The sequence below is a fragment of the Nicotiana sylvestris genome, chromosome 6, assembly GCF_000393655.2.
Source record: "Nicotiana sylvestris chromosome 6, ASM39365v2, whole genome shotgun sequence".
NCBI classification, from domain to species: domain Eukaryota; kingdom Viridiplantae; phylum Streptophyta; class Magnoliopsida; order Solanales; family Solanaceae; genus Nicotiana; species Nicotiana sylvestris.
The window spans coordinates 150818185-150962363 of record NC_091062.1 but is presented as its reverse complement, the minus strand read 5'-3'; the positions used below and the strand labels follow the sequence as shown (position 1 = coordinate 150962363).

Genomic DNA, 144179 nt, shown 5'->3' with positions numbered 1-144179 from the left:
TTAATCGAATCCTATTATCTAAAAGAGCTCTAAAAATTAAAAAGCTAAATCTCATTATCTAGGAGGGCCCTGAATACTAAAATTAATTCTCATATTAGTAGTGAAAACTTGAAAGCTAAATTTTATTTCCTAAAGTTAAACTTACGCTAAATCTCATTATCTATGAGGGTCCTAAAAGCTTAAAACTAAATCCCATTATCCAGAAGGGTCCTGACAACATAAAACTACATCCCATTATCCAGGAGGATCCTTAAAACTTAAAATTAAATCTCATTATCTAGGAGAGTCCTGAAAACTTGAAATTAAATCCCATTATCCAGGAGGGCCTGAAAACCTGAAACTAAATCCCATTATTCAGGAGGGTACTGAAGATTTAAAACTAAATCCCATTATCCATGAGGGTCCTGAAAACTTGAAACTAAATCCCATTATCCAGGAGGGTCCTGACCACTTAAAACTAAATCCCATTATCCAACAGAGTCTTGAAAACTTGAACTTAAATCCCATTATCCAGGAGGGCCCTGAAAACTTGAAAATAAATCCCATTATCTAGGAGGGTCCTGAACACGTAAAACTAAATCCTATTATCCAGGAGGGTCCTGAAAACTTGAAACTAAATCCCATTATCCAGGAGAGTCCTGAACACTTAAAACTAAATCCCATTATCCAGGAGGGTCTTGAAAACTTGAACTTAAATCCCATTATCCAGGAGGGCCCTGAAAACTTGAAACTAAATCCCATTATCTAGGAGGGTCCTGAACACTTAAAACTAAATCCTATTATCCACGAGGGTCCTGAAAACTTGAAACTAAATCCTATTACCCAAGAGGGTCGTGGGAACTTTAAATTAAATCCCATTATCCAGGATGGTCCTGAGAACTTTAAATTAAATCTCATTATCTAGGAGGGTCCTGAGAACTTACGGTTGAACCTATCTGGCGCACACTTTCCTCTCGGATGGTTCCTCCAGAACATGAAATTTTGCTGCCCCTGTTTCAAACAAAGAAAACTTGTGAGTTCAAACATGGTAGTTGGTTTGTGGCCTTGAATTTGAGGGCGATTGCTCTTTCACTTCCCATGATAACTTTGATTTCAACTCGAAAGACCTTGCTTGTTTATTGACTAACCACTTTCTCTATCACCCTTATCATAGAAAATACCTCTGATCCGTTCAAACCCAATGCCCTCTATCTGTTGAATTGTGCTCATGAATTGACATATACCGAACCTTTGTATTTCATATGAATCCCAAAGCACGTTGATTGTTACCAACTCAGTGCACATATATTCTTTCCTGACGTATGCCACTTTGATGTGCTAGCCAAATTCCATTTTGTGCATTGGAAAGCTGGTAGCAAATTTTGAAGTCATTCTCACTTGTTTTGACCAAACAGACTCAGGAAAAGGAAGTAAACAAGACAAAAGGAATAGAGTAAAGGACAATGGAAAGAGATGATTCCTAACAAGAAAATTACAAAGTAGAAACTTATCAGATGTGGATACCAACTCTAATGACCATGACATGCACCTTTGGATTAAGTGGCCTAATCTGTCAAGCAAGTCTAATGTTCAATTATTGTTGTACCTCTGAGTCGTGAAACTGGGCTTCAATGCTCCGATTATCCTATCTGATTCACGGTCCTTATTCGACTTGTAGTGCCCGAAGGGTTTTCACCATCAAGCCTCTCTAATTTTGTCTTTCTCTCAACTTACCATCGCCTTATGGTGGCTGTGAAGGTTTTCACCGATAAGACTCTCTCATTTTGTTCTTTTTCTTTTTATTTCCTATGATTCTGTAGATGATAGTAAAAATACCATATGCCCCTGGCATGTCTAGCTATGCACTCTCAAAGATTATCTGGGAGGTATTTTTGAACTGTAATGTGGCTTTTGGACAGGGTTAAAAAGAAAGGATATCATAAAAGCTCAAAATAACTAAGACAACGGGGTTAATTTATTTATAACTTTTGGAATCCATTCTAAAAACTTTGCCCCAATTTCTAAAACATGGGAATTTGATTCTTTTTTTTTTCTTTTCCTTTTTCTTTTTGAGATGGAATTTCTAAGGAAGACTGCCCCATTCTCGACTTCGTGGGATTATGAAATATTTTATTTGGTGTGACCGAACCTTAAGGCTACCAATATATCTTGTAGTGATAAGAATCAGGTCGAACATAGTTCAAAAAGATATCTTTTTGTTATTATTTTTCTTTTTCTTATTCTTCTTTCTTTTTCCTTTTTTTTTCTTTATCTCTATTTTTCTCTTCTTTTTCTTGAATTTTCCTTTTGGAATGCACTTTTTAATATAAACCTATGGGGACATGATTTTTTTTTTCGTATGACTCTAATTTGATTCCAAAAGAGGGAAGGTCAAAGAAATTAGTACAGGCTCAATAGGGTATCGAATGATATAAGTGTTTAGGTAGCTGAACGAGGGTATCCCAATCCCTGAAAATGCTAAGTACAACACGTTCAACTTGAGAATGAAAAGAAGATCATACACAACATTTGTTTTGCAACTTCGGCATTGATATCACTGATATGCCTTCCACTTTTTTTAAGTGCATTGTCAAGTACAGAACTCTCGTTGCGTGATTTCTTCTTCACAATGGATACCCTCCGTCTGTTTGGAGAAAAATCCCTTGGCTTTATCTCGTAACTTGAGATGCACTGAACTCAAAGTTGCTCGCTTCAAATTGTCTGGGATGCACTCTCCTTTAACGAATTCTTGTCATCCTATTAACTTCCCAAGTTATCTGCCCCAGTTTCACATAGTTCGGGCTTCAAACGATCTCAAAATGTTCAAATCTGTACTTATTTCCCTCAAGTGTCCCTATAATCTTCAAAATTGCTTCATTGTTTCATGACTAAACTTACTTTTAAGACCAGGCTAAGAATTACGTGTACATGCCATGTCACTAGAATCAACATGAAAAGAACTATAAAAGAAAAGGAGAACTAAACAAAAATGACTAGAAATAATAAAAAATAGAAAATTGCATTAGACAGACGGTGAAAAGGTTTTTTGAACAACAAAACAAACAAAACACACTGGGGTTATGACCTTGGAAAAACCTAAATAACACTAAAAGGGGTACTACGACTACATGAACTAGGCAAAATAAACGGATAGAAGGGTTTGAGTCACAAGACAATATCTAGATTACAACCCTGAAATAACCTAAACAACAGAAATGACAACAAAATAAATCACCAAGACTCCTCTTGAGGTAACCAAGAAAGGAGCGTCTTTCCAATTACCAAGCTCGGCATCTTAGCCACTGAGTTCCACATCAATGTTACCAAGACCATTACCAATTTCAATATCATTAACTTCAGTCAACAAGTTCTCAAGAGTATTCTCATACTTCCTGTCACCATGCATCATCCTCACAAAGTTTGCGTCATCATGTGCAGGTAAAGGATTTTGTGCGATATTCTGGGTGTCGCTGTCCTTGATCACAATTACTTCTTGAATCATTCTTTCTATTTCCCTTTTCAAAGCACGACAATCTTCGATGCTATTTTCTTGGACATTAAAGTGGTACATGCACCATATAGTAGGATCAAAACCTTTTGCAGATGGGTTCGGAGTATAGCCAAGGAGCGGCTCAATCAGGCCAAAATGTTTTAACTTCTCAAACAGGCTTGTGTTGGATTCTCCAGTTGGCATGAAACTATTTCTTTGCCTTTGTTTCCTTCCATGCCTATGTTTTTTAGGGTTATAGGGTGCCTGAAAATGCTGTGAGGGCGCCCGAGAATTTTGGAATGCTGGTGCTCGCCCTAGGGAGTAACCTAGTGGTTGGACAGATGGCCAAATATTTATCGAAGGATAATACATGGGGTGGATTATATGGAGCTTAGGGATGTTCATGGGGTCGGTATTGAGGCTGAAAGCATTTAGTAGGAATGCCCACTAGATCCTGTCATTGGAGGGGCTCAACAACATCTTTTCTATCAATCAGAGGACTGAGCTGAGCAACTTGTTCGTTCCATCTGAACCAAAACTCCCTAAACCTTTCTTAGGTTTTCTTTTCCATCTGATATAGGGAGGAGCGGTATGGAATAATGTATTCATTGTGCTGATAGTGCCGAACAAAATCTTGAGCCATGTCAGCCCATGTATGCCACTTACTAACATCATGATGAGTATGCCATTCCAAGGCTGCCCCAATCAGGCTCTCACTGAAATGCACCATCAGCAGCTCATCTTTCCCGCCGACACCTCTCATTTCTCTACAATAACCCTTCAGATGGGATAATGGATTTCCATGCCCGTCATACAAGTTAAACTTTGGTATTTTAAATCCTGCGGGCAAGTGAACGTCAGGGAACATACACAGATCCTTGAAGGCAATACTCTTCTGACCTGCCAACCCTTGCATGTTCCTTAAAGACTACTCTAAGATTTTCACCTTCCTGGATATCTCATCTTGCTCCACTGTCTTAGCAGGCGTTTCAGTTTCACTGGGAGGCTCAAAATGAGAAGTGTGAGAGTATGGATCTGAGACCTTGAAAGTTGTTTTCGGAGCACAGTGTTGGGAATCGAGGATTTTGAACACAGTCTCGCTAGAGGATTAAGAAAAGGTAGCTGATGGATGAGCTACAAAAACATGAGTGGTCAAAGGAGCGGGATATGAGGTGGTTTTAGCGGGTGGAGTGTGAAAATGTTGTGGGGAGATATCATCAGCACTGGGAATCTGGATTTGTGATAGTGGTGGAATGGTGACAAGGCTTTCAAGGTAGTTAATGGGAAATAATGGTGGAGGACGCCCACTACTCCAGGTTTGGTATATTTCGGCCATCTGTCCTTTTAACCTTAAGGCCTCTTCTTTCAACTCAGATTCTGACCCAAAGATCTCCTTAGACGGATCAGTAACACCCGTGTCCAATTCTTTGCTAGCCATGGATACCTTGCTCTTTGACCTTGTGTTGTATGGATAAGTTACTTAAGAACCACAAACCAACCACCCTTTTACTCAATGAAAATAACAAAAAGAACAAAAAAGGCCATCCTGTTAGCATTAGGGCACTTAACAGCTAAAAATATCACATTGCGTGCAATACACCTAGCAACAATTAACGGTTCTAGAATGACTTCGAGAGTCACAAGGTCACTTGGCATCGTCCCAATTTTGTTCATTTCAATCTTCTATTTTCTTTCTTTTCTAGCACTTCTTGGCTTGCTCATTTTTCTTCCTCTTTTTTTCTTCTAATTATCACTCTTTTCTTTCCTCTCATTTCTCACATCCCATAATTTCACCTCTTTTTTTCCTTTTTTTTCAATTTTAATTTTTAAAAAAGATTCGATCAAACCCTATGTAGGTTGCCTACGTATCATGACACCACATGAATTAGATCTTTGCGTAGTTCGAAAAAAGTAATGGATAAATTAAACTAAAAAAATAAAAATCTTTTTGGGATTATTCATTTACAACTTTTTTTTTTAATATTTTCAAATACAAAATAGAAAATATGATAACGAGAGACTCAACTCAACTATACTACGACAAACTCCGACACCAACTGAAAGAAACATTACTACTGGACATGACTATAAAGTACAAGACAACATAAAAAAAAATAGACTCAAAACATAAACAAAATCTCCTGAAGCGACTCCTGGATGCAGCGGTCCTGACTGGATGGTCCCGGGGTGTCTGTCATGCTCAATCTCTGGTAAGTAAATCCATACCTATATGAAAAACTAAAACCAAATAGAGTTAAAGACTTAGAAGACTATGCGAGACAATAACACCCCCTATTGGACATATGAAAGACATGATTGACGCTATTTTTGTAAAATGACTTATGTGGCCAAAAGGTGGCTAGAAGTGCAAACTCAACAAACGACCTTTAAGACATGGAAACATTACTTGTAGAAATGGCATATGCGACCAAAAAATAGCTAAGCATGAAAATTCAACATAATGGACCTTAAACCGAGAGGACACCTTGTTGTGGACTTAGGACTCTATGACATGGGTCACTGAACCACTTTTGCAAAAATGACCCCATTTTGCAAGAACAGCTGATGTGGCGAAAAGCGGCTAGACATGCAAATTCGACAAGGACAGACCTTTAAAGTAAAGAGATACCTAATTATGGATTGAAATCTCTCCAGACACAATTAAACAAACCACTTTGCGAAAATAGCCCTATGTTTGCAAAATGACCGATGTGGCCAAAAGTGGCTAGACATGCAAGAATTGGCTACGACCCTCGAAGCCAAGAACCTAAGACTCACTAAGAAGACCGGACCCTATGTGGGTTGCCTACGTATCACGGCCGAAAGACGAGAATCGGGTATGCGTAGTTCGGGCAGATTAGATACGGGCGAGAATAAAAAAAACAACTAATTTAGAGAAAATATATTATTTGTTTTTTCTTGAAAAATGATGAAACATGTAAAATGTTTTTGGATTTTATTTTTCTCTTTTTTGTTTTGATTTTTTTTCTTGAAAAAATGATGGGGAAAGTGCAAAAATTTTTTGGATTTGTTTTCATTTTAATTTTTTCGTCTTTTTCTTAAAAAAAATGTGAAAGAGAAATATAGTTGGCCCTACTAGCTTTATTTTTTACACTTCACCCTTTTTTCATTTATCCTCAACCCTCATTGGTCCGTCAAATGACCCCTTTTACCCTTGAAGATTGCAACATGTAGCACGTAAGATGCATCAGGATGGTCTTTTATTTTTTGGGTAAACTTGTCCTAGACAGACCCAACCCCTATGTTGAGTTTCCAAAGTAAAATGCACATGATGCAAACAAGCGTTCCTACTAGGGATCCGGCATGAGGCTATGTTATTCTAGGTTTAAAACCTGGGTGTATTGTTCTAGATCTGGCTTACCCGAGCGGACAACTCGAGCCGCGGGAGGGGGGGAGGGCAGAGTACCGGTAACCAAAAGATCATATGGCTTTGCAACTTGTCCGAACCTCGTTCTAAATTGGGATATGACACTAACAGAAAAGAAGTAACGCCAGCGTGCACTTCCCAGAAGATTAGAAGAGAAGGGTTTCGCAACAGTTTATATACAGCTCAAATAATATCAAAGCGGTAAAAAACGGCATTTAGCACATTAGGCCCAAGCACGTAATAAAAATCAGATAATAAATAAAAGCTAAATATAACAATTATTATAAGCTCGAATTTTTTAACCCTGAACCAGAGATTCTGGGTTTTCCTACCCAACAGAGTCGCCAGAGCTGTCACACCTCCTTTTTCTACCCCGAAAGGGGTATAGGGGAGTTTTTCTAATTAAAGTGATAATAACCGAAACGAGATTATTTATTCAAATTCAGAGTCACCACTTGGGATAATTTATGGTGTCCTAAGTCACCGGTTTAAAATTCCGAATCGAGGAAGTTTCACTCTATTTTACAGTCCGCGAGACACAGAAATCCGGGTAAGGAATTATGTTAACCCGAGAGAAGGTGTTAGGTACTACCAGGTTCCGTGGTTTTAGCACGGTCGCTCAACTGTTATTAATTGGCCTAATTATCTTATTAATTAGACATTTTATACCTATTGTGAATTTTTAACCTTTGACAATTTTTAATTATTTATGAAATTATTCTGGAACAAGTTACGACTGTCGTACACTTGTTTGTTTGGTACACATTGTGAATCGTGTCACGGGAACCATACCCGCGATCTACAACAAGTTTAATTTATTAACATTATTAGTTGTTGTGGCCGGGTCACATAAATATACCCCCGAATTGAGATTACATATCACAACTACGTCACGGGAACCGTACCCGTAGCTATGATAACTTATTATAAACGCACCTAAAGCAAACTACGAATGTTCAAAATATTTTCTACACTATTTATGAATGTTCCAAGTCTTTTCCACACTTGTTTGGGTATTAATGCGAGGGACATAGGTTATGGGGTTCATTTGCGAATGGCACGCCTCAATTTACTTCAAATGATTTGCATTCAACTAAAGCGAACTATGGATGTTCATTTTTAAACTAATTAGGTATCACAACTACGCCACTATACTCGTAATTGTAATGATTTAATTGCGTGCATAAATCAAACTACGATGTTTATGAATATTAATGGCCTAAGTATGCTTCTAGCCATTCTAAACAGATGAAGTCAAAACCACAAGAATAGTCTAAGCCTAGCTATTTTCATTCTGTTTACACCCAACTCCAGTTACGTAATCAGATAAATCACAAGGTTATGTGTTTCCAACAACTTATGACCCAACCTCCTTAGGAAGAGAAGTGATTAACTTAAGTAGTAAACTAATTTTCTTAAACCAGATAAAATTAAATAAGTGTAAACACAAAACCGAGCAGATACTTCAATCAATCATTAAGAATGAAAAGAGTTAAGAATTACACCTCACGAGAGCAAATTTCCAAAGCTAACAAAGAAATTTCGCAGAAATCCTACTGCTGACCGTTGATCGGAAACATGAACCGCACCGACAAACCACGACGCACCTCAACCAATTCGAACCAAAAATATACTGGAGCTCAAATGACGACCCAGAACTTTCAAAACCTAAATTGAACTTTTGATTTTGATGGAGACGAAAATAAGTAAAAAAATCTGATTCAAAGGTCGTCGATAATAGAGTTGTGACCAGATCTATCACTTTCATGCCACACTAACGGAGAAACGAAGATGACTGAGAAGGAGCAGCAGTGAAGTCCCCCTCCAAGAAGAGAACTCAAGGTTTTTTGTGTAGGTTTCTAAAAATAAAAAAACGGCCCCCTCCAAACTTTGACTCTAGGGTTCTTTTAATGTCTAGGTCTAGGGTTTTAGGGGTATTTGGCTTGGGTTATTTTGGGCTAGATCCGAATTGAGCCAAATTTTGGCCAAATTAACTTTAAAATGGCCCTTTAACTCTATTAGACTAAAAAAAATATTAATTCTTAAAATAACAACTAAAAAATTATGAAATTATTTCTAATTAATTAAAGTAAAATTAAAAATGAAACTATTTTATATCAATTAGCTAAATATAAGAAACTATTTTGGTAATTTTCATTTTTGTGATAAAATAAAGTAAAAGAGTCAAAACTAATTGAAATAGCGATATTAGGCCTAATCTAAATATTTATATGCTAAAATATGTAAAATCTTGGGGAGGATCAAAAATCACATGTCTACAGTGGTTTATCATATGTGTGAGAGTTAGGGTTTCTTCGGTCTCAAAGAAGAATTGGTGGAGGCAGGCCACTGTCGCCATATGGATGGACCTACTTATGCCAAGCAGACTTGGTACCAGTGGCGAAACTCTACGATTATTGGGTCAATTTCTTCACTCGATCCCAAAGTGAAAGGGCCCAAAGTGAAAGGGTATGTATAAACATACATGAACCCTAGCTTGGAGAAGCTAACTCGTTCTACCTCATCGGAAATGAGGATTTCAACGTTGTTCCAATTACATTCCTCCTTGACAACAAGGATGATAGGAGGACGAATGGAAGAAGGGTATCTATGAACATGCCAAAATTTGTTGCTTATAGAATTTGCAGGTGATTTTTGTTCTTGAAGATCAGATGTCGTGCTAAGGTGAAGTGGTATGATGGTGTGTACAGCTGGAGGTTCAGATTCGAGGTCAATGTCACGATCCGGATTTCCCGCCCTCGGAAGTTGTGATGGCGCCTACTAGTGTGAGCAAGGCAAGCCGACTGTTTGATCCAATTACCTTTTTACCCCTTTTATATTCTTTAACAATTATAAAGCAATAACGTGTAGACAGTTGAATTTACAATAAGCGGAAGAAAAGTAATAAATTATCTGAATATGTATCTAATACAACTGTTTGAGCATTGACTACCCAGAATTGGTGTCACAGTTTCACAGAAGATCTAAGAATACTACATAAAAAGTCTGAAAGATAAAAGATACATTGTTTCTGAACTAAGTAAATGAAACAAGAGTAAAGGGATAGAGGGAGACGCCAGAGCCTGTGGATGCCTGTAGGACTACCTTGGATCTCCGCATGGACTGAAGGCAGCCACCCAATCTACGGTCCAAAAGCTGCTGCAATTCAACCATATACAACGGAAAAGAAGAACAGTAATATACAGTCAAGTATGGGAGGGGTAACATGCTGCGAGGGGGACTATCAATTTAGAATAGAAAGACAATAGGTAATTGGAAAAAACAACATATCTTAGGTATCAACAAAGAATTAGAAATCAATAAGTGGATGACATCACCCTTCGTGCTTTTACTCTCGTCTTCACCAAGGCAATCAAGTAATGAAAATGTGCACGGCATCACCCTTCGTTCTTTTAGTCTCATCCTCACCAAAGCAATTTAGTAATGAAAATGTGCACGGCATCACCCTTCGCGCTTTTACTCTCGTCCTCACCATTAAGTCAATATAATCGGCACAGAATGGTACATCGTGTGGCACAACATCACCCTTCGTGCTTTAACACTCTTTCCTCACAAATCATACACGGCATCACCCTTCGTTCTTTAACACTCTCTCACCAAGACAATACACGGCATCACCCTTTGTGCTTTAACACGCTCTCACCAAAACAATACACGACATCATCACCTTTTTGTGCTTTAATACTCTCTCACCAAAATAATACATGACATCACCCTTCGTGCTTTAACACTCCTTCTCACCCAAACAACAATCACAAACAATAGGGCAAGGGAATAAATGAAATTACAATAAGAATCCCGGTAAGAGAACAACAGTTCAATAACTAAGTCCCGGCAAAGGAACAACATCATAAGAAGCATCAACAGCCCGGCTAGGGAGATAACATTAAAAGCAACAAATTCCCGGCAAGGGAGATAATATAATGATTCTCTTCTTTTTTTCACTTTTACTTCTCAACTCACCTCATAACTTGAGCCAATGCTCTAAAAGTTTCAATTATCACTTATACTTTCACATTTCATTATACAACTTGAGCCAACGCTCCTCAATATTCAAATGTCACAATTACTTCCACAAACATTGCCCAACAATAGAAATTATCACCAAAGCATGAATTGTACAACGAAGTCATAATAACCACCATATAAGACTCACGGGCATGCTTGACACCAACGTATAAATACTCGTCACCATGCTTATACGTCATACTCGACAAATACCATATAGCAAATAGGACTCGACTTCTAATCCCTCAAGCTAAGATTAGACCAAACACTTACCTCAATGCCACGAACACAATTCAAGTCTCTACTATCGCTTTACCTCTTGATTCCACCACCAATTCGCTCGTATCTAGCCAGAAGTTACTTAATTACATCAATAAATGCTATATGAATCAATTCTAATGCATGAAAATGAGTTTTCTAAAGTTTTACCCAAAAAGTCAAAAATTGCCCCCGAGCCCACATGATCAAAACCCGAGGTTCGAACTAAAACCCGATTACCCATTCCCCCACGAACTCAAATATATAATTTATTTTGAAATCGAACCTCAAATCGAGGTCCAAATCCCCAATTTTTTGAAAAACCTAGGTTCTACCCAAAACATCCAATTTTCCCCATGAAAATCATTGATTTTGAGTTGAAATCATGTGAAAAGATGTTAATGATTGAATAAAACGAGTTAAAATTGACTTACAATCGATTTGGAAGAAGAGTTGCCGTTGAAAAATCGCCCAAGAGTGTTTTGGTTTTGAAAGAGTGTGAAAAATAAAAGATTTTCGGCTAAGTTATAAAATTGCAGGTTGCAGATGTTGCATATGCGACCAGGGTTCACAATTGTGAACCTACACTTCTGCTAAGTTCGCATTTGCGAAGTGACCCTCACATTTGCGAGGCCGTAATTGTGAACAAACGATCGCATTTGCGATAACAAGCCCAAAAGGGGTGTATCACATTTGCGAAGGAAAATCTCGCATTTGCGAGGAAGAGCTGGCCTGGGCTGTTTCGCATTTGCGACTCAGCCTTCGCATTTGCGAACTCGCATTTGCCTGCAATTTCTCAAGTCCAAAATCCACCCCGTGGCTTATCCAAAACTCACCCGAGCCATCGGGGCTCCAAACCAATCATGCACACCAACCTAAAAATATCATACGGACTTGCTTGTGCATTCAAATCACCAAAAAAATATCAGCAACTATGAATTTAGCATCAAAATCATGAAATTTCTTAAGAACTTCAAATTTTTCAATTTTCTCAAATACGATCCGATTCACATCATTTCAAGTTCATTTTTTAACAAATTTCACAGGCTTATCTTAAATTACATATAAGACTTGTCCCAGGCTCCGGGACCAAAATACGGGTCCGATACCATCAAACTTTAAACACATTTCACTTTCAAAAACTCATAAATATTTCAGAAAATAATTTTCTTTAAAAATTCATTTCTCAGGCTTGGGACCTCGGAATTCGATTCCGGGCATTCACCCAAGTCCCATATTTTCCTACGGACCCTCCGGGATCATCAAATCACGGGTCCGGGGTCCGTTTACCCAACATTTTGACTGAAGTCAACTTAAATCTATTTTAAAGTCAAAATTCATCATTTTTTCACAGATTTTCACATAATGGCTTTCCGGTTACGTGCCCGGACTGCGGACGCAAATCGAGGTGATGCCGAAAGAGGTTTTTAAGGCCTCTAAAATAACCGTTCGTCCTCGAATGGACAAAAGAAGGAAGTACCTGAGTCGAGGAAAGATGGGGTTAACGGCTCCGCACATCGAACTCAGACTCCCAGGTCGATGTCTTAGTGGTCTGACCTCTCCACTGAACATGAACAGAAAGAAAACTCTTCGATCTCAACTGACGAATCTGCCGGTCTAGAATAGCTACTGGATCCTCCTCATAAGACAAGTCCTTGTCCAACTAGACAGTGCCGAAATCTAACACGTGGGATGGATCGTCGTGATACTTCCGAAGCATGTACACATGAAACACTAGATGCACGACTGATAAGCTCGGCGGCAACGCAAGTCTGTAAGCCACCTCTCCCACTCGATCAAGAATCTCAAACGGGCCAATGAACCTAGGGCTAAGCTTTCCCTTCTTCCCATATCTCATCACGCCGTTCATAAGGGACACTCGAAGCAATACCCGCTCACCAACCATGAATGCCAAATCACAAACCTTATGGTCGGCATAACTCTTTTGCTTGGACTGAGCTGTACGAAGCCTATCCTGAATAATCCTGACCTTGTCCAAGGCATACTGAACCAGATCCATACCCAACAACCGAGCCTCCCCAGGCTCAAACCATCCAACCGGTGACCGACACCACCTACCATACAAAGCCTCATAAGGAGCCATCTGGATACTCGACTGGTAGCTGTTGTTATAGGAAAACTCTACTAAAGTCAAAAACTGATACCATGAGCCTCCAAAGTCAATGACACAAACTTGGAGCATATTCTCCAAAATTTGAATAGTTCGCTCGGACTACCCATCCGTCTGAGGATGAAACGTTGTGCTCAACTCAACCTGGATGCCCAACTCTCGCCGAATTTCTCTTAAGAAATGCGAGGTAAACTGCGTACCTCGGTCCTAAATGATAGACACGGGCACACCATGAAGACGAACTATTTTCTGGATATAGATCTCAGCTAATCTCTTGGAAGAATAAGAGACTACCACAGGAATGAAATGTGCTGACTTGGTCAGCCTATCAACAATAACCCACACTGCATCAAACTTCCTCCGAGTCCGTGGGAGTCCAACAACAAAGTCCATAGTGATACGTTCCCACTTCCACTCAGGAATCTCAATCTTCTGGAACAAACCACCTGGTCTCTGATGCTCGTACTTAACCTGCTGACAATTCAAACACCGAGCCACATATGCAACGATGTCCTTCTTCATTCTTCTCCACCAATAATGCTGCCGCAAATCCTAATACATCTTCGCGGTGCCCGGATGAATAGAGTACCGGGAACTATGGGCCTCCTCTAAAATCAAATCCCGAAGCCCATCCATATTAGGCACACAAACTCGACCCTGCAATCTCAAAACTCCATCATTTCCTAAGGTAACTTGCTTGGATCCTCTGTGATGCACCGTGTCTCTAAGGACACACAAATGAGGATCATCATACTGCCGATCTCGGATATGCTCCAATAAAGAAGAACGAGCGACTGTGCAAGTTAACACACGACTGGGCTCAGAAACATCCAACCTAACAAACTGATTGGCCAAAGCCTGAACATCCAAAGCAAGCGGTCTCTTACCGACTGGAATATAAGCAAGACTGCCTATACTGACTGACTTTCTACTCAAAGCATCGGCCACCACATTGGCCTTTCGCAGATAATATAAGATGGTGATATCATAGTCCTTTTAATAACTCTAACCACCTTCTCTGCCTCAAATTTAGCTCCTTTTACTTGAACAAATACTGCAGACTCTTGTGATTCGTGAACACATCACATGCCACGCCATACAGATAATGCCTCCAAATCTTCAACGCGTGAACAATGGCTGCTAACTCCAAATCATGAATCGGATAGTTCTTCTCATGAATCTTTAACTGTTGCGACGCATAGGCAATGACCTTGCCATCCTACATCAACATCGCACCAAGTCTAATACGAGATGCATCACAATAAACTATATAAAGCCTTGAACCTATGGGTAAAACCAACACTGGTGTCATAGTCAGAGCTGTCTTGAGCTTCTGAAAGCTCGCCTCACACTCATCCGACCATCTGAAATGTGCACCCTTCTTGGTCCACCTGGTCATTGGGGTTGCGATAGATGAAAACCCTTCCACAAACCGATGATAGTAGCCTGCTAGTCCCAAGAAACTCCAGATCTCTATAGCTGATGCTGGTCTAGGCCAGTTCTTGACTGCCTCAATCTTCTTCGGATCAACCTGAATACCCTCTGCTGATACAACATGACCCTGGAATGCAACTGAACTCAACCAGAACTAACGCTTCAGAAACTTGGCGTATAACTGACTATCCCTCAAAGTCTGAAGAACCACCCTAAGATGCTGCTCGTGCTCCTCTCGGCTATGGGAATAGAACAATATATCATCAATGAAGACTATCACGAACGAATCCACGTAAGTCCTGAACACTCAGTTCGTCAAATCCATAAAAGCTGCTGGGGCATTTGTCAACCCGAATGACATCACCAAGAACTCGTAATGCCCGTACCAAGTGCGGAAAGCTGTCTTAGGGACATTGGATGCCCTAATCCTCAACTGATAGTAGCCAGATCTCAAGTCAATCTTCAAAAATACCTTAGAACCCAGAAGCTGATCAAACAAATCATCAATCCTCGGCAATGAATACTTATTCTTGATTGTAACCTTGTTCAACTGCCGGTAATCAATACACATCCTCATCGATCCATCCTTCTTCTTAACAAACAACACCGGCGCACCCCAAGGCGAAATACTCGGTCTAATGAAACCTTTCTCAAGCAAGTCTTGCAACTGCTCCTTCAACTCTTTCAACTCAGGTGGGGCCATATGATACAGCAGGATAGAAATGGGCTGAGTACCTGGAGCCAAATTAATGCAAAAGTCAATATCCTTGTCGGGCGGCATACCCGGCAGGTCTGAAGGGAATACCTCAGGAAACTCAAGAACAACGGGTACAGAATCAATAAAAGGAACCTCAGCACTGGAATCATGAACATAGGCCAAATAGGCTAAACACCCCTTCTCGACCATACGCCGAGCCTTCATATATGAGATAACACTACGGGAAGAATGACGAGGAGTCCCTCTCCACTCTAAACGAGGTAAATCCAGCAAGGCTAAGGTCATAATCTTGGCATGACAGTCCAAGATAGCTTGATAAGGTGATAACCAGTCCATCCCCAATATGACATTGAAATCAACCATGTCTAGAAGAAGTAAATCTACACGAGTCTCAAGACCCCCAATCACAACTATACATGAATGATGGACTCGATCTACCACAATAGAATCACCTACCGGTGTAGACACATAAATAGGAGCACTTAAAGAATTACAAGGCATGACTAGATACGGTGCAAAATAAGCTGACACATAGGAGTGTATAGATCCCAGATCAAATAAAACTGAAGCATCTCTGCTACAAACCAGAACAGTACCTGTGATAACTACATTGGAAGCCTCAACCTCGGGCCTGGCTGGAAGAGCATAACATCGGGGCTGGGCCCCACCACCCTGAACTACATCTCTGGGACGGCCTGCTGCTGGTTGTCCTCCACCTCTAGCGGCCTGAGCTCCACCTCTAATACCTCTACCTCCACCTCTAGCGGCCTGAGCTCCACCTCTAATACTTCTACCTCCACCTCTAGCACCTCTACCTCTACCTCTAGCTGGCTGGGCGGGCTATGGAACACTCAATGCTTAAACCATGGCACGAGAACCCTAGTGATGAGAGCTACTCGATGCTCGAGGGCAAAACTTAGCAATGTGACCCATATCACCACAAATGTAAAAAGCCCTCGGCTGCTGAGACTGCTGACCCTAACAACCTAAATGACCACCCCGAAAACTCTGAAGTAGTGGTGCACTAATAGGAGCTGGTGGTGTACTGTAGGACTGCTGATTAGAATACTACATATGGGAACCACGACCACCTGAAACACCGTGAAAAACCTGAAATATTGACTGAAAAGGCCTAAGAGCATGGCCTCTACCATACGAATCTTTGCCTCCAAAAGAGGTACCACTGAATCGTCCTGAATGACGAGGCGTCTTGTCAGACCCCTTACCACCTCCCTACGATAGAACCATCTCAACTCTCTTAGCCACATTGGCTGCCTCTTGGAAAGAAATCTCACTCCCTGTCTCCATGGCCATCTGAATTCGAATCGCATGAATAAGTCCCTCAATGAACCTCTTCACCCTCTCTCTCTCGATGGGAAGTATGATAAGAGCATGACAAGCCAAGTCGATGAATCTGGTCTCATACTGAGTAACGGTCATAGAACCCTATTGGAGACGCTCAAACTGCCTCCGATAGGCCTCTCTTTGAGTGATAGGGAGATACTGCTCCAGAAATAGCTGAGTAAATTGCTCCCAAGTCAAAGCTGACGATCTGGCTGGTCTAGCCAAACAATAATCTCTCCATCAAGTCTTGGCGGATCCAGACAAGCGAAAAGTAGAAAAATCAACCCCATTGGTTTCCACTATCCCCATGTTCCTGAGAACCTAATGACAGCTGTCTGGATAATCCAGGGGATGCTCAGAAGATGCACCGCTGAAGGTAATAGTAAAGAGCTTAGTAAACCTGTCTAACCTCTACAAAGCATCGGCAAACATAGTTGCTCTATCATCGGTTTGAGTTACCACACCCGAATGAATTGCTCTAACTAGCTAAACTGCTAGAGTCTGGAACTAGGGAGCTACCTGCTCCGGAGTGCGAGTAGCAGGAGTCTGGGCTCCTCCTCCAGCCTAAGAGACGACCGGTGCTATAGGAAGCAAGCATGCCTGGGTGACTGTGAGCACGTGATTTTTGTTTTGCGCGACAATCGCTCCAAAAGAATAAAAAAAAATAATAACAATTGGTCCTGCTGTACAATATTTTGGATTTCAGTACGGCACTTTGTTAATTATTTGTGACTTTTGCCCATTTTTATTTTTATTTAAAACAAAATACAAAAAAAATGTGTGTGTCATGCATAATTCGAACCGTAATCCGTTTGTTAAATAGAAAATCATAAATAGGCATCTTCGTCCGTGATTTTGTTTTGTTTGATTTTACCTGTTTTGAAATATTTTAGTGTGTGTGCAAATAATTGTATTAAGTGTTTATTTAATTTTAATTTGATTTTACTTAGTTTTGTTTTTTTTAAAATAAAGAAGAAAAGGAAATAATAAAAAAGAGCCCTTCCTTTTTCGGACTTGGGCCAATTTTAAACAAATTGGCCCAAACAAATTCAGCCCAAAACCAGGCCTGCCCGGTCCAGTCCAAGCTGACACCAAGGACGTCCAAATGACGTCGTAATGGTTGAGTTTGATCTGAGCCGTTGATCTCTGAATGATCAACGGCCAAGATCACCTCCCCATAACCCACTAATGACCCCGACCCGTTTCCACCCGGATCGACCCAAACCCTCTAAAAGATGAAACGACACCGTTTCCTTCGAGCTGAAGGATCCTGGCCCTTCATCGCATCTCATCCAACGGCCAGGATCCACCTACCCACTAACTATATAAGCCTGTAACCTTACCCTGCCCCCCTATCCAACACCCTAGCTTCCGTCTTCACCTTCTTCCTCATCAAACCCTAGAGCCGCCCCTGTATCCTTCACCATGAAAACCGGCGGCATGAACGCCGGTGACCTTCACCTTAACACCCTAGAATCCCCTTGCCATCCTAAACATAGATCTGTTAACTACTTAACTCGAATACCATCCCACCTTCTCGAATCTTCATTTGAAGATTCGAGTCAAAACTCGATCTACACCGTTTAACCCCAGTTTCACACCAGACACTCCCCAGACCCCCTCGTGACCAAACCATGCTTGGTTTGGTCCGAATCTGATCAGGGAAGCATGAATCCCAGATCTGATTTTTGGAACTTTGTGGTTCTTCGTCACTGGTCCATATCCGTTCAAACCGAAGAGATTAAGGTCTAATGGACCTTAATCGAAGTGTTTCTCATCCGAGAAACACTTCGTTTAAAAGTCCATCCAACCTTAAAGAAGGTCTTTTCAAACACTAGTGGATTTTTCTGATTTGTTCCTTAAAAAGCTTTAAGGTGAGTTAATTTTCTTTTCTTTATTTCAGTTCGTATGTTTGTGTGTTGTTAAAGGTCTGTCCGTATGGCCAAACTTTTTGTTTTGTGTTTTTGAACTGCTATTGTCCACCTTGGCCGGACCTCTGTATTCAGTCAAGTCTTTCTTCATAATGCGTGTGTATAAAATGTATGTTCAATTGAATTCGTAATTGGTCATTCATTTAGTTCCTAGGGCCTTTCTGTGTTAACATTGCAATATGAACCCCTTATGTGATACTGTTAAATGTCTGATTTTTGGCTACGATTGTATGTGTTAATGCTAATATAGTCGAGTCGACATGTGTCGTCAATTAGTTTCAACTGTCTAAACAAAAATAAATCTTTTTGCTTCTGTTGAACATTGCCTGAATCAATTAAGGACTAAGTTCAGTTACTTATAGTGGTTAATGTGATTTCAGAAACCTAAGGCTTGGTCTGTAATTGTAATCTGAATTGATGTCATGTGCATTTGTGCACAACATGTGCATAAAGGTCCTGTTTGAATTAAAATAGTTTGACAGCATATGCTGTCAGACTACATTCTGCTTCCCATACTCTACTTTAGCCTCAAAAATAATAAACATTACTTAAAGTGAGTCTGCCAGGGAATATCATGGGTTTTTGTTTATACTTAAATAGCTAAGTGGAATCTGAAAAGAGGGGAGCACATGGGAGGTATCAGATTGTCTAACAGGCTGTAAAAGGGTGGAATTTAAGCTATAAAGAGAGTAAGAATACAGAGAAGAAAATAGACAATATAGGAGGAAAAGAAAAGGGATACCACCTGATATTAAAGAAGAAAACACAGAGGGAGAGGGGATCAGGAATAGACACAGACTTCCATCAGTTTGGAAAGGGGGATACACATTGAGAGATATACACACACACACACACAGACAGACATTGACAAGAACAGAGTGATTTGAGAGGGAACACTTTCAGAAGAGCGAAGTTCTGGAAACAGAAAACTGGAAAAGAACTTTGTTTGATAACTCAGACAGACAAAACTAGAAATTGCATTCTTTCCTGTTGTTTTGATTTCACTAAATCTTGACCTATTTGTGCAACACTGATTTCTCCCAAATCCCAACTGAGTCTGCTTGGTTGTTGTTTGTTTTACTCGAGAACTTGGTCTAGTTGGGGTCTTGATCCCACTCCAATTGTTTTGTGAGTTGTTGCTGCTGCTATTCTGTTTCCTGTTGCTGCTGCTATTCTGTCCTGCTGCTACTGCTAGTCCTGTTTCTTGTTGCTGCTGATTTCCCCATCTTCTTCCTCTTCTCTTTTGCATTTTCAGTATTTCCAGGTACACATTTCGAGTCCCATTTTGATGTTAACTGTAACAGTTCGAAAGCATGAAATGAAAGGAGTTTGAAGAAAATTTAGATGTCTGTTTTGTAATGCTCATGGTATATTGACTCCTTTTGTATAAATTGATTAGTGTGTGATTCAGTAGTGAAAGATTAGTTAGATGATACTTAATCAAGTTTTAGCCTCTTGCATCTTAGTTTATAGTTGTTTGCTAGTACAGGATGTAATGGTACAATATATAGAAGGTATGGATAATTGGTATAGAATTTTCGACTGGATTCCCGTTTAACTAATGACATGCATATGATAGAATATTTCCACCTTACACAATAATGTTCTGTGTTATTTTTAGTTCTTTTATCAGGACCGCTAGGCAATATATAGGAACACGTTTGAATCCCCATTAGTAATAATGCCTAGCGTTCAATTTCCTTAGTCTAGCCTAAATAAGTCTAGTTAAGTTCGATTTGAGAAATGTTCGGATTAAGTATTGCATTCCATCCATCACACATATAACTTCTTTGTTCAACCAAAGTATTTCGTAAGGTATGGCGTCTTTTCACTTTATAAGTAATTAGAAATTGATAGGAATCCGGTTTAGGCCAAAGCATATACTTCAATTAGCATACATCTTTCTTTCTTCCATTTCTGGAAACAAAAAAAATAATAAGAAATGTAGTCACTATAGGTTTATCCTTTTAAAAATAATGAGATGAGCCTCGCCAAATAAAAATGTAAATTGCGGGGCCCTCAACAACTAATCATAATATTTAGAATTCAGGCTAGGCCGTTTAGTGAATCTCATGGCCTTCCACAAAATAATAACGCGTTAGACTCTTTAGGCACGACTTAATTAAAATACATTCTTAAATTCGGGTGCGCATTTATGTGACCCAAATTCAAATCTCAACGGAGTCGAAATGTGGTAACAACTACGGGTGCATTGATTGTGACGTGGTTCGAGATGCATTTTCACGACGTTGCAATTCTATAAAAAAATATAATAAAATGATAATAATAAAAGCGGTTTAAACTTAATAAAAGCACATAAGTCACAACATGTATTTAAATCAGATATTTAGCCATTGTAACAATTTAAGCGACCGTGCTAGAACCACGGGATTCGAGGGTGCCTAACACCTTCCCTCGGGTCAACAGAATTCCTTACTTAGAATTTCTGGTTCGCAGACTTCATTTGGAAAAGTCGAATATTTTCCTCGATTTGGGATTCAAGATAAACCGGTGACTTGGGACACCAAAAGCCAAACCTTTCCCAAGTGGCGACTCTGAATTAAATAAATAATCTCATTTCGAATATTGTCACTTAAATTGGAAAAACTCCCCTCGCGCATTTTTACCCTTCGGGGCGGGGCGCGCAAAAAGGAGGTGTGACAGTGACACTCTCCATAAGGCCCACTAAACGGACCAGAGCATCTTGGAGTACGGGGTAGCAATAAACCCCTCAAGGACCTGAGTTGGGCCCGCCGGAACTGCCGAGGCCGTAACCTCATCATTAAAATCAACTTGAGGCTCCACTGCTGGTGCTACTGCTCTGGGCAGAGCTCTGCCCCTACCTCAGCCTCGCCCTCTGCCCTCTGCCCCTCGTGGGAACTACTATTGGGGGATCGGGCTGCTGGTCAGTGGATGAGGAAGCGCGTAGCGAAAGAACAGAGTAGAAATCCAATTAGCATTGAGAAACCAAACCGCACGACAGGAAAGAAGAAATGTGAAGCTTTTCCTAACTCTGTAGCCTCTGGGGGATAAATACAGACGTCTCCACACCGATCCCTCAGACTCTACTAAGCTTGTTTGTGAACTGTGAGACCCATGTAACCTAGAGCTCTGATACCAACTTGTCACGATCCGAATTTCCTGCCCTCGAGAGTCATGATGGTGCCTGCTAATGTGAGCTACGCAAGCCGACTGTTTGATCCAATTACCTTTTTACCCCTTTTATATTCTTTAACAATAATAAAACAATAACGTGTAGACAGCGAAATTTACAATAAGCGGAAGAAAAACAATAAATTATTTGAATATGCATCTAATACAACTATTTGAGCATCGACTATCCAGAACTGGTGTCATAGTTTCACAGACAATCTAAGAAAACTACATACAAAGTCTGAAAGATAAAAGATACACTGTTTCTGAACTAAGTAAATGAAACAGGAGTAAAGGGATAAAGGAAAACGCTAGGGCCTATGGACGCCTGCAGGACTACCTTGGATTTCTGCGTGGACTGAAGGAAACTACCCAATCTATGGTCCAAAAGCTGTTGCTCCTGGATTTGCACACAGTGCAGAGTGTAGTATCAGCACAACCAACCCCATGTGCTGGTAAGTGCCTAGCCTAACCTCGACGAAGTAGTGACGAGGCTAGGACTAGACTACCAAATAAACCTGTGCAATTCAACCATATACAACGGAAAAGAAGAACGGTAATATACAGTCAAGTATGGGAGAGGTAACATGCTAGGGGGACTATCAATTTAGAATAGAAAGACAATATGTAATTGGAAGAAACAACATATCTCAGGTATCAACAAAGAATCAGAAATCAATAAGTGCACGGCATCACCCTTCGTGCTTTTACTCTCGTCCTCACCAAGGCAATCAAGTAATGAAAATGTGCACGACATCACCCTTTGTGGTTTTACTCTCATCCTCACCAAAGCAATCAAGTAATGAAAATGTGCACGGCATCACCCTTCATGCTTTTACTCTTGTCCTCACCATATAATCAATATAATCGGCATGGAATGGTACATCGTGCGGCACGTCATCACCCTTCGTGCTTTAACACTCTTTCCTCACAAATCATACACGGCATCACCCTTCGTGCTTTAACACTCTCTCACCAAGACAATATACGGCATAACCCTTCGTGCTTTTACACTCTCTCAGCAAAATAATACACGACATCACCCTTCGTGCTTTAACACTCTCTTACCAAAATAATACACGACATCACCCTTGTGCTTTAACACTCTTCCTCACCCAAACAACAATTACAAACAATAGGGCAAGAGAATAAATGAAATTACAATAAGAATCCCGGCAAGGGAACAACAGTTTAATAACCAAGTCCCGGCAAGGGAACAACATCATAAGAAGCATCAACATCCGAGCTAGGGAGATAATATTAAAAGCAACAAATTTCCGGCAAGGGAGATAATATAATGATTCTCTTCTCTTTTTCACTTTTACTTCTCAACTCACCTCACAACTTGAGCCAATAATCTAAAAGGTTCAATTACCACTTATACTTTCACATTTCATTATACAACTTGAGCCAACGCTCCTCAATATTCAAACGTCACAATCACTTCCACAAACATTGCCCAACAATAGAAATCATAACCAAAGCATGAATTATACAACAAAATCATAATAACCACCATATAAGACTCACGGGCATGCTTGACAACAACATATAGATACTTGTCACCCTGCCTATACGTCGTACTCGAAAAATGCCACATAGCAAATAGGATTCGACCCCTAATCCCTCAAGCTAAGGTTAGACCAAATACTTACCCCGATGCCACGAACACAATTCAAGTCTCTACTATTGCTTTAACTCTTGATTCTACCACTAATTCGCTCGTATCTTGCCACAAGTTACTTAATTACATCAATAAATGCTAAATGAATCAATTCTAATGCATGAAAATGAGTTTTCTAAAGTTTTACCCAAAAAGTCAAAAATCGTCCCGAGGACCACATGGTCAAAACCCGAGGTTCGAACCAAAACCCGATTACCCATTCCCCCATGAACTCAAATATATAATTTGTTTTGAAATCGGACCTCAAATCGAGGTCCAAATCCCCAATTTTTTGAAAAACCTAGGTTCTACCCAAAACACCCAATTTCCCCCATGAAAATCATTGATTTTGAATTGAAATCATGTGAAAAGATGTTAATGATTGAAGAAAATGAGTTAAAATTGACTTACAATCGATTTGAAAGAAGAGTCGCCTTTGAAAAATCGCCCAAGAGTGTTTTGGTTTTGAAAGAGTGTGAAAAATAAAAGATTCTGTGATTTTCAATCTCATTCGCGATTCTTTGATTTAATTTTCGAATCAATTTGTAATATGCATGTTTATGTGCCCAATATATTGTTAATATACTTTCCTTACTTGAAAATATTCTGTACTTAGCCCATATTACATGCATCGTGCTTTTACTATTCCTATTATGGCAAATCAGTTTTGCAAAAAGTTACTTTCCTTATTTGATACAACTTGTACTCGTTTGAACTATGACTCCCTAAGGGAATTCGGGTCTTTAATTGATTCTAGTTGGTATTATTTCTATAATTATGATCAATCAATACTTGTTACCTTATTTTTCACTTATTTTCAAAGCTATAAATACCCTAATTATTTCATTAACAACACACAAACAACTGAGTTCAAAAACACACACTTACACATTCAACTCTCTTTCTTTCATTACCACTTGTGCTACTGCCTTGTCTAGCCGGCTGGAAGCCAAGGCTGGACTTTGGAACCTTGATTACTTTTCTTTTCTGCACTTTGCTTCTTTGACTGGTATGTCCTAGTTTAATTTTAAAGCTCCAAAAACAACATGCTTCCTTATTTGTTTCAGTTTCTTTCATTTTTGGTCTACTTCTGCATGTGGTTCTGTTAAGATATATTACTAGCATGTTGTAATATGTTCCCTTCCCCCTTAGATTAATGTAGTCCCCTGTGTGTGTTTTAAGACCTACTTTGTCAATCACTTATTGTTTACTTGCTATCTTATGAATCTCAAACCCCTATCCCCTCCATGTGTTTGTGTTCTTTTGGCTGGTTTGTGATTATGTCATTATCAGCTATTGTTGTGCATATCCAAACCAAACCCATGCTGGGGTTATGTGCTTACAGACAAGTGTCTGTGTATCCCTAAAATCCCTTGACCCCCCTATGTGGCTACTGATTCTGTGTGATCCCATCTTAAGGGGTTTGACAGTCCAGTTTTTACACAAACTCTTTTTCAAACTATGTAAAGCACTCTCACATATACTCTTAGAATACTAGGTTCTGCCCCTCTTGTCTGAGCCCTGCCTTGGGACCCTTGAGCTCCCTCTAAACATGGACACATAGGAGCTAGTCCTTCTACACTACACTTACTCTTGGCTATGCAATCTAGGTGTGAGAACTGCCCGGAATCCTTTGAGGTCCTTAGGGAACTATGACACACCCAGCTATGAGAAAGGCTTTTGGAACAATATTGGCATTGAAGTGGTTTATTACATAACTCAGAGAGGAATTCAGGATCAGGCTCCCTATGGTTGTAACTTCTCATTTTTTGCATTTTTTTCTTATGTAATTCAATCATTTGGACTGTAATAATTTGTAAACAACTTTGGGGATGGATAGTGGAAAGGGAAGAGGTAACTATGCATGCTCTAGTTATCAAAAGGGTATGTTATTAGGTTTATATTCTTACTTTCTTAGGACTCATTTCATGCATTAGAGATCATGTTCTCTAGGACTTACACTTATTGTTTTCAGCATGTCCATTTCAGTATCACATCACTTAGAAAATCCTGCGTTAAATGTGTTAATAATCGGTGTTTCCGCGATCATGTTCTTACTTCCATACACACTTAGAGATCCTGATTTAGGCTAAACAACATTAACAAATATATCATCTCTGCATATTTTGGAAATCATGTTTAAACGATGTAATATTTATGCATATAGAAATCTTGCTTAGGATTCTGCATATACATCATTCTGCATCTCTGTACATTAGATTCCATGTCTTTAGGATTTCTCTTAAACACGCTTAGGCTAACTGTGAATGCATAAAAAGGAATAAAAACAATTTTACTCAGTTTTTTACAAGCAACTGGCCATAATTCTGTATGCTGAACACCTAGAACAGCCTGTTGTAGGTAATATAATAATCTCCAAACTGTCTTAGCAATCATGAATAACTACTGAATACTGCTTACGCCTTTGCAAGCCTTAGGTAATTACCTAAATAAAACTGGAGCTGCTTTTGTTTAATTATCAATTGCTACAACCAGCAGGTAAGCCTGGTTTGGACTTCTTTTTTGAGTTATATAATGAATCTGGTTCTGACTTAAACACCCTGCTTTAGGAATTTAAAATTTAGACCTTAACTGTGTATAAGTCGTGCTGTTGTGCACTGTTTGCGGAGGTATAACTGAGCCTTCTATTTGTTTATATGTTTCCCCCTAATTGCAATTTTATATATTTTGTATGTCGCCTTAGCATTTTACCTTTAAACATAAGGGCCAGCCTAGAACCTCTTTCTTATAGGAATAAGAGTCCTAAATTTCTCCGGGACTTATAGGAATGGGACAGGTAACAGGATGAAATAGAGGTCGAGACCAACTCTCGCTTTAATTACCTTAACGGGGCGGGAAAGGGTAGATATGGATATGATGACTGGTGCGCTAATACCACGTGTATCCCCTCTTCTGAGGAGTGTCATATCGGGTATTGAATTGATGTGATCCATATTACAAACAAACCTAGGACACCCTCTTTATTTTTATGAGTATGCTTAGACTATAACTCTTTTCAAAACCTTGCTTTTATTAATCATTTTTCAAACACTTGTGTATTTAAACTTAAAATCCCCTATTACTTGATTCTTATTTGTTTACTTGCCAATTTAAAAAATTCACAAAAAACTATCTGACGGGAACCACACTAGTGGATCCTGAGGGGTGCCTGTAAGCACGTGATTTTTAACCTATATGAGAAATACTCCCAAAAATGCAAAATAAATGATTTTTCTTGGAGTGCAATTTTGTGTATTTTTGTGATATTTTTGGATAATTATTTGTATTTGTCTGTGATTGCTTATTTGTTAAATTAATAAAAAATACAAAAATGTGTCACATTTTGCATGTAGGATTTAATTCTACAATTGTTAGTAATTAAATTAGTTTTACAAAAATTAAAAATTACAAAAAATAGGCATCTTTTGCATTTTTAGCATTTAATGTCCAAATGAACAATTTTATGCTTAATTATTACTTAATTGTGCGTTAATTGTTATTGGTAGTTAATTTGCGCTTTTATAACTTAACTTAGTTCTTAATAATAATTTAAGTATTTTTATAATTTAGTTTTAGAAAATAAAAGAAGAAAAGAGAACAAAAATACAAAGGAAAATCGGATTGGGCCACTTCTTCAATTTTCAACCCCAGGCCCAAACAATTGTCCAATCTTCCCCACGACCCAGTCCACTTTACATGGGTCGACTCGGTCCGCCCCATTAACCCAATCCATAACCCAATACCCCCATCTTGCATTTCAAAAACAGAAAAAAACAAAACAAAACAAAACAAAAAAATAAAAACGAAAACCCTAAAAGAAACCTAAATTATCCGCCCCCATCCCCTCTCATTCTCTCTTTCTTCCTCAAGCTCCCAAAACCCTCCCATGGCTGCCCCTTGCAGCTTCGTCCAAACGACCATGGCTACCCCTTCTTCACCATTGTTAAACAACAACAAATCCGACCACAACACAAACACATACACGCCCAAAACTCACTGGAAGTCGTTGATCCTCCAAGCGACCCTGCTGCCATTTGTTTCATTCCCTTCGTTAAGCTCGAAGCTTGCTCGACATCCATGGATGTTTCTATGTCCAGTCGTTAACCCTGCTGCTACGCAGTTGCTGCCTCGTCGCCGCTGCCTTCTCCGTCATTGCTGCATTTGCTGCTGCTAGTTTTGCTACGACCATGGATGTCGTTGCATCTTCTCCATAGGTTGCTGTTGCGACTTCTGCTCGAGCTGCTTCACCATGAACGACGACAAGCAGTCCGCCATGACTACTGTCACGGCCCTCGTCGGAACTCGACCAGCTTTACTGCTTCTTCTTCCCCGGCGAACTGTTTCTGCTTCATCGTCATTAGCTGCTTCTGCTTCCTTCATCGTCCCGTTTTGCTACTGCTTCATCGTCCGAATTTTCTTCTACTATCCCGTCCAGCTTCTTCAGTTACTTCTTAATCACGTTCGTCATCGTTGGTTCGAGCTTTGGTCGAGGCTCGTCAAGTTCGTTGTTGATTTAGTCGTTTGTTCGTCGTATCGATCCGGTTAGTAGATTTTCGAGTTTTATTTTGTCCGTATTTTTGTTTTGATATTTTTGAATCTAAAATCGGCAAAAGTTTGTTTATTTATCGTTTGAATTAATTTTTAGTTCATGTTCATGTGTTGTTTGTTAAATTAATTTTTCAGATTTCAAATGAAAGATTAATTAATTGTTTTTCATGTTTATTTCATGTTTGTATTGTTGTTTAAGTGAATATTTATTGGTTTAATGTTTGTTAGATTCAAATTGAAATTTAATTAATTATTTCTTCAATTTGTTTCATGTGCTATGTATTTTCCAGAAAATATTAATGTTGTTTGAATCATTAGAATCCGTCATGTTTGTTGCTTAAAGATAGATTTAATTCATGTTCATCTTTGTTTGAAGTTCATGTTTAAATCCAGTGATTTAATGTGAGTTTATGTTTGTTTGTGATTTGTTGATTTAATTTGAATCATGCATATTGTTGTTTGTGTTGTTGTATCTTTGTTCATCCATTGATGGTCTAAATTAGCCAGGATTGGTTCCCGATGTGGTTGATTTATTTCCATTAATTTGGAGCTGTGTTGTTCATCGTGTTCATATAATTGTTGCTGAAGATTGTTGAGAAATTGGTCATCTTGACTATATTTTGGTCAAGTTATGATTAATTGATTGTTTAGAGAAGAGGGGTAATTTGGTAAATTGCATTGCATTCGGGGGTAGATTTGTAATTGCAATAAGGTCGGAGGGGTAGTTTGGTAATTAAACATTATTTTGATTCTTTATGTTAAGCATGGGGAACAAATATAATGGGGTGGGGTTTTTGAGGTACTTGTTTAATATAATGGGGGACAAGACAAAACATAATGGGGAGGAATCTTGTACTTTTTTAATATAGGCATGGGGGACAAATTGTAATGGGTTGGAAATGTGTTAGTTATTTAATGTAGGCATGGGGGACAAATTGTAATGGGTTGGGAATGTGTTATTTATTTAATGTAGGCATGGGGGACAAAATTTAAAATAAAGAAGACATTTAATAGTGGGCCAAAGCATGCCATTGGGGGAATAATTTTGGGGTTGGGAATGGAAGACTTGTCTTGCTATATATAGAGTCATTCTTGACATTAAAGAGGACTAGAACTTGAACATTGAGAGGATTTTTAGAGAGAAGAAAAAAGGTTGAACATTATTGAGAGATTATTGTTGAGAGACTTTTACACTTGAGAGTTGACATACTTTTATACTGGAGAGAGTTTGTGATAGTAAAAGAGAAAGACAATTTGAACTTTCACTCGAACAATTCTGTTTGCTTTTCTTCGAGTGTTATTCAAAAATCCGAAGCTGCTGCATCTCGTATCTTTTCTCTCTTCTGCTTTGACTGCGATTGTACTTTTGCATTGCTGAGTTTTCAATCTGTTACTGGGTCATTCTACTGGTTGTTACTGGTTTCGCGGTGTTGCTGAACCTGCTGTTGCTGTGTTATTACTGCTGCTGACTCCTATTTCTTTTGTTCTTGTACTGTTGTTTCCAGGTACACATTTGTACACTCTTGACTTGAAGCGAAAAATGAAATATTAATCAGGCTCCTGTTCCTGTTGAATTCTTTTGTTTGGATCTGTGTTTGAATATTAATTTTCCTCTCTTGGTATAAAAATGTAGTTGATTGATTAAATGAGCAATGATGTCGCATATGTATAACTTCTTCATCTAATAATGTTAGTTTACATTAATCGAAGAATAGTTAATCTGTTTTGATATTATTTTGTATTTATCTCATGTTCTAGCAAATAATAAAATGTGGAATGAAAGCAGTTTTTCCTTGTACAAACGCGATCGCAATTTTCCGTTCACATTAGCCGTAACTTAATAACTAATAAGTTGCGTTTTTCAGCATGTAAATAATTAGGAGATTTTTCTTTTATTTTAGAGACGAACTTAATAGAAAATGTAGTCGCTATAGGTTTATCCTTTTAAAATAAAAATGAGACGAGCCTCGCCAAATAAATCACAAACCGCCGGGGCCCTCAATAAAATACATAACCATTGACTAGACTTTGGATTTGGCCGTTTAATGAACCTTCACGGCCTCTTCCTAAAATAACAATACGTTAGACTCTTTAGGACGCGCCTTAATAAATCTTACCTTCTTAAACTCGGGTGCACATTTATGTGACCCAAATCCAATTCTCAACGGAGTCGAAATGTGTTTCTAATCACGGGTACATTGATTGTGACGTGGTTCGAGATGCGTGTCCATGACGTTGCAAATTCATTTTAAAAAATAAGAATGAGATGAGCCTCGCCAAATAAAATACAAATTGCGGGGCCCTCAGTAAATATTTGCTTTAAAAATTATTTGGACTTCGGGATGGACCGTTTAGTAAAATTCCACGGTCTTACCCAAAATAAATACGCTAGTCGCTTTAGGCGCGCCTTTAATAATTTAATTTCCTTAAACTCGGGTGCACATTGATGTGACCCAAATCCAAATCTCAACGGAGTCAAAGTGTGTCGACGACCACGGGTACATTGATTGTAACGCGGTTCGAGATACATTTTCACAACGTTGCAATTCTTGATAAAAACAGTAAATGATAAAAGCGGTTAAAAGTTAAATTTTGCACATAAGTTCACACTTGTATAAAATCAGATAATCAAGCCGAATATAACAGTTGAGCGACCGTGCTAGAACCACGGAACTCGGGAATGCCTAACACCTTCTCCCGGGTTAACAGAATTCCTTATCCGGATTTCTGGTATGCAGACTGTAATATAGAGTCATTATTTTCCTCGATTCGGGATTAAAATTGGTGACTTGGGACACCCTAAACCTCCCAAGTGGCGACTCTGAAATAAATAAACAAATCCCGTTTCGATTGTCCTTTAATTGGAAAAAACTCCCTTGCACCCCCTCGGGTACGGAAAAAGGAGGTGTGACAGTGCCTAACACCTTCCCCTTGGGATAATTTCAAGCCCTTACCCTATCTCTAGTTATCAAACATAGTTATAGTTTTTCCTTATAGGTGCCCTAACGCACCTTAAAATCGTTAGGTGGCGACTCTTCAAATACCCAATTCCTAAAAAGGAAATGAGTCATCACACCCCATGAACATCGAAACCCGGACTCCTCTCCGCTTAGGGAAAAAGAGGGCGCGACAGCATGGTGACTCTGCTGCGGATTTTTAGGCTTTTACCATTTCAGATTGTTCTTATGAATTTGTACCCCTCCCTTATGTGCAATTACTTGTTTAGCGTTTAATTTCTTTTCAAAAGTGAAACTGAAATATCTTCCTGGTTTCCTTCCTTTATTGCTGCTTTAAATTATAAAACTGATGTATTTATCGCTTTCTTGATGTGCAAGTACATGCCAACATATTTTTAATTATTGCATAATCATACTCAACATCATACTCCACTTGTGCCAAACAAATATTATAGCAACGCTTTAATGAGTGGTTGCGCTCTTCCTAAATCATTACCCCCTAAATTCGGAAAGGCATATTTGCGGTAAAACTAGTGTAGACACCTGATTTTTGACCCTCCCCGAGAATTTTCACATTTTTAGCGTGAATATGTGAAATTGGGTCTAATATAGCCATTTTAACTATTTTTACTTTATTTCGTCGCAAAAGAAAAAATTATAAAAATATATATATAAATTTTTAGTTTATGTATTTCTCATAAACTTGAAAAAATACAAAAAATTGTACTTTATTTTTGTACTTTATATAATTTCGAAAATTACCAAAAAATATAGTTCTATTAATGTTTTATAGTCATTTTAATTTTGAAAAATACAAAAATATTACTTTATATTTTATCTTTATATTAAAAAAACGAAAATTACAAAAATAGTTTTATTAATATTTTGTAGCTATTTTAATCTCGAAAAATATTAAGAAAATAATAATATAGTTTTGTTTTAAATAATTAGTCTTATTTTAGTAGCTATTTTGCTTACATAATCAGTTGAGCAACGTCGTGTTCCTATTTCTCGGGTCCGGGCAGAAGAATAATATTCAGGTTCAAACTACCCGTTTTTAGGCCTAATTTTCGGACCTAGCCCATAATAATCCGAGTCCACCACACATGGGGGACACGCGTGTGGAACACGAACGGAACACCGTACATGGGGAACCCCACCGCGCATGGGGGACACAAACCTTGGACCCCTACACACGTGGGGTCCATTTTCTTGGCAAAAGCTACACAAATACACGGACAAGCCAAGGGACTTAGGGGGGAACGGACAGACTTTTGGAAAAAATGGAAAACATGCACTATTCATCTTCTTCCTCAAGAGAAGAAGAAAGAAACCCTAGCGGACCTACCCCATAACCCTACTCCCCCACGTCCAAGCACCACCAAACAGACCACCAAACAGACCCGTCGCCCCTACTGTCGACCACCTACCCCGACGACACCAGCCCCCTCGTCGTCATTTTCCGGTCGACAACCACCCAACCCAGCTCCTTCCATCGCGTCGTCACTGCCCCCCTCGTCGGAACTCGAGCAGCTGTTGCTGCGTTGTCAAACTCTCCATCACGTCCGGCGACCATAACCCAAAACCACCCACTCTCTCACGTCCGAGCTCCAGCCATTAACCACTGCCCAAATGACCTCTCGTAATCCTTGCAAACCAGTAGCCGTATTAACCACTGCCCAAACGACCCCTCGTAATCTTTGCAAACCAGTGCTGCGTCGTCACTGTCCGTCGCGCCACCAGCTCCTTCCATACCTGATCCTTCCTCACATCCAAACGACCTCTTTGCTTCATATTCACGTACCAGTTGCTCCGTCGAAAAATATACAGCAACAACCAACAATCTTAGGTCGTTGACAGACTTGGTCCGAGCTTTCTGCTTCCATCAAGGTCGTCGTTGTTCGTCGAGGTCCGGTACGTCGAGGTTGTTGTCCAAGGTTTCGTCGCAGGTCCAACGCACCGGACGTTAATCTCAAGTAGGTCATCTCTTCCCGTGTCCTTCATATTTGTTGTTAGTAATATGTAATGTGTTTGTTGAAATACAGTCCTAGTGCATGCGGATAGTATGCAAGTAAGCGAGACATATACATATGATGTTTGTGAATTGCTATTTCTTGTTAATTAAATCCGTATGGTATTGAAATGTGGCCGTGAATGTCTTTTCCTTTGTTTCGTTACTTTAAGTGTTTGTTCGGCATTTTGTTTCTTCATGTTTAGATTATTGTTATCCAAATATTTGTCACAATAGGTGTTCGTCACATTCTGAAAGGTGTTAATTATTTTAGTTTGTCTTAATAATCGTTTATACATGTAGTAGTAATGTTAAAATTATAGGGGTAATTTTAATTCCGCGGAAAAATACTCGTTTCATCAAATAAGTTCAATCTACAACTCATGACCTCGCAAAGTAGCAAAAATGTGGTTATTTTAGCCTTATCTCTTTTTTTTTTTCTTTTTTTTTTTTAAAAAAAATAAAAAATAAAATAAATAAATAAATAAAAATGAGACGAGCCCCGCCAAATAAAAGGGACAAATTGCGGGACCCTCATAGATATATATATCATAATAAATACTTAGATTCCGGGGCGGGCCGTTTAGCAAATTTCACGGCCCTACCCAAAATAATGATACGCTAGTCGCTTTAGGCGCGTATTTAATAATGTTATCTCCCTAAACTCGGGTGCACATTTATGTGACCCAAATCCAAATCTCAACGAAATCGAAATGTGTCTCTAATCACGGGTACATTGATTGTGACGTGGTCTGAGATGCATTTCCATGACGTTGCAAATTCTTTCCTTTTAATAATGAATGAGACGAGCCTCGACAAACAAAAAATGCACAAGCTGCGGGGCCCTCTAAATGTATATATTAAAATACTTAGAATTCGAGGACAGGCCGTTTAGCGAATTTTACGGCCTTCCCCAAAATAACAAGACGCTAGTTGCTTTAGGCGCGCCTTTAATAATTTATTTTCCTTAACTCGGGTGCACATTTATGTGACCCAAATCCAAATCTCAACCGAGTCGAGATATGCCAAACAACTACGGGTGCATTGATGTAACGTGGTTCGAGATATGTTTCCACGACGTTGCAATTCTCGTAAAATAATAACAATAAGTAAGAAAGCGGTAAAAAGATAAAATTTTGCACATAAGTTCATATTTGTATAAAATCAGATAATCAAGCCGAATATAACAGTTGAGCGACCGTGCTAGAACCACGGAACTCGGGAATGCCTAACACCTTCTCCCGGGTTAACAGAATTCCTTATCCGGATTTCTGGTACGCAGACTGTAATATGGAGTCATTCTTTTCCTCGATTCGGGATTAAAATTGGTGACTTGGGACACCCTAAATCTCTCAAGTGGCGACTCTGAAATAAACAAATAAATCCCGTTTCGATTGTCCTTTAATTGGAAAAAACTTCCTTGCACCCTCGCGGGTACGGAAAAAGGAGGTGTGACAACTAGTCGATCAGCGGTGCATTCGACAGTTCTGTGCCTTCCCCCTTGATTTGTCCGCTCAAGGGTACCAGTCTAAAACCCCCATAGAAACCTTACTCTTTTTAAATTGTGCATGCATCATAGTAAACCTAGCCAGGTCAGTTATGTTGTCCACATAATGATCCTTTAAGATAGCCTTGTCCAAAGTCCACTGGGTTTCCCTAAACCCAAACGGGCATCATCACGTTCTGTGCATTTATTTGGAGAACTAAATGCTTCACACTAATTGTTGATATTAAATAATCGAGTCTGGTGGGGATAAGGGCCTAACCTTATTTGTCTTGCAGAAATATGAGGCACGAAGTCCCTAGATTTGGCATGGTCACCAACATCCAACCAATATTGCTAAGCTGGTGGAGAGATTTACACTCTAGTGACCAAACTCTCATCCAAAAATATCTGGGAAATCTACCATCCCTCTTTGAGATCCAACATAACAACATGATCATAGAAGCTGCCACATTGTTTTGGGATTGTGAAAGGGCCGTGTTCCGCTTTGGGGACATTGAAATGACACATTTGCTAGAGGAGATAAGAGGACTGGCCAGTCTAGTGTGGGAAACTCCAGGTTTGCTAATGCCTGAGAACCGCAAAGGCAGGGGCTTCCTCAAAATGATTGGTTTGAAGAAGAATACAGAATTGACATGTCTAAAGGAATCATACATCCCTTTTGAAAACATGTATGAAAGGTACGGTCACAGCAAATCCTACCGTACCTACCCTGACGAGTTTTCCATCACATCCTTGGGACACAACCATCGTAGGGTTTTCGTCTTCATATTTTGTTTCCTGGGTCTGATCGTGTTTCTGATGAAGAAAGGGAGAATCCATACCAGGATGACTATGGTAACTAAGACCCTAATGGAAGGGATTGGTGGGCAGACATTCAGCATTGTTCCCATGATCATTGCAGACATATACCGAGCTTTGGAGAAGTATCAACGGGGAGCAAAACACTTCGAGGGCTGCAATTTACTACTTCAACTCTGGCTCATGGAACATCTCCAAAGAGGCGAATACCAACAAGAAATTCAGCGAAGAGACTAGGATGATCACATCGCTTTCCACCATCCAAAGCGAATGGATTATATCCCCGACATGTTCACTCAGCCTGAGAATGCCAAAGGATGAGTTGAGCTATTTGATAATCTGACTAAAGAACAGGTTCATTGGATGTTCGAGTGGTTTCCGACCGAGGAATTCATCTCCCGATCCAGAGATGCACATTTCTTGATACTAATTGGTCTAAGAGGAACCTACCCTTACGTCCCTCTCCGAGTTATGAGGTAATCTAGTGGGAAGAAAATTATACCTAGGGTCGACAAGATGAGCCATTTCCGAGCTGACTTCCAAAATGATGATAGTCCCTACAAGTGCCAAGACCAGCATATGTGGCACTGCAAGATTGTAGTGGGGATAGATACCATAGAGCCAAACAAATATAATGTTGGTTGTGCTCCTTTCTACTCAGGTTGGTTGGAAGACAATCATGATGGTCTGGTCCAGCCAGGATTTGTTTGAGGTCGCAAAATTATAGATGAAATGGTCGAGGTGCAAGTCAAGTATAACCAGCTCTGCAAAAGGATTCGTGAATACGAGAGTAAACATCACGAGATACAAGAGTACAACCAGAAGCTGATTGAGGAATGGAAGGACATGGCTGTCAGTGCCAACAAGAGGTTGGGATACTTGGAGTGGGGCATAGTAGGATTGGAAAGAAAGATTCTCAAAAGGGTTGAAGATTGTCAAGAAGCTGAAGGGATCGAAGGTGGACATCTAGCCAGAGCATACCTGTTGTTGGGACTTCGCGAATTGAGGAAGTTGTTCGATGGAGCAAGGGATGTCGAGTTTGGGGAAGGTCCTTCTGGGACCAAGTAGATAGGAGTTTATCTTTTCCGCTTTATAAATGTAGTAAGGCCAATGGCCATTAGTGACTTTTATTTCTTGCTTATTTTAGTGTTGATTTGGGAATTGTCTGTTTTTATCAATAAAATGAGGCATTTAGCATTTTATGTTCTCCAAATTAATTTGTCGCTAGGCCTACCTCGGGCACAAAGAGGTTCCCAAATTAGGACACGCTTTTACATTCCCGCACTATGTGTTTAAATATTGCAATACTTTTTATAATCCTCACAAAATTGATTACCTTTTGTTTTTATTTTTTGTTATTCCCCTCCCCAAAGGTTAGTTCGTGCATTCTGGCATCTTCATCTTATTCCATGAGATCGAGGGGCCCTCCACCCACTCCTCCTCTTAGTCCTGTTAAAAGCAAGAATAAAGGCAAGATGGAAAATTTGATTAACATCGGGAAGGAGAACCCAACTGAACGGGTTGAGGCCACTGATGGCCATGGTATTCGGGTTCCTAATAAGAATGTGTCACAACTTGAATAGAAGCTGCTGAAATTTCAGGAAGAGCTCGATCAGGCTCGGAATCTGGCAAGCCTGTCATTTTCCCTCAGCACCCCAGATATCAATTTCCCCAACACTCAAAACCCTACACCTCCTCAAAATATCCCAAAGCAACAGAATCATCCCGCTCCTCACCATCACGTTGCTCCACCAAAGAATCAATGCAACACTTGTCATACCTCAAACAATACTCCACTACTCATCCCAGAACCCCAAAACTCCACAAATCACCATTTCCAAACCCAGACACCAGGCCACCAAAATACTCCTATCTACGTGGAGACCATGCCACACTCCACCCAACCTATCTCAAACACACCTGAGTCTGATAAAAAGGATCTGCTTATCAGAAACCTGGCTGAGGAACTTAAGAAACTATCCAGCCAGATTCAGGGCGTTGAGGGAAGCAAAGGAATTGAAGGGCTGAACTATGAGGATCTTTGCATATAGCCTGATGTAGAATTACCCGAGGGGTACAAACCTCTTAACTTTGAAATGTTTGATGGTACGGGTGATCCAAGGGTCCATTTGAGGACATATTGTGACAAGCTAGTTGGAGTGGGGAAAGATGAGAGAATCCGCATGAAGCTATTCTTGAGGAGTTTGAAAGGAGATGCATTATCTTGGTACATCAGCCAAGATCCGAAAAAGTGGTCAAGCTGGGTAGGCATGGCATCTGATTTTATGGATAAATTCAGGTTTAATACAGAGAATGCACCAGACGTGTTCTATATATATAATCTAAAGAAGAAGCCCACATAGACGTTTTGGAGGTCCGAAGCTGCTAAGGTCAGACCTGCCTTAGAAGAGGAACATATGATCAGGTTCTTTGTCCGGGCTCAGGACCCACAGTACTATGAATGGTTGATGATGATTGAGAACCACAAGTTCTTCGATATTATCAAACTGGGTGAAAGAATTGAATAAGGTACTAAAAGTCGTATGGTTACAAACTTCGAGGCCTTGCAAGCTACAAATAAGGCCTTACAGTCTGGTGGTGTATCCAAGAAGAGGGACGTAAGGGCCGTGATGGTTGCGCAAAGGACCAAGTCTCCCCTCAAATACCAAACTTACCCAACAGCTCCACTCATATATCAGCCAGGAGAATGTGTTAGGCATTCCCGAGTTTCGTGGTTCCAGCACGGTCGCTCAACTATTATAATCGGCTTAATTATCTGATTTTAATCCATTACGAACCTATGTGCAGATTTTAATCCCTCAACCGCTTTTAATTATTTTTAAAGAAGATTGAACGTCGTTTAAAACACGTCTTTGGATCGCGCCACATGAAATGCTCTCGCAATCCTAAACATATTTCATTCAACGTTTAAAGATTTGATTTGGGTTACATGAAATGCGCACCCGAGTTTAAGAGAGTAAAATTATTAAATAACGCGCCCTAAATCGACTACGCGTTTTTAAATTTATGGGGGCCATGGAAAATTCGCTAAATGGCACGTCTCGAATTCTAAGAATTAAAATATTAACTAAGCAAGGGTCATGCATTTGAAGATTTTATTTGGCACGACCCCTCAATTCCAATTTTAAAAAAAGAATTCGAACTAGACTTTGGAGGACCATAAGCCATAAACTATATCTTACTTACTATGGCATGCTTCAAATCTAATTGCCTAAAATTTTTGTTTTTAAAATTATGAGGGCCATAAACTATTGGTGTCATTAATATCGCTCACCTCAATTATTTTAAAGGCTGAATTATTTAACACTCAATGAAGTTAAAGTTCCCTATGGTCGTTTAATTAACAGTCAAAGGCCACAAATGGGCTTCCCATGTGATGTCCAGAACCAGGAAGGCTAGCGAAAGGACTGGGCGTGACTGGGCCGCAATTACGACCCAAATCATACTCGAAAGAAGCTGTTAAGCTTGGGCCCAGAAATGAGCCCAATTTCGAAACCTCAACAGGTCTGAGTGAAGAACTCAGTGTCGAGTCCCTGTAGGCCAAGAACCAGCGATATTCAACAACAAAAATGAGACCAATATGTGTGCAAACAACCTATGGGCTCGTTTTTCTTAGCAGCAAGCAATGATAAAGGAAAGCTCATCATGGACAACATGTTTGATCTAGTTTTAAACTTGTACCACTATGAGTAATGCATTTTGACCTTATCCTATTACAGAAAGCTTTTACATGTCTAAACAAGTCGAAAATTCATTCTCAACCCAATGCATACATCCAATTACCTTGAGTACCCAGAGATTGATGCCAATCAGACCAGTATTCATAAAGTTTTACTCCCACAAAGCAGGCAGTCACTCCTTTTAATCGAATGCATTCTGATTTTCAGACAAAACTAAATGATAAGCTAAAACTCAACAGAGTCTAACCACATGCTTGAACATATGCATGACAAACAGCAGGTTCCAGTCCCTATATACAAGATCCAAATGTCCTGAACTACTTACACACAATCAAACCATTAGACCATGCGTTTTCATCACAAACGAAAGGTAACATGAATTTTCTAAGGAATAACATACTACTGCTATATTAAAATGGACAGTTCAGGCTAAATGCTATTACAATATACCACTAAACTCCAGAAATTCCAAGTAAACAGCTAATATTGATGATTAAAAACAAAAAGTATTCATTCATTGGATCTTCATGTAATTATAGCTCGCATACTTGCATTTCATCTCCTATAGAATCAGGGAATACCTGGAATTAAACGAAATAAGAAAAAGGGAGAATCAGCAGTAATGACAGCAAGGAATCAACAGCAGGTTCCAGTAACAAAAGCAAACCAACAAGACATGTTCAAGACCCAGAAAGGAAGTACTGCAGCCCAAAAACCAGCCTCAAACACACAATTAAACCAGCTGACCTCAGGATCAACCTCAATGACTAAGTTTCAAACCATTTCTAAGCTCAAACAATCAGGAAAATCGATTCAGGAAGAAGTGGATTTCAGATTACAAAGCTAAAACTCAATGAAACAGTATTTTCTGCAGAAGTTTCAGCCGTTTAGTTGTTTTTTCAGAATTTTCCTTCCCTTTCAAGTTTCTTCGGTCTGCCTTGAAAGGCAAGGAAATGATGCCTTTATAGGCAAGAAAACAGGGCAGCCTTAAGGGTTCAGTTTTTTTATTTTTAGTCCTTTTCAGTTTTCCTTTTTGCTAGTTAGTCCCTTACTTTCTGACTTGGTATCCAAGCAAGGCTATTTTCAGCTTTCTAGGAAGCTTCTTGGGTGGTTACTTGAGAGATTCGCTTAGTGTATTGCCCCAATTACCCCTAAGTGCCTTGAAATTTACCTTGGACCAAATAGGGTCAAATGAACAAAGACTCAGACCCAAGCTTGTCCAACGGGCAGTCTTCCAAATTTGGGCCCTCAGTCAATGCGCTGAAACTGACCAAACCCCAAACCCAATCCGAAACAAACTTAAAGAGAAGGCAACCCAAATTGAAACTGAGACGGCCCAATTAGCAATTATCTGACTACAAATAACATAGAACAATTAAACTTCAGACTAAGTGGTTTACTAACTAAGAATTTTGACAACTAACCTAACAAGATTCCGACTACTCATGCATGAATGAATAGATTTCGGAACCAATGAAAAATGATTCGAGAAGAGGAGAAGAAACAGAAAATTGAAAATAAACGAGGGACAAATTAAATCAAAAGAAAAAAAGAAATAAATACCTGAGAAAAGTTCAAAAAATAGAAGGGAGGCCTAGGTCTTCAGATCCTCGGATTTTACGGCCAAATCTGAGGTTAATCGTGTGCTCTTACGAAGAACACACGAATAAACTCAGATTCAGCACGAAATTTTGCCAAAACTCGACTTGGGATTTCTGGGCTTGTTTCTGATCTAAGATTCGAGGGGCTGGGGCAACATTCGAGGGAAACGGAGTGGAGATTCAGAACGAGGGGGTCAGGGTGGTTTAGTGGTGTGATTTTGGTGGCGTTTGGAGGTGGCGCCACCACCGGACGGTGGTGGATTTAGGGGCGGCTCAGCTAGGGTTTCGGGGTGTTCTGGTGGGGTGTTGAGCAGAAGGGTTCTGAGGAGGGGGGACAGATTTGGACACTTAAATATTCCCAAGGCTTTCGTTCCGAACTGTTCGATCAAGGGGAGATAAACGGCTCAGATCAATGTTGATCGAAACGACGTCATTTCGTTTGAGGGGGGATCCGGACTGGGTCAGGTGTGGGTTGGGCTGGGTATTGGGTGGTTTCCGTTTGGGCTGGGACGGTTGGATTGGGTTTGAGCCCAGATTTAGGTCCTCTTTATTCTTTCTTTTTCCTTTTCAATTCACAATTCTTTTCTTTTTCCAAAATTAAAATAAATCCTAAATTAATTAATAATAATTTTTTAAACTAAATTAACCTACCCAATTAGATTAATCACTCATCATGGTACTTACAATAATTAATTAAATCCTAAATTTAAAGAACAATTACATAATTCAAAATTAAAAATGTAAAAATGCAAAATGAATTATTTTTGTGATTTTTATTTTTATAAAACAAACTAATTTGCTAATTAATCTAAAAATATAAAATTAAGTCCTAAGTGCAGATGCAACATATTTTTTATATTTTTCATGAATTAAATAAAATAAAAGTGCACAGACAAATGCAAATAATTAACAGAAAATGCCACACAATCCAACAAAATTGCAAACACTGAAAGAAATTATTTTGTTTTGAATTTGTTGGAATAATACATATAGGGCAAAAATCACGTGCTCACACCAATAACGTATTCCGGACGGTTGTTGTATTACATTATTTCCTAGAAATTGCTCATGCACTTGTGACACCGGGTTCTAGGATGATTATGGGGTATTCTATATTAACTTCTAAACATTCTTTTATTTATTTTTTTGCAAAGTTTATCTTTTACTAGTTGAATTGAAGGAAAATTTCAGTTTTCAAAATTTTTAAGATAAGAATTAAATTAAGCATTTATGGTTGGCTTGCCTGACAGCAGTGTCCGACGCCATCACGACCCTTAGTGGATTTTGGGTCGTGACACATGGTAGTTGTAACAAGATGATTCTGAATGTCAAACTTCAAAAATGGCATTGAGCGTAAAATAGAATAATTTTAAATATATAAAAATTGTTATTTTCATCAAAAAATAGTTAAGTATATTTAAATTCAAATTCATAAAGAGTAACTAATTATTAACAACACATAATCCATAGTTTATTTATTTTAAAATTTAAATTAAAAAAAAACTAGTTAGTACCTAACCTAACTAACTTTGTCCTAAATTTTCAAGTGATCTATTGTGAGACTGTAACCTGGCTTAATGTGGAGACTTTTTCTTATTCTTTTAATAATATATAGATTATGTGATACTACTATAAATTTATTACATATTTGTAGGTAATTTTCACAAATTAGATTTGATAATTATTTTAAAGATTCGAAAATTAATAGCCTATAAAACAGAAGAAATTATAAATAATTATTTGTAGGAAGAAAATTGATAATCCAAAGAAGGATGTAGATAATTTGCTTTAGTGTGAAAAGGAAGAAGATAATTTGAAAAGTTACAAGACATTTCACCAAGAAAAAATCAAAAACAAGAAAAGTCACAAAAATGAATTTGAAAATTTACAATATCTCATATATATGATATCTCTAATTTTAAAAGAATGGTAGGAACTAGAAACAAAAAAAAAGCTTAAATTAGTAAGGGATAATTTAAAAATATAAATTTATGGTGATGATAGTTTTGTCTTAAATAAAATAATTTTCTGTTTCTGCTTCTGCTTCTTGGAAGAAGCTAGAATTTTCTGCTTCTTCCTAACAGCAGAAAAACCGCTTCTACTCCTAACCACAAGTACATCTTCATCTTGGCCAAAAAAAATTAATTTTTTTAAAGTACTATTTCGGGGAAAATAAATACTTTTGTACTTCCAAAAGCCTGGCCAAACAGGCTCATATTAATTTTGAAAAAGGTAACCTTATAAAAATGGCATTATATAACCAATTCTTAAATAACTCTAGTTTCTTATTTATTCTCTCTCCCTGTATTTTTTTCTTCTCCCCTCCCCCCTTATTTCTTTTCCAATTTTTTCCTTCAATCTTTCTTTTGTTCTTCTTCTTCAATCTAGCAAATTTTCTTCTTCAATCTGGATTTGGAAGGGCATGTGTTCTTAGATAATTTTTGAAAAGTTGTAATGGTTGAATATATTTTTCTATGAAGTTTTGATCTTCTCATCATGACGACAATTCTGTAAAAAGATTTATTTTTTATCTAGTTTTCTTCCTGTCTTCATCCGATTGTTGTGTTGTTCAATTTGATTTGTATCTCTTTGGAAGAGTCCAATCTTCTTATTCCCTATTTTTTTAACTGTTAAAAATAAAATATATGTGTTTGAGGTGTTGTATGACTATGTATATCATCATGTGTGCCCGTATGTATTTCATGTTGTATGTCGTGATATACATTGTTAGATAAGGCACTAAAATGTTAAATCATAATCAAATAGTCCTAACTAATTTTAAGAGAGTAAAATTCATTCTCAATAAACTTACTTCAAATTTTTTTATCGATCAAAGAGTGAAAATAATTTTTTGATATAACAGATTTAGAGAAAGTTTTAAAATATAAAAATAATAAATATAATTATAGGAGTAAATAAAATTTAGATATACAAAGAAAGAAAATAATTTTTTGATGTAAATTTTGTGTATACATTTTTATATACATTCCATGTGTTATACACCGCGATATACAAATAATATAATTATTTTATTGCGATATACATTGATAAAAAGGTAAAAATTGCACGGGGCGCCCAATTGGTCGCCATAAAAAAAACCCATTTTTTAAATTTTTTTTAACTTGTACCCACTTTTTGAACAAGCTTAGCTCCCTTTCTCCTCTTCCTCATCCTCCTCCTCCTCCTCCTTCTTCTTCTTCTTCTTCTTCTTCTTCTTCTTTCTTCTGCTGCTGTTGGTGCTGCTATAAAACTTCAGTTCATGGGATGATTGTCATAAATATGTTTATCAGGTTATTTAAAAATGAATTATAAATAATTACGTAAGTTAGTAGACAATAATTTGTGAATATTTCCACGTACGTAAGTTAGTAGACAATGATAATTATGTTCTTTTCACGTTTATTGTTTCCAAAATTTATGATTTAGATACTTTTGGCAATCTGATTATTTATCTAGTATGTTAGAAAGCTTTTTCAAAAACTTCAACTTATATAGTGCTGAAGTTTCTACAAATGAACTAAATAACTTTAGCATCTTCTGCTGAAGTTTTGAAAAAGCTTATCCAGGACAAAAAAACTTCAGCTTATTTAGTGCTGAAGTTTTTATAAATGAACTAAATAACTTCTAACATCTTCTACTGAAGTTTTTGAAAAAGCTTAATGACAAAACTAATGAATCCAGGACAAAAAATCTTCAGCTTATTTAGTGCAATTACAAACAAAAACTTCAGCAAATAGAGAACAAAACTTCAGCTACTATGTTTAAGTTTAGCAATTACAAACAAAAACTTCAACACACTTGGTTCAACACAATTGCTACTTCAAGTCCGTCTACTAGAATGCTGAAGTTTTGCGTGATTGCCTTTGCTACTTCAGCCCCGTATGCTGAAGTTACGCGAAAAGTGGGTATGCTTGCAATTTGTTTTTGCAAAGCGGGCACAAATTAAAACGTGACTCAAAAAGCGGGTATAGATGCAAATGCTCCGATAAAAAGGCAACAATAAATGTTAAATAGCTATATTTTTAATTTCCTAATTTAGATATACAAATAAGAATAATAATTTTTTAATATACATGTTGATATACACAAGGAAGAAGAAAAAGTTGTTATATACATATTATTGTTGTGATATACATTTATTGGTTATTTGATGTCAATATTTATAACTATGGCTATTTTTTGCTAATTATGTGGGTATATTGTTACGCCATGCCAAAATCCAAAAAATTAAGGAAAATTGGGATGTATCTAGTATCCACTTCTAATAACTATTGGTAGAATTTTAATGAGGAATTTTCAGAAACCACTATTGTTTAGTGGCTATTAACTTCTTATAGCTAACATATACATAATTACTTTATATAGCTACTATTTAGTTGTTATGTTAGTGTATTCGCTATATTCGCATTACTGTATTTATTAATACAGTAGCAAAAATCACCTACAAACAGGAGAATCCAGCTGTACGCGACTGTATTCAGATGTATTCGCGCCATGTATTCATGAATACAATAACAAAAATCACCTTAAAAATAGGTTTGTCCAGTTGTCTAATGACGAAAAGAGGATCTATTAACGTGATACACTCCTAATATAACTCAACAAAATCAATTCTAACACGCCTCATTATCAACCCAATTAATTAGAATGATTTTTAGATGCTAAACACAAAAAAATAGAGCGTTGTCAATTCAGTTTCAACATAACATAATCAGTAGAGCTTCAAAGATTTAGTCAATTTGTTTTCTGGTATAGTTCGAGGTTTTTATTTGACCGTCATTGATAGAATTTTTTTTTGCCCGACATTCATTGATACAAGTATTTACAGAATATTTAGTAATTCAATTTACTATCTGGCAAGCTTAACAATGCTAATTCGTCATTCTGGAAAGTGGAACAATGAAAATTTTGATGTTAATTATTCGATTGAGGGGATATTGAACGAATATAGTAAATTGAATATTCCCTATTTATTGAAAGCATGTATTCAATCAGTATAATATATATGTTATTTTAAATTATGGTGTAATGTATAAGAAAGTTACAATATGATACCTTAAGACATGTATGAATATAGCTTGTAATATGGATATTTATTGAAAGCATGTAATCATGCATAAGGTATGTAATTATCACGACCCTAAACCAGACTCGGTCGTGATGGCGCCTATCGTGAAACAAGGTCAGCCGACACAAACCTCTAATCCAATTAAATATTTATAATAGTTCATATTTAAGTCATTAAGAAGCGATAAATCCCAAAATATAGAGTAGAATAGAACAATGCGGAAACTAACACAGCCCGACATCGGGGTGTCACCAGTCATGAGCATCTAAACATCCGTCTAAGAGTATGAAGAGACTACATAGTCTAATACAAAGCTAGTACAAAGGAAAATAAGGATAGGAAGGAGATGCACTGGGCTGCAAACGCCGAGTAGCTACCTAGTCAACTCCGAACAGCCTGATGGGAAGCAATCAGCCCTCGCTAGCGTGACCCGAGACTCCTGGATCTGCACACAGGGTACAGAGAGTAATGTGAGTACCCCAACTAAGTAATAAAAGTAAAGGTAGCTGAGCGATAAGAAAACACGTAAGTCACAGCAAACTGCTACAACAAAATAGTATAAAACCAGTACAATGCAATAAAATAGTAAAAGCTCGTAAAACACCTTAATTCAGTGAAAATCTCTTTAAAACATCTTTTAGTAGTTCAAACGAGTGATGAAAACAGGGAGAAAAGGATAGAAAACATGAATAAATACCAACAGAACCAGCCTCTCGGGCTATCTCACAATCACTCGTATCAGCCCCTCGGGCAATAACATGAAACAACAACAGCCCCTCGGGCAATATCACATCTCACACTGGGTACCCGCGCTCACTGGGGGTGTACAGACTCCAGGAGGGGCTCCTTACAGCCCAAGCGCAATAATAAGTCATCTCGTGGCATAATCAAACAGGCACTCGGCCTTATAACAAGCCACCTCGTGGCATAACAAATTAGGCCCTCGGTTTCATAATCATGAGTCAACACAATACCACTGCGGCACGCAGTCTGATCCCACAATAACTTCACAACACAGGCCCTCATCCTCACTCAGTCAGAAATCTCTAAAACCCCCTCGGGCATAGTAAACATGATACTCAGCCCACAATATCATTTAAAAATGTCAAAACGGAGTAAACATGGGTGAGTTATGAAAACAGTAGAACACAACATGACTGAGTACAAATACGAAGTCAAAACAATGAGGAATAGTAGTAAAAATCCCCTAAGGGTCCAAAACAATTGACACGAGGCCCAAATATGGCATTCAGCCCAAAACATGATGATAGAAACAGTTTTCAATCAAATACGCGATTAAAAATTCATACGGGATGGACTAAGACACAATCCCCAACGGTGCACGACCCCACACTCGTCATCTAGCATGTACGTCACCTCAAAGTAGCACAACGATGTAAAATTCGGGGTTTCATACCCTTAGGACAGCATTTATAATCATTACTTATCTCTATCCGGTTCAAAATCTAGTCTGCAATGCCTTTGCCTCTCAAATCGGCCTCCAGATGCCCCAAATCTATCCAAAAATAGATTTATACCATCAAAATATGCTAAGGGAATAAAGCCCACTCGAAAATAACCAATTTACATAAAAAATCCCAAAATTGGCCAAACCCGACCCCCGGGCCCATGTCTCAAGTTCCGATAAAAATCATAAAACTAGAATCCTTACACTCTTACGAGTTCATACATATCAAATACATCAAAATCCGACCACAAATGACCCCTCAAATCCCTAAAGTTATGTCTCCAATTTTCAAGCCCTAACTTCCAATTTTAGGCTTTAGATTCCACAAATTCCATGTTTAATTAGGTAGAAATCATATTAGGATCGAGTATTAAGTCCATAAATCTTACCTCCAAGTGTTTCCCCTTGATTCCCTCTTCAATCCTCCTCAAAAAGATCTAAAATCGCTCAACAATGGTGAAACTTAGACCCAAAATCGCGGATACGGCCTTTTAAACATTCTGCCCAGCTATTCACGATCCTTCTTCGCGAACGTGGTCAATGCCTTGCGTTCGTGAAGCACAAACTTACGTTGACCACTTTTTCCTTCATCACGAACGCGACTCCCCGTACGTGAATGCGAAGGCTTAGCTTCTCAACCCATCACAAATGCGACTTCTCACTCGCGAACGCGAAGAACAAATCGACCTAGACCCAACTGCTCACCTTTCCTCTACGCGAACGAGATGACCACTGGCCTCAGCCTTTCGCGAACGCAGGATCACCTTCGCGAATGCGAAGGCCAATTCCACTGCCTCACATCCTAACTCTTCGCGAACGCCGGACATCCATCGCGAACGCGAATGTCAAAAACCTGCCACACCAACAACAATTTTTCTGCAATTTCCTCCAACATGCAATATCTGTTCAACAACCCGACACTCATCCGAGACCCTCAGAACCTCAACCAAACATGTCAATATATCCCATAACCTCATTTAAACTTGTTTCAACATTCGGAACGCTCAAAACAACATCAAAACATCAAAATTGCATCGGACTCAAGCCTAAGAATCCAAAAAACTTCCAAATTCCGCTTTCAATCAAAAAGTCTACCAAACCTTGTCCGAATGACCTGAAATTTTGCACAAACATCACAAATGACACAATGGGCCTACTCAAACTTCCGGAATTCCATTCCGACCCCTATACCAAATTCTCACCTATCAACCGGAAAACGCCAAAATTCCAATTTCGCCAATTCAAGCCTAAATCTACTCCGGACCTCCAAAATATATTCCGGTCACGCTCCTAAATCCTAAATCACCTCCCAAAGCTATCTGAACCATCAGAATTCACATCCAAGCCTTTTTTTTAGATGATTCAATGTCCGATTGACTTTTTCAACTTAAGCTCACTCAAAAGAGACTAAGTATCTCAAACCTTACCAAAACCTTTCCGAACCTGAGCCAACCAACCTGATAACACATAATACAGCTAAAAAAGATAATAAGAAGCAAAAATGGAGAAACGGAGCGGTAACTCATGAAACGACCAGCCGGGTCGTTACAGTAATCAACTTATTGGTTGTATTCAGTTTTGTTTAACTGTTGTATTCATTGTGTTTTAATATTTATTTTTTTATCGTTGTATTCATTATATTCAATTTTTGTATTCACTATTTTGTATTTAGTGTATTCAATTGTATTTGTATTAATAGTATTTTAGTTATTCCTAATATGTGTTATTACTGTTGTGTTTTGTATATTTCATTGGTTATATTCAGTGTATTTTATTTGTCTTAAATGTATTTTACTATATTCATTGATTTCAAAATTAAAATGTATTCGCTGTTTATATTCTGTTTGTTTCGGTGTATTTCAATATTTATATCCCGTCTTCATGCATACTGTATGTATTCCATGTATTTATGGACAAATACATTGTTTTGTACATATGTCCAAAACATATGTTTATCCGTTTAATGTAGGTTGTACCATCGACTGAACACTTGCACATGGTGAATGATGAAGGAAGGCATTACATTGTTTGCCTCCAAAGAAAAATTGCAGTTGTGGGAGGTTCTAAGTGGACGAGCTACCATGCCCACATGGTTGTGCTGTCTTGAAAAGTAAGTTTCTAATTTCGGATGATTACCGCTCGGACTATTACAAATCAAGGTCTGTTGTAATGACATACCAGGTCCCCATGTATCCTCTCCCTGACCGAAGTGAATGGAATATACCAGCACATATATCAGAGGAAGTTGTCTTACCACCCAAATGGAAAAGACCTCTTGGAAAGCCAAAAAAGAAGCTCGATAAGCCATTAAGTAAATTTCTTGAGAAGAAGAGTCAACGTTCGTGTAGTACATGTGGGCATGATGGACATAATAAGCGTAACTGTAGAAATGCCCCACGTAGGAATTAGCTGATGTTCTGATTTTAATTCCTTCAATCACTGATTTTGGACTTGTTCAAGATTTTCTAATACTTATTAGTTTCTAGTTTTATTCGACGGTTCTTGGTTGAAATTTTTAAAGGTAGATGACTAAATACATTATTGTTAAGTTTAATGATATGTACAAAAAATGATGTATATATACTGAATGTGGTTAAATACATTGTTATATGACAATTCAAAACACATTTGAATACAGAATACAACTATGTACATGACTAAATACATTACTGTTAAGTTTTCTAATACTTTAAAAAATAATGTATATATTTATGTATATGTATAACAGGACATGTATATATACTATAAATGGTTAAATATATTTTTATAATTTAATTCAAAATAAATTTAAATACAGAATAAAACTATGTACATATGAATACAAAAATATAAAAATATAGCAGAATACATACAGGGAAGGTGTATATACTGTAAGTGGTTCTTGTATATTTAGTGTATTTAATCACAGTTTTCATTAGACTTCAAAAATAGATAAATACAACTAACATGAATACATTGATTACAGAAAGATCTAAAAAAATTCACGTATTAAGCATAACTAAAATACTATAAATACAACTACATTTGATTACATTATTTTCAACACTTAAAAAAACAGTAACGTTAAAATGGATTCTTGAATCATGAGAATTTGAATACAGAAGTACATCAAAAAAATGAATGTATTCATAATAACATTGCATAAAGACAAAAATACATTCATGTATTCTAAAGAAAAAGGTTGCGTAAATCCATGATCAATTCAGTAATAAGCTGAAAATACAATCTATAAAACAGAAAACTATTCTACAACTATCTTCATAGAAGTATCCGACTCTATGATTTGCCTAATAATCTTTGCCGGTGCTTCATTATCGCTTATCGTGTTGGCATCTAACTTCCGCATAGCATAGTGCAAAAGGAGTGCATCATGTCTTAGCCAGAGTAAATTAAAAATGAGTTAATAGAACTTTCTTCAAGCTCTTGAACCATGAAGCACCTGAACAATTGGTGTTGAACCTCACAATGCTTCATACCGATGAATATACCAAAACAGGTAGTACCAAATAGTTTGTACTGCTTTGGACCAAGTTTTTATTTGAGGTCGGAGATTATGTCGGTGTTAGTGTAGGAACAGATATGCGGCGATGAAGTAGGCGGATGTTTAACAAAGAATTTTATTTCATGTATACAAACACAATAAAAAAGATAATTGTATGCTTGAAAATACATATGAATACAGTTAGATTGATACATTACTTTAATTATTTTTAATGTAGGTTATTTATGAGTTTAAATATATATATATATATATATATATATATATATATATATATATATATATATATGAAATACATTATTTTCATTGTATACAAAATATATTACATACAAAATAGTGAATATATGAATACGAAACGTAGACATGAATACATCAAAAACACTGATTATGACAAAAAAATAACTAAGAGTTATGGTAATACTGATAGAACTGTTGGTGTATTTAAAATTGTTGTTTTATGAATTTAAATACATATAAATACATCTAAATACAAAAAATAAAAATAACTGTACAAACTAAATCAATGTATGCGGACTCCAATACATATAAATACATCTAAGAATACATTGTCCATCCGTGTTTCCGAGCTACTTTCTTTAGCGACCTGTCACAACCCCAAAACTGAGACGGTCGTGATGGCGCCTATCGCGAAACTAGGCCAGCCGACACATTTCCAAAATATTTCAACATTTCTTTTAAAAGCTTAAATAATACCATTTTTCAACTGAAATTCCATAAAAAGATGTAAAATCAAAACCAAAATAAAAGCAGAAAATAAAACGCCCGACCTCGGGTGTTACTAAGTCATGAGCAATACTACATCTATTTCGAAACACAACTAGACCAAAATAGTCTGAAAATATCCAAAATATACTAGAGGGTAGATAAAGAAGGAGAAAGGCGGGAATGGGAACGTTAGGCAGCTACCTCACTATCTTCGATGAAATCTGCTTCTGGAACAGTCAACAGCCGCTACCGTGGCCTGAGATACCTGGATCTGCACACAAGGTGCATGGGGTAACGTGAGTACACCAACTCAGTAAGTAACAAGTCCAAACTATGGACTGACAGGTAGTGTCGAACAAAACCTCAGTAGTTATAACACATTTAAATGGAACAGTAAAGTAGGCATGCTCGCAGTTTAATTATTCAACTCAACAATAAAGCAAAACACTAATCCGAACAATGTGAAGTATAAAACTCAGTAAATCTCTACATGTAAATGCCAGAAATGTATGAAAATGCACCATGTGCTCTCACTCTCAAGTACTCAATCACTCGGTACCCCAAATGGCCATCCGGCCCAGGAAAATCCATCCCGAAATATATATAACACTGACTTCAAGTCAACTGGTACCGAGGAACAAGGGAAATCCAAACTTGAGGAGAAATCAATCTCAAGGTATCAATACTTCGGACAAATCTATGTCCAGATAAATCCATCCCTCAATAATATCAACTGTGCTCATTGGGTGTATAGACTCCCGAGGGGATCCTTTCAGCCCAAACGTTACAACAAGCCAACGAAGGCATAATCAATATTTCGCTGCGGCGCACAGCCCAATCCTATACCGTCACTCATGATCAGGCTCTCAGCCTCACTCAGTCATCACTCTCTAGTCTCGCACACACGGGCTCACAATGCGATAAAACTAGCCCGAAACAATGATATAATATGTCAGATAATAACCGAGACTGAGACATGACATGTTATGCATGAACAAGAATGAGTACAGAATATCATTGAAACTAATAAGATGACAGCAAGAAACGACCATTCGATTCTCAACAGTATTGGCGTAAAGACCTAACATGATAATTAGCATAATTTACAGTTCATTACTTAATCACATCATCACAATACAGATATCGATGAGAAAGAGTCACTAAACGGTGCCCTGGAATGATCCAGGCCGCAATTCTTATGGTGCACACCTACACACCCATCACTTAGCATTTGCGTCACCTTAATATAAATCATAGAACACATAGTTCGGGGTTTCGAACCCTCAGAACCAAGTTTGGAAGTGTTACTTACCTCAAACCAAGCCAAAACTCTAACCCGCGATGCCCTTGCCTCTCGATTCAGCCTCCAAATGCTCTGAATCCAACCAAAATTAGTATATTATCATCAATATACGCTAACGGAATGAAACCCACACGAAAATTATCAAATTAGACCCAAAATCTCGAATTTGGCTCAAACCCAGCCCTCGGGCCCACGTCTTGGAATTCGATAAAAATTACAAAACTAGAAAGCCCATTCGCTCACGAGTCTACCCATATAAAATTCATCAAATTCCGACGTCAAATGGTCATCCAAATTCCTAAAATTAACTCTCCAATTCTCCTCCACTTTCCCCCCAATTTTTACCCCAAATTCCCAAATTAAATGATAAAAATCAAGACACAATCATGGAATTTAACCACATTTGAGTGAAGAACACTTACCTCAATCACTCCACTAAAAATCGCCTCAAAAATCTCCTTCTCCTCAGTTCTCTATTGAATTTTAGAATTTTGGACACAAACCCTTGTTTTTTAACTTAAACATTCTGCCCAGATGTCTTCCTCTTCGCGAACGTGGTAGTGCCCTTGCGTTCGCGAAGCACAAGCTGCCTCAAACCAAAAGTCCCTTCTTCGCGAACGCGAAGACCACTCTGCTTGACCCTACGCGAACGCGGAACACACCTCGCGAATGCGTAGGCTTAATTACCTGAAGCTCCAAATGACCGTTGACTCTATGCGAACGCGATGCCCTGGCCGTGAACGCGTAGCCATATGCTCATGAACCTTCGCGAATGCGAGAACTACATCGCGAACGCGAAGAGCAACCCAACTTCCCCTCTCAACATCCCTTCGCGAACGCGAGAGCCCTCTCGCGAACGCGATGAGGGAATTCTCTGCAACAAAATACCAGAAAATCTACCAACTTCCAAAACCAAGAATTGGTCCATTAACCACACAAAACTCACCCGAGGCCCTCGTTACCTCAGCCAAACATTCCAACACATCCCATAACATTTTTCAAACTTAGTCGAGACTTCGAATCACTCAAAACAACACCAAAATACCAAATCACCTTCGGATTCAAGCCTAAGAACTTAGAAACTTTCAAATTCTACAAACAACGTCGAAACCTATCAAATCATCTCCGAATGACCTGAAATTTGCGCATACATCACCAATGACACTACTGACCTACTCAAAATTTTGGAATTCCATTTGTACTGCCGACTGGAAACTCCAAATTTCCAATTTCGCCAATTCAAGCCTAATTCTACCACGTACCTCCAAATTATATTCCGAACACGCTCATAAGTCCAAAATCACCTAACGGAGCTATCCGACCCATCAGAATTCACATCCAAGACCTTCTACACAAAAGTCAACATCCAGTTGACTTTTCCAACTTAAACTTCTAAAACCGAGACTAAGTGTCTCATTCCACTCCAAGATCGCTACGAACCCGAACCAACCAACACGATACGATGAAATATAGTTGAACAACACATAAAGAAGCGGAAATGGGGGAAACAGGGTTGTAACTCATGAAACGACCGACCAGGTCGTTACATCCTCCACCTCTTAAACAAACGTTCGTCCTCAAACGAGTCTAGAAACATACCCGAAGCCTTAAACAAGTGTGGATATCTGCTCTGCATCTCCCGCTCGGTCTCCCAAGTAGCCTCCTCTACAGTCCAACCTCTCTACTGCACTTTCACTAATGCTATATCCTTTGATCTCAACTGTCGGACCTGCCACTCCAAAATAGCCACTGGCTCCACATCATAAGTCAAATCACCGCCTAACTGAACTGTGCTAAAATCCAAAACATGAGTTGGGTCGCCAATATACTTCTGGAGCATAGAAACATGAAATACCAAGTGCACGCTCGACAAGCTAGGTGGTAAGGCAATCTCATAAGCCACCTCCCCAATCCTCCAAAGCACCTCAAAAGGCCCAATGAACCGAGGGCTCAATTTGCCCTTCTTCCCCAATCTCATAAGACCCTTCATGGGTGAAACCTTCAGTAGAACCTTCTCCCCAACCATATAAGACACATCTCGAACCTTCCTGTCAGGATAACTCTTTTGTCTTGACCGTGCCGTACGAAGCCGCTCCTGACTCACTTTCACCTTGTCCAAAGCATCCTGTACCAAGTTTGTTCCCAAAAGCCTAGCCTCGCCCGGCTCAAACCAACCTACTGGAGATCTACATCGTCTCCCTACAAAGCCTCATATGGAGCCATCTGAATACTCGACTGATAACTGTTGTTGTAAGCAAACTCCACGAACGATAGAAACTGGCACCATGAACTCCCAAAATTAATGACACAAGCGCGCAACATGTCCTCTAATATCTGAATAGTGCGCTCGGACTGCCCGTCCGTCTGAGGGTTAAAAGTTGTGCTCAACTCAACCTGAGTACCCAACTCTCGCTGTACGGCTCTCCAAAACTACGATGTAAACTGAGTGAGTACCTCTATCTAAAATGATGGAAACTGGGACACCATGCAGGCGAACAATCTCTCGGATATAAATCTCAGCTAACCGCTCTGAAGAATATGTAGTACACATAGGAATGAAGTGCGCGGACTTGGTCAGTTGATCCACAATCACCCAAATAGCATCGAACTTCCTCAAAGTCCGTGGAAGTCCCACTACGAAATCCATGGTGATCCGCTCCCACTTCCACTCTGGAATATCCATCTGCTTAAGTAAGCCACCCGGTCTCTGATGCTCATATTTCACCTGCTGACAATTGAGGAACCGAGCTACAAATCCCCATATATCTTTCTTCATTCTTCTCCACCGGTACTATTGTGTCAAATCATGATACATCTTTGCAGCACCCGGATGGATGGAATACCGCGAGATGTGGGCCTCCTCCAGAATCAACACCCGAAGCCCATCCACATTGGGCACACATATCTGGCCCTGCATCCTCAATACTCCATCATCACCAATTGTCATATATCTGGCATCGTAATGCTGAACTCTATCCTTGAGGACAAGCAAATGAGGATCATTATACTGACGCTCTCTGATAAGATCAAACAAAGAAGACCGAGAAACCACACAAGATAAGATCAGACTAGGCTCTGAAATATCTAACCTCACAAACCAATTGGCCAAAACCTGAACATCAACTGCAAGAGGCCTCTCCCCATAGGAATAAATGCAAGACTGCCCATACTCACCGCCTTCCTACTCAAAGCATCGGCCACTACATTGGCCTTTCCTGGATAGTACAAGATAGTAATATCATCGTCCTTTAGCAGCTCCAACCACCTTCGCTACCTCAAATTGAGATCCTTCTGCTTGAACAAGTGTTGTAGGCTACGATGATCAGTAAACACCTCATAAGACACACCATAGAGATAATGCCTACAAATCTTCAACGCATGAACAATGGCAGCCAACTCCAAATCATGAACAAGGTAGTTCTTCTCATGAGGCTTCAACTGATGAGAAGCATAAACAATCACTCTACCCTCATGTATCAACATACACCCGATACCAACTCTAGAAGCATCACAATATTACAAGGCCAGCCGACACTTCCTATTTTTCCAATTTTTAATAGTTAAGCATTAAGAAACAGTCTAATCATGATAAAATAATCCAAAGTAGCTGATAATATCATAAATACGCAGAAGAACAACCCAACACAGCCCGATACCGGGGTGTCACTAGTCATGAGCACCTATAAGTCATAATACAAGTCTGCTAAGTCTATAAGCTAGTACAAATGTCTAAAAAGAGATAGAAATGATAAAGGAGGAGAAACACGGGACTGCGGACGTCAAACAGCTACCTCGTGGACTCTGATATCTGCCGGGAGCTCTCAACTAGCACTAGCAGGATCCTCAATGCCTGAATCTGCACACAGGGGTGCAGGGAGTAAAGTGAGTACTCCAACTTAGTGAGTAACAATGTAAATAAAGACAGAAAGCAAGAAAATACGTAAGGCACAAAGCATTCTATAATGAAGCAATAAAACAATTAAAATAGTAAACCAATGAAAGATAGGTAAAATTCTTTAACTCAAACGTAGTTTCATGAAAAGCCTTTTTCAATAATTAAGCAAGTAATTGACAGTCAATTATGAAAAGTAAACACATAAAGGCTCGCCCCTCGGGAACAGTATCAACAAATCCGCCCCTCGGGCAACATCTCAGAACAGTACCAGCCCCTCGGGCTCAATCTCACATCACAATGGGTACCCGTGCTCACTGGGGGTGTACAGACTCCTGGAGGGACCCTTTACGGCCCAAACGCAATATCAAGCCACCTCGTGGCATCATCACTAGTCCCTCGGCCTCATATCAATCAAGCCACCTCGTGGCGTACATATCTCAGGCCCTCGGCCTCATAATCAGTATCAAACTTCCTCACAACATAGGCCCTCGACCTTACTCAGTCAAAATCCTCACAAGCCACTCGGGCAATAGTAAAACATGATTCTCAGCTCAAAAAATCACTTAAAAGATCATGTAAGTGTTAGAACAGAGTAAACATGGCTGAGTACGAAAACAGTGAAATATAACATGAATGAGTTCAAGTATAAAGTCAAAATAGTGAGGAAATACCAATAAAAATCCCCGAAGGGTTAAAATAGTTGGCACAAGGCCCAAACATGGCATTCAGCCCAAATCATGATGATAGCAAATAGGTTCCAGTCAAATACGCAGTAAAATAGTCATTCAGGATGGACCAAGTCACAATCCCCAATAGTGCATGACCCACGCTCGTCATCAAGCGTGTGTGTCACCTCAATATAGTGCTACGATATACAATCCGGGGTCTCAAACCCTCAGAACATCATTTACAATCATTACTCACCTCGAACCGGTCAAAGCTCTAGCTCGTGACACCTTTGCCCCTCGAATCGGCCTTCACTCGCTTCGAATCTATCAAAAATCAAAACGAGGACGTCAAATATGCTAAGGGAACGAAGCCCAAGCGAAAATGATCCAAATAAGACACAAATCCCGAAATTACCAAATCCCGACCCCCGGGTCCAAGTCTTGGAATTCAATAATTTTTACATCAATATATTCTTTATTTCCCCACGAGTTCATACATATCAAAAGTTCTGAAATCCAACCCCAAATGGTCCTTCAAATCCTCAATTAAAGGTCTAAGTTTCCAAGCCTTAGTTTCCCCAATTTTCACCTTAAATTTCCATAATTTCTAGCTCTAATTCGTGAAATATTAGCATAGGAACGAGTTTTAGGTCCAAATTCCTTACCTCAATGAAGTTCCCTTGAAATCCCTCTTTCAAATCGTCCAAAAAGCTCCAAAGTCGAGATAAAGATGGTGAAATTAGCTAAAATTCGCGAAGGCTACAATTTTACCTTCTGCCCATACATTTTCACATCTGCGGCACTTTAACTGCTTCTGCGGTACCGCATTTGCGTTCGTTCATCCGCTTCTGCGGAAATCACTTAACCCCATTTATTCTGCATCTGATGTCCCCTACCCGCATCTGCGACATCGTAGATGCGGTCTTCTTAGCTGCTTTTGTTGTTTCCTGCTCCTCCAGCCCGTTTCGCTTCTGCAAACAAATCCTCCGCTTATGCGGCGCTGCACCTACGACCCCCAATCCGCAGGTACGGAAATACCAGAAGCAGCAACTTCAGCAGCTGCAACAAAGTCCAAACTTCTCTATTAACCATCCGAAATCACTCCGAGGCCCCCGGGACCTCAACCAAAAGCACAAACATATCCAAATACCTTATTCAAACTTGTACCAATCTTCAAAACACCTCGAACAACATCGAATCAACCTAAACACATCGGATTCAAGCCAAATTTTCTAAAATCTTTCAAATTCCCCTTTTGATCAAAAACCAAACCAAACCACGTCCGAATGACCTGAAATTTTGCACACACATCCTAAATGAACTATCGGAACTACTGAAACTCTTGGAATTCCATTCCGACCCCTATATCAAAATCTCACCTACCAACCGGAAATCGCCAAAATATGAACTTCGCCAATTCAAGCCTAAATCTACTCTGAACCTCCAAAACTCATTACGATCACGCTCCTAAGTCACAAATCACCTCTCGAAGCTAATCGAACCCTCAGAATTCACTTTCGATCCCTCTAACACATAAGTCAACATCCGGTTGACTTTTCCAACTTAAGCTTTCTTAAAAGAGACTAAGTGTCTCAAACCTTACCAAAATCATTTCGGATTCGATCCGACCAACCCAATACCACAAAACACGAATAACAAAGCATAAGGAAGCAGAAATGGGAAAAACAGAGCGGTAACTCATGAGACAACTGGTCGGGTCGTCACATCCTCCCCAACTTAAACAAACATTCGTCCGCGAACGAATCAGGAAACATACTTGAAGCCTCAAACAGGTGAGGATATCTGCTCTGCATCTCCCGCTTGGTCTCCTAGGTAGCTTCCTCCATGGGCCGACCTCTCCACTGAACTTTCACTGAAGCTATATCCTTTGATCTCAACTTTCGAACTTGACGACCCAAAATAGTTACTGGCTCCACATCATAAGTCAAATCATTATCCAACTGAAGCGTGCTGAAATCCAAAACATGAGACAAATCCCCAATATACTTCCGGAGCATAGAAACATGAAATACCGGAGGTACACTCGATAGTCTAGGTGGCAAGGCAAGCTCATAAGCCACCTCCCCAATCCTCCCAAGCACCTCAAAAAGCCCAATGAACCGAGGACTCAATTTCCCCTTCTTCCCAAATCTCATAACACCCTTCATGGGCGAAACCTTCAACAGAACCTTCTCACCAACCATGTAGGGCACATCTTGAACCTTCCCGTCAGCATAACTCTTTTGTCTCGACTGCGCTGTATGGAGCCTCTCCTGAATCACCTTCACCTTCTCCAAAGCATCCTGCACCAAGTCTGTCCCGAATAACCTAGCCTCACCGGGCTTGAACTAACCAACTGGAGATCTACACCGTCTCCCATACAAAGCCTTATATGGAGCCATCTGAATACTCGACTGGTAGCTGTTGTTATAAGCAAACTCTGCAAGCGGTAGAAACTGATCCCATGACCCTCCGAAATCAATGACACAAGCACGCAACATGTCCTCCAATATCTGAATAGTGTGCTCGGACTATCCGTCCGTCTGATGGTGAAAAGTTGTGCTCAACTCAACCTGAGTACCCAAGTTTCGCTGCACAAACCTCCAAAACTGTAAAGTAAACTGAGTGCCCCTATATGAAATGATGGAAACTGGGACACCATGCAAATGAACAATCTCCCGATTATAGATCTCTGCCAACCGCTCTGAAGAATTAGTAGTACACAGAGGAATGAAGTGTGTGGACTTGGTCAGCCAATCCACAATCACCCAAATAGCATCGAACTTCCTCAAAGTCCATGGAAGTCCAACTACAAAGTCCATATTGATCCTCTCCTACTTCCACTCAGGAATATCCATCTACTGAAGCAAGCCACCCAGTCTCTGATGCTCATATTTTACCTGCTGACAATTAAGACACCGAGCTACAAATCCCACAATATCTTTCTTCATTCTTCTCCACCAATAGTGCTGCCTCAAATCCTGATACATCTTTGCGACACCCGGTTGAATGGAATACTGCGAGCTATGGGCCTCCTCCAGAATTAACTCCCGAAGCCCATCCACATTGGGCACACAAATTTGGACCTGTATCCTCAACACCCCATCATCACCAATGGTCACATCTCTGGCATCATCATGCTGAACTCTATCCTTAAGGACAAGCAAATGCGGATCATAGTACTGCCGCTCTCTGATGCGATCATATAAGGAAGACCGAGAAACCACTCAAGCCAATACCCGACTGGGCTTCGAAATATCTAACCTGACGAACCGATTGGCCACGGCCTGAACATCAACTGTAAGAGGTCTCTCCCTAACTGGAATATATGTCAAACTCCCCATACTCACTGTCTTTCGGCTCAAAGCATCGGCCACCACATTGGCCTTTCCCGGATGGTACAATATAGTGATATCATAATCCTTAAGCAACTCCAACCATCTCCGCGGCCTCAAATTAAGATCCTTCTATTTGAACAAGTGCTGGAGGCTACTATGATCAGTAAACACCTCACAAGACACACCATACAAGTAATGCCTCCAAATCTTCAATGCGTGAACTATGGCAGCCAACTCCAAATCATGAATGGGGTAGTTCTTCTCATAGGGCTTCAACTGACAAGAAGCATAAGCAATAACTCTACCCTCCTGCATCAATACACAACCAATACCAACTCTCGAAGCATCACAATACACAGTATATAAACCAAAAGCTGATGGCAAAACCAACACTAGAGCTATGGTCAAGGATGTCTTGAGCTTCTGAAAGCTCTCCACACACTCGTCCGACCATACAAACGAAGCACCCTTTTGATCCAACTTGGTCAAGGGCTATCCGATAGATGAGAATCCCTAAACAAAACGATGATAATAACCCGCCAAACCAAGAAAGTTGCAAATCTTTATGACTGAGGACGGTTTGGGCCAACTCTGAACCGCCTTTATCTTATTTGGATCAACCTGAATACCCTCGTCGGACACCACGTGCCCCAAGAAAGCCATTGAACTGAGCCAAAACTCACACTTGGAGAATTTTGCATAAAGCTTCTCCTCCTTCAATCTCTGCAACACAACTCTCAAATGCTCTGTGTGTTCCTCCTGACTACGCGAATATACCAGAATGTCATCAATGAAGACTATGACAAATGAGTCAAGATAAGGCTGGAACACACTGTTCATCAAATGCATGAACGCTGGTGGGGCATTGGCCAGCCCAAAAGACATCACCAAGAACTCATAATGACCATATTGGGTCCTGAAAGCTGTCTTAAGAATATCTAAGTCCCTGATCTTCAACTGGTGATAACCTGAACGGAGATCAATTTTGGAGAACACTCTCGCTCCTTGAAGCTGGTCGGACAAATCATCAATACGAGGCAAAGGGTGCTTGTTCTTAATTGTTACCTTGTTCAATTTCCTATAATCAATGCACATCCTCATAGTGCCATCTTTCTTTTTCACAAATAGAACTGGTGCACCCCAAGGTGACATACTAGGCCGAATAAACCCTTTATGAAGGAGTCCTGAAGCTGCTCCTTTAATTCCTTCAACTCTGCTGGTGCCATATGATACGGCTGAATAGAAATGGGCTGAGTGTCTGGCACCAGGTTAATATCAAAATCAATATCCCTATTGATGGCATGCCCGACAGGTCTGCAGGAAACACATCGGGAAAATCCCTCACAACTGGAATAGAGTCAATATTAGGAGTCTCAGCACCGACATCCCTCACAAAAGCTAGATACGAAAGACAACCCTTCCCAAACATAAATTGGGCTTTCAAGAATGAGATCACTCTACTGGAAACATAATCAGTCACACCTCGCCACTTGATCTGTGGTACACCCGGTATGGCCAATGTGACTGTCTTAGCATGACAATCCAGAATAGCACGACATAAAGATAGCCAATCCATGCCCAAAATGACAGTGAAATCCACCATACACAATAATAAAAGATCCACACAGGTCTCCAGACCCCCAATAGTCACCATACACGACTGGTACACGGTCTACAACAATAGTATCGCCTACCGAGGTAGATACATGATCAGGTGAAGCAAGAAACTCATGGGGCATACCCAAATAACGAGCAAAGTACAATGACACATAAGAAAAGGTGGAACCAGGATCAAATAATACAGAGGCATCTCTGTGGCAGACTGAAACAATACCTATAATAACAACATCTGAAGCAATAGCATCGGGTCTGTCTAGAAGTGCTTATAAACTGGACTGACTGCCACCTGATCGACCTCCCCCTCTGGGGCGACCCCTAGCTGACTGATCTCCACCTCTAGCTAGCTGGGCGGGTGGTGGTAAAGCAACTGGCATTGAAGCCGATGACTGACCCCTCTGCTGAGATGAACTCGCAAGACGACGAGGGCACTGCCTCCATATATGACCCATCTCACCACACTCATAACAACTCCCAAGTGCTGGAGAAGGGGACTGAAGGGAACCCCTAGCACCAGAGTGACTAGTAGATGCACCTGGCATAGAAAAACCCTGAACTGATGGAGCACGGGACAAACTTTGAGCTGGAAGGGCATTAAGTGATAACTGGCCCGGATGAGAACTGTGAGAACCATGACTCGATGATTCCCCACAATAATCTGGGCAAGCTGGCTGAGCATGCCTGAATGGACGGCTTCTGCCGTACTGAAACTGACCTCTTGAAGGAGCACCACTATAACTTCCAAATCCTCGAGGCCTCTTGGCCTCTCTCTCCTCTCACTCCTGGAAACGAACAGACTCAATCTCACGGGCAATATCCACAACCTCCTCGAAAGTAGCACCAATCACCCTCTCCCTGGTCATGAGAATACGAAGCTAATAAGTGAGTCCATCAACAAACCTCCTAATCCTCTCCCTATCTGTCGGAACCATCCAAATAGCATGACGAGCTAACTCGTAGAACCTCATCTTGTACTGCGTCACAATTATCTCTCCTTGACGTAACCACTCAAACTCCTTACGCAGCTCCTCTCTGCGGGACTACGGCACATACTTCTCCAGAAAGAGAACGGAAAAGTGCTACCAGGTAAGGGGTGCTGCACCAACAGGCTTACGCCTCTCAAAAGCTTCCCACCAAGTGAAGGCAACTCCCAAAAACTGATAAGTAGTGAAAGTGACCTCGCTGGTCTCCAGAATACCCATTGTACGAAGCATCCTTTGACACTTATCTAAGAAACCCTGGGCATCCTCGCCCTCTACACCACTGAAGGTCGGAGGCTGTAGTCTACCAAACCTCTCCAACCTACGCTGCTCATCCTCCGGCATAGCAGTAACCATATAGTCCTGAGCAGCTGCAACCGACTGGGCTAGATGTGGCCCCAGCGTCTAAAGTCCCTGCACGACCTGCTTAGGTGTGCGAGCGGCAGGAGGCTGATTGCCTCCCCCGGCCTGAGAAGTAGTTGCGACTGTAATGGCTGAAACTGCCTGAGCTAGGCCAGTGCAAACTGATAAGATCTGAGCCAAGGCCTCCTGAAGACCCGGAATCACAATGGGCACCACTGGTGCCTGAGCTGGTGCTGCTGGAGGGCCCATAACTGGGATCTGGTCCTGAACTGGGGTAGCTGGTGGATCTGCAGGTGTTGCCTTAGCTGCTCTACCCCTACCCCTACCACGACCGCATCCTCGACCTCTACTGGCCACGGCTGGTGGTACTGGTGGCCGTCCATCCTGACCAGTAGCGCGTGTCCTCACCATCTGTGAGAGAATAAAATAATAGAAGTTTAGTACTCGGATCAACAAATTCGCACGACAAGAATTTCAAGAATATGAAGCTTTTCCGAAAGGTTCTACAACCTCTCGAGGATAAATATAGACGTCTTCGTACCGATCCACGAGTCTCTATTAATCCTGCTCATAACTCATGAGACCTATGTAACCTAGGCTCTGATACCAACTTGTCACGACCCCAAACCCGAACTCGGTCGTGATGGCGCCTCTCGTGAAGACAAGGCCAGCCGACACTTCCCATTTTTCCAGTTTTTAACAATTAAGCATCAAGAAGCAGTCTAATCATGATAAAATAATCCAAAGTAGCCGATAATATCATAAATACATGGAAGAACAACCCAACACAGCCCGATACGGGGCGTCACTAGTCATGAGCATCTATAAGTCATAATACAAGTCTGTTAAGTCTATAAGCTAGTACAAATGTCTGAAAAGAGATAGAAATGATAAAGGAGGAGAAACACGGGACTGCGGACGTCAAGCAGCTACCTCGTGGACTCCGATATCTGCCGGGAGCTCTCAACTCGCACTAGCAGGATCCACAATGCCTGAATCTGCACACAGGGGTGCAAGGAGTAAAGTGAGTACTCCGACTAAGTGAGTAACAAATGTAAATAAAGACTGAAAGCAAGAAAACACGTAAGGCACACAGCATTCTATAATGAAGCAGTAAAACAATTAAAACAGTAAACTAGTGAAAGATAGGTAAAATTCTTTAACTCAAACATAGTTTCATGAAAAGCCTTTTTCAATAAATAAGCAGGTAATTGACAGTCAATTATGAAAAGTAAACACATAAAGGCCTGTCCCTCGGGAACAGTATCAACAAATCTGCCCCTCGAGAAACATCTTAGAACAGTATCAGCCCCTCGGGCAATCAATTAGAACAATACCAGCCCCTCGGTCTCAATGTCACATCACAATGGGTACCCGCGCTCACTTGGGGTGTATAGATTCCTGAAGGGGCCCCTTACGGCCCAAACGCAATATCAAGCCACCTCGTGGCGTCATCACTAGGCCCTCGACCTCAAATCAATCAAGCCACCTCATGGCGTACATATATCAGGCCCTTGGCCTCATAATCAATATCAAACGTTTCCTCACAACATAGGCCCTCGGCCTTACTGAGTCAAAATCCTCACAAGCCACTCGGGCAATAGTAAAACATGATTCTCAGCCCAAAAATATTGTTTAAAAGATCATGCAAGTGTTAAAACAGAGTAAACATGACTGAGTACGAAAACAGTGAAATATAACATGACTGAGTTCAAGTATAAAGTTAAAACTGTGAGGAAATACCAGTAAAAATCCCCAAAGAGTTCAAATAGTTGGCACAAGGCCCAAATATGGCATTCAGGCCAAATCATGATGATAGCAAATAGGTTTCAATCAAATACGCGATAAAATAGTCAATCAGGACGGACCAAGTCACAATCCCCAACAGTGCATGACCCACGCTCGTCATCAAGCGTGTACGTCACCTCAATATAGTGCTACGATATACAATCTGGGGTCTCAAACCCTCAGAACATCATTTACAATCATTACTCACCTCGAACTAGTCAAAGCTCTAGCTCATGACGCCTTTGCCCCTCGAATCGGCCTTCACTCCCGTCGAATCTATCAAAAATCAAAATGAGGACGTCAAATATGGTAAGGGAACGAAGCCCAAGAGAAAATGATCAAAATACGACACAAATCCTGAAATTACCAAAACCCGACCCCCGGGCCCACATCTCGGAATTCAATAATTTTTACATCAATATATTCTTTATTTCCCCACGAGTTCAAACATATCAAAAGTTCTGAAATCCGACCCCAAATGATCAATCAAATCCTCAATTAAAGGTCTAAGTTTCCAAGCCCTAGTTTCCCCAATTTTCACCCTAAATTTCCATAATTTCTAGCTTTAATCAGTGAAATATTAGTATAGTAACGAGTTTTAGGTCCAAATTCCTTACATTAATGAAGTTCCCTTGAAATCCCTCTTTCAAATCGTCCAAAAAGCTCCAAAGCCGAGATAAAAATGGTGAAATTAGCTAAAATTCACAAAGGCCACAATTTATACCTTCTACCTAGACATTTTCGCATCTGCGGCCTTTTAACCGTTTCTGCGGTACCGCATTTGTAGTCGTTCATCCGCTTATGTGGAAATCACTTAACCCCACTTATTCCGCATCTGTGGTCCCCTACCCACATCTGCGGCAATGCAGATGTAGTCCTCATAGCCACTTTTGCGGTTTCCTGGTCCTCCGGCCCTTTTCGCTTCTGCGACCAAATCCTCCGCTTATGCGGTGCCACACCTGCAACCCCCAATCCGCAGGTGCGGAAATACCAGAAGCAGCAACTTTAGCAGCTGCAACAAAATCCAAATTTCTCCGTTAACCATCTGAAATCACTCTGAGGCCCTCAAGACCTCAACCAAAAGAACAAACATATCCTAATACCTTATTCAAACTTGTACCAATCTTCAAAACACCTCGAACAACATCGAATCAACCTAAACACATCGGATTCAAGACAAATTTTCTAAAATCTTTCAAATTCTACTTTTGATCAAAAACCCAACCAAACCACGTCCGAATGACTTAAAATTTTGCACACACGTCCCAAATGACCCAACAGAACTACTGCAACTCTTAGAATTCCATTCCGATCAAAATCTCACCTACCAACCGAAAATCGCCAAAATATCAACTTCGTCAATTCAAGCCTAAATCTACTCCAAACCTCCAAAACTCATTCTGATCATGCTCCTAAGTCACAAATCACCTCCGGAAGCTAACTGAACCCTCGGAATTCACTTCGGAGCCCTCTAAAACATAAGTCAATATCCGGTTGACTTTTCCAACTTAAGCTTTCTTAAAAGAGACTAAGTGTCTCAAACCTTACCAAAATCATTCTGAATTCAATCCGACCAACCTGATACCACAAAACACGGATAACAAAGCATAAGGAAGCAGAAATGGGAAAAATGGAGTGGTAACTCATGAGATGACTAGCCGGGTCGTCACAGCTGCTAGGGCATTAGTCAGCACAAAAGACATCACAAGGAACTCATAATGACCTTATCGGGTCCTGAAAGCTGTCTTGAGAATGTTCGAGTCCCTGATCTTCAACTGGTGATACCCTGACCTGAGATCAATCTTGGAGAACACTCTCACTCCCTGAAATTGGTCAAATAAATCATCAATACGAGGCAAAGGATACTTTTTCTTGATTGTGACTTTGTTCAACTACCTGTAATCAATGCACATCCTTATCGTGCCATCCTTCTTCTTCACAAATAGAATCAGCGCACTCCAAGATGACATAGTAGGCCGAATAAACCCCTTATCAAGGAGTTCCTAAAGCTGCTCCTTCAGCTTCTTCAACTCTGCTGGTTCCATACGATACGGTGGAATAGAAATGGGCTGAGTGCCCAGCACCAAATCAATACCAAAGTCAATATCTCGATCGTGATGGCGCCTATCGCGAAACTAGACTAGCCGACACATTTTCAAAATAGTTCAACATTTCTTTTTAAAGCTTAAATAATACCATTTTCAACTGAATTTCCATAAAAATATGTAAAACCAAAACCAAAATAAAAGCAAAAATAAAATGCCCCACCTCGGGTGCCACTAAGTCATGAGAAATACTACATCTGTTTCGAAATATAACTAGACCAAAATACTTTGAAAATATCCAAAATATAATAGAGGGTAGATAAAGAAGGAGAAAGGCGGGACTGCAAACGTCAAGCAGGTACCTCGCTATCTCCAATGAAATTCGCATCTGGAATAGTCAACACCCGCTACCGTGGCTTGAGATACCTGGATCTGCACACAAGGTGCATGGGGTAACTTGAGTACACTAACTCAGTAAGTAACAAGTCCAAACTATGGACTGAGAGGTAGTGACGAACCAAAACTCAACAGTTATAACACATTTAAATGGACAGTAAAGTAGTCATGCTGGCAGTTTAATTATTCAACTCAACAATAAAGCAAAACACTAATCCGAACAATGTGAAGCATAAAACTCAGTAAATCTCTACATGTAAATGCCAAAAATGTATGAAAATACACCATGTGCTCTCACTCTCAAGTAATCAACCACTCGGTACCACATATGGCCATCCGGCCCAAGGAAATCCAATCCAGAATATATAAAACACTGACTTTATGTCAACTGGTACTGAGGAATAAGGGAAATCCAACCCTAAGGAAAAATCCATCTCTAGGTATTAATACTTCAGACAAATCTATGTCCAGGGAAATCCATCCCTCAATAATATCAATTGTGCTCACTAGGGGTGTATAGACTCCGGAGGGGCTCCTTTCAACCCAAGCGATATAACAAGCCAACAAAGGCATAATCAATATTCCACTACGGCGTGCAGCCCGATCCCATACTGTCACTCATGATCAGGCTCTCGACCTCACTCAGTCATCACTCTCCAGTCTCACACATACAGGCTCACAATGCCATAAAACTAGCCCGAAATAATGATATAATGTGTCAAATAATAACAACCGAGACTGAGACATAACATGTTATGCATGAACAAGACTGAGTACAGAATATAAATGAAGCTAATAAGATGACAGCAAGAAACGACCACTTGGGTCTCAACAGTATTGGCGTAAAGCCCTAACATGATAATTAGCATGATTTACAGTTCATTACTTAATCACATCATCACAACACAGATATCGGCAAGAAAGAGTCACTAAGCGGTGCCATGGAATGATCCAGGCTGCAATTCTCACAGAGCACGCCCACACGCCCGTCCCTTGGCATTTGCGTCACCTTAATATAAATCATAGAACACATAGTTCGGGGTTTCAAACCCTCAGAACCAATTTTGAAAGCGTTACTTCCCTCAAACCAAGCCAAAACTCTAATTCGTGATGCCCTTGCCTCTCGAGTCGGCCTCCAAATGCTCCGAATCTAACAAAAATTAGTATATTATCATCAATATACGCTAAAGGAATGAAACCCACACAAAAATTATCAAATTAGACCCAAAATCCCGAATTTGGCTCAAACCCGACCCCCAAGACCACGTCTCGGAATCCAATAAAAATCATAAAACTAGAAAGTCCATTCGCTCACGAGTCTACCCATATCAAATTCACCAAAATCCGATGTCAAATGGTCATCCAAATCCCTAAAACTAACTCTCCAATTCTCCTCCACTTTTCCCCCAATTTTTACCCCAAATTCCCAAATTAAATGATAAAAATCAAGACATAATCATGGAATTTAACCACATTTGAGTGAAGAACACTTACTCCAATCACTCCTCTGAAAATCCCATCCAAAATCACCTTCTCCGAGCTCTCTATTGAATTTTGGAATTTTGCACACAAACCCTCGTTTTTGAACTTAAACATTCTGCCCAGATTTCTTCCTCTTCGTGAACGTGATAGTGCCCTCGCGTTCGCGAAGCACAATCTGCCTCAGACCAAAAGTCCCTTCTTCGCGAACGTGAGGACCCACTCGTGAATGGGAAGACCACTCTGCTTGACCCTACGCGAACGCGTAAGCTTAATTACCTGAAGCTCCAAATGACCGTTGAATCTACGCGAACGCGATGCCCTGTTCGCGAACGCGTAGCCTAACACTCATAAATCTTCGCGAATATGGGAACTACATCGCAAACACGAAGAACAACCCAGCTTCCCCTCTCAACATCCCTTCGCGAACGCGATGAAGGAATTCTCTGCAACAAAATACCAAAAAATCTGCCAACTTTCAAAAACCAAGAATTGATCCGTTAACCGCCCGAAACTCACCCGAGGCTCTCGGAACCTCAAGCAAATATGCCAACACATCTCATAACATCATTCAAACTTAGAATAACCTTTGAATCACTCAAAACAATACCAAAACACCAAATCACCCTCGGATTCAAGCCTAAGAACTTAGAAACTTTCAAATTCTACAAATAACGTCGAAACCTATCAAATTAACTCTGAATGACCTAAAATTTTGCACACGTCACAAATAACACTACGGCACTACTCCAATTTCCAGAATTCCATTCCAACCCCGATATCAAGATTTCCACTGTCGACCAGAAACTCCAAATTTCCAATTTTGCCAATTCAAGCCTAACTCTACCACGGACCTCCAAATTATATTCTGAACATGCTCCTAAGTCCAAAATCACCTAACAGAGCTATCTAACCCATCAGAATTCATATCTGAGACCTTCTATACAAAATTCAACATCCGGTTGACTTTTCCAACTTAAATTTTTCAATAAGAGACTAAGTGTCTCATTCCACTCCAAGACCCGAACCAACCAATACGATACAATGAAATATAGATGAACAATACATAAAGAAGCAGAAATGGGGGAAATGAGGCTGTACCTCATGAAACGACCGGCCGGGTCATTATACGACCTCTTTTTCCTTGCTCCCAGAAGCAACATCGATAAGTTTTCTTCTCTTTTCCATATTTGAATTTTGTACAGAAACTCGAGGAACATGAGGAATTTTTTATTTTTTCGAAGATTTCTCATCTTGACCTTGTTTCATAGGGTCATTGCATATTTTTTTCGCCTTTCAGCTTCCATGGTTTCTGATGAACCTGCAAATACAGGTTCCTCTTGAGTGATTTGCAAATCGAAAGATGGCCCATCAAAATTGAGTGTTTTAGTGAGTATACCTCGTATAATACTCTTCGGAGTTGTTGAATAATCCATTGAAGAGAAAATTTGAAATTTTATGTTGAAAACCTAACAATGGTAAAAATTATAAATAAAAAAAGTGAAAAAAGAAGAAGCATGAACCGGATAAAAACTCAAAATCTTTAACACTTACCACGAATTTTTGGAGCAAAAACGTTGAAAGTGCGAGAGAGAATTATGCTTTAACAATTAGCACAATATTGTTGTGTGAGAGAGTGATCCTGGAGAGAGAAAGAATAAGTATTCTGCTGAGATTTTGAGAGAGAATAACTGAAAGAATGAGAGAGAAAAACATAAATAGCATATTTAACGTCTTAACGGTAGTGTATACCATAAATACCTATTTGCTATAAAAAATAAAGGGTACCTATAGAAAATTATTGTAAAAACGATAGTAATTGTGGATGTCCACTACTCCCACTACTTTTACCCATGATATAAATATCCTTTCACTACTCACCACTATTATGATTGTAACTCCCATACCTCTATAACCCCTTCCCATGATCTCCCCCCATGATCTTAATTGTTAATGTCATGTTTAAGATAATCCTTTTGTAAACTTCTATGTAATAGTATAAATAAAGGCATGAAATGTGATATGGGATACACTTGAACACTTGATGAAATAAAAAGGTTATCTCTTCTTCTATTATTCTACTTATTTTCTTGTTTTATATTGTTACTTTGAGCTACATTTCTTAATATGTTATCAACACGAAGTTGAGCTCTTTTCGTTGTTCAGGTATATTTGTTCATTTTGTTTTTCGCTGTATATTTTGATTTCATGATTAGTAAATATGCAGTTTTATAATTTCTCACATCTCTAGATATGTGTAAAAATAAAGAATTCTATATTTCTTTATTTGAAGTTATTTGCATGATTGTCATGTGAAAGTTGTTAATTTTCATGTTAATAGAATTAATTGAGAGAAGAATACGTATTTTATGTTGTTCGACATTTGAAATTGTGTTAAAATTAGAAGATATTTTTGTTTTAGTTAATATCAAAGATATACTAATAATTTGAAGAAAACAAAATAGTATTCTTTTCTATGGAATTTTCATTTTTGTGTATATAGATAAAAAATTTGGTATTATGTCAATTTTTAAGATTCTTTACGCTATTATCCTAATGATTTCTAATTATTTATCTTCTTTGATAGTTTTCACTATGTCGAATTTGTCAAAGCTTGAGTTTGTGGTACTTGACATTTTTGAAAAGAATTACCTATCACGGGTTCTTGATGCTGAGATTCACTTAGCCGCTAAAGGCCTTGGTGACACCATTGCTAGGGTAATGAGGCATCAAGCCAGGACAAAGCGAAGGCCATAATTTTCCTTCGTCGTTATTTGAATGAAGGTTGGATATTTGACAGTGAAAGATCCATTTGAATTGTGGACTGGTCTGAAGGAAAGGTATGATCACCTTAAGGCTACGGTATTTCCAAGGGCTCGATATAAGTGGATGCACTTACGGTTGCAAGATTTTAAGACCGTAAGTGAGTATAACTCTGCTGTATTTCGAATAACTTCCCAATTGAAATTATGTGGGGATGTTATGAATGATAAGAATTTGTTGGAAAAGACTCTTATGACTTTTCATGCCTCAAATATGATATTACAGCAATAATACCCTAAAAGGGTTTTAAAAAGTATTCTGAATTGATCTCATGCCTTCTGGTCGCTGAGCAGCATAATACCCTTTTTGCTGAAAAATCATGAAGCCCGTCCTACAGGGTCAGCTCCACTTCCTAAAGCGAATATAGTAGCGAGACGTGATAAGTCTGGAAAAAGACAAAATAATTATCATGGCCATATGAATATACGTGGGCATGGCAATGGCAAGAGACGATATAATAATCATCATCGTGGTGGTCATGGCAAACAAGAGAACAATATGGGTTCTCAAAACAATCTTTTAAGAGGCAAAAATAGTAACTGCCACCGTTGTGGCATGAACGGTCATTGAAAAATTAAATGCCATGCACCTGAGCATTTTGTCAGGCTTTATCAAAACTCCATAAAAAGAAAGGCAAATAATGTTGGAGCATCATCTGCTAATGCCCCAGTGTAGTCTCGCTTGACCTTTAAAAATAATTTTGAGGTCGAGTCTTCAAACAAAAATGATGACAATGCCAAGGCAAATCTTGCTTTAAATGATGATGATTTTGAAGGCCTCCGATGATCTTACTCATTTGAAAGTTGAAGACTTTTTTGGAGACCAAAACTAAAGTTTGATCATTTTACTAGGGAATGCAATTATGTTGTTATTTTATTTTCAGTATTTTTTTTGTCTCGTTCTAAAGTTGTTTTTATTTTCAAGTAGTACTTAAGTTGTCTTATATTATTGTTAGTTTTTTCGTATTTCTTATGGTGTACTTTTATTTTTTTAAGAAGAAGATAAAATTCCCCAGCCTTCAATTGGATCCAAGATGAGTAATGAAGACTTATGTCTTTTGGATAGTGCTACAACTCACACAATATTAAGAGAAAAGAAAATTTTTCTCTTATTTGGTTATGAAAAAGGCCTATGTTAATACAATATCTGGTAGTACAAAGTTAATTGAGGGCTCTGGAAGAGCGGCCTTATTATTACCTGGAGGAATGATATTAACTATTAATAATGGATCGTATTATAATAAGTCTCAAAGAAACTTGTTGAGTTTCAAAGCTATTCACCAGAATGGCTACCATGTTGAGACCTCTAATGATGGAAAGGTTGAATACATTTATATTACTACAATAAAAGTGGAAAAAAATGTGTGCACGAAAACTTACCCGTATTTTCTTCTGGGTTGTACCACACAAACATTGGTGTGGTTGAATCACAGGCCATAGTAAACAAAAGGTTTACTACTTCTAATGATTTTATCATTTCGAATGACCGGTTGGGCCATCCCAGTTCTAACATGATGCATAGAATAATAGAGAATTCAAATAGGCACACATTGAAGAACAAGAAGATTCTTCAATTTAAGGAATTGTCTTGTGTTGTTTGTTCTCAAGGAAAATTGGTTATTAAACCATCAGCAACTAAAGTTGGGATTAAATTCCCACCATTTCTGGAATATATACAGGGTGATATATGTGGTTCTATACACCCTCCATGTGGACCATTGTCACGACCCCAAAATCAACCCAGTCGTGATGACGTCTATCATGGACTAGGTCAGCCAACACAAATCCAAAACCAATCAGTATTTTTCATTCTTAGGATAAAATCAAATCTATTTAACAATAGATCTTTATATAGTGTTTAAAAATAAAAAAACAACAGTGCGAAAGAAATTCCAACATCAGGGTGTCACTAGTCATGAGCATCTACTACAAATGTCTGACAACCTCAAGACCAACATGGTCGGGGAAAATCACAAAATACACTAAGGGAGAATAAGAAAGGAGAAAAGCAGGGTTGGATGGCCAGACATCTACCTTGCTAACTAAGATTAACCTGCCACCGAGCATAGAAATACCTAGATCTGCACACAAGGTACATGGAGTAATGTGAGTACGCCAACTCAGTAAGTAATAAAAGTAAATAAAGACTGAGCAGTAGGAAATGACAAATCCACATCATGATAAGCTCAGTAAGCATAATAAGCTTTCAAATCAGAATATGAGTCAATCATCTCATTTAAAATTCAGCTTTTGGTAAAAATCATTTGAAGATGCTTTCCACAGTTTTAATAAAGGTTCAATACAGTTTATAGTAAAAGTGATAAAAATCATAATCGGCCCCTCGGGAAAAACATAGTTCGCATACAGCCCCTCGGGCGAACATAGATCATATACATCTCATAACAGAAAAATCTCAATGGAAATAACAAAGTCAAATCAGTGATTAAATTCCGAATATCTCGTAATAACTCCAGTTTCCATGAAAGTTGTTTAAAAGTATTTGTTCAACATTTTCAATAGAGGCTCAGTATAAAGAGGAGTGAAAACATTAATTTCATAAAAATAAGCCCCTCGGGCAAAGCATCAATCATCTATATATATATATATAGCCCCTCAGGCAAGCCTCTTAGTCACTCGAGACTCAACTCTTATCAATCAGCGCTCACACTCAGCACTCATGCTCAATAGGTACCTTATAATAACCGTTGCGGCGTACAGCCCGATCCATAAATATATAGTCGACTGCGCTCACTATGGTGTGCAGACTCCGGAGGGGCTCCTACAGCCCAAGTGCTATATCGCTGCGGCATGCAGCCCGATCCATAGATATATAATCCTCACAACCAGGCCCTCGGCCTCTCTCAGTCATCAAACTCAAAATCAGGCCCTCGGCCTCTCTCAGTCATCAACCTCACAATCAAGCCCTCGACCTCTCTCAGTCATCAACCTCACAATCAGGTCCTCGACCTCTCTCAGTCATCAACCTCACAAGCCACTTGGACTATCATTAAAACAGAGTGCTCAACACAAAATATCACTTTTATGCATCAAAAGAGTAATAAATATTGAGTTATGAAATCAACAAAAACATAACAAGACTGAGTACAGATCTTAAGTCAAAACAGTGAGGAAATAATAAGGAAAAGCCCCTAAGGATCCAAACAACTTGGCACAAGGCCCAAATATAGCATTCAGCCCAAAACATAGTAATATTTTCCAAAACACAAGTGTATCAAATAGTTTCAGTCAAATACGCAACTTAAGAGTCGCTACGGGATGTACTAGGTCACAATCCTCAACGGTGCACATCCTCACGCTCATCATCTAGCGTGTGTGTCACCTCAATATAGTGAAACAAAGTGAAATCCGGGATTTCATACCTTTAGGACAATATTTACAATCATTACTTACCTCAAGCCAGACGAACATCTACACTGTGATGCCCTTGTCGCTCGACTCAGCCTCAAATCACCTCGAATCTATCCAAAATCAAAATCATATCATCAATACATGCCAAAGGGACAAAGCCCACGAGAAAATTATCAAATTAAACTCAAAATCGCGAAATTGGCCAAACCCGACCCCCTGGCCCACGTCTCGGAATTTGATAAAAATCACAACACTAGAATCTTTATCCTTCCATGAGTCTATACATACCAAGATCATCAAAATCAGACCTCAAATGGCCCCTCAAATCCCAATTTAAATCTCCAAATTCAAGTCTTAGTTTCCCAACTATTTCTCTAATTTTCCCACTAATTTTCATGATTAAACAATGAAATAATCACCATAAACACAAGATGAAAAACCCATGTAGCTTACCTCGCTATCAATACTTGATTCCCTCTTGAAATCACAACTTGGAGCTCCAAAATCTCACAAAAATGATGAAGAAATGACAGAAAATCGCGAAGGGTCCTTTTTATACATTCTACCCAGCACTTTTGCACCTGCGGCCCATTTCACACACCTGCGGGCCGCTTCTGCGGTCAAGATTACCGCATCTGCAGTTTCCACTTAAGTCACAAGGACCGCATACCACACCTGCGGTCCCCCAAATGCGTCCAAATAATCGCATCTGCAGTTCTTCTCCTGAAGGCTAAACTCGCTTCTGTGATCTCCTCATCGCTTCTGCGGCCTCGTACCTACGGTCCCCAATCCGCAAGTGCAGAAATAATAGGAACATCAAATCCACAGCACAATTCAAATTCCAAACTTCCCGTCAACCACTCAAAACCATCCCGAGGCCCTCAAGACCTCAACCAAACATACCAACAAGTCACATATCACCATTCAAACGTATTCCAACCTTCGGAACACTCAAAACAACATCAAAACATCAAATCACCCTCAAATTCAAGCCTAAAGACTTAGAAATTCTCAAATTCCACCAACACGCCGAAACCTATCAAATCACCTTCGAATGACCTGAAATTTTGCACACACATCACAAATGACACAACGGACCTACTCCAACTTCTGAAATTCCATTCTGACCCTGATATCAAGTTTTCCACTACCGACTGAAAAATGCCAAATTTTCAATTTCGCCTATTCAAGCCTAAATCTACCATGGACCTCTAAAATACATTTTGAACACGCTCCTAAGTCCAAAATAACCCAACGGGGCTAACTAAATCATAAAAATTCAAATATGAGATTGATTACTAAAAAGTCAAGACTGGGTCAATGTAACGATTCGGCCGGTCATTTCATGAGTTACCGCTCTATTTCCCCCATTTCTGCTTCTTATTGCCTTATTCAACTATATTTTGTGTTATAGGGTTGGTTGGCTCAGGTTCGGAGAGGTTTTGGTAAGGTTTGAGACACTTAGTCTCTTTTGAGTAAACTTAAGTTGGAAAAGTCAACCAGATGTTGACCTTTGTATTAAAGGGATCAGTTATGAGTTCTGATGGTTTGGATAGCTTCGAGAGGTTATTTGGTACTTAGGAGCGTGATCGAAATGTGTTTTGGATGTTCGGAGTATATTTAGGCTTGAATTGGCGAAATTGGAATTTTGGCGTTTTCTGGCTGATAGGTGAGATTTTGATATAGGGGTCGGAATGGAATTCCAGGAATTTCATTAGGTCCATTGTGCCATTTGGGATGTGTGTGCAAAATTTTAGGTAATTCAGACGTGGTTTGATAGACTTTTTGATTAAAAGCGAAATTTGAAAGATTTTGGAACCTTAGGCTTGAATCTGATGTGTTTTAGTTGATTCGATGTGGTTTGAGGTGTGTTGAAGATTGGTATAAGTTTGAATGGTGGTATAAGACTAGGTTGTGCTTTTGGTTGAGGTCCCGGGTGCCTCAGAGTGATTTCGGGTAGTTGACGGAAGAATAGGAATTTGGAAATGGCAGCTGAAGTGTTGGGACAGCTCTCATAAGCGCATCTACGGTGTCTTGGACCGCAGAAGAGGTAGCTGGACCGCAGGTGTGGAATCCCTGGGCCAGAAAGTATAAAAGGCTTCCTTTGCAATTTTTGAGTTGTTCTTCGCCATTTTTATTCGGGTTTGAGCTTGGGGAAGCTATTTTGAAGAGGGACTCAAGGGATAACGTTTGGAGGTAAGATCTCTAAACCTAATAATCGATCCTATGGCATTATTTCACTGATTTGGCCTAAGATTAATGGAAATTAAGGGTTAAAAATTGGGTATTAGGGCTTGGTATTGGAGACCTTGACTTGGGGATTTGAGGGGTCATTTGTGGTCGGATTTTGGTACTTTTGATATGAATGAACTCGTAGGAGGATAAGGAGCGTATTGATATAAATTTTATCTGATTCTGAGACGTGGGCCCGAGGGTCGAGTTTTGGTTAATTTCGGGATTTATGCTATAATTTGATTATTTTTGCATGGGCTTCGTTCCTTTAACATATTTTGACGTTGTGATTCTGATTTTGGATAGATTCGACGCGAGTTGAGGCCGATTCGAGGGGCAAAAACATCTCGGGCTAGAGTTGGACCGAATTGAGGTGAGTAGTGATTGTACATGTTGTCCTGAGGGTATGAAACCCCGGATTTCACATCGTTGCTATTTTGAGGTGACGCACACGCTAGATGACGAGCGTGGGGTCATGCACCGTTGGGGATTGTGACTTAGTCCATCCCGTATGACTGTTTTACTACATGTTTGATTGAAAACTATTTGCTATCATCATATTTTGGGTTGACCGCCATATTTGGGCCTCGTGCCAACTATTTGGACCCTTAGGAGATTTTTACTACTATTTCCTCACTATTTTGATTTTATATCTGTACTCAATCATGTTATATGATACTGTTTTCATAACTCAGCCATGTTTACTCTGTTTTAACACTTTAAATGATATTTGGGGTTGAGCATCATATTTTACTCTGCCTGAGTGGCTTTTAGAGATTTCTGACTGAGTAGGGCCGAGGGCTTGTGTTATGAGGATTATTATGGGATCGGGCTGCACGCCGCATCAGTGTTGTACTGATTATGATTATGAGGCTGAGGGCTTGAGTTGTACGCCACGGGGTGGCTCGATATGAGGCCGAGAGCCTATTGATTATGTCATGAGATGGCTTGATATTGCGCTTGGGCTATAAGGGGCCCCTCCCGGAGTCTGTACACTCCCAGTGAGTGCGGGTACCCAGTGAGATATGTGATATAGCCCGAGGGGCTGAGGTTGTTCCATGTTATTGCCCGAGGGGCTAATTCTATTCACATTGTGCCTAAGGGGCGGATTGTAGTTGCTTTTCATTTACTTGTTTAACTGTTAAAAAGGTGTTGTAAATAAGTTTATACTGAACTAAGGTATTTTTATAAGATTTCACTGTTTTATTGCATTTTTATTGGTTTTACATTGCCTCTTTCTAGCATGTTGTTGTGCTTTACGTGATTTCTTATCGCCCAGTCTTCATTTATTGTTATTACTCACTGAGTTGGAGTAGTCACTTTACTCCATGTACCCTGTGTGCAGATTCAGGAGCTTCAGGTCCTGCCTGTGAGGGTTGATTGCTCCTAGTTGGCAATTCGGAGTCCACTAGGTAGCTGCTCGGCGTTCGCAGCCCAGTGTCTCTCCCTCCTATCTTACTTTCTGTTTCTAGTTCTGTAATAGACTGTATAAACTCTTTCAAACTCTTAGACACATGTGTAGATGCTCATGACTGGTGACACCCCGATGTCAGGCTGTGTTTGTTCCGCAAATTGTATTGTTTCACTGTTTATTTGGGATTTAATCATGCTAATGACTTAAATTGTGTTATTATAATTGTTAAAATGAATTGGGTGTTGTGTCGGCTGGCCTTGTCTTTATGAGAGGCGCCATCACGACCGGGTCGGGGTTTAGGGTCGTGAAAGTTAAACCTTTCAAATTTAAAGCTTTAAGCTGAGAATCATCTTTCCATATCTATTCCGATTAACCTAAAAAACCACAACCCACGATTTACATAAGTCATAATACATCATACAGGGCTAGTCATGCCCGAGAACTGGCGAGCGAAGTGCAAATGCTCAAAACGACCGGTCGGGTCGTTACAACCATTCAAGTATTTTACGGTCTTGATAAATGCATATACAATATGGTCACATGTGTGCTTATTGTCAACTCGTAATATGACATTTGTAATATTGTTGGCCCAAATGATAAGGTTAAGAGCATAATTTCCAGACTATGCAATTAAGACAATTTGTCTTGATAATGCTGGTGCATTTACATCTCAGGTTAAGAGCATCCGGTTGCTCATGTTCATGGTCTAGCAGAATCATTAATTAAACGCCTCCAATTAATAGCTAGACCATTGCTAATGAGGACAAAACTTCCCCTTTAAGTGTGGGGACATGCTATTTTGCATGCAGCAGCACTTGTGCGCATAAGGCCAACCAGTTATCATGAAGTTTCCCCATTATAGTTAGCTTTTGGTCAGGAGCCAAATATTTCCCATCTAAGAATTTCTGAATGTGCGGTATATGTTCCAATTGCTCCACTACAACGTACAAAGATAGATCCTCAAAGAAGGTTTGGAGTATATGTTGGTTATTGATAAAAACTAGGAGTCCACCAAACTGTAGAGAACCAGGTTCTCTATCAGTTCCTACAGCAAGCAACAAACTGTAAAACCAAATAGTATAGGGAACCGGGTTCTCTATTCGTTTCCCACAATAAATAGGCAGTAAATAAAGAACACACGATATTTACATGGAAAACTCCTTGCACAAGGGATTAAAAACCACAACCTACTCTAGTAGAATTTCAACTCCACTAAACCGAGCAAACTTCAGATTACAACCTATTTCAATCTAGAAATTAAACTCTTAATCCCTCACTCCTTACAATAACTCTATTGTAAGCCCTTTGCAATAACTTTATTACAAAGCAACAAAACTGGACTAACTCTAGTAAAAAACTAAACCAAACAGTGGTTTAAATCTACCCTACAAAGACACTTCTTGAAAGTAGTGTAGGATTACAAATGAAGAACAAAATAATAAAGACTCAACAAACCTAAGGACTTAAGATATCTTCAATATTTAGATTTGGTCTTTAAGGCAGCAGCAGCTTTGTTCTTGAGAGAGGTGGTGGCTAGCACTTGAGAGAATATTTTCTTTTGATTTGCAAGTGTTAGAGAGATGAAATCTCTTGCCTCATGTTAATAATATGTGTGTGTGATGTCATCAAAGGTGATGTAATAAAGTATCTTTTAGTTTTGCCTTAGCAAGCTACAACTGTGCTGTTGTACTGCTGCTAGATAGTACAATGTAGCAGCCTGCCAGACGGTACAGTGCAACAGCTTTTACAACTATAGAGTTGACTGTACGATAATCAGGGGAACTAATCCATATATGTTCCCTCTGTTTTTTCCTTATCTGATTTCATTGAGAATTGAACCAGACAACTGACTAGTTACTCTGAACGCAAAAGAACTAATTATATCAGGTTCATTATCTAGTTCTCTCATCAAGTTTGTCAAATCATCAAAATAAAAGATGCATAACTTATCAATTTCTCCCTTTTTGATGATAACAAACTTAGAATTGATATTCCCTCTAAACCAGATCTCCATATTGTTCCCCCTGTGAATCAGCCATATTCCCCCTGAGAACCAAACCTAAGAAACCGATTGCAACTGGTTCCTCGAGACTGTTTGGCAAATCATCAAAACACAAAATGCCATAGCTTATCAATTTCTCCCTTTTTGATGATGACAAACCCAGAATTAATATTCCCCCTGAGAGTCAGATTCCTTACCTGTACTGATCACATCTGGTCCGTACCCAGTTCTTTGAGAAAGTTTGTCATCATCAAAATATGAAACAATGTAAGTTAGAGCAGTTTCCCCCTTTTTGATGATAACAAACTCAAAATTGATATTCCCCTTGAGAACCATATTCCTTACATGTTCCCCTGCGGATCAGACCTATAATCAATATGTAATCAGCAACATTCCCCCTGCGAAGAAAAGCTATCTTTCATGCACAACACAATTTATCAATTCATTTATGTTCCTCCCTCTATTGACACCTATGTAACTTCCCTATTTTGGCATCATTGAAAAGAATAACAGAAGAAGCATAACCAAAAAGAAGTTCAGCAACATTAACTCATGCCACCTGGGCAACACAGAATAAACAATAACAAGAACAACACGTAAATGTCATTACACAAAAAAAAGAGTGATCGCCCATAGTAGAGTAATTATAACAAAAGCACAGTAGTTTCAACAATATAGAATATGACAATTTAAATAACTAAAGTACCAATAACATCAAACATAGGGATCAAAAGAAGATAGGAATTCGAGGGAATTTGAAAGGAGTGAAAGATAGGGATCACCGGGCAGGATGAAAAATAAGGGGATAAGGCCTTGATGAGCTCGTCCATTCATTCATTCGCACTCTTTTGATCAATGATCATCTGCTCTCTCGGTCCTCCACCTGTTTCCTCAATCTTTCATTCTCACCCTTCAACTTAGCATTCTATTCTACCAAGGGTCCACGGGGGACCTGGTTCTCTACCTATCTGAGCAGGGTGAACCATCAATCAGATCACCAAGAATCTCCCCAACCTTCTCCTCATCAAGAACAAACTCAGTCCTATGCACACATAGCATCAGAGTATCACATACTACATAGAAGTTTTTACTTCTTCTTTATAAACGTTGGGACCTGAAGGAACAAAAAGGTGATTCTACTTTGGAACTCAATAATGTCAAAAAGTTCCTCCATTTTTCAGTAATATCAGAGTCAACACTCTGCCTAACAACACTTTTGAGACTTCAGAGTCTTCTACCTCTCCAAACCTAATAACTCAACCTTTTGCTTCTTTAAGGAACCGGGTTCCTCACTCACACTATCCTTTCTTTTCCTGAGCGTCCATGTCTCCCTCTTCTTTTTCTCAATCTGTTCACCCTTATCATCTGTTGCATCTTTCTAAGCCAACTTTCTTTTCTTCATTTTTTTTGAATTCTTTCTCACAAGTGAAGATCTTTCCACTTCACTCTCTCTTCTACAATCACCACATCAGTAGGTCACACCACTTCATCATCAATCAACCTATTTTTCTCAATCCCTTTTACTGGATCAGAGGTTCGTTTAAGCACATAACTCAAGAGAAAAAGATCATCACCAGAATTAACATCCTAAGAAGGATTTGAGGGACCAGGTCCCTCATTTAGTTCCCCATTTTTTCGATATATTCACCAATTCCTCCATCCTTCAAGGCTTCTACAAACCCAACAAAAATTTCCGCCTTATTCTCTAGAATATTAGATCTACCCCGTTCCTTTTCAGTTAAAGTCCCATCAAAATCTACTAAAGAATTCTTAGGTTTCGATTAAGATGGATTTAGGATTTTAGAAGGTGATAGAGTTGGATTCACTTCTGGTATATTTGGAGAGAATGATTCTTTTTGAGATAAGGTTGATTTTGTTTTGAAAAAAAAGAATCGGTTTTGGTTGGGTGTGAGAAAAGGAAATATTTTTTTGGGGCAACGGGTTAGTTCAGAAAGGTTTAACATTTTGGACTTAAAAATTAAGAGAGAGGCGGAAATAAATTAATGACATGATACTTCAGCAGTTTAAAAAGGCATATAAGTATTGAAGAGACTACTAACCTGAGTCACAGGAACCAGGTTCCTTGACGATTTTTGAAAATTTAAGCAAAATCTCCTAGAAGTGCAATGTCACTCATACTTGTTTTCTCCTGAAACTGCTATGTATGTATACCTGTAATGGTATAGAATTGAGTTAGATGCCACCAGAAAAATACTTTTTAGCATTGTACCTCTCCTTCTTTACATAGTCAATCATCAAGGGACCAGGTCCTTAGTTGAGCTTGATAAACCCCAACTCTAGACGACCTCTTTCAAAGAGTTCTCTGCTTAGTTCTTTGGTGAAGATATTTGCTACTTGATCCTCCGTCTTGCAAACCTTCATATAAATAAGCCCTTTAAAAAGTAATATCGCACATCAATGTGCTTTGTCTCCTTGTGCTATACCGGGTTCTTTGTAATGTTTAAAACACTTTCATTATCACACAATAATGGCATACAATATGTAAACACACCCACATATTCTAGTTGTTGCTTGATCTACAACAGTTGAGCACAGCAAGAGGCAATATCCACATATTCAGCTTCAATGGTAGAAAGAGCCATTTGGTTTTGTTTCTTTGTACCCTACGAGATCAAGCATGACTCTAGAAAATGTCATTCCAGATGTTCTCTTTTGATCCACCAGATATCCAACATGATCAACATCAGCATATCCAATCAAGTCAAAATTATCTCCTGAAGGATAGAAGAGGACCAGGTCCGATATTCCCTTATGATACCTCAAAATTCTTTTAGTAGCCTCCAAGTGAGATTCTTTTGGGCTTGATTGGAACCCAGAACACAACCCAACACTAAAAATAATATCAGGTTTGCTAACAATCAAGTACAGAAGAGATCTAATGATACACCTATACATAGTTTAATTGACAGGAGAACTAGGTTCGTCCATGTCTAAATGAGTAGTAGTGGCAATTGGTGCATCAATGGTCTTAGAATTCTCCATCTCAAATCTTTTCAGCAGCTCATTAAAGTACTTAAACTTCAGAATTTGAAGGACCAGGTTCCTCCATATTTGAAATATCATTGACATCAATAGAATTATGACTTCCACTTCTTTGTTATGCATCATGAACACCTAATGCAACATCAGAATCCCTATGTTTAGCTTCAGTCGAGGTGATAGATGACCAAGTTCCTCTATGCCTTTTGGAGATTCTGTTGCATCTTCTTCATCGCTTTGCTTGAATTGACACATCAAATCAGTCTTTTCATTTGCAATATATATATATATATATATATATATATATATATATATATATATATATTTACCAGGAACATTTGTAAATTCTCCATCTTCATCTTCTTTGTTATATGACCCTTTGCCACCATTATTGAGAACAAAATCTTTTGCATCCAAATGCTCTCAGGTAAGTCAGCTTGGGTTTTCTCCCATTGAGCAGTTCACAAAGAGACTTCTCGAGAAGGGACTTGATCATGCACTTGTTAATCAAGTAGCAGGCAGTGTTGACTACTTCAGCCTATGAACCAGGTCCTCCATAACCAACTTGTTCCGCAAATAAAAGCTCGCATGCCCCAATCATCTGCACCATAACTCAGCATCATCATCAATGACACTTACGCATATTAGACCACTGCCATTCAGTGAATCAAGTTCTGCAACATAAATGTTCTTGAACCTTTTGGCTATCAACACCACTTCGCCAGTTTTGAGATTGGTGACAGTGCAAGATTTGGACAAGAAGTTCACTTAATTTTCCCTTATCACAGATTTGAGACACACTCAACAAGCTATATTTCAAGCCACTCACATGGTACATACATTTTCAATTGCATGGGAGAGTGTTTTGCCAATATTGCCAATACCAAAAATATAGCCCTTCTTGTCGTTTCTAATGGACACACTCCCACCTTGGAAAGCCTAGAATGAGAGAAAATCATCTATTTTTCCAGTCATATGCTTAGAGCAGCCACTATCCATGTACCATATTTTGACGGCTACCTCTCACTCCGACCTGCACACGAAATCACTGATTAGACTTAGGAACCCAAGCCATCTTGGGTCCCTTATAATGATAGAATGGGCGGATCAAACTTTTTTTTGCTCATGCAGGCAGCACATATTTTCTTTTCAGGGAACCAAGTTCCTTAATAATACGCCTCTTTTCAACCAAAACTTTATTTTTCTGCAAATACTCAATTTTAGTTTTACAAGAGTTCTTGTAATGACCCGTTTGACCACAGTGAGTACACAACCAATTATTAGCCACGGTTACATACTTGCTATGGGGATTATAGGAGGTTTTAGCATTTTGGAACCCGATTCCTTGCTTGTTTCGACCAAATATAGTATTGGCCATTGAATCTTGGTGGTCTGTATGTTGATTGTCCTTCCTCAAAGTTTGGTGGAGCATCCATGAGGATCTTTCTAAGTGTTAACCTTTTAGAAAGAACCTTCTCTAATACCAATTGATAGAAACTAGGAGTCCACTAAACTGTAGAGAGCCATGTTCTCTATCAGTTCACACAGTAAGCAACAGACTGTAAAACTAAATAGTATAGGAACCAGGTTCTCTATCCGTTCCCACAATAAATAGGCAGTAAATAAAAAATATGCGATATTTACGTGGAAAACTCCTTACTCAAGAGATTAAAAACCACGACCTACCCTAGTAGGATTTCAACCCTATTAAACTGAGAAACTTCAGATTGCAACCTATTACAATATAGGAATTAAACTCTTAATACCTCACTCCTTATAATAACTCTATTGTAAGCCTTTTGCAATAACTCTATTACAAAGCAACAAAACGTAACTAACTTTAGTAAAAAAACTAAACCAAACAGTGGTTTAAATCTATCCTACAAAGACACTTCTTGAAAGTAATATAGGATTACAAATGAAGAACAAAATAACAAAGACTCAACAAACCTAAGGACTTAAGATATCTTCAATCTTTGGATCTGGTCTTTGAGGTTGCAACATCTTTGTTCTTGAGAGAGGTGGTGGCTAGCACTTGAGAGAATATTTTCTTTTGATTTGCAAGTGTTGAAGAGATGAAATCCCTTGCCTCATGTTAATCATATGTGTGTGTGATGTCATCAAGGGTGATGTAATAAAATGTCCTTTAGTTTGGCCTTAGCAAGCTACAACTGTGATGCTGTACTGCTGCCAGACGGTACAATGCGGTAGCCTGCCAGACAGTACAATGTAGCAGCTTTTATATCTGTAGAGTTGACTGTACGATGACTAGGGAAACTGATCCATAGTTGTTCCCTCTACTGTTCCCTTATCTGATTTCATTGAGAATTGAACCAGACATCTGACTGGTTACTCTGAACGCAAGAGAACTAATTGTATCAGGTTTCTTATCTGGTTCTATCATGAAGTTTGTCAAATCCTCAAAACAAAAGACGCATAACTTATTAGTTATGAATCTCCTTCTATTATTAAATATCTAGAGCCTATGACAGGAAATTTGTTTACAACCAGATTTGTTGATTGTCATTTTGATAAATCAGTTTTTCCAACATTATGGGGAGAAATAAACAACTAAAAATGAGATAGATTGGAACGTATTATCTCTATCTCATTTGGATCATCGTACAAATCAATGTGAACAAGAAGTTCAAAAGATCATTTATATGCAAAATATTGCAAATCAATTGCCAGAAGCATTTACTAACCTTCCATGGGTTACTAAATTGCATATTCCAGTTGTAAATGCTCCAATTTGAGTTGATGACCTAGCTGGACAATATGGTAATGCAAATGAGTCTAGGCTACGCCTTAAACATGGTAGACCAATCGGTTCCAAGGATAAAAATCCCCAAAAAAGGAAATGAGCAAATGTTCAAGTTGATCATAACATAGAGACAATTGCTCAAGATGAACATAAAGACATAGTAATTGATAAGACCTCACAGGAGGTTCTGGTACTCAGAAATAATGAAAATGAAGAGATCTCAATAAGTTATGTCTCTATAGGAAAAAGGTGGAACCGAAATAACGTTGTTGTTAACAACAGTTTTGCATATAATGTTGCAGTTGAAATAATGCAACAAGATGAGGATCTTGAGTCAAAATCTGTCGATGAATGTAGACAGAGAAACAATTGGCCAAAATAGAAAAACGCAATTCAAGCGGAATTGGCTTCACTCAAAAAACGTGATGTTTTCGGTCCAATAGTCCGAATGCCTGAAGGTGTCAAGCCAGTGAGGTACAAATGAGTTTTTGTGCGAAAACAAAATGAAAAAGGTGAAGTCGTAAGATATAAAGCACGACTTGTGGCACAAGGATTTTCGCTAAGGCCTGACATTGATTATATGAAGACATATTCTTCTGTGATAGATGCAATTACCTTCAGGTATCTAATAAGTCTGGCAGTCTATGAAAAGCTTGATATGCGGTTGATGGATGTTGTCACAGCCTACTTATATGGCTCATTGGACAATGAAAGTTTTATGAAAATCCCTGAAGGATTTAAAGTTCCTGAAGGACGTAAAAGTTCAAAGGAAACTTGTTCAATAAAGCTTCATAAATCCTTATACGGGTTGAAGCAATCACGGAGGATGTGGTACAATCGTCTTAAAGAGTATTTGCTAAAGGAAGGGTACAAAAATGACCCTATTTGCCCTTCTGTCTTTATTAAAAGATCTGGATCTGAATTTGTCATCATAATTATGTATGTTGATGACTTGAATATCATTGACACTTCTAAAGAGCTTCCAAAGGCTGTAGAGTATTTGAAGAAAAAGTTTGAAATGAAAAATTTTGGTAAGACAAAATTTTTTCTTGGCCTACAAATTTAGCATATAACAAATGGAATTTTTGTCCATCAATCAACATACACTAAAAAGGTTTTAAAGCGATTTTACATGGATAATATACATCCATTGAGTACCCCAATGGTTGTGAGATCTCTTGACATAAATAAAGATCCATTTCGGCCTCAAGAAAATGGTGAAGAGCTCATTGGTGATGAAACTCCATATCTTAATGCAATTGAGGCACTGGTGTATCTTGCCAACAATGCCCGACCAGATATTGCTTTTGCAGTAAGCTTATTAGCAAGATTCAGCTCCTCTCTAATAAGAAGACATTGGAATGGTGTTAAGCATATATTTAGATATCTTCGGGGAACTATAGATATGTGATTGTTTTATTCTAATGAATTCAAGCCAGAAATGATTGGCTATGCCAATGTAGGTTATTTGTCTGATCCACATAAAACCCGATCTCAAACAGGCTATTTGTTTATACTTGGAGGTACAACTATATCATGACGTTCAATGAAACAAACAATAGCTGCCAAATCTTCAAATCATGTTGAGATAATAACCATTCATGAAGCTAGTCAGGAATATATTTGGTTGAGATCGATGACTCAACATATCCAGGAAATGTGTGGTTTTCTTATGAAAAAAGATAATCGAACTACACTATATGAAGACAATGCTGCTTGCATCGCTCAACTGAAAGGAGGATACATCAAAGGAGACAGAGCAAAACACATTTTCACCAAAATTCTTTTTCACGCATGATCTTCAACAAAATGGTGAAATTAATATTCAACAGATTCGTTCATGTGAAAGTTTGGCTGATCTGCTCACTAAAGCATTACCAATGTTAACATTTGAGAAATTGAGACAGAAGATTGGAATGCGACGTCTTCGAGAAATAATGTGATGTTTTCATGAGGGGGAGTAAGATATGCGTTGTACTCTTTTTTTCTTAGCCTAGGTTTTGTCCTGCTGGGTTTTTCTGGTAAGGTTTTTAACAAGGCAGCAAATAAAGCGTATTACAGATATGTGTACTCTTCTTCCTTCACTATGATTTTTTCCCACAGTTTTTTTCTTAGTAAGATTTTAACGAGGCATATTATCTATTTTTGGATATCCAACGGGGAGTGTTGTAAAACCTATAGTAATTGTGGATATCCACAACTCCCACTAGTTTCACCCATGATGTAAATAACTTCCCACTACTCATCACTATTATGATTGTAACCCTCACGCCTCCATAACTCCTCCCCATGATCTTCCCCCATGATCTCAATTGTTAATGTCATGTTTAAGACAATCCTTTTGTAACCTTCTATGCAATAGTATAAATAAAGACATGAAATGTAATATCGGATATACTTGAACACTTGATGAAATAAGAAAGTTCTCTTCTTCTCTTATTCTACTTATCTTCTTGTTTTATATTGTTACTTTGAGCTACATTTCTTAATAAAAATGATATTTTAAAAAGACTTTAATTTATAATAAATAGGATGTATACCTTTGTTATAGGAGATAAAATTTTCAATTTTAATTAAAGATTAGACTTCGCAATAGCGAAAGTATCTTTACACGTAGTGAACCAAGTAGGTATAAAGTTCATCCATATGCGGAGTTTCTTTTTTCCTTATTTTATTTTGTATATATAGAGAGAGAGAGAGTCAACACAAATTTCCATGTTCCTATTAAAATTAATTTGAATAGTGAGATTTTAATAAATGTTTTAACAAATGCAATGAAATATTGTACTCATGATATAACGTTCAAATTTAGCTGGTGAACTAATTCAATTGATGAACTTGTAGGCATATAAATTTTATTAAAATTAAATTCATGAAATAATTTGGATTATATTTTAAATTCAATATATATTGGTCCAAATAAATATTATGGGCTAATATAATTGAATCAATTATATAAGTCCAATATATATAGATTAAATAATTAAATAAATCTTAATCCATTAGGCTAGCCCATTTAATTGGGCTAAAGTGATGAGCCCAATTCATTAAGCCCAAAATGTCATCTTCCTAAAGGCCCAATTTGGTAACACGTGTCAAATGACGTGGCACGCCAAGTCAGACGGAAGAGCCAATAGGATCGTGCCATGTGTCAAAATGACAATGCATGCCAAGTCACATTAAAAGGCCAATGAAACCGCGCCACATGTGCAAGTGACATGTTCTGGCCAAGCAAATGCGGTCTTGTCACACTTCAATTTGATTGGTCGGAAAGAGTTTGTTTTTATCATAACTCTTCCATCCCACAACTATAAATAGGGGTCTTCATAACTCAGAAAAGACACCAGAAGTTATAACAAGAAGCAAAAGAGAGCTCGTGGATCAAACGCCGCAAATTTTTCTACAAGTTTCAAGCTTCAAGAAACCAAATTCAAGCTCAAGAACGAAGAACAAATCAAGTTTAAGCTCAAGAACGAAGTCAAATTAAATACAAGGCGTTCAAGATCAAGGCTACTTGTTCGTGATACAATTCGTAGCAACAATCAAAGTGTTCGCGATGGATAAATAAATTCAAATTCAAGATCAAGCTCAAAGGCCCTTGAATTTATATTAGAAAAGTAGAATCAGAGGAATCATAAAGATTGTACACTCATATTATTTGAAATCAAATACTACGATTGTTGTAATATTTTTTGGTCCTGATTTAATTTTCTCGTCGCAAATTTATTGTCCACAAAACTAAATTCGAACTAATAAGAACCCTAATGCATTTGAATTTTATTTCTGTTAGTTCTTAAGCCGATAGATGAAGATGGGAATGTCAGACTTCTACTGTCTCGAAGGTTCCGATAGAAAGAATCTTCATGCTCTGTTTTTGGCCTTATTAGCTTGATTTAATAAGTGAGCATGCTTCAGTTTCACATAGTTGTAATCTCTGAGAATAAAAAGGATTCGCAGCAGGCCTATGTAACAAAAGTTAGAATTCATTAATCTGTGCACATGAACAATTTCATAATATTACGAAGATTTCATCATTTGATTAAATTTTAGTTACAAAATGAATCAGAATAAGGAAAAACGATTATAACATTTAAAATTACATAATAACTTATAGTCAATTTCGCCAAACTTCTTTTTGATCAAAATTCTTTTTTTTTTTTTTGCCAAAAGTGCTTCTTCCAAAGTTAATTATTTGACCAAGATTTTAGAAGGAAGAAGTGCTTTTGTGTGTAAAAACATAAGCCCTTTTTAAGAAGCACAAAAAAGTAATTTCTTCCCAAAAAAAATACTTTTTTGAATAGCAATTTTAAGAAAAATATACTTAGAAATACTTTTTAAAAGATTGATCAAACATTAATTGTTGCTCAAAAGTATTTTTTATTGTCAAACACAAATTACTTTTCACTAAAGGTACAACAACAACAACAACAATACCCCAGTAAAATCCTACTAGTGGGTCTGAGGAGGATAGTGTGTACGCAGACCTTACCTCTACCCGAAGGAGTAGAGAGACTACTTCCGAATTTCATTAAAAGTATTTTTTTTTTAAAATCACGTTTTAAAAAGTTATTTTTCAAAATAAGTTATTTTTATAATCTTGGTCAAAATTGCAAAACAAATTTCCAGGAGATTCCCTTAAAGAAAAAGACACAAAAATAGAAATATTCAGCCAAGCAAAATTTTTTCACGTGGGGTAAACGTGCACAAGCAAGGAAAGACCCGACCCAGGTAAGCAATATAACGAAGACGTTAACGGCCAGCAAACACTATGTTTAACCACCGCATCACGGCGTTTTCCAAAGGCGACCCATATTTATTAAGGGGGGAAATCCACAAGTACACGAAAGCACCTAACGCCTACTGGACATAAATAATTGAGGCCAAAATATTTGACCTTTCTTCCTTGTTCGTTCCTTCTCCCCTGCTATCTATAAGTTTTCCAGAATTTAGCTCCTACAGGTTATGGATGGAAGAACTTTGTTAAAGGTGGTTATAATCACGTGCTTAATCGCCTCTTCAACTGGTAGAGGTAATCAATCATAAGTGCTATACTACTTGCGTTGATTTGATTATTTGAGTGTTTAATTTGCAAAAGTCATGAGTGCGATACATCTAATTGGACTGTTTTTGCAATGCAATTATGTCTTTATAGGATTAAGTGAGATTAGATTGTATTTTAGGGATTGTTACTGGACGGATTAAAGACGGAACTGAGTTTCTGTACTGTGCTTTTGTCATGGAAGCTGAGATTAGATTATGTTTTGACAAGAAAACCGTCAGTCTTAATGTATAAAATAATCGCGGTTTATTTCAAAAGTATTGTACACCAATAATCAACAATAATTAGGTGTAGAAGTACACAAGATAAGGCTATGATATTTGAAATTAGCATAGCCGATTCAAAGTCTGTACTGTCAGACATGGTAGTAGGATTCTGTTCTACATCTGTTGCAGCATATTAGCCAATACATGCATTTTAACCATATAGAGACTTCATTTTTTTTTCTTTTGAAGAATTAAACAAAACACTTAAACGTATGTAGATTCTCACAACTATTTTTTCAAGCAAAAAACATGCAGTACTAGATGTATTACAGTGGGAAGTACTTCAAAAAAAGTAGTAATAGATGTCTCTTTAGATAAGAAAAAAGAGATACGTTACATATATGAAGATATGGTATTACAAGAAATTACAAACTGACTACATAATATATTTCTAAAAATATTCTTTGTTGAACACAGAACGTCCATAAAAACAAATTAGTTGTTGCATAAACCAAGTAACATTAATCAACTGTAAGAACTAAGGACAAGATAAGCTCAATAGTTCCTTTACTAACATTATATCTTTTCTTTTCTTGCCTCCCTCTTGATTATTGCTGGATTGATATATTAACTCTTGTCAAGACCCTCTTGAACAGTTGCTATTAGATCCTAGTTAACATTGGTTTACATTCCCTTCATTGGTCATTCATGGACTGCCTAGCCTGGAAATTGAGGTCAACACACATTTAAGTAATCCTCAGGCATAAATTGGGGATACTTGAGTTTGCTCTCTTCATACCCTTGGTAACGCATCTTTACCAAGAAGTCACTATTTCATGACTGGGAAAAAGAATCGGCCAGGAATGAATTAGGATGCTAGAGGAAGACAATAATTTAATGAAGTTTATTACCAAGGCTGATATTTCGGCCAAGATTCCAATTTGAACCTCCGTATACAGATATTTCAGCTGAAACACTGGACATATCCTGATATTTTGTATGCTTATTATTGGGTTGAGTTACCGAGATGAAAAGGTAATCTCCAGTATGTATCAACAGATACATAGTGGTGTCTATGGATACTTTGAACTATGGCTACAGACAAATGGATAATAAAGCTCCAAATTAAACAACCAAAAGTTCCAAAGAGAAATTAAACCGAAGAGGTAACGATGGACAACTAGATAGGATTGTACAGGCATCACTTGCTTGTTATGTATTTAAATGTAGTTTTTGTGCGTAACAGTAAATTATTCCACAGCTGCATTATATTTGTAAAGTGATAACATGGTTGGTTATGATAACATATTCATATATAGCTACTTACATTTAAGTTTCTTTTTGGTTGTAGAACTCAAAGTGAAGGATCAAAGGACAATCTACAATCATACGCTTGCCACCATATTGGTGGAATATGCTGCAACGGTCAGTTTTGGTTACATTCTGAATAAGTGAGTACTGAGTAGGGTAGAGGTCAGAAATCTTTTAATTGAAGGTTAATCGCTTACTTTTCTTCGATAATTATTGATGTGCTTAGATGGATATCGTGACGGCCAAAAGTAGACTTTACCAATAAACGTGGGATCAAATCCCAATTTTTCCAATTTGCTTCTGTGTAGTTTTAATTTCTATATTCCTTGAACTCTTCTTACTCGTTTTTGCTGCATTATATCCACTATTATGACTTTCTTGCTGGACTGCTGTCACCTAGATTTTTTGACAAAATTGACCTCTTTATTTGCAGGTCTATCACTCAGATTTGACAGAACTATTTACTTGGACATGTCCAAGATGTGATGATTTGACGAAGGTACTTTATTCAGATTGTAGTATAGATATTATTCAGGTTGAAGAGAAGCTTTTTTAAAATTTCATGCTGATTTTTCTTATATGATTAATTTGTCCAAGCCTTCAACCTGTGCAGGGGTTTCAAATTATAGAGCTCATTGTTGATGTGAAGCGATGTCTACAGGTGAATATCCAATAGTGAAAAAGCATGCCTTACTCTCAGTTAGAGGCACTAGTTTGGTTCTAATTATTGATATCCATTGCAGGCATTTGTGGGGGTGGCTCCAGATCTTAATGCCGTTGTAATTGCTTTCCGAGGCACTCAAGGAACCAGGTTTCATTCTATTGAGCCATACACATCATCCATGTGGTCCCATGTTTAATTTGACTGAATGGTGAATAAAAAATGTCTTATTTTGCAGATAAGAAGTCTGACTAGTTTATTTAGATGGATATCTTAAGCAATATATATGAGTCATCCTACATTACTCCAGCTCAAAACTGTTATCTTGAAAGGAAAAACTTTTGGGGGTCGTTTGGTTGGGGTGTTAGGAGATATAATTTGCTCATAAAAATCAGCAGTTGTTTATACAATCTTTGATTGGGATTTGAGGAGATTTAATCTCCACATAAGAATCAACATTAATTATAGTGTTTAGTTGCTCCTTTTTGTTTTCCTCATAAATAATCTTGTTATGCGGGAATCTGTGTATTATTTTATGTGGAGAGACTGGTAAGTTGATATACCGTTCAGGTCTAAGTTGTGAAGTGTTGTTCAAGAGATTCTCTTTGATCGTGCTGTGTGATTATGCTTAAACGGCTATCCACTGGTCGATCTGCTCATGTAGAAAGTTGCATTGTGTCGTATGCATATTCAACATATTGATAGCTATGTTCACGTGCTAACTTTTTGGATACAGCATACAGAATTGGATTGAGGATCTATACTGGAAGCAGCTTGATATAGACTATCCTGGAACAGAAGATGCAATGGTGAGCGTACAACACTTAAACCTCTTCTGTTTCTGATTTGTGTATTAATCTTCTTTTCTGCAGGAAGATTATAGTCAGTTTTGCATCTTACAGGTGCATCATGGATTTTATTCTGCTTACCACAATACAACATTACGCCCTGGAGTGCTAAGTGCTGTTAAAACAGCAAAAGAGCTGTATGGAGACATTCCTATTATGGTGACAGGGCATTCAATGGGAGGGGCCATGGCTGCTTTTTGTGGATTGGATCTCACAGTATGTTTTAAAGACTTACTGCTACTTTATACTATAACTTCTCGTTGTCCATATATTTTGACTTGCTTTTCTAATTTGATAGCTCTGGTTATAGAATACCCTTGTAACCATTATTGCTTTTGCACTCCCTTAGGAATTATGACTTGAAACGATGTGTTTTCTCTGTTTTACTTTTTTTAATTGATCAATTGTAGATGTTTGTACTTTTAATTAGAAAAGGTAGAATTCCACATGTTGTTCGATGGATCTTGTGACATAAAAAAGAACCTATAAGAAAAGAAAAAACGGCTAGCAGAGTTCTATTGATTTATTTATGTATGTTTATTCCAGGTAAATCTTGGCTCGCGGAATGTTTCAGTTATGACATTTGGACAACCTCGAATTGGCAATGCTGCTTTTGTGTCCTACTATAGCAAACGGGTGCCAAATACGATTCGTGTCACACATGAACATGATATTGTGCCTCATCTGCCCCCGTACTATCAGTATTTCCCTCAAAAAACTTATCATCATTTTCCTACAGAGGTAACTGTTTTTACAAGCATAACTCAAATATTTTCTGCCTTATTTTGAATTGCATGAAATCTAGCTATATCATTTCAGTACCTGGAAAAGTTTTTAAGGAATGAGATATCTCTGTAGTGAAAGTCTTGAGTAAGTGATTTGGCTATTCATAAGTGGAAATATATTTTTTCAAGATAAGAGTGTAGCAAGCAGAAGAGTGTTGACTTGTACTTGAACTCTTGCTATCCGTTTAAAAATTATTATATATTTTTATACATTGTTGTCTGTTGCTCACAATTCCATTTTCTGCTCAAATAAATTGAAAGTAAGCTGTCATTGGTTTTGTAAGTTTCATCAATTTAATGGTTGTTGTCATAAATTAATTCTTGGTTTTTTTCTTTTAATTGGATTCACTGATATTGCAGGTTTGGCTCCATAACACTGGCCTTGGAATTCTTGCTTATACAGTTGAAAAGGTCTGTGATAATTCTGGGGAAGACCCTTCTTGTAGCAGGTAACTTCTCTCGGGCTTATACTTTATGAGACATCTGCAAATCGGTATATAGTAAAGATAGTTCATGCTGGTCAGATAAAAACAGAGGAGAAATGATTATAACGAGTTATTAAATATGGGCACACATTGCGTCATTGTCAAAATATGGATAACGTTTCTCGTTCTTCAGTCAAAACTTAAAAGCAGTGTTCTCAGCACACTCTTGTTGCTGAAATCTATTTACTTACTTTTGACAATCTTTTAAAAAAGGGGAGTGTTAAATCTGCAAAATTGTGAAGAATAAAAATGTAAAGTGTCTGTGAGCACAAAAATCTCACCTGGAACGAAAAAAGGGGACAGAAAGGATAAAAATGAAAACTAAGTTGTAAAAGAGTTGATACTTTGTCCTACTAAATTAGGAAAGAAAAGTGAAGGGTGTTTTTTCTATTTTGAACAATCACGATTGTAGGGAGCTTACTTGTTGTTTCTAAGTATAATAATTGTTTTACGTCTCTCGTTTTCAGATGGTTCTGAAGCTAATCCTTAAAAGGGATTACCTCATTCCTATTTTGTTTGACCTAACTGCTATATATTTGGTAGTCGACATTCTTCTTTCACCTTGACTTTTAATTACTCTTTATCGTTCTTTTATTCAATTGTTGGTGATTGGTGTAGTTTAATTTAGTTTATAAATCTATTACTTTCATATTTCAAAAATAATACACAACCTCCAATGGTAACACTGAATATTATTCTAGTCAACCCTCCTGAACAGAAATAGGTCTTACGATTCAGTTCGGAGATAGTAGTTCAAAAGGATGCTTAGAGAGAAGTTAATTATTTTCCAGTTCACTCTCTTTTTACCGAAGGATTATGATATCAATATGGATTTTGAATATCTAAAAGCCAGACGCTATAATACTATGTGAAACATGTTCAGTTACCAAAGAAGAGGCTGGACGTCCTCTTTTTGATTGTCCTTTCTATAGTGGAAAACTTGCTGAATTTTGCTAAGAGCTGTTGCCCTGTATGCTAATTTTCTAAAATACTCCCAGGTCAGTGGCTGGTAACAGTATTAAGGATCATCTGAGATATTATGGTGTAAGATTAGGAGGTGAGGAGGATCCAGGATTCTGCAGAATTGTGATGGATCGTGGTCTTGCTGCACATGGCACAGTAGATGTTGATGGAAATGTCATCCTATCCAGAGATATTCCTGCTTCTGTTTTGAGGATGAATGTGGAATCTAATGAGCAAGGGAGATCGGTATAGAGGTTTCTTGGGATCTTTACTTGTCTTCCCCAAGATTGGAGAGAGGTGAGCAGAGTTTCGTCGTAAGGCTTAAATTGGAGCTGTACCCAGTCAATTGTGCAGTTTGGTCCTACGCTGGGTAGATCATATATATTATTCATTTTTATCTTATATGTACATATGACTCATGTAAATAACAATAAAAACTTCACTGTTGTAGATTGTAATGAACTAAGCTCAATTTAAGAGACGGAAACAATGCTCAAATCTGAACTCCAATCCATCACGCAATCCAGTGTTACACTAATGAGAACTGTTTAACTCAGAAATAGAAGTAACGAAATTACAATTGAAAGTATTTATTAATACAGTTCCATGTAACCAAAAGTAGAGTAGTCATAAACCTCGAACAACTCAATAAACCTACAGTTAATAGCAAGAGTTCCACTCTGCATCTAATCTGGCGAGAAATATCCTTGTATAAATTAGTTTATCATAAATTTGGAAAATTGCATGCTATAATTATTTAGTATGATAAAAAAATTCCTACGGTATTTATGCATGTGTTTGCCGAAGTTGGTTATTTTACTTCATATTTTGAGTTATATAATACTTATAATAGTCATCATATATATCTGCACCTATATTTATGTCAAACTAATAGTGCAGGACACAAAAAAATATTATTTAAATGTATGATAAAATAAATTGAATAGTTATTTTAATTTGTAACTGTTAAATGTTGAAATTGGTGCGCGTGCAAGCATTTTTCACTCGGGAAATGTCCAACTGTCAACCAACTACCATGGTCAATGGCTTTGCGTATCAAAACTGTTTGTGTAAATGCCCATAACAGCGTTATAACGATCTTTATTTTCCCACGAGTTCTGGTTTCACTATTTGCCAATTAACGGTGCTTGTCCTTTTGTCTCCCATACCCCGCGAGCCAATTAACTACCTTATCCTCTCCTCCCACCCCCTCCCACGCCTGCCTTTGGATATTTGCTTATTTCCATTTATGGTATTATTATAATTGGGTAGTCTCAATAATTATATTCCTGCATATAAAGGTCCTTGTCATTTAGGAGATGGCATTTTCACTTTGATTGAATCTTGGGTTTTGAGCCTATCCCTTTTTGTCACCTCTTAGACCCCTCCACCCCACCCCATCCCACCTATTCCTCTGTCAATTCTCCTTCAGCTAGATTAACATTTGGGGGGTGGTGGGTGTACTTAGTTTCACTGCAAATATGGAAGACTCCTGCAATGAACGGCTTGATTTTGGCAAAATGGGTTATGGGTACGAAAAACAAAATGTATATTTATTGCATGCTTAATGTGCATATATTTTAACAACATATTTATAAGCTGTAATATTTGTTTGTCTTAAAGTCGCATGGTATAATTGATGTTTTGTGGATATGTGATATAGATGCAAGCACTACAGGAGAAGATGCAGGATCAGGGCACCTTGCTGCAATGAAGTCTTTGACTGCCGCCATTGTCACAATGAAGCTACGGTAACTTTATTAAAGAATCCCTTTTGGAGTCTTAAAAACGGAGGCGGAGCCAGGATTTGAACCTTATGGGTTCGCGATTGTTATCATTTTAAGTTACTGGGTTCTAAATTAATAATTTGTACAAATTCAATAAATTTCTTAAGGCAATTACAGGGTTTGAACAAAACCCACTGGGTTCGGCGAACCCGCATGCCACACTCTGGCTCCGCCCCTGCTTAAAAATACTCACTGATGACGCTGTATTATCAATCTGATGATAGTTTGTCACATTTGCGCTGTGTTTATTTCATCAGAGCTCGTTGCACAATGTATTTGATCGACATGAATTAGTTCGATATGATGTCAAGCAGGTAATAATCACATAGTAGTAGTTGTTTTTCTTCCATTGTATTTGCCTCTTATTTTTTTTCTATATTAAGGTTTAGAAATTCTCACATGAGTTATGTGTTCATTTGGCACTTCAGGTCATTTGCTCAGTTTGTGATACAGAACAGCCGGTGCGTGTCTTTTGATTTGAATATAGTTTATTTCTTCTTATTTGGTGCTATTTGAATTGATGATCTTATGTATTTCTGTTTCCAATTTAGGTTGCTCGCGTTTGTACAAATTGTGGTGTAAATATGGGAGAATACTTCTGTGAAGTGTGCAAATTCTATGATGATGATGTAATTATCCTGTGGTTCTACTGAACTAAATTCATTATTACCCCTAATCCTTATATTAGTTCAATGCCCATAGTTCTTTAGGATTTTGACATTTTTAGAAATTACCTTTTCGATGTACTTATTTCTATAATTCCATTGTTTCAGTTAGACAAAGGGCAGTTTCATTGTGATGATTGTGGAATCTGCAGGTCAGCATACAATACTACAATATAACTCCGTGCATTGGTAACTGTATCTGATACTAACACTTTGGTGTTTTGAAGTCTGCTAATTAGAATATTATCTTTTGCGCAGAGTTGGTGGCCGTGAGAACTTCTTTCACTGCAGTAGATGTGGTGCGCATTACAATTTCCTATTATTATAACTTGAGGCTCCATGGAAATTTTCTTCTCTGTTTTTCTTAAATTTGTTATATGTATGTTTCTTTGATTTTTCATCATTTGCTAAAGCGTGAAACTATATGTGATTCTCTAACTACGGGGCTCCATTGGATCTTATCCTTTACACGGTTCTTCCATTCATTCCTAATTATTGACTTGTCCTGTGGGAATGAAGAAAGAATTACTAGTGGCTAAAATCATGGGGAAGTACAGTGATTAATTTATCTTTCGCTCAGGTCATCGTCTTAAGGACAACCATATTGGATACATATTACTCTATAACTGCTATTCATAGGTTCAGATTGTTCATCTAACGTTCAATCCAGTTTCTTTATTTGGGAGTGTGCTTGTACATTAGAAGCATGGAACTTTGTATTCTTTGCTTTATTGCATACACTACTAGAAAATTATCACCGTAAATGTTTAGATTTTATTTACACACTTGATACTAGTTGAAACACGATTGCCACAATCATATTTTGTTTATATTTTCTTTCTGTCTTTTTCTCCCTTTCGAAGAGTGGAATATTGGAGTTTTGTCCCAGTATTTCCTAGAGTTGTCATTGTGAAACTCCATCTAAGTATGCTTTAATTGGTTGACTAAGCTCCATGAGATGTCACTGGTTAATTAGTTGGTTGGACAGTGCAAGCAGAGAAGATAAAGATGGAGAAAAGATTAAAGCTTTTCAAGTTTTTTCTCTTGCAAGGAAATTGTCCAGCTAAACTCAAAACTTTTACTTTTCTTCCTTCTCTTTTTGGTATTCTCTCAACAATAGGCATTCGAATTATGGTGTCGCTTCTTCTATCTTTATCATTTCATTATTACAAATGCTATTGCTAATTCACCTTATGCTGTGCATTCTGCAGGCTCTTGCTATTCAGTTAGTTTACGTAATAACCATTCATGTGTAGAGAACTCCATGCGGCATCATTGTCCCATTTGTTATGAGGTATTGTATATTAAGTGTTATTCCTTTGCTGTGGATTCTACCGCCAATTCTTTTCATTCATGCTGCCATAATTTTTGAAATGCAGTATCTCTTTGATTCTCTCAAGGATACAACAGTACTGAAATGTGGGCATACGATGCACACTGAGTGCTATCACGAGATGATAAAGCGTGACAAGTAATCAGTTTATTTCATCTATTTATGCTGTTCGTTTAGTTCTCATTACATAAAAGGGAAAATTTTATGTTATCTGACTTTCATTCTATCTGGAACTTAGATGCTGCTGTCCCATATGTTCCAGATCAATCATAGATATGTCCAGAGCTTGGAGAAGAATGGACGAGGAGGTAGGTTCTTCGAGCTGGTGCATATTAAACTCTAGGAGGTCGGTCGAGTCCAATTTCCAGAGGATGCATATTATCATGTAAAAAAACCATGCTTAATGAAATGTGCATGGCTGATTACCTCTTTTAAATAAGTGCAAAAAGTTGTTATTTCTTAATGGTCAAACTTATATAGTAGGTAGAGCATTAGTTTTGCAATTATAACTGTATGAGGTTGATAGGAGTCCAATTTCTTGAGGATTCATGTCTTTTTTGAAGAAATTCTCTGCACACATGAAAGCTTAGCAAAGGTTAATTACTCTTCCTAGGCATATTTGAAAATTTTCTAGTTTCAGTTAACAAAGTTTGTGCTGGAACAAAATGGTGTTATTCTACTTGTATTTCCCAAGAACTTATGGTTATGGGGATGGTACTCATTTCCATAAATTTTTTCTTTGCTTATCAATTTATCTCATGAGACTCGTAGTTTCTTTGGTTGGTTTCTGTTGAATAAATGTTCTGTTCTTGTAATTCCTAACTCCCCCCTTCACACAAGAAAAGAAAAAGTAAAAAAAGAAAAAAGGAAAAGAGAAGAAGTTATCCTCAAAAGAAGTTATTTCTGGAGTACTCATGTCACCTTATTACATGCATTCATAATCAAGAGTCAAAGTCTTGAAAATATTATTACAGCAGTGTTAAGTTATATGACAGTAGATGATATTTCTTTTCCTGGGGAGTACTAATGCAACTTGAAAATAGTTTTATGTATAACTTAACAACAACAACGACGACAAACCCAGTGTGGTTCCACAGGAGGGATGTGTTATGTTTAACTTGTTTCCAAGAATCTCATACACCTAGAACTGATGCCTCAACTTCCAAATCTTCTCTTTCAGATTGAAGAGACAATCATGCCTGAAAATCTTAGATACAAGAAGGTACTTCTGCTTTTTTCTTAACCCCATATTTGTGGCCTTGAACTGTTTTGACAGTCTATTTCAGATGGCTCAACAGGGATGCAGTGTTTAAGGTTTTGCGGTGCCTTGATGCATCTTTTTAGCTTATATGAAGCTGAGATGATAAATGCGGACTTCTTATATTTGTATAAGAAATAATTGAAGTTCATGCTTTGGTCTTCTTTTACATGCTGAACTACCTTAGGTTTCAATTTTTGCCATCCTCGGCACATATTTGCTTGTTAACTATGCTGAATCCATCTAAACTGATTACTTTGCAGGTTTGGATCCTATGTAACGACTGTAATGATACAACCGAAGTATTCTTCCACATTATTGGGCAGAAATGTCGACACTGTGAATCATACAACACCCGTATGATTGCACCTCCCGTTCTTCCTCAATAACAATTTTCTAACTGGAAAAACTGAATGTTGTGCTGCTGGAACCTGGTGCCAACAGGTGAGAAACAAGAGCATGATGTATGGTCTGATCTTTCACCAAATTTGCCGCAACTCAATTGCTTGCATTATGCATTTGTAATCTAATTCATTCTCCAATGATGTGCAGTGGAAAACCCAAGCGATCTGATACTGGACTTATGTGTACATTATGTGTGCTTAATTGTTGTAGTGCTTGAAGGGAGTACATTTTATTGTTTTGAAAATCAAACTAAGTGCATTTTAGCACAATTGTGTTGAAATTGCCGAAATGGATGAAGGTATTACAATTCATGTAACCATTTGGAACCCCTATGAGGCTACGCCTGATATGACATACCTTAAATATTAATCACTGTAAATATGTACAAAGGAACTTTTTGGCTATATACATGCTATCTGGGTTCTGGCTCTTAATGATCTTGCATTACAGTCTTATTGATTATGTGTGCTAACAAGATGCATAAGATGTGAGAAAATGAAGAAATAGTCACTTATATTTTGGGGGTAAGTTCAAACTGGTCCCATAAATATATATATATTTTTTTGGCAATCCACTAGGCAAGCGCATAGGGTTAGTTTTTTATTAATAAAAGAAAAGAAAATTACAACAATTAGGAAAAGTACAAATAAGAGGGACAATAGCACCGGTATTGTTACTCATATGGCTTGGCTATATAATCACTCCTCTGCGCCTCACACTGTCTTATGATGACAACCTCATGTAGAGGATTCATGGTGTAGTTGTCGGCAACGTCTCACGAGGGCATATAATCTACCCATAAATATATTCCTGCGCATTTGTCATCCTCTAAGCTTGTCAAGAATGAACACTTTTGGTTTCCATCAAATATTTAACAAATTCTGATTGTTAGATTAACGGGAATTATGAAAGATAGAGAGTAGCTGTATAGAGTATAGTACACACCCAAAAAAGTTCATGTAAAGCCATATATATCATTTTGCATTCATTTGTCCGAAGAATCCAAGAATACAATTTGGGAAATCCTCAAAGAACCTAACGCACAAAACACGACATTTAGTACCCATTTCATTCATTAAATAAATATTTACAAATACATACCCATATCCCTACATGTGGGAGTTCGCCGGGTTTGTTGTTGTAAATACATACACATATACAACATGTATACACACGCATATATAGTAGTGTCTAAATTTTTGGTTTCGTTCAATTTCAGTTCAACTTTATTTTATTTAATACCAAACCAAAATCAAATATTTTTTTTAATTTTTTATTACACAAAATCGAATCAATTTAAGGTACACACTAATTGAGTTAGTATTTTGTTAGGTTTGGTTTTTGACTTTTCTTGAATACCCTAGTGGCAATGTGGCACCAGCTCCTGAAACCAGATTACATCAAACCCTGCTGTTTTTCAACAATCGCACCAAATCTCACAATGCGACATAAGTCTCAAGAATTTTTCTTTATTTAAATAAAGCATTTTAATAGTGATTGACAAGGACGTCGTTCTCCCCTCCAAGCAGTAAATTGCAGTAAAGGCTGCACATAGATGCCAATTCCATAATGTGCTATACATGCAATACTTGTCACAGATTGTAGCTAAATACAACAAAAAATGATCCTATAGTTTCAGTATGAATATGAAAGCATGGGAACAGATGCTGCATCAAGAAAGAATGTGAAAATGGCAGTCTGCGTTACTCCAGTCATTTAGAAGAGGTGATAGCCAATTATTCTGAAACTCCAAGGAATTGAGAAAAGCTTGGATATTTGGGCTCCCATCCTAGTTCAGCACGAGTTTTTGAGTTGTTTAACTTCTTCCCTAAAGGATCACTAGTTCCTGAAAGAAAAGACACATAACTGCTGAAGCATGACTCTTTAAGCAAACATGAGTACAGACTAAGGATAGAATCAGTTACCTGTGAAACCCTCAAACTTCTTATCAAACTTTCCACTTTTATCGACTAAGTCCATCACTTCCTGCCTGCAATGAACACAAGGTACGTAATACAACAATTTAGTGCAACATGGATCCGAATATTTTTATTACTTGACCCAAACATAGAAAGTATTCAAATTGGATGACCTCGATAAAGGGTGGTTGTCACAGCCCAAAAAGATCCGACCACGAAGTCTCTTCTTTAAGATGGTAACTGACAATGAAGCGGCATCCTGTTCGAATAGACAGACCAAAACATCAATATTGATATAATTATACAAGAAAACATGATGTAAAACATAAATGCATAGTCACCTCATAATGAATAAGATTGAGGATATGGTCAGGACGAATATCACAGATTCCTTTATGTAACCAGTATATATGTGCGCCTCTATCTGCTTTGTATTAATGGTTAAGGTAGGTGCAATTGTGCACAAACAATAAAGATCTAAAAGCTCCACAGAAAGGAATACACCACTTGAAGCCCATAATCAAGGATATATAAAGGCCAGCCAATCTAACTACACAACCATCAAAGTCCAGCGCTACTTTCTCTGCCTTGAGAAGTACATCAGTTCTAGGACTTCTCCCCATTGGAACTATGGGACCATCCTGTACATTGACATTGAAAAGGTGTTTAGCTAATAAAAAGAAGGCTGCTGGAATAACACATGACCAAGTCGTTTAAGTTAAAAACTTCATGAACTAAAATGCATCAGCTCTTAAGAACACTGTATCCTAATTTTGAATGCATAAATCCCACCTTGAGTTAATCAAAACGAAACTGTTACTTGAATAATGGTTTTATAAGATTTAACACCTCGTTTATTGCTCTGTTGTCGAAGCAGTCATATGGTGCAGAGCTGGAAGTAAATAGGAAAGAACCTTCGCCATTCCAGCTTAATGCAGCCTCCCTGCTCATTTCACACGCAAAAGAGAACTTAATTACAGGTGGCATTCAGACCAGTCACCTAAGCAAGCCTGAAGACAAAGCAAAAAGACTGGCAAGCAATAACGTGTAGAATATTAGTAATTCTCAGTACCATCTTAATACTGTCTATGAATTAAAGACTTCATACCATTGTCAAACACGAATATTAATAATTAATTTTCTGTTAAAAACACATCCCAACTAAGCAAATATTATAAGAAAAGCTAACAGGAGAACTCATATTGATGAAGAAAATATGTTCGAAAAAGATATTTATTACTACAAGCAGCATTATCTTTAAACTTTAGGAACACATAAAGAAATCATGCAGCACAACTTTTAACAACTAAGACTTAACCCAACTATTTGGTATAGGTCACCAACTAAAAATTTCCTTTAACAAAATCAGAAACTCAAACATATTTTTGCTTGTTAGTGCCCCACAAATTACAACAGTTTTTCCACTCTCCATCATGAAACATCCACAGAAACTATTCACCTTGATATCTTTTTTAACAAGAAAAATTTCTATATCAGCATGATTAATGAGCCCCAGAAAAGATGAAACTTGACATCAAATAATGCCATTATAGATAGTGACTTGCAAGAATTATTAATCTTACCTAAAACAAAAAATAAAAAAAACTTACCTAATGTCACCAACGTAATGCCATTTTAGATAGCGACTTGCACGAATTAATAACCTTACCTAATGTCACCAGCGTAGTCTTCAGTCTGGGATGGAGGAGCACAGAATATGACATAAGGGAACTTGTAAGTCAGCTTGGTTTCTTTGGAAGATGGATTAATTCCCATTTTAATCAGTTCATCATGGTGATCGGTGGTCATTGTCTGCCCATATATCTGACAGCCTGGGTGTTCCTGCCGCATTAAAGGATCTACAAATATTAGCATCTTATTCACGAAGCACACCTTATAAGCAGCACACAAATCCGTCAGTCTGTTACACTTATAAGCCAAAGCCTCATACTCCAAATAACAATCTAATTTCAGAAAACAAACAGCAAAAGTTTCCAAAACTAACCCAACTTAACAAAAAAGAAATGGACGGATATGCTCATGTAACTTTTGAATGGGCGTAGAAAGTTGGCATTGTAGGGACACAGAAAAGTCATGTTCTTTCTATTCAAAGAATCATACCTCTCTCCATTTTTCAGCAACTAAACGGCCAAGAACACCAGGTCCAACAATCAGCAGGTCGTTCGCTCCAATGTTCCCCCCAGACGGAGCCTCTAATTCTTCACTCGGAGCATCTTCAACAACAATAAATCAGTCAAAATGAATGATAATAGAGAAGATAAATTCATAAAAAGATGCATAATATCTTAGGAGTAAAGCATGAAACATTTTTGGTAAACATGCAGTCATCAGCATCTGAACAACCCCGTTCAATGGGAGACTTGAAACTGCCTACTTATTTGCCAGCAATAACATAAATTCCTCTAAACATAACTAAGTCAGGAAATACATAAACATTCAATACTGCATAGGACTCGACCTAATTAAATATCTGATTGCTAAGAAGAAATTTCCGTATAGCCCCGGTGATATGAGCAAGAGATAGAAGCAAATGTGCAAGTACATATGCAAATGAACTCTAATCGCAGTCGACTAAGAAAAGTAGAAAGCAAAAGCTAGTCCTTTTCAAATAAGCAACGGTTGATCAGCAAATTTGTCGTCCCAAAGCGGTAATTCGTAATCAGAATTATGTGGGGAGGTGATCACTTGTTATTCTGTGTCTCAGCTTGTGTGTTTCCGAATTCGAGATAGAGAGAGAGAGAGTACCAATGGCAGAGGAAGCGTTGACTTGAAGAAAATTGGCGGACATTGGAGGTGATGAATGCTTCCACTTGAGGAGAGCAAGATTAGGGATTGAGGAAAGTGAAGTTGAGAGCTTGGAAGGGAAGAAAGGGAGATTGGTAGTTTGAAGACGGACTCCAAATCCAGTTCTGGTAGTTGCGGTTACGGTGCCCATTGGATGGATAATTGAGTGATGGCTGTCTCTGTTATGAACTTCTTTTACTGGGCCGCTTTCAGTTGGGCCACACTCTATGGTCTCCAAAACCTTTTGAGCAAAAATCATTTATAGCCCTTCGATCAAAATTAATGACAACCGATAGCCATAAAATAAGGCATACAATTCATAGCCCCAAACCAATTATAAGAGCTAGCAAGTGAGACCCAGGAAATCAGTAGAGACCCTGGCTCCTCAATGCAACCTTCTTTTACACTTAATATTAGTAGTCAAAATATTTAAAATCCTGCAAAATCACCCCAAAAATCCTTCAAAACCTAGTGAAATCCACGTCAAATCCACCCTTTCAGCCCAAAAATTTCATTAAACCCATCCGTCTTCTCCATAACCTCCAAAATCCCCTTTTTATCTTTTACAAAAAAATTAAATTTTTAATGATCCAATCTAGAAAAATATGACATTGCATAAGAAAAAATACCCATGATATAAGAAGAGGAATAAGGTGATGTATAGGTTTTACACGTACTATACACATTATACACTAGTATAAAGTGTATATACACTTTTTATACATCGTCGAACAATATATATACACTATTATATACTTTATATACAAAATATGTACAAAATTATATGAACATTGAATTTGTATAAAAAGTGTATATGCATTATATCAGTGTAGATACACCTTCCATATACATGTTGACACATTATATATACATATTATATACAATATTTTCAACACTCACCATAATCACCGTAATCTTTCACGTCCAGTTTTGTATAATACATGTATAATAAATGTATAATAAGTGTATCATCAGTGTATAATTATTATACACTGATTACACAACGTATAAATACAGGAGAGTTAACGATAATGGAGGACACCAAACTTGGCCAGAAAAAGCTTTTCTCTGGCAGCGTCTATTTTATTTTCTCCATTTTTCATCTTCTTGCAAAAGTCATCCGAAAAAATATCACACAATACTAGATCTGAAAGTGGACAGAAAGCGAAGAAAGAGACAACCTCCGCCAGATTTTTCCAGAAATTACTCAAAGAAGATAGATATTTCTGTATCTAAGTAAAAGAGGAGGAGATCGCAAAGAAAAAAGAGAAAATTAAAAAAAACGTGTGTTGATGTCACTGTAAGAGAAGAAAAGAAAAAAGAAAAAAAAGGAGGGAGTGAAGAAGGGAAAGATAAGAAGAAAGGAAAAGTTGGAAGATTGAAGATCGGAGAAGATGAGAAGAGAGAGAGAGAGAGAGAAAAAGCAGGCAGTTGAAAGAGAGTGAAAGTGTATTGGAAATAGTGGCTATAACTTGTCAATACATTGGGCCTAAGGGCTATTTCGGGTCCATGTGAGAAAACATGGGCTAATAAAATTTTGAAGGGCTATAGAGGGTAGTTTTCTCAAACCTTTTAGAGAGCATACATATACATATTAAACTTATTTTCCCCAAATAACTAAGTTTGTTATAAATAATATTTTATTTATGGTGAATGTCTATCTTTTAGATAGATTTTAGAGTGTGTTACTTTGTGGCTAAGTCACTTTTTCCAATAAATAGAGGGGTTCTATTTTATTGCAATTCATCCTTAATCAATAAGAATTCTCTCTCTACTTTTCTCTGCAATACTCTTTTTTTCTTTTATTATTTTATAATACATAATCAGGAATTGAGTAGAGGATGATTATTTTAATTTATAGATATACTATTAATTGGTTGTCTGATGTTTGAGAAATTAAATCACCCATGAAAAGAAGATATAGGAATTTGCGTGAGGCTCTTGAGTGGATGCATTGATATTCCTATACTAGGCAATCTGCTTTAGTCACCAGGCTTTGGGATACGTGCATGATGCTCAATTTGTACATAATATTGAGCTTAATGATTGTCAATTGTTCCATGAACTTCCTTGGGGAATAAATTCTAGATTTAAGGCAAGTATTTTACCTTATTTTTCTCTTTTAAATTCATGAAATTCTATAATTTGATTTTAAATATAAAAAAAAAGATAATAAATTTTGATTATAACTCTAATAGAGTTTGTAAGAAATTATAGCCACCCGAAGTGATAAAATTTCTATGTATTGCCACAATCAAATTCATGTATGATTGTGAGTACAAGAAGTGAAAAATTGTCCTAGTGAATTTACTTCATTCTCGTTCCCTTAAGAGAATGCGGTAGTAGTATGTGATAAGTGTGAAAGAAGATAAAATTATTACCGTAAAGGTATCAGTGAATGTGAATATGGCAATAGACGAAATTATAATCGTCATCATTATGCTAATGAGAACAATATAGATTCTCACAATAATCTTTCATTCCATGGAAGTAATGTTTGTCATCGATTTGGCCTGAGATTTTGTAAAGACTATATGATAATTATAGTTTTTTCATGATGTCAATGTGACAACATGTGATTTATGAATACATATTCATTCTAGGAAGAATATGAACATGCTAGTGGTAGTGAATATACCACACTCACATCTAAAAAGAGGTTTGAGATGAAATAAGAAAATAATTTTATTATTATGGCATGAATGAGCATTGATCACGTATTGATAAACGGCTAACAATGCATATTTTTTTAGTGTACTTGCATCTCATAAATTATGTGGTTGCGGGAAATTATACGAGTTTTTGTAGTGAATTATGCTTATTACGTGCAATCTTATGTGTAGGAGTAAGTTGGACGAAAAATGAGCAAAAGAAGTTGATTCAGGACCAAGAGAAAAAAGAATAACTTTGCTTGTTCACTCTCGCGTGCGAACAAGAGAATGAACGAGCTAACCTAAAAAGGTTGTTCCGAAGTGGGCTTGTATTATTTTGCCCCATGAAAACCCTATCACATATAAATAGTCCTTAAGCTCACTTTAGGAATGAGATTCGATCTAAGGAGGCAAGGACACGCTAGGAGCAAGGCGGAGAATTCTTCTACAAGTTTTTCACCTTTTTCTTCGATTTTCATGATTGGTTATGAATTTTAGTATTATAGTTTTACATACTATATTGAATAGCTAATTTATTATCTAGGGTTTTGATGGAACTTTTTGTAGGATAATTTTTTTTATATATAATTAAGCCGTTGGATTTCTCTACTTGTTTAACTACGTATTTATTGTTGTTGATTGAATGGCCATCAATTGACTGTGCCTATTTAGTGTGTATTGCTTGGAAAAGGCTACACATTTAGGTAGTTATTTAACAACATCACTCCTAATGTATGTGAGGAACAATATGGAGGGTTTAAATGTGGGATTAAGAATAACAAAATATTGGTGTGAACTTAGTGGGCGGTGAACTAGTGCCAGCTATCGTAGTTCGAAAGAATATGTCTAGTAAATTGTGATAGTTGCTCGGAAGAGAATTACGACATCCGAAGTACTCACGATCGGTAGAGAATACTTAGGCGATATTATAGGAGATGTAGCGGGAAGGATTCCGACAATTGGAGAAATCATAACTCTAGGCTTCCTTAATCTTGTCTCCAACCCTTAACATCTCTAGTTGTTAATTTACTACTTTAATTTGTTAGTTAATTAATTAGAATTTTTTTAATGTTTTAACTTAGAAATTGTTCAAGTTTGTTTTCTTAGTGATAGTGAATAGTTCTAGCTAAATCTTCATTCTCTGCGGGATTCGACTCAGGACTCTCAAATCAGATTCTATTTGCAGCAATCGCTTAACCTTTTTATAGGGCATAGTTGGGCGCAATCACGTACCTATTGTGAATATGCCAAAATATTATGGCAATGTGATTATTATAGGACAAAAGTAATGAAAGCAACATATCTTACCTATAATAATTTGACTATGACCACAATGGTATAACTTTCTCCTTGAAAAATATATTCACCAAATGGATGTTGATGAATATGTGGTAATACAAAATTAATTGACATCTCTAAAGATCCAATTATACTATTTTGGAGAAATAAAATTTATTATCAATAAGGTATTGTGTCGTAGTAAGTCTCAAAAAAATTTACTGAGTTTCTAAAATATTCACGAAAGCGGTTGGTCATATTGAGATTACAAATAAAGGAAATATTTAATATCTTCTATTACTACAACTTGTAGCGGGATAATATGTATGTGAAAAACTACCCGTTTTATTTTTCAGTTTGTACTACACAAATAAAAGAATGCCACAATAGAGTAGAAGTATGTTGATATGAAATTCATTCATAATAAACTTGAAGTTTATTGATAATTGCACATGCCATGGTGTAAACTTGAAGTTTATCAAAATTGATAATTTATCCAGTTTAATAATTGGTTTAGCCATGTTAATTTAAGTATGATGTGCAAAAATAGAAGAGAATTCACATTGGTAAATATTAAAGAATTAGAAAGTTCTTTTACGAACTTTTTTATGTTGTTTGTTCTCATTAATTAATAGACCAACTAAAATTGGGATTGAATCCCTTGAATTATGGAGTTTATCAAAGGTGAATATGAGACCATTTACCTACCATGTAAACCTTATAAAGATGCATCTATGATATGGTTACATGTGCAATTATTATTAACCCACAACCTGGTGTTGCGAGGTAACTTACTCAATAATTTAATTTAGTGCATTATTTTCAGCTTTTCTATTCAAGACAGTTCATCTTGATAAGTTGGTTTATATCACAGTTGATCTAGCAAAATGATTTATTGAGTGTCTTCACTTAATAGCTAAACTATTGCATATGTGTAACGATCCGACCAGTTATTTCGTGAATTATTGCCCCGTTTTTCCCCATTTCTGCTTTTTTATATGTTGTTCAGCTGTATTGTATGGTATCAGGTTGGTTGGTTTGGGTCCGGAGTGGTTTCGAAGTGGAATGAGACACTTAGTCTCTTTAGAGTAGGCTTAAGTTGGAAAAGTCAACCGGACGTTAACTTATGTGTAAATGATCTTGGATGGGAATTTCGATGGTTCAGTTAGCTTCGTTAGGTGATTTGGACTTAGGAGCGTGTTCGGAATGTAATTTGGAGGTCCGTGGTAGAATTAGGCTTGAATTGGCGAAATTGAAGAATTGACATTTTCCGATCGGCAGTGGAAATCTTGATATCGGGGTCAAAATAGAATTTTGAAAATTGGGATAGGTCCGTAGTGTCATTTGTGACGTGTGCACAAAAATTTTAGGTCATTCGTAGGTGATTCGGTAGGTTTCAGCATCGTTTGCGGAATTCGAAAGTTTGGAGGTTCTTAGGCTTGAATCCGAGGGTAATTTGGTGTTTTGATATTGTTTTTAGTGTTCTGAAGGTTTGAATAAGTTTGAATGGTGATATGTGACTTGTTGGTGTTTTTGGTTGAGGTTCTGAGTGTCTCGGGATGAATTTGGATGGTTGACAGAAGAGTTGGAATTGAGTTGGTGCAGTTGAGATTTTGCTACTTCTGTCATTTCCACATTTGTGGATAGAGGACCGCAGGTGCGAGGTCCGCAGAAGAGGAAATGGACCGTAGAAATGGAGGAGGACAATAGGAGCGGAAGTTGGACCACATCTGCGAGGCTTGGGGCGCAGGTGCGGAAGCTGGGGATTTAAGTGAAATGCGCAGATGCAGCGTTTGGACCGCAGGAGCGGTCCCGCAGGTGCGTGAATGTGGCCGCAGATGCGGAAGTGCTGAGCAGAATGTATAAAAAGGCTCCTTCACGAATTTTTGCCCATTCTTCACCATTTTTGACGAGTTTGGAGCTTTGGGCAGTGAGTTTCAAGAGGAATCGAAGGTTCTCAGCTGGGTAAGTTACTTGGGCTTTATTAGTTGTGTTTATGATGGTTTTCTACTATTTAATCATGAAATTAGTTGGGATTTGGTGTGAAGTTGAAGGGGTTAGGGCTTGAGTTTTGGAGAGTTTTGATTGAGGATTTGAGGGACCATTTGAGGTCAGATTTTGATGATTTTGGTATGTATAGACTCGGGAGTGAAAGGAGTTTCTAGTTTTGTGATTTTTGTCGAATTCTGAGACGTGGGCCTTGGGGCCGGGTTTGGGTGAATTTCGGGATTTTGGGTTGAATTGATAGTTTTCATTTAGAATTGATTCCTTGGCCCATATTGATTGCATTGTATTGCTTTTGGTTAGATTCGGGACGTTTGGAGACCGATTCCAGAGGCAAAGGCGTAGCGGAGTAGGATTTGACTTGGTTTGAGGTAAGTAACACTTCCAAACTTAGTTCTGAGGGTTTGAAACCCCGAACTATGTGCTATATGATTTGTATTGAGGTGACGCACATGCCAAGTGACGGGCGTGCGGGCACGCACCGTGAGAATTGTGTCATAGTTCATTCCATGGCACCGTTTAGTGACTCTTTCTTGCTGATATCTATGTTGTGATTAAGTAAATGAGCTGTAAATCATGCTAATTATCATGTTAGGGCTTCATGCCGATACTATTGAGACCCGAGTGGTCGTTTCTTGCTGTCATCTCATTAGTTTCATTGATATTCTGTTACTCAGTCTTGTTCATGCATATCATCTCATGTCTCAGTCTCGGTTGTTATTATTTAGCACACCATATCATTGTTTCGGGCTAGTTTCATGGCATTGTCAGCCTGTGTGTGTGAGACTGAAGAGTGATGACTGAGTGAGGCCGAGAGTGCTTGATTATGAGTGACAGTTATGGGATCGGGCTGCACGCTGCAGCGGATATGTTAATGATTATGATAGCGCTTGGGCATTTGATATTTTGAGGGATGGATCTTCCCTGGACATGGATCTTGTCCAAAGTATTTATACCTGGAGATGGATCTTTTCCATAGGGCTGGAATGGCCTTCCGTGGTACTGAGCGACTGTTGTCAGCGATGTGTATATATGTTCCGGGATGGATCTTCCCTGAGCCAGATGGCCATATATAGTACTGAGTGGTTGAACACTTGAGAGTAGAGGTACACGGTACATTTTCATGCATTCTTGGCATTGACATGTAAAGATTTGCTGAGCTTTATACTTCACATTGTTCGGATTGGTATTTACTTTACCATTGAGTTGAATACTTGAATTGCTAGCATGCCTACTTTACTGTACAGTTTACTTGTGTTATAACTGCTGAGGTTTAGTTCGTCACTACCTATCTGTCCATAGTTTGGACTTGTTACTTACTGAGTTTGTGTACTCACGTTACCCCTGTACCTTGTGTGTAGATCCAGGTATCTCAGGCCACGGTAGCGACTGTTGACTATTCCAGTCGCGGAGTTTCACCGAAGATAGCGAGGTAGCTGCCTGGCAACCGCAGTTTCGCCTTTCTCCTTCTTTATTTTCCTTCTAGTATACTTTGGCTACTTTCAAACTATTTTGGTCTTGTATATTTCGGATCAGTTGTAGTATTTGCTCTTGACTTAGTGACACCCGAGGTCGGGCTTTATTCCCGTATCTTTTTTTTGGTTTTTGACTTTATATTTTTTATGGAAATTTCAGTTGAAAAAGATTGTTATTTAAATGTTAATGAAATGTTGAACTATTTTGGGAATGTGTCAGTTGTCCTAGTTCCATTATAGTCCCCATCACGAACGGGTTGGTTTTGGGGTCGTGAAAAGTTGCTATCAGAGCCTAGGTTACATAGGTCTCACGAGTCATGAGCAGGTTTAGTAGAGTCTTGCGGACCGGTATGGAGACGTCTGTACTTATCATCGATCGAGAGGCTGCAGAACCTTTAGGAAAACTTCACATTCTTGAATTCTTGTCGTGTGAATCTGTTGATTCTGGTACTAAGCTTCAATTATTCTATTTTCTCACAGATGGTCAGGACACGTGCTATCGGTTAGGACGGACGGCCACCAGTACCACCATTTAGGGCCGCGAGAGGCCGAGGTCACGGTCGAGGCCGTGGTAGGGGTAGGGGTGTAGCCTACATAGCAGTTGAGGCAGCACCTGCAAATCCACCAGCCACCCCAATTCATGATCAGGTCCCGGTTGTGGACGCCCAACAGGACCAGCTCAGGCACCGACTGTGCCTACCGGGTCTTCAGGAGACCTTAGCTCAGATCTTGACCGTGTGCACCAGTCTTGCTCAAGCGGTAACTGTTTCTACTACAACAACTACTTCTCAGGCCGGGGGAGGCACTCAAACTCCCGCCGCCTGTACACCCGAGCAGGTTGCTTAGGGACTTCAGACACCGGAGGCACCACCAGCCCAGCCGGTTGCACCTGCTCAGGATTTTGTGGTGCCACTCATGCCTGATGACGAGCAGCATCGATTGGAGAGATTTGGTAGACTTCAGCCTCCGACTTTCAGTTGTATAGAGGGCGAGGATGCCCAGGGTTTCTTGGACAAGTGTTAGAGGATTCTTTGTACAACGGGTATTCTAGAGACCAGTGGGGTCTCATTCACTACTTTTCAGTTCTCTAGAGCTGCCTTTACTTAGTGGGAGGCTTATGAGAGGCGTAGGCCTGTTGGTGCAGCGCCCCTTACTTGGCAGCAGTTTTCCGTTCTCTTTCTAGAGAAGTATGTACCGCAGTCTCGTAGAGAGGAATTGCGTAGATAGTTCGAGCAGTTGCATTAGGATGATATGACTGTGATGTAGTATGAGATGAGGTTTTCTGAGTTAGCCCGTCATGCTGTTTGGTTGGTTCCTACAGACAGGGAGATGATTAAGAGGTTTGTGGATGGCTTCGCTTATCAGCTACGTATTCTTATGACCAGAGAAAGAGTGTCTGGTGCTTCTTTTGAGGAGGTGGTTGACATTTCCAGAGAGATAAAGTCAGTTCGCCGCCAGGAGTGGGTTGAGAGGGAGGCTAAGAGGCCTCGGGGATCTGGTAGTTTTGGTGGTGTTCCTCCTGGAGGTCAATTTCAGCACGGTAGAGGCCGTCCATTCAGACATTCTCAAACGTCTAGGTCATCGTAGTGGATCATCTGGCCATAGGTCTCACAGTTCACATCAGGGCCACTCATCTCTCAGTGCCCTTCCAGCTCAAAGTTCGACTCATGGACCATCAATTTAGGGTTCATCTAGGCCTGGTTCTTCGAGTGGGTATCCTAGTGCTCGGGGCTCCCTTCAGTCCCCACCGCCATTTGCCGGGAAATGTTACTTCGAGTGTGGAGATTTAGGTCATATTAAGAAATTCTGTCCCCGTCTTACATGAGGTTCATCCCAGTAGAGGAGTCAACCTTTGACTTTAGCACTAGTTACTTACTCACCTGCCAAGCCAGCTCGGGGTGGAGATCAGTCAGCTAGGGGTCACCCTAGAGGGGGAGGCTGATCAAGTGGTGGTCAGGCCTATTTTTATGTATTCCCATCCAGGCCTGATGCTATTGCTTCAGATGTCGTAATCACAGGTATTGTCTCAGTTTTCCACAGAGATGCTTCTGTATTATTTGATCCTGGTTCTACTTTTTCATATGTGTCATCTTAGTTTGCTCATTATTTAGACACGCCCCGTAAGTCTCTTATTTTATCTATTCGTGTATCTACTCCAGTGGGCGATACTATTGTTGTGGACTGCGTATATCAGTCGTGTGTGGTGACTATTGGGGGTTTGGATACCCCGGTGTACCTCTTGTTGCTTTGTATGGTTGATTTTGATGTGATATTGGGCATGGATTGGTTATCTCCATGTCATGCTATTTTGGACTGTCATGCTAAGACAGTGATGTTGTCTATGCCTGGGGTGCCACGGATTGAGTAGCGAGGTTCGACGGATTATGTTCCTAATAGGGTGATTTCATACTTCAAGGCCCATCGGATGGTTGGGAAGGGTTGTCTTTCTTATTTGGCCTTTGTGAGGGATGTCAGTGCAGAGACTCCTAGTATTGATTCAGTTCCGAAAGTGAGGGATTTTCCAAATGTGTTTCCTGCAGACCTGCTGGGCATGACGCCGGATATGGATATTGACTTTGGTATTGATCTGGTGCCAGACACTCAGCCCATTTCTATTCCACTGTATCATATGGCACCAATAGAGTTGAAGGAGCAACTTTGGAACCCTTAATAAGGGGTTTATTTGACCTAGTGTGTCGTCTTGGGGTGCGCCTGACCTATTTGTGAAGAAGAAGGATGGCACGATAAAGATGTGCATTGATTACAGGCAGTTGAACAAAGTCACAATCAAGGACAAGTATCCTTTGCCTCGTATTGATGATTTAATTGACCAGCTTCAGGGAGCGAGAGTGTTCTCCAAGATTGATCTCCAATCAGGGTATCACCAGCTAAAGATTAGTGACTCGAACATTCTTAAGATAGCTTTTAGGACCTGATATGGTTATTATGAGTTCCTTGTGATGTCTTTTGGGCTGACCAATGCCCCAACATCGTTCATGCATTTGATAAGCAGCGTGTTTCGGCCTTATCTCGACTCGTTTGTTATTGTATTCATTGAAGATATTCTGGTGTACTCGCATAGTCAGGAGGAGCACGCCGAGCATTTCAGAGTTGTATTGCAGCGGTTGAAGGAGGAGAAGCTTTATGCAAAGTTCTTCAAGTATGAGTTTTGGCTTAGTTCAGTGGTGTTCTTGGGACACATGGTGTCTAGTGAGGGTATTCAGGTTGATCCGAAGAAGATAGAGGCAGTTCAGAGTTGGCCCAAACTGTCCTCAGCCACAAAGATTCATAGCTTTCTGGGGTTGGCGGGTTATTACCGTCGGTTCGTTCAGGGATTTTCATCTATAGCATCACCCTTGACCAAATTGAATCAAAAGGGTGCTCCTTTCAGGTGGTCAGATGAGTGTAAGGTGAGCTTTCAGAAGCTCAAGACTACTTTGACCGTAACTCCAGTGTTAGTTTTGCCATCAATTTCAGGTTCTTATACGGTATATTATGATGCTTCTCGGGTTGGCATCGAGTGTGTGTTGATGCAGGAGGGTAGAGTGATTGCTTATGCTTCTTGTCAGTTAAAGCCCCATGAGAAGAACTACCATGTTCATGATTCAGAGTTGGCTGACATTGTTCACGCGTTGAATATCTGGAGGCATTATCTCTATGGTGTGTATTGTGAGGTGTATACTGATCATCGCAGCCTCCAACACTTGTTCAAGCAGAAGGATCTCAATTTAAGGCAGGGGAGATGGTTGGAGCTTCTAAAGGACTATGATATTACTATCTTGTACCATCCGGGAAAGGCCAATGTAGTGGCCAATGCCTTGAGTAAGAAGGCGGTGAGTATGGGCCATCTTGCATTTATTCCCATTAGGAAGAGACCTCTTGCAGTTGATATTCAGGCCTTGGACAATCGGTTTGTGAGGTTGGATATTTCGGAGCCCAGTCGGATCTTAGCTTGTCTGGTTTCTCGGTCTTCTTTGTTTGATCATATCAGAGAGTGCCAGTATGGTGATCCTTATTTGCTTGTCCTCAAGGACAGAGTTCAGCACGGTAATGCCATAGATGTGACTATTGGTGATGATGAAGTGTTGAGGATGCATGGCCAGGTATGTGTGCCCAATGAAGATGGACTTCGGGAGTTGATTCTTGAGGAGGCCCACAACTCGTGGTATTCCATTCATCTGGGTTCCACGAAGATGTATCAGGATTTGAGACAACACTATTGGTGGAGGAGAATGAAGAAGGATATAGTGGGATTTGTAGCTCGGTGTCTCAATTGTCAGTAGGTGAATATTGAGCATCAAAGACAGGGTGACTTGCTTCAGCAGATAGAGATTCCGGAGTGGAAGTGGGAGCGGATCACCATGGATTTCGTAGTTAGACTCCCACGGACTTTGAGAAAGATTGATGCTATTTGAGTGATTATGGATCGACTGACCAAGTCCTCACACTTTATTCCTATGTGTACTTCCTATTCTTCAAAGCGGTTAGCTGAGATTTATATTTGAGAGATTGTTCGCATGCATGGTGTCCCAGTTTCCATCATTTCAGATAGAGGTACTTAGTTTACATCACAGTTTTGGAGGGTCGTGCAACGAGAGTTGGGTACTCAGGTTGAGTTGAGCAAACCTTTTCACCCTCAGACAGACGGATAGTCTGAGCGCACTATTCAGATATTGGAGGACGTGTTGCGCGCTTGTGTCATTGATTTCGGGGGTTCATGGGACCAGTTTCTACCGCTCACGGAGTTTACCTATAACAACAGTTATCAGTCAAGTATTCAGATGGTTATATATGAGGATTTATATGGGATACGGTGTAGATCTCCAGTAGGTTGGTTTGAGCCGGGCGAGGCTAGGCTTTTGGGTACAGACTTGGTACAAGATGCTTTGGACAAGGTGAAAGTGATGCAAGAGCAACTTCCTATAGCTCAGTCGAGATAAAATAGTTATGCTGATAGAAAGGTCTGTGATGTGTCTTACATGGTTGGGGAGAAGGTTCTACTGAAGGTTTCACCCATGAAGGGTGTTATGGGATTTGGGAAGAGGGGCAAGTTGAGCCCTTGGTTCATTGGGCCTTTTGATGTACTTCAAAGGATTGGGGAGGTGGCTTATGAGCTTGCTTCGCCACCTAGCTTGTCGGGTGTGCATCCGGTATTTCATGTTTCTGTGCTCCGGAAGTATGTCGATGATCTGTCTGATGTTTTGCTTTCAGTACGGTTTAGTTAGACGGTGATTTGACTTATGATGTGGAGCTAGTGGCTATTTTGGAACGGCAGCTCCGAAAATTGATATCAATGGATATAGTGTCAGTGAAAGTGCAGTGGAGAGGTCAGCCCATGAAGGAGGCAACTTGGGAGACTGAGCGAGAGATGCGGAGCAGATATTCACATCTATTTGAGGCTTCAGGGATGTTTCTAAACTTGTTTGAGGATGAACATTTGTTTAAGAGGGGGAGGATGTAACGCCGATCATTTCGTGAACTATATCCCTATTTCCCCCATTTATGCTTCTTTATGTGTTGTTCAACTGTATTGTGTGGTATCAGGTTGGTTGGTTTGGGTTCGGAGTGGTTTTCGAGTGGAATGAGACACTTAGTCTCTTTAGAGTAGGCTTAAGTTGGAAAAGTCAACTGAACGTTGATTTATGTGTAAATGATCTCGGATGGGAATTTCGAAGGTTCGATTAGCTTCGTTAGGTGATTTTGGACTTAGAAGCGTGTTCGGAATATAATTTGGAGGTCCGTGGTACAATTAGGCTTGAATTGACAATATTGGAGATTTGGCGTTTTCCAGTTAGCAGTGGAAATCTTGATATCAGAGCCAGAATGGAATTCTAGAAATTGGGGTAGGTCCGTAGTGTCATTTATGATGTGTGTGCAAAATTTCAGGTCATTCAGAGGTGATTTGGTAGGTTTCAGCATCCTTTGCGGAATTCGGAAGTTTGGAGGTGCTTAGGCTTGAATCCGAGGGTGATTTGGTGTTTTGATATTGTTTTTAGTGTTCCTAAGGTTTGAATAAGTTTGAATGGTGATATGTGACTTGTTGGTGTTTTCGGTTGAGGTTCCGAGGGTCTTAGGATGAATTTGGATGGTTGACAGAAGAGTTGAAATTGAGTTGGTGCAGCTGAGATTTTGCTTATTCTGTCATTTTTGCACCTGCGGATAGGGGACCGCAGGTGCGAGGTTCGTAGAAGCGGAGGAGGACCACATCTGCGAGCCCGCAAGTGCGAGGCTTGGGGCGCAAGTGCGGAAGCTGGGAATTTAAGTAAAATGCGCAGATGCAGCGTTTGGACCGCAAGAGTAGTCCCGCAGGCGCTTGAATGTGGCCGCAGATGCGAAAGTGCTGGGCAGAATGTATAAAAAGGCTCCTTCGCGAATTTTTGCCCATTCTTCACCATTTTTAGATGAGTTTGGAGCTTTGGGCAATGATTTTCAAAAGGAATCGAAGGTTATCAGCTGGATAAGTTACTTGGGCTTTATTACTTGTGTTTATGATGGTTTTATACTATTTAATCATGAAATTAGTGGGGATTTGGTGTGAAGTTGAAGGGGCTAGGGCTTGAGTTTTGGAGAGTTTTGATTGAGGATTTGAGGGACCATTTGAGGTCGGATTTTGATAATTTTCGTATATATAGACTCGAGAGTGAAAGGAGTTTCTAGTTTTGCAATATTTGTCGGATTTCGAGACGTGGGCCCGGGGGCCGGGTTTGGGTAAATTTCGGTATTTTAGGTTGAATTGATAGTTTTTCATTTGGAATTTATTCCTTGGCCCATATTGATTGCATTGTATTGCTTTTGGTTAGATTCAGAACGTTTGGAGGTCGATTCTAGAGGCAAAGGCGTAGCGGAGTAGGATTTGGTTTGGTTTGAGGTAAGTAATGCTTCCAAACTTGGTTCTGAAGGTTCGAAACCCCAAACTATGTGCTATATGATTTGTATTGAGGTGACGCACATGCCAAGTGACGGGCGTGCGGGCGTGCACCGTGAGAATTGTGGCCTGGTTCATTCCATGACACCGTTTAGTGACTCTTTCTTGCTGATATCTGTGTTGTGATGTGATTAAGTAAATGAGCTGTAAATCATGCTAATTATCATGTTAGGGCATCACGCCGATACTATTGAGACTTGAGTGGTCATTTCTTGCTGTCATCTTATTAGTTTCATTGATATTCTGTACTCAGTCTTATTCATGCATATCATATGATGTCTTAGTCTCGGTTGTTATTATTTGGCACACCATATCATTGTTTCTGGCTAGTTTCATCGCATTGTGATCCCATGTGTGTGAGACTGGAGAGTGATGACTGAGTGAGGTCGTGAGCCTGATTATGATTGACAGTTATGTGATGGGGCTGCACGCTGCTGCGGATATGTTGATGATTATGATAGCGCTTGGGATGTAGGAGCCCCTCTGGAGTCTGTAACACACCCCAGTGAGCGTAGTTGATATTTTGAGGGATGGATCTTCTCTGGACATGGATCTTGTCCGAAGTATTTATACTTGGAGATGGATCTTCTCCATAGGGCTGGAATGGCCTTCCTCGATACTGAGCGTCTGTTGTCGGCGATGTGTATATATGTTCTAGGATGGATCTTACCTGGGCTGGATGGCCATATATAGTACCTAGTGGTTGACCACTTGAGAGTGGAGGTACACGGTACATTTTCATGCATTCTTGGCATTGACATGTAGAGATTTCCTGAGCTTTATACTTCACATTGTTCGAATTGGTATTTACTTTTCTATTGAGTTGAATACTTGAACTGCCAGCATGCCTACTTTACTGTACAGTTTAATTGTGTTATAACTGCTGAGGTTTAGTTCGTCACTACCTATCAGTCCATAGTTTGGACTTGTTACTTACTGAGTTGGTGTACTCATGTTACCCCCTGCACCTTGTGTGCAGATCCAGGTATCTCAGGCTACGGTAGTGGTTGTTGACTATTCCAGTCGTGGAGTTTCACTGGAGATAGCGAGGTAGTTGCCTGGCTACCGCAGTTCCACCTTTCTCCTTCTTTATCTTCATTCTAGTATACTTTGGCTACTTTCAAACTATTTTGGTCTTGTATATTTCGGATCAGTTGTAGTATTTGCTCATGACTTAGTGACACCCGAGGTCGGGCTTCATTTCTGCATTTTTTTTGGTTTTTGACTTTATATTTTTTATGAAAATTTCAGTTGAAAAAGGTTGTTATTTAAATGTTAATGAAATGTTGAACTATTTTGGGAATGTGTCGGCCGACCTAGTTCCATTATAGGCGCTATCACGACCGGGTTGGTTTTGGGGTCGTGATAATATGGGAACAAAGTTATCATCAATTTGATATACATTATATACGAAAATATATTACATTCTCCCCTCATAAGTGGTTCAAGGTCAGGAACCTAATTATTCTATTATCTTATAATTATTGATGTGCGGTGTATATTTTGATTAGCACCACGCACAAAGGTGGATTTTCAAAGTTGAAGAAGCAAGTTAGTTTTTATAACACGAGGGAGAGACATGATAAATAGTTGAGAAAAGGTTACGTGGAATGAATTATCATTTGTGCATTTAGATCCTCGAATACGATAATATGAACTTGAAATTCATAAAAAGATAATTCATTTGCAGTATAATCCAAAGCATGCCAAATGCATTTTCTGACTCAAAAAAGTAACTATATTCTCAGTACGAATACTCCTATTAGAATAAGTCCTAGAAGGACAAAGTCTATGGTAGCTTAAAGCTGATGGTAGGCTAGAAACCCGTATTTTAGCCATAGTATTGCACTCTAATTACTGCATTTTACGTGTTTTGAGCTTAAATGATAGTGAATTACACTTGTTACGTATTTCATGCCTTGCAGAAAACGATTCCAGGCTACTAATATAATTTGGAGCTAAATCGAACAAGTTGGAGCTTTGAAGTCTGAGTAGAAGTCTAAGAAATTAATCCGGAATTACGTTCGGGGGTCAAGGAACGAGTCCAGATGACAACAAGTGAACAAACAAATTTACTTTGAGAAAAAGGTACAGCCACGCCGCATGGGGCACTGTAAGGCATGGCGCGACATTGCAAAAGTTGGCCTGATAGGCATATGCGAGCTCTATGGATTTCCTCACAAGTGCACCGCATAGCGCGACACGGGTGTGCAAAAATGTCAGAGTGATCTCCCAGTCCGAATAGGAAAGGGTAGTTTCGTCCAGGCTTGTTCCTACATGGTATAAATACACAACAAATATGATTTTGAGGGAGCTTTTAACCTACAAAAGGTTTGAGAAAGAACCAAGACAAGAAGACTCAAGGGTTCATCAGTATTTCAACCTTCAATCGGTGCAATACAAGACTTTGTATCGAATCATTAGAATTGATATTTTCTTTGTTTTTGAACCTTATTGAGATGTTGTACTCCATTGCTATGGAGTAATTTCCATTAGGGTGTTGATAGATACGATTTTTCGATAATTTTGATTAGGGATTTGATTCTTGATAATTGTTAGAATTAATTGATTGAGCTCTAATTTGTACTTTGGAGTTATTTATTATTTTGCTTAATCGAAAGAGGAGTTTGATATTGAATTTCTTCACAACTTATGCTCTATTTTAAATTCGTGATTCAAATAGGTAATCGAAAGAGCCTCTTGAATTGTTAATTGAACTAGAAAATGGGGGAATATTCATGAGGAGTTACCCTTTAGATCATAACCATCATTTTATTGTTGCAACGGTTTACTGTACTTCAATTGAGTTAATTACTGAAATTAACATTTAATCGAACGAGGAACATTAACTTCAAGTGTAATCTGATTATCAGTTGGATTCTGAGAATTTATCGTATTATAGAGTGAATTAACTCAAGAATTGGATCTCGAGTCAGTTATCTTACACCTATCTAGTCAAATACCCTTATTCCTCTCATTGATATTCCTTCGCTACTCATTTGCTATCTTTTGTGATCAATGGTTAATTGCTTAATTTTTAGTAGTTAATCGTAGTAATAGTCATCAAATCAAGTATTAATTTTTCTGGATAGTAATCAACTGGAAAAGGTCCGCGAACTAGAAATCCGGGTAAGGAATTCTGTTAATCCGGGATAAGGTGTTAGGCATTCCCGAGTTTTGACTCTGTACTGACTATTACCTTGACAATTATGAATTAAAATGAGACAAGATCAATAATAACAAAGTTGACACAGCAAAATCAACCCTAAGCGGGTTTGGAATAATTAAACCGAGGTACTAACAAAGTCGTGCTTAATTGATCATTTGTGCATTTAGATCCTCAAATATGATAATATGAACTTGAAATTCATAAAAAGATAATTCATTTGTAGTATAATCCAAAGCATGCCAAATGCATTTTCTGACTCAAAGAAAGTAACTATATTCTCACTACGAATACTACTATTAGAATAAGTCCTAGAAGGACTAAGTCTATGGTAGCTTAAAGCTGATGGTAAGATAGAAACCCGTATTTTAGCCGTAGTATTGCACTCTAATTACTGCATTTTACGTGTTTTGAGCTTAAATGATAGTGAATTACACTTGTTACGTGTTTTATGCCTTGCAGGAAACGATTCCAGGCTACTAATATAATTTGGAGCTAAATCGAACAAGTTGGAGCTTTGAAGTCTGAGTAGAAGTCTAAGAAATTAATCCGGGATTACGTTCGGGGGTCAAGGAACGAGTCCAGATGACAACAAGTGAACAAACAAATTTACTTTGAGAAAAAGGCACAACCACGCCACATGGGGCACTGTAAGGCATGGCGCAACATTGCAAAAGTTGGCCTGATAGGAATATGCGAGCTCTATGGATTTCCTCACAAGTGAACCACATAGCGCGGCACAAGTGTGCAAAAATGTCAGAGTGATCTCCCAGTCCGGCTAGGAAAGGGTAGTTTCGTCCAGGCTTGTTCCTACATGGTATAAATACACAACAAATATGATTTTGAGGGAGCTTTTAACCTACAAAAGGTTTGAGAAAGAACCAAGACAAGAAGACTCAAGGATTCATCAGTATTTCAACCTGCAATCAGTGCAATACAAGAGTTTGTATCGAATCATTAGAAATGATATTTTCTTTGTTTTTAAACCTTATTGAGATGTTGTACTCCATTGCTATGGAGTAATTTCCATTAGGGTGTTGATAGATATGATTTTTCGATAATTTGATTAGGGATTTGATTCTTGATAATTGTTAGAATTAATTGATTGAGCTCTAATTTGTACTTTGGAGTTATTTATTATTTTGCTTAATCGAAAGAGGAGTTAGATATTGAATTTCTTCACAACTTATGCTCTATTTTAAATTCGTGATTCAAATAGGTAATCGAAAGAGCCTCTTGAATTGTTAATTGAACTAGAAAATGGGGGAATATTCGTGAGGAGTTACCCTTTAGATCATAACCATCATTTTATTGTTGCAACGGTTTACTGTACTTCAATTGGATTAGTTACTGAAGTTAACGTTTAATCGAACGAGGAACATTAACTTCAAGTGTAATCTAATTATCAGTTGAATTCTGAGAATCTACCGTATTATAGAGTGAATTAACTCAAGAATTGGATCTCGAGTCAGTTATCTTACACCTATCTAGTCAAATACCCTTATTCCTCTCATTGATATTCCTTCGTTACTCATTTGCTATCTTTTGTGATCAGTGGTTAATTGCTTAATTTTTAGTAGTTAATCATAGTAATTGTCATCAAATCAAGTATTAATTTTTCTGGATAGTAATCAACTGGAGAAGGTCCGCGAACTAGAAATCCGGGTAAGGAATTCTGTTAACCCGGGAGAAGGTGTTAGGCATTCCCGAGTTCCGTGGTTCTAGCACGGTCGCTCAACTGTTAATTTTGGCTTAATTATCTGATTTTAAACAATTACGAACCTACGCAAATTTTAACTTTTAACCACTTTTTTCATTTTTTAGAGAAAATTGCAACGTCATTAAAACACGTATCAAACCGCGTCACATAAATGCACCCTTGGTCTTTGACATATTTTAACATCGTTGTGATTTGGATTTGGGTCACATAAATGCGCACCCGAGTTTAGGAAGGTAAATTATTAAAATAACGCACCTAAAGCAACTACGAATTTGCAACTTTGCGAGGGCCATGAAAATTCGCTAAATGACACGCCTCGAGTGCTAAGGATAAACAAAATTAATTAAGTGAGGGCCGTGTATTTTAAGATTTTATCTGGCACGGCGCACCTCATTCCTAATTTTAAAGGGAATAGTTGATTAAGGAAAAACCTAAAGGACTTCAAATTACCTTTGTGCTTAAGAGTTTAAACTTAATTCATTAAATGGTAGACTCGCAATAAAACGAGATATGATGTACTTAAAAACCTGGGCCTAGCGTGAGGCCCCATAGCCTACAAAGTGCAAGACTGCCTAAAAACGCCAATCTCACAACAGTCCATGCTGGGCCAAAAAGAGAGCCCAAATTTGAGAATGGACCAGCTTCAGCAAACTTGAGACTCAAGATCGAGTCCTCACATGGCATAAAACATCAAGGAATTCAAATTCATAGTTGCAAAATATATTGTTGCATGAAAATTAAAACAAATACTGATCGTCTTTTACACAAATGCCAAAGCATATTTAACGTCAATTGATCTCTAATCATACAATGATCCCTTGTGTTGTCTAGCATTCATTACCATTATCACGTCTAACCAACAGCGTGCATATACTTAAAATGACAGGGAAAAGGAGAACATTTACTAATCTATACTCCAAAAGAGAGGTTATATTTCAACCTTTAATGGTAAAGCTCAAAATCAAGAAATCAACACCAAACGAACCACTAACTTTAGCCGAACTAGTACAGATGTAACACATACAACTTGACTGAAAATATTTCGACAAAAGGAGCTAAACTCATAATTTATCCACTAGTACAAACCAGATTCAACAGGTAAAGACAGAAATGAGCAAACAGGACAAAGAAATCCAAAATGACTACAAAGTTTGATAAAAACGTAAGAGGACAATACTTAATAAACTAACATGTTCTAGATTTTGATTTCATTCTATTCATTGATAAATATACTAATCAGAATCTTTCTAAGGCTAAGTATTACACGCTATGCATGAAGTTGAAACAAAGAGAAATGAAGCTCAATAAAAAATAGCATCAGATTTCATCACATTCCAGATCCAAACTTCAAATTGCACTCATGTGATATCCATAGTGCCGAAAATACCTGGAAATGAAAGGGGAAACAAGAGAAGTGCAGAAATCAGTAGGCAATAAGCAGCAGGACAACAATGAAACAATGTTGAAATCAGCCAAAATCCAGGAATTCGAACTGAAACAACAACTCGACAATACTCCGCACAAAATAAACGCAAACCCAACTTTCAAAATCCCAAAATCAAACCATCTTTAACCTAGGTGCAAAATTAGAGGTTTTCAAGAGATTCTAACTAATGAAGAGGATCAGAAATTTCAAACTAATCAGAATTTTGAACAATTTTCCACAAACAATCCAGAAAAATCAGTGTACTTCCACAGTTTTCAGCCGTTTCAGTTTTGCAGAATATTTTTATCTCTCCATTTCTACCTTCTCAGGCAAGAAAATGTGCCTTTATATGCAAGCAAATAGGGCAACCTTTCAGATTTTAGTTCTACCCTTTAAGCCCTTTTCAAATTTGCTTTTAGCTTAGGGATCCCTAAAAATTTGACTTGTTAACCAAGCTAACTTACTAACAATCTAAAATTCAAATTAAAACCCATACTAGAAGCTTTCTATTTCTGTTATCAGAAAGATTCCCTCAACCAAATACCCAAACTATTCCCCATGCCCCTGTTATTTGCCTTGCTAACCAAACAAACTTGGGCTCAAAACAACCGGGCATCTTGAATTGGGTCATAAATGACTCAAAAAGCCCAAGGCTGGTTTCAAATCAGTCCAAATGAACATTCAGAAACTCAGACTCTGACCCAAAAACCCCAACAAAACTAAGTGACAGCAACACGAATATACATTTTGACTCTGTACTGACTATTACCTTGACAATTATGAATTAAAAGGAGACAAGATCAATAATAACAAAGTTGACACAACAAAATCAACCCTAAGCGGGTTTGGAATAATTAAACCGAGGTACTAACAAAGTCGTGCTTAATGGATCAAACAATTAAAGAAACCAATTTGGGAAAATAAAACTTAACGAAGAGCACAAGAACATGACCAACTCTCAGACAACACAATTAACCGAGTTTCAATTGAATCGACCAGAAAGAGGAGGAGAGATGAACCAAGAAATGAAGGAAGAACTCACCGACTAAAACTCGAACCTGGGGCTTGGCACTCCTAAATGACGTCAAGTACTTTTTCTTTATCAAGGAACAACTCTGCATGTACGGGTTTGGATTTAGCTTCAAAAGCTCAGGCTTTATATTCAATATTCGATGAGCTTGAAGGTGATTCGAGAGTCCAGAGTTTGAGATTGGGAAAGAGAGGACTACATGGATTCTGGGGTGTTAATTTGGGGTGATTTGGGAAAAGTTAGGTTTTTGGTCTAGTTTTCGATTTAATATTCGAGACGAACCAGTGGGATTCGAGGGGAGCTATGTCGAAATTTGGAAAGAGGAAGGTAAGGGGGTTCTAGGGTGTTAAGATGGGGATGATTGGAGTGGTCGCCACCGGTGAAGGCGACTAGAATTTGGGGCGGCGTCTCTAGGGTTGGAGGTTGAAGACGATGAGGATAGAGAAAGGGGGGGGGGGGGGGGTTCTGAGAGGAGAGATGAGGGGGTGGGTGAGGGTTCAGACATATATGTATTAAGCCCACCCCACTCCCCAACCGTTGGTTTTAGAAGAACCTCGACAGTCCAGATTAGAGGACAACCAAACGGTGTCGTTTTGATTCATTGGGGAGACGGATCGGGTATTGGGCGGGTCTGGGCCAATTTGGACGGGTATGGGAGGAAACATTTGGGCTTGGGTTAAAAACAATTAAGGACTTGGCCCAAATATGACTCTCTTCTTAGTTTATTCCCTTTTCCTTTTCAATTCAATTTTCCCAAAATTCTTTTAAATTAAAAATTTAAAAATAAAACCTAAATTAATCCCTAATCAAATAATCCTTATCAAATTAAATTAACTAACTTTAAATAATAATTATCACAACTATTTAATTCCCAAATTAAAGCAAGCGACGAAATTCGAACGTGCAAACATAAACTATTTTTGTGATTTCCTTTTTATAAAACAATTAATTAATTAATCCTAAAATATCAAATTAAATCCTAAATGCAAATGTAAGTATTTTTTTATTTTTCATTAGTTAAATAAAATAAATATGCACAAGCAAATGCAAGCATTTAACATAAAATCCCACGAAAATCCATAAAATTGCAAATAATGAAAAGAAATTATTTTGTTTTGAAATTATGAGAGTAATTCATATAGGGCAAAAATCACGTGCTCACAGCTGTCCCTCTTTGCTCGGTAACACAAAGAGTTTTCGTGCAAAGATAATGTGAGCGGATACGAGCAATTTTTGACCGTTTGAATACTCTGTGGGAAGCATTTTTGAAAGATTTGACCGCACCCTGCTTCCGAGGTTTCCTACATATCCTTGGCTATAAAGGAATCAGGTCAGTGTAGTTCGAAAATGTTTGGTAGTTGGGACTACCATGAAGCTGTGATTTCACTATTGCTGCTGCTGCTACTGCTTACTGAACCCCTTATTACACCATGATAAAATAAAAGAAGCTAGACTAAATTATGATCTATGAATTACAAGAAATCCTATCTATATCCTCAAACTTGATCTTGAAGCTCTTGTTGCCATGTTGACTTGCATTATCCCGGTGGAATCCCCTTGTTGCCGCCTTGAATTTGTAGTCTGAGATGTTTTCCCTTCCTCCAGGTGGACGCCTGATTGCTGAACTTGAAATGTATTCCCTTGTTCTCCAGGTGGACGCCTGATTGCTGAAACTTGAATGTATTCCCTTGTTCTCTAGGTGGGCGCCTGATTACTGAAACTTGAATGTATTCCCTTGTTCTCCAGGTGGGCACCTAATTGCCAAACATTGAAAAATGTATTCCCTTGTTCTCCAGGTGGGTTCCTGATTGCCAAACTTTGAAAAATATATTCCCTTGTTCTCCAGGTGGGCGCCTAATTACCAAAAAATAGACAAAACAAAGAAAACTTCTACCCCAGTTTGGTGCTGGGCGCATCTGTGAGTGTTAAACTGAATCATATTACCAAATATTACTAAGAATTTGAAAGCTAGGTCCCATTATCCAGGAGGGTCCTAAAAATCAAAAATCAAGTATTATCTTAAAAGTGACAATTTTACGGCTAAATTATATTACCCTACACCAGAACTTACGCTAAATGTTGTTATCTAATCGAAATCTTAAATCTAAGTCCCATTATTCAGGAGGGTCCTGAAAACTCCTAATTGAATCCTATCTTGAACATGCAAACTTCTAAACCAACTTATATTCCTTTGGGATACATTTATGCTAGATTATGCTATTTCTGAATTTTACACTAGGTCCCATTTTTCAGGAGGGTACTGAAGACTTTTAAATTAAACCCCATTATCCAGGTGGGCCCTGAAAATCAAAAGTCAAACCTGTCTAGTGCTTGGCTTTCCTCTGCGGAGGATTTCTCCGAAACAACCAAAATTTCCTGCCCCTGTTTCAATCAAAGAGAAATCTTGTCAGTTTAAATATGGTGGTTAGTTGATGGCATTCATTGCTGAAGGTCTCTCCTCTGCCGTGCTTTGTTTTGATTGGTTCCCTCTGAACTGGATAAGAACCGCTTGACTTCCCAGCTGACTTTCAAACCCCCATGACCTTGGATGACCCGAGTGTTCTATACCCAAACTGTTATGTTCCATATCTGACCCATATGTTTGACCCTCTGCATTTCCCATGAAATTACTAAACCGTTTCACCGATGGCACTTCCACTTGACCTTTTATACCCCATTTCACATCATACTACCTCTAGCAATGCCTTGTCTACCCTGCGCCTTGTGCAACTTTGGAAGTTGGTAGTAAACTTTGAAATTCCTTCTTATTTGCTTAAACAGAACTGACATTGGTAACATCTTTAGAGAAATAAACCCAAAAGAAATGAAATGCAATGACTTTCAGAGTTAAGGATGATCAAAATCCAAGCGGGAAGACTTTCTTAAGGGAAAAAAGAAAAGGGACTTATCTGAGTGGAGCAGCTGGCACCAATGATCATAACATGCATTTCGGATTAATCGGCCCAATCTGTCCAACCATTCAACTTTCAGTTGCCATACTTGTTGCCTCGGAATTTCCATAACCTGATTTCGTCACCAAAACCTTGACCTTGTTCGGCCTGCGGTGCCTTGAAGGGTTTTCACCAACAAGCCTCTCTCATTTGTTTATCTCTCAACTCACTTTCGCCTCAAGATGCCCGTGAGGGTTTTCACCAATAAGACTCTCTCATTTTTGATTTCTCTCAGCTCCCGTCGCCTTACGGTGTCCGTGAGGGTTTTCACCAATAAGACTCTCTCATTTTTATTTTCCTGCTTGGACCAGAGTGTTGCCCCTGATATGAATCACTTCTACTTGCTCGACTTGGCATCTCTCGAAGACTAATCTGAAGGTCTTTCTTTGGACTGTAACGTGGGCTTTTGGATAGGGTTAGAAAGAAATGGTATCAAAGGCTCCAAACAATTCAAATGGGTTCAAAATTACAACTTTTGGAATCAGATTTCCTACAACAACCACAACTTATGCCCTAGTTTCTTGCTTGGGGACTTTTGGATTTTATTTTGATGGGACCGAACCGTGAGGCTGCCTACGTATCCTTAAAAGGAATCAAGTCAAACGTAGTTCATGCCATAGAAATTACTTTGTTGTTGTGATTTTCTCTTTTCTCTTTCTCTTCTTTCTCTTTTTTGCTTTCTTTTTCTCTTTTTGTTGTTTTTTTCTTTTCTTTTTCTCTTTTCCTTCTTTTCTTTCTCTTTTTTTTTCTTCTTCCTTTACTTATATTTTGCGTTTGCATTTCTGAACTTTGCTACTGATTCCAAAGGGGGGGGGGTATGAAAGGAAATAAATAAGGCTCAAGGGGGTAACAAAGGATAAAGTATTTAGATAGCAGAACAAAATGCCTTTGTCATTCCAATCTTCAAAACATGCCAAGTACGAACAAATACAATTTAAACAAAGAAATCATACATAATATCTTTTGACCGCATCAGAATTGGTGGCCATTTCTACACATTTTCCTTCTATATCTGTTAAATACAAAGCACCATTGGATAACACTCTCGTTACGACGAACGACCCCTGCCAGTTTGGGGCGAACTTGACTTTTGCTTCAGCCTGATGAGGAAGAATGCATTTCAGTACTAACTGATCCACCTCAAACTTCCGTGGACACACCTTCTTATTATATGCTCTTGCCATTCTCTGTTGATACAACTGGCCATGACACACTGCTGCTAATCTTTTCTTATCAATCAAACTTAATTGTTCCAGGCGTGTTTTAGCCCACTCATCATCGTCAATTTTGGCTTTTGCAACAATCCGAAGGGATGGAATTTCAATTTCCGCAGGTATCACTGCTTCCTTGCCATATACCAACAAATAAGGAGTTGCCCCTACTGAAGTACAAACAACAGTGCGATAACCCAACAATGCAAAAGGCAGCTTCTCATGACATTTCCTGGACTCTTCCACCATTTTCCGAAGTATCTTCTTTATGTTCTTGTTGGCTGCCTCGACTGCTCCATTCGCCTTGGGGCGATATGGGGTGGAATTGCGATGTGTAATCTTAAACTGTTGACACACCTCTTTCATTAGATGACTATTGAGATTAGCCCCATTGTCTGTAATGATTACCTTTGGTATCCCAAACTGGCAAACGATATTTGAGTGCACAAAATCAACCAGTGCCTTCTTGGTTACATACTTGAATGTTTTAGCCTCTACCCACCTGGTGAAATAGTCTATGGCCACCAGAATGAACCTGTGCCCGTTTGATGCTAATGGATCAATTGGCCCAATGACATCCATGCCCCAAGCGACAAAGGGCCATGGTGCGGACATTGTATGCAATTCAGATGGCGGAAAATGAATCAAATCTCTGTGTACTTGGCATTGATGATATTTGCGCACAAAACTGATGCAATCTCGCTCCATGGTGAGCCAATAATAACCTGCTCGAAGAATCTTCTTTGCCAGAACATACCCACTCATATGCGGTCCACAGACTCCAGAATGTACTTCAGTCATAATAGCTGTAGCCTGCCTAGCATCTATGCATCTCAACAACCCAAGATCTGGAGTCCTTTTGTACAGAACCCCTCCGCTGAAGAAAAAACCACTTGCCAATCGCCTAATTATTCTCTTTGATCACCTGTGGCTTGTACTGGATACACCCCCATCCTGATGTATTCCTTGATATCGTGAAACCAAGGCTCCCCATCGAGCTCTTTTTCTACCACATTATAGTTAGCATGCTGATCGTGGATCTGAATCTACAAAGGGTCCATATAAACCTTATCGGGATGGTGCAACATTGACGCCAGAGTAGCCAAAGCATCGACAACCTCATTGTGAATCCTTGGAATATGCCTGAACTCTATTGATTGGAATCGTTGACAAAGATACTGAAGCACTATCGGTACGGTATGAGTTTTAAATCTCGTGTTTCCCATTCTCCCTGAATCTGGTGCACCAGAAGGTCCGAGTCACCCAAGACCAAGACTTCCTAGACACCCATATCCACAACCATCCTCAAAACCAAAATGCATGCCTCGTACTCAGCCATGTTGTTAGTACAGTAGAACCAAAGTTGAGCTGTAACAGGGTAGTGGTGCCCTATTCCAGAAACAAGTACCGCTCCTATCCTAACGCCTTTCATGTTAGCAGCCCCATCAAAGAAATGTTTCCATCCTGGCTTTTCAATTTGTTCCAATTCATCAATATGCATGACTTCTTCGTTAGGGAAGTAAGTCTTCAGACGTTCATATTCTTCATCCACTAGGTTCTCAGCCAAATGATCGGCCAATGCCTGGGCTTTCAATGCAGTCCTAGTCACATAGACGATGTCAAATTCTGTAAGCAAGATTTGCCACTTTGCGAGCCTCCCTGTAGGCATAGGTTTCTGAAATATATACTTTAACAGATCCAAACGAGAGATAAGGTAAGTAGTGTAAGATGACAAATAGTGCTTCAACTTCTGTGCTACCCAAGTTAGGGCGCAACATGTCCTCTCAAGGTGAGTGTACTTAACCTCGTAAGATGTGAACTTCTTGCTGAGATAATAGATGGCCTGCTCCTTCCTGCCAGTGATGTCATGCTGTCCCAACACACATCCAAATGAATTGTCCAAGACCGTCAAATACAGAATCAAAGGTCTCCCTAGTTCTGGCAGGACCAACATAGGTGGGTTTGACAAGTACCCCTTTATCTTATCAAATGCTTCCTGACATTCATCTGTCCACTTGACCGCAACATCTTTCTTTAACAGTTTGAAGATAGGCTCACAAGTCATCGTGAGCCGAGCAATAAACCTGCTAATGTAATTCAATCTCCCCAACAAACTCATCACCTCAGTCTTGTTCTTTGGGGGTGGCAATTCCTGGATAGCTTTGATCTTTGACGGGTCTAATTCAATACCTCGGCGGCTGACTATGAATCCCAACAACTTTCCAGATGGAACACTGAAGGCACATTTTGCAGGATTGATTGTACCTGCGAAGCCTTTGGAAGAACTTTCTCAGATCTCTGACATGGTCAGACTGCTTTCTAGTTTTTGCAATCACATCATCCACATAAACCTCGATCTCCCTGTGTATCATGTCGTGGAATATGGTCGTCATCGCCCTCATGTAGGTTTCCCCAGCAGTTTTCAAACCAAATGGCATGACACGATAGCAGTACGTTCCCCATGGCATGATGAATGCCATCTTTTATGCATCCTCCTCATCCATTAAGATCTGGTGGAAGCCCGCATAACAATCCACAAAATAACCAAGCTCATGTTTAGCACAATTATCGATCAATATATGGATGTTCGGCAATGGGAAGTTACCCTTGGGACTTGCCTTGTTGAGATCTCGATAATCAACACACACCCTGGTCTTGCCATCTTTCTTCGACACAGGCACAACATTGGCTAACCAGGTGGGATACTGGGTGACCCGAATGACTTTGGCCTCGAATTGTTTGGTGACCTCTTCCTTAATCTTCACACTCATATCAGTTTTAAATTTCCTCAGCTTTTTCTTAACAGGGGAAATGCCGGGTGAGTGGGCAATTTGTGAACCACCAAGTCAGTGCTTAGACCGGGCATGTCGTCATAGGACCATGCAAATACATCTTTATACTCGAACAGTGCTTTAATTATCTCCTTCTTGAGTTGTGGTTCAAGATGGACACTTATCTTAGTTTCCCGGACATTATCTTGGTCCCCTAAATTGATTGCTTCTGTATCACTCAGGGTAGGCTTGGGTTTTTCTTCAAAATGGCTTAATTCTTTACTAATGTCTTCAAAGGTTTCATCCTCGTCATATTCCGATTCACCATCACACTCTATTTCTTGAATTACTATTTCAGAATTAAATTAGCTTTTAAGACTGGGCCGGAGATTCCTCATGCATATCATATCATTGAAGCCAATATAAAAAGAACAAAACTCCTTCCTGGTGGGGAGAGGAGTAGCTTCCCAGTTGTTAATCTTTGCACTGGGCCCATCAAACTGCACATCCACTTTACTCGAACCCTCTCCAGATTCCAACATGTTCACATCGGCGAATAACCTCTCGAACTTTTCAATCAATTCTATATCTACATCAATCACCGAACTGGGAACTGTTGCCACTGGGTGTTTCTTGGTGCCAGGCCTAACAAATGATCTGAAGAGCCGTGGGATGGGCTTTGGGAGGACCCAGGCCCTCTATTTCAACTTTCTAGCTCTTTTCACGTCCGCAGCTGTGGGCTTGAATCCCAAACTAAATGCATCCAAGTTTTTGGGGAGAGACACCAGCTGTACAATACCTTGTAGAGATGCACCCAAACCCTTGCCCGATACAAAACCATTTTTCAACATTTCGGTAGCTACCATGACTGATGCGGCAGCTACCTTCGGGGTCGGAATGCACTTCCCTTCTGGAATTTTCTCTTCCAATACCGTGTCAAAAACCTGATAAACCCATGGCCCCTTGTCGTCCTCGAACTCTATGAACGGAATAATGACATCGTTGGGAACACACTAATTATCTTCGCCGTGCACAACAATTTTCTGTCTAACCCATTCAAACTTGACCATTTGATGTAGAGTAGACGGGACCACTTTGGAAACATGAATCCAGGGTCGACCTAATAGCAAATTGTAAGAAACAGCCACATCGAGCACCTGGAACTCCATGGTAAATTCAACTGGCCTTATTGTAAGCTCAAGAACTATGTCCCCGACTGAATCTTTCCCTCCACCGTCGAATCCCCGAACGCAGATACTGTTTTTGCGAATTCTTTCACCTTCCACCTTCAACTTGTTCAGAGTAGAGAGAGGGCAAATGTTCACGTTGGAACCATTGTCAACTAGCACCCGAATAACCACGGAGTCTTCGCATTTCACTATAAGATAGAGGGTGTCACACCTCCTTTTTGCGCGCCCGGACCCGAAGGGTTAAATACGCGGGTGGAGTTTTTCCAATTTAAGTGACAATATTTGAAATGAGATTATTTATTTAATTCAGAGTCGCCACTTGGGAAAGGTTTGGCTTTTGGTGTCCCAAGTCACCGGTTTATCTTAAATCCCAAATCGAGGAAATTTTTCGACTTTTCCAAATGAAGTCTGCGAACCAGAAATTCTAAGTAAGGAATTCTGTTGACCCGAGGGAAGGTGTTAGGCACCCTCGAATCCCGTGGTTCTAGCACGGTCGCTTAAATTGTTATAATAGCTAAATATCTGATTTAAATACATGTTGTGACTTATGTGCTTCTTATTAGATTTAAACCGCTTTTATTATTATCATTTATTTTTTATAGAATTGCAACGTCGTAAAAATGCATCTCAAACCGCGTCACAATCAATGCACCCGTAGTTGTTAACACATTTTGACTCCGTTGAGATTTGGATTTGGGTCACATCAATGTGCACCCGAATTTAAGAACATAATTTACTTAAACCGTGCCTGAAAAGTCTAGCGCGTTATTATTTTTGAGAAGGCCATGAGATTCACTAAATGGCCTAGCCCGAATTCTAAATATTATGATTAGTTGCTGAGGGCCCCGCAATTTGTATTTTTTATTTGGCGAGGCTCGTCTCATTATTTTTAGAAGGGTATCCTACAGTGACTACATTTATATTATTTTATTTCCAGAGATAGAAGAAAGAAAAATGTATGCTAATTGAAGTATGTACTTCGGCCTAATCAAACTCCTATCAATTTCTGATTAATTACTTTTAAAGTAAAAAGATGTCATGCCTTACGAAAATGCTTTGGTCGAACAAAAGATTACATATGAGATAGATGAAATGCAATACTTAATCCCAACATTTCTTAATTTGAACTTAACTGAACTTATTTGGACTAGATTAAAGGATAACTGGCGAAGTAAAATGCTTTAATTTGACAAGGAATCATATACGAGTTAGCGAAATACAACGCTTAATCTGAGCATTTCTTGTATTGAACTTAACTAAACTTATATGGACTAGTCTTACTAAAAAAAAAGACTAAATGAAACAGAAAACAGTATTGTGTAAAGTCGAAATACGCATGCTTATACTAACAGACAACTACCGAGCTCAAATACAAAGGGGTGAACTCAGTCGGCTATCAGTACATTCTTTCGAACTGTTGAACCATAAACTAATCAATTTCCACAGGCCTGTTAATGTACTATGAATATCACAACGAATACTTGAACATCTTCACCCTTTTTCATTTCATGCTTTCAAACTGTTTCAATTACATCAATATGGGACTTGAAATGTGTACCTGGAAATGCTGAAAATGCAAAGGAGAAGAAGAAGAAGATGTGGAAATCAGCAGCCAAAAGAAACAGGACTAGCAAATAGCAGCAGGACAAGGCAGCAGCAAACAAAGCGAACAGCAGAACAGGCTCAAGTGCAGAAATGCAACTATGGCCAATAGAAAGAAATAGCCAAATGAGAGCAACACCCAGTGGAGTAGAATCAGAACTCCAAGCAGACCAAACCAGTAGTAAATCAATGGAAAACACTTGACTAAATAGACACAACTGGAACTTCAAAGAATCAGAATTGATTTCAACAAGTTGAACAACTGAAAACCCAAATAACAAATAGGAAGAAACAATTTCTGATTGTAGATTGTATACTTTCTATCTCTTGACCTCCCTCTATCTGTGTTTTCCTAAAATCAGTTCTATCCTTTTCAATCCTCTCAGTCTAAATATCCTTCTATGTCTGTATCTCTTTGTATGTCTTTCAAGCTCTCTCTTTCAAAACTCCTCACAGTGTGTTCCCCCTTTCTTCCTGTATTTTCTGATCTCCCCATTTATCTCTGTATGTCCTCCCTTTTATAAGCCTTCATCTTACCCCTTTTACAGCCTGATAGATTATCACCAATACCCCTCCCATGTGCCTCCCATTTTCCATCCCAACTTTAGCTAATTAAGTATTAGACCCCATTCACATTCCCTAGCAGATTCAACTTTTCCATTTTATTAACTAAAAGCAAGTATGGGCAGTAGAATATATCTGACAGCATATGCTGTCAAACCATTTTAAAATTGAAAGCCCTTTTATGCAGGAAAACAGGCTGTGCACAAGGCACATGAGGTGCACCAATGCACATGCTGTGCTAAGTGCACATGCCCTCCATTTCAGAACTTTAAACAAAACATTCCTTTTACATTACTGATTCAAATTGACAACTATAAGTAAACAAACTGAGTTCTTAATTGATCCAAACAATGCTTAGCAGAAGTAGGTCGACTTGTTATTGCTCGGATAACTGAAACTAATTGACGACACATGTCGACTCGACTATATTAGCATTAACATACACAATCGTAGCCAAAAATCAGACATTTAAACAGTATTGATACATGGTTCGAATTATACTGACTAAACAGAAATGCCCTCGAGGAGTCAACTAGTCAGTACAAATTTGGAATACAACCAATACACATGTCTTATCAGAATAGGAGGGGTTCAAACAAACATAGTGGTTCAGGCAAGGTGGACAAACAGAAGTTGGTAAAAATTCAAAGGCACAAATTGAAACAAAACATGAACAGACATTTAATCACTCACATGGACCAAAACAAATAAAGGGAAGAAAGCAGACTCACCTCAAATCTTGAAAAATTAGAAACCTTGACTCGGACTTGGACAGACTTTCTTAAGGCTGAACGGACTTTAAATGAGAAACACTTCGATTAAGGTCCCTTAGACCTTAATTTCTTTGGCTCGAACGGGTATGAACTAGTGACGAGGAACTACAAAGTTCCAAAACTCAGATCCGGGATTCATGCTTCCCTGGTTAGATTCGGACCAAACCAAGTATGGTTTGGTCACGAGGGGGTCTGGGGAGTGTCTGGTGTGAAGCTAGGGTTAAACTGTGTAGATCGAGTTTTGACTCGAATCTTCAAATGAAGATTCGAGAAGGTGGGGAGGGATTCGAACTACATGGTTAACAGATCCATGTTCAGGAAGGCAAGGGGATTCTAGGGTGTTAAGGGGAAGGTCACCGGCGTTCATGCCGCCGGTTTTCATGGTGGGGGATACAGGGGCGGCTCTAGGGTTTGAAGGGGATGAGGTTGTGAAGACGAAGGCTGGGGTTCGGATAGGGGGGCAGGGTAGGATTATGGGCTTATATAGTTAGTGGGTGGACGGATCTCGACCGTTAGATCAATTTAGATCTACGGTCTGGATCTGATGGTTAAGTGGGACGGTGTCGTTTCAAGTGTTGAGGGTTTGGGTTCGGTCCGGGTGTAAACGGGTCGGGTTTGTTGGTGGGTTACGGGGAATTGATCTTGGCCGTTGATCACTCTGAGATCAACGGCCCAGATCAGGAACGATCCAAACGACGTCGTTTGGACACCCTGGGTACTAAGTGGTCTGGACCGGGCAGGCCTGGGTTTTGGGCATTGTTTGTTTGGGCCAATTTTATTGAATTGGCCCAATCCCGAAGAAGAAGGGGTCCTTTCTCTTTTTTTTTTATTTTTACTTCTTTTTCTTATTTTTTTTTATTATAAAAATACAAAAATAAGTAAAATAAAATTAAAAAATAAACACCTAGTGCAATTATTTGCACACACATTACAATAATTCAAAACAGGTAAAATTAAACAAAACAAAATCACGGACAAAGATGCTTGTTTATGCTTTTCTATTTAAACCGTGTTACGGTTCAGATTATGCATGACACGTACACACATTTTTTTGAATTTTGTTTTAATAAAGTAAATAAATAAAAACGGGCCAAAGTCACAAATAAATCAATAAAGTGCCGCACAGAAATCCAAAAATTGTACAACAGGACCAATTTTATTCTTTTGGAGCGACTGTCGCGCAAAAACAAAAATCACGTGCTCACAGAGGGCTCTATTGTGCTCGGTACCCTCCATGGGCAACTCATCATCAGAAAAAGTAACTCTGTTCACCTCAAATATCTTGTTAGCTATTGATAACTGTGATTTCTACATGTTTTATACCCATTCTTACCTAAGCTTTGTGCATTAACTGCTATAAATTAGTCCCAAAATGTTTACAAGTTGCGCTTGATTACAGGTTTGAGCGACAAGATGACAAATACTAAAGATTGGCTCAAAAAGGAGTGAAATCTGCCAAGTGTCAAAAGACAACTGAAAGGGGGGATCAAAAGGACCTGCGCGGTCCGCACTGTTTTGTCACACGGCTGCGTAGGAGAGTTCAGAAGCTGGACATCTTCAAGTTCAACCTGCACGGTCCGCACTGTTCTGCCACGCGACCGCGCAGGAAAGTTTAGAGGCCATGATATCTTCAAGTCAAGCTGCGCGGTCCGCGCCCTTTTTCACGCAGTCCGCGCCTAAGAGTATCAGAGACTCAATCATTCAAGGCAAAAGCCCACGCGGCCGCGCACCTAATCAATGCGGTCCGCGTGGATGAAGTTCACACGGACGCGCGTCACTTTTGTGAGGTCCACGCCCCTCAGTGCCAGAAGCAAGATATGAAAGCCCAAAACCCTACGCGTCCGCGCGTCATTTGTGCGCGGTCCGCGCCAGACCCTCAGGGGTATTTTTGTTTGGTTTTTCCCGTGTAGTTTAAATAGAACATTTTACTTTTTAGCAGTAGTTTTTTCCAGATCTGTTTTGAGAGCATAGAGCAGCTGAACTTGGGATTTCATGATTTTAGCCTATTTTGGGCAATTTCTTCTAGTTTTAACGTGGATTTGAGTAGATTAACGTTGTAGTTAATTGTTATGTCAATTTCATCTATTATTTCTTTAATTTATGTTCCTATTATGGCTAGCTAAACCCATTAGCTAGGGTTGTGGCTCAATCCTAGTGTGGGTAATTAATGGGTGTGATTGTTTAGTGCATGAATGATGTTGGGTATTTGTTATTTGAATTAATCTTATGTTTTCATTAAGATTTGGTGGTTGCAAACACTAAGTCTAGCTTAGTGAGTCTTGACTCTTCTTGAGAAAGAGAGTCTATGACCCCAAGATTAATTCTAACAAGGAATTGGGATGGACCCATGAGAATGGTAGTCCCAATTAACGGGTTAAACCTCGAGAGAGTAATTACCCAACTTGAACCATAAGTTGCTTGGGCAAATTGGCCTACCCAATTGGTCTCGAGAGAGTCAATTGGGCAAAATCACTCTCTCTACCGAGAGGTGTGAGAGTGAGTGCAAAAGTGTAACGGTTATAGCATAAGTCCCATAGTCATCATTCTTGTATTAGGAATCTCTACCCGTTAGTTGACCACCTAGGTACATGCCACGACCCTAGTGCCTTTCTCTATATTGCATACAACTTAGAATCATAATTTTAGCATAACTTAGTTTTACAATTGTAGTTGATAAATTGTAGCTATTAATCAAAAGAAAACCAAAAATGTTAGAAGATCAATTAGGAGCTAAAACATAGTCCTAGACTATACAAACACGCAACTCCAAATTGAAGTTTCCTGTGGAAAATTGACCCCGATACCGCTATTGGGTAAAAGTATTAGCGCCCACTCTTCCTCAGGTTGAGTCCGCTGCGATCACTTTTTGGCGCCGTTGCCGGGGAACTTTACGGTGTTGACTATTTGTGCAGCTTTTATTGTGTTTTGCTTCTCTTTCCTTCTTATTTACTAACTTGGTGTGTGTCGATCAATCAGGTACAATGGATCTTAATGCAAATGACCCTCTCGGCAATGTGATAGCGGGGGAGGAGGTAGAATATCTAGAACAAGATGAGGTCTTACCTCAACTTCCACAGAGAGGCCGAAATGTCAATATAAATGCAAATGAGAACATCAACATTCCAGACCCTCCTCCACAACTGCCGAGAGTGGCTCCCAGAGTTCTACCAAATCAAGGATACGCCAGTGCTATTGTTCCTCCCCGAATCCCGGCGGGGAACTTTGAAATCACAAATGTTATGCTAACCTTGCACGAGCAAAGAGGTTATTTCACGGGTGCCTCCGATCAAAATGCCTACAAGCACTTGAAGGAGTTCGTGGATACATGTTGGGGTAGCAAGCAGACAAACGTGTCCGAGGATGCGTTGAGATTGAGGCTTTTCCCGTTTTCTCTTCGGGGTAAAGCATTTGATTGGTTAGAAAGGCTCCCCAATCATTCTATTACAACATGGGATGAATTGGCGGACAATTTTATTGCCAAGTTCTTCTCTCCAAGTCATGTGGCAGCTCTTCAGGATGAAATTCTAGCTTTCAAGCAAGAGCCAACAGAACCTTTGCATGAGATATGGGAAAGATATAGAACAGTGGTGAAAGAGTGCCCTAATAATGACATGACCGAGGCTATGATTCAACAAACCTTTTATCGGGGCATCAACACCACAAATTAATGTATTATGAACCAATTGGCCGGAGGGAATTTTATGAATCTTTCTTACCAAGAGGCATGTGATGTACTTGATGAAATGGCCGACACCTCTTAGGCATGGCAAAGCCGAGCAAACGTGCCCCAAGGTGACCCCACGGTCATCCATTTGCACAAGGAATTGCACGATCATGGACAAGCTATAGCCGAGCTTACAACAACTATGAATCAATTGGCAAAGGCGCAATTGCAACAAGTCCAAAACCCGTGCCAAGTCAACGCAATGGAAGGTGTTGCTATGTTGAAAAGGAGGCAAAGAGGACAACAACCTCAAAGTAATTGTGAACAATATGACAACAACAATGATGGTGGTGGATACTCGAACGAAGGTTTTGATGACCAAAGTGAGGAAGTCCAATATGTCAACAACTA

General features: G+C 38.8%; 5 protein-coding genes across 7 annotated transcripts; 3 read left to right on the top strand and 2 right to left on the bottom strand.

Annotated features, from left to right (window-relative positions):
* Positions 1–54386: 54386 nt before the first annotated feature.
* Positions 54387–54731, bottom strand: LOC138871476 (uncharacterized). Its single transcript, XM_070149357.1, has one exon. The coding sequence runs from the start codon at positions 54729–54731 to the stop codon at positions 54387–54389; it is 345 nt and encodes a 114-aa protein (XP_070005458.1).
* A 17138-nt stretch (positions 54732–71869) lies between these two features.
* LOC138871475 (uncharacterized) lies at positions 71870–72667 on the top strand. Its single transcript, XM_070149356.1, has 3 exons — positions 71870–71992; positions 72059–72114; positions 72391–72667. The coding sequence occupies exons 1-3, from the start codon at positions 71870–71872 to the stop codon at positions 72665–72667; spliced, it is 456 nt and encodes a 151-aa protein (XP_070005457.1).
* A 19052-nt stretch (positions 72668–91719) lies between these two features.
* On the top strand, positions 91720–97717 carry LOC104238954 (lipase-like). The gene is made up of 10 exons (XM_009793477.2): positions 91720–91906; positions 93494–93567; positions 93887–93952; positions 94067–94114; positions 94197–94264; positions 94851–94923; positions 95017–95178; positions 95509–95703; positions 96108–96196; positions 97231–97717. The coding sequence occupies exons 1-10, from the start codon at positions 91840–91842 to the stop codon at positions 97445–97447; spliced, it is 1059 nt and encodes a 352-aa protein (XP_009791779.1). The 5' UTR covers positions 91720–91839; the 3' UTR covers positions 97448–97717.
* Positions 97718–98519: 802 nt separating this feature from the next.
* LOC104238953 (E3 ubiquitin-protein ligase MIEL1-like) lies at positions 98520–103077 on the top strand. 3 transcript variants are annotated; one of them, XM_009793476.2, is made up of 13 exons: positions 98520–98726; positions 98859–98946; positions 99240–99296; positions 99411–99443; positions 99534–99611; positions 99756–99799; positions 99906–99946; positions 100859–100941; positions 101027–101118; positions 101219–101288; positions 102161–102202; positions 102502–102682; positions 102791–103077. In XM_009793476.2, the coding sequence occupies exons 1-12, from the start codon at positions 98677–98679 to the stop codon at positions 102625–102627; spliced, it is 804 nt and encodes a 267-aa protein (XP_009791778.1). In that variant the 5' UTR covers positions 98520–98676; the 3' UTR covers positions 102628–102682; positions 102791–103077. The 3 variants fall into 3 exon arrangements, with proteins under 3 accessions (XP_009791778.1, XP_009791774.1, XP_009791777.1); XM_009793472.2 differs by having other exon boundaries at positions 98539–98726; positions 99207–99296; positions 102791–103012; XM_009793475.2 differs by having other exon boundaries at positions 98557–98742; positions 99207–99296; positions 102791–103012.
* Positions 103078–104092: 1015 nt separating this feature from the next.
* LOC104238952 (uncharacterized) lies at positions 104093–107646 on the bottom strand. Its single transcript, XM_009793471.2, has 9 exons — positions 107329–107646; positions 106684–106796; positions 106232–106404; positions 105412–105505; positions 105093–105203; positions 104904–104993; positions 104736–104821; positions 104569–104633; positions 104093–104489 (listed from the first exon to the last, which is right to left on the bottom strand). Exons 1-9 carry the CDS (start codon positions 107624–107626, stop codon positions 104380–104382), a joined length of 1140 nt encoding a protein of 379 aa, XP_009791773.1. The 5' UTR covers positions 107627–107646; the 3' UTR covers positions 104093–104379.
* Between the last annotated feature and the right edge of the window lie 36533 nt (positions 107647–144179).

What these genes read in the sequence shown, in the direction of transcription:
- LOC138871476 (XM_070149357.1), bottom strand. Translation starts at nt 54,731, where the DNA reads ATGGTTGGGGAGAAGGTTCTACTGAAGGTTTCACCCATGAAGGGTCTT.
- LOC138871475 (XM_070149356.1), top strand. Translation starts at nt 71,870, where the DNA reads ATGTCGAATTTGTCAAAGCTTGAGTTTGTGGTACTTGACATTTTTGAA. An exon ending in TTGGTGACACCATTGCTAGG is followed by an intron (nt 71,993 to 72,058) that starts GTAATGAGGCAT and finishes ATTTGAATGAAG; the next exon opens with GTTGGATATTTGACAGTGAA. An exon ending in TGGACTGGTCTGAAGGAAAG is followed by an intron (nt 72,115 to 72,390) that starts GTATGATCACCT and finishes GTCGCTGAGCAG; the next exon opens with CATAATACCCTTTTTGCTGA.
- LOC104238954 (XM_009793477.2), top strand. Translation starts at nt 91,840, where the DNA reads ATGGATGGAAGAACTTTGTTAAAGGTGGTTATAATCACGTGCTTAATC. An exon ending in CGAGGCACTCAAGGAACCAG is followed by an intron (nt 94,265 to 94,850) that starts GTTTCATTCTAT and finishes TTTTGGATACAG; the next exon opens with CATACAGAATTGGATTGAGG. An exon ending in TTTGTGGATTGGATCTCACA is followed by an intron (nt 95,179 to 95,508) that starts GTATGTTTTAAA and finishes TGTTTATTCCAG; the next exon opens with GTAAATCTTGGCTCGCGGAA.
- LOC104238953 (XM_009793472.2), top strand. Translation starts at nt 98,677, where the DNA reads ATGGAAGACTCCTGCAATGAACGGCTTGATTTTGGCAAAATGGGTTAT. An exon ending in GCAAATTCTATGATGATGAT is followed by an intron (nt 99,612 to 99,755) that starts GTAATTATCCTG and finishes CCATTGTTTCAG; the next exon opens with TTAGACAAAGGGCAGTTTCA. An exon ending in AAAATCTTAGATACAAGAAG is followed by an intron (nt 102,203 to 102,501) that starts GTACTTCTGCTT and finishes ATTACTTTGCAG; the next exon opens with GTTTGGATCCTATGTAACGA.
- LOC104238952 (XM_009793471.2), bottom strand. Translation starts at nt 107,626, where the DNA reads ATGATTTTTGCTCAAAAGGTTTTGGAGACCATAGAGTGTGGCCCAACT. An exon ending in TTAGATTGGCTGGCCTTTAT is followed by an intron (nt 104,994 to 105,092) that starts ATATCCTTGATT and finishes AACCATTAATAC; the next exon opens with AAAGCAGATAGAGGCGCACA. An exon ending in GACAACCACCCTTTATCGAG is followed by an intron (nt 104,634 to 104,735) that starts GTCATCCAATTT and finishes TGTTCATTGCAG; the next exon opens with GCAGGAAGTGATGGACTTAG.